Source organism: Balaenoptera musculus, chromosome 19 (assembly GCF_009873245.2).
Source record: "Balaenoptera musculus isolate JJ_BM4_2016_0621 chromosome 19, mBalMus1.pri.v3, whole genome shotgun sequence".
Classification (NCBI taxonomy): domain Eukaryota; kingdom Metazoa; phylum Chordata; class Mammalia; order Artiodactyla; family Balaenopteridae; genus Balaenoptera; species Balaenoptera musculus.
Window position 1 is genome coordinate 27,079,651 of NC_045803.1, and position 142,697 is coordinate 27,222,347.

Below are 142,697 nucleotides of genomic sequence, written 5' to 3' on the forward strand. Positions count from 1 at the left end.
ACTTAACCTCTCAGGGGGTCTGTGTCCTTGTCTGTTAAATGGGATAAGAATATCTCTTGGGCAGAGCTGGACCGCCAGTAATCAGAGAACCCCTAGACACACAGTAGGGCTTCAAAAATGCTGGGGAGCCCCTGGTAGTAACCGTTTCCCCATCCTGGCTTGGGGGTAAGAGACCTGCCAGCATCCCAGGCATGGGGTCTCATAAGGATGACAAATTCCGTCCAAAGGGAGACCTTTGGCTCTGTGTCACATCCAGCAGGAGCCAGAGGCTGCTGGAGCACACCTTCATGTGAACGGGTCCCCCTCAGGCTCCGGGGCCAAGTGCCCAGAGCAGGTTCCCGGGTGTGGGTGTGGATGGCATGGTGTTTCCACCAACAGCTGCTGGGGCCCTGGGCTGGAGCATGTGTACCGGCGAGGGTCTGGGCTGGGAGGAGGTGGGGCAGGGAGGAACCCAGATGGCAGAATGCCCAGGCTCTGTGGATTATTTTCATCAAGGCCACCGTCAAGTCAATTCAACATGGGGCTTCTCAAATTTTAACCTGCATACAGAGGAATCACCTTCGTGGGGCAGGAAGGAGAAGGTGGGTGAGGGAATCTTGTTAACATGCAGATTCTGGTTCAGAAGGTCTAGGGTGGAGCCTGAAATTCTGCATGTCTCATAAGCTCCAGGTGACACAGGTGCTTCTGGTCCGGGGCTCCACCCTGAGCACTGAGGGCAAATGCCCCTCACCTGTCCTGTGGGCTCAACTTTTGAGAAGTCAGGAGAAAAGGGTCCAATCCCAGCTGCCACCACCCCCAGGGTTCCCTGGAAAGAAAGACTTAGCAGTACCGTGGGGTGGGAGAGGGTCCAGGCAAACAGGGAAGTGGGGTACCCTGGTGGGGTCACAGTGGGCCACAAGGAAAGCTTCCTGGCGGAGGGGGTTGAGGAATTCAAGGACTTGTTCCAGGAACCCAAGAAATGAGCGGGTCTCAGACTTCTGCAGCAAAGGGAGATGTCAGGAGGAGAGGCCGTCGGACACCCTGAGTGGATGAAGACACAGTGTGTGTGGCCCGAAGAAACACCAGTGGACCCACAGGCCAAGGCCATCAGAAGAACTGGGAGGGCAGCATCTAACATCACCAGGAGGAGACAACGTGGGAGGCCTGAAGCTGTGCTTTGTGGGTGGGCCCTTTTCAGAAGCCAGAGTAAGTCCTTTTCCTTACTCTGTGGTACCCAGCCCTTCTTTAAGGATACTGATGGGAAACTCCCCCATATGATTTCTTAGGTCCCTTTTACCTCGCATAAGGTTTTTTCCTCTGTCTCGACACCACACACATGTACACCATATATATGTGATTTTCAGATGCACGGTCACCCTCTACCCCTTACACTTCAGCACCTCTGAAGTCAATGGCATCTTCCTCTCTACTGGCCTGGATCTATGTTGACTTCCATCAGAGAGAATTTGCATCTGTGGTGCAAGGTACCTGAAACACCTGCATCTGAAACCTCTTTACCATGACTTCTCAGCTTGAAGATTTTGGACCACACGGTGTGTGTTTAGACCCCAAACCTGGCTGAGTACCAGTTTGCAGTTCAAATTCTAGAGTCCGCACTCTCCACTCAGTGTCAAATTTGAGTCATGCCTTTCCTCACTGTCCCTTTCTACAAAGCAGGTTTATTCTACGTGGACCGTTACATTGGGAGCTAACTCTTTGCTCGCCCAGCTTTTTGCTGGAAACTCCTACTAAACTCCCCATGTTGGGCATTTTTTTCTTTCTTAGTGAATATTTGGTGCATCTAACAGTTGACAGTAGCATTTTATATTTGATGAAAGAACTTGTAAAATCAATATGATCTTCTTTACTATTACAAAAGAATTGCAGCTCTTTTTATTTTTCCATTTAACACTTTAATTATCCACCTGCCCAGATTTCCAAGAAATCCAATCTCTCCCACTTAAAGTGTCCTTCTCCTGGAGTAAATTGAGATACTTGAAAACTTTCTTTTCCTGAAGGTGTCAGTCTGTGTCTAACCTCCAGGAAGGAGCCTCGTTGGGCCACTCCAGGTGTTGCCACATGGCGTTGCTGTTGAATACGTTCGGTGTAGTTCAGTGAATGCTCGTTCACTGCTCTTTGCTGAGCTAGATCTTGGCTCAGGCCAGTGTGGTGCCCCAGGTTAAGGTTCCCAAGTTACAGCCTCACCCCGATAATAACCTCAGCCACGTGGTTTAGGTCTTCAGGGACAACTAGCCTGATAGGCATATGGGGTCCAAACCAGCCTGTACCATCAACTCCTGCCCTGTGCTGAACCCAGGTCATTGGTCCAGAATCCACTTCACTTGGGGGTCTGACAGCAGACTTCGGTTAAGGGCATCCCAATCCATTGTCCTTCAGAGGGGGAGGTGTCGAGCATTCAATCTCTTCTACCCAGAGGTCCCACCTCCTGTCAGGGCTATGTCTACGTAATCCAGAAAGGCCATTCAAGGGACAGTTGCCTTACACATGAAAACCAACCCCAGGCAGTGATTGCTGGTTCTAGCCCAGGATCCTCTCACCCTTCAAAGGATGACATATGGCTCATCCTGGGGACAAAGCTGGCCTTGAGGAGCAGTAGGTGACCTTTTGTTTTGCTGAGTTGGGCCTACACCTAACAGGGAAGAGCTAGAATACTTAGGATAATAGGTGGGGATATTCGCCAGCAAGGTTGAGGGGGGAGGAACAAAGAGGAAAGACTCAGGGCAGCTACAGAGAGACGTCTCTGGGGAAATGGATTAAGCTCTGTCTGTGACGTGCAGTTTAAACCTCTCCTCCAGCTACCTACAGAAACACCAGTGAGGTTGATATGACTCTCCAGTGTTTTGGCAGCTGGGTTTGTGGTTTTGAGACGAAGTGGGTCTGGCATCAGGGGGACACAGGACACAAGCAGAGGCTTCCAAGGATGCCCGGAAGCATCTCTGCTCAACATAGATGGGGAAACGGAGGACCAGAGGAGGGGCTTCTTCAAAGTCATCCCACAAGCTAGAGCTCAAAGTGGCTCTTCCCGCTCAGAATCAACCCCCAAAAGCCCACAAGCCATGGTGATCCCCAATTCTCCAGCTTCCTGCGGGAGCGGCTCAGTACAGATACTCTTGGACGGTGAGTTCCTTCAGGGTGAAGCCCCGGGAGGCGGGCTTCCGGAGCTGGTTCTCCTCCAGTCTCTTCTGCAGGGACACAAAGTCCTTGCCCAGCACGTAGGCCAGGCGGGCCATGGCGTCCAGCAGCGGGGCGTAGTAACGGTGGCCCTCCCGGGCCTGCAGGCACTGCAGAGCCCTCTCCCCGGCGGCGAAGGCCTCGGCAGGGCGCTCCAGGTCGCGGTGGCACACCAGCATGGCGCACAGGGATGGCACCACCATCACGGGGCAGTGGGACGCCAGCTTCTCCTGTAGCGGCACGGTGCGCACCAGGATGTCCAGGGCCTTGGTGTACTGCCCCGCGCGCAGGCAGCCGAAGGCCTCCTTCAGCTCGGGCCGTGTGAGGAAATCGATGAACTCGCGCGAGCGGCGCACGCAGCGGATGGCGTAGAGCAGGCTTAGGTACTCTTTGAGGGCCAGCTTGCGCTCGGAGATCATCTCCGGGGTGAAGTTCCCCATCAGGTGCTTTTTGGGGAAGACGACATCTTCGATCTCTTCCCGGAAGGTCTTTAGGAGTTTCTTCTGGAGCATCTCGAAGTCTGAATAACGCCGTTCCAGGATGGCTTTGTTGCTGTCAAAACTCCCCGTCTGGATGATGACGATTTGGTACATCTGCGGTGCAAAGAGAGAGGGCCTTTGACTACACCCTCACGGAGGGTTTCAACTGACAGAGAGAGCCCGGGAAATAAAATAATGATGACCATCATTTAAAGCATACCCTGGAAATGGGTGATGGTTATCTGCAATTCTGGTTTAAATTGCCATCAGCATTGGCTGAGCTGTAACAGCGAATGGTGACAAGAGTCAACCGGAGAATAACAAACAAACACAGCGACGCGGAGGCATCCTGGGGCAGAAAGGGCGCACAGGAACCTGCCGTGCGGGGGGCCTGGCGCGTTCTTGGTTTTACGTGGTCAAAACTGGGCCTCAGGTTCCTGAACTGGGAGGCTTGGATTAATAAGATCTGTGTTTTCCAGGTGTGGAACTCCTAGGAGATGGGTTTAGGTGATATACTGGCAGTGATGTTACAAGTAAGAAAACTATTCTTTTCTCTTCTCTTTCAAGAGAATGCTGATTAAGGACACAGACTGCCTGGGTTATAATTCCAGCCCACCACGGTCTAGCTGTGTGGTTTTAGGTAGGTACTTTAACCTCTCTGAGCTTCCGTTTTCTCATCCAGAGAATGAGGATAGTAGCCTGCCTCACTGGGTGAGGATCAAATGAGTTAATGCATTGAAACCATGACGTGCAGTCAGCACTCAGGGTCAGCTATTATTAGTACTCCACTCCCATTTGGGGAATGGTGGGGGGCAAAGAAAGGCTGTGTGGCTCTTCCATAGTCATCAACCTCTCCCCCAACATAGGCTGAAATTCCATCCCAAAGAAAACAGCCCCAAGCCCAGCTTTCCACCAGCCGTGGTAACCAGCTAGAATTTAATAACAGCCCTGAGCTTTCCTTGTATTTACTTTTATAATGACCTTTTCTTATGCTGTGTGATACTGGTTTTCCATTTAAGGTATTTCCCTTTGAAATAAATCTATTCAGTGTTTTTAAAAAGTGATCCACTTTAAAGAAAAAATGAGGTACATAATAAAAATGATATGAGGGTATCAAAAACAATGAAGAGGGGACACAGATGATAATACTGGGTAACATGGAATTAAACTGGGCCGTTTGCTTCTTAGGCTGAGGCACCTTGACTCTCCAGTCCTCACGGTGCTGAACGTGAAATCTCACTTTTGGACCATTTTTTGCCAGAAGACCTCTGTGAGTTAAAGTGTGTCAATCCATCTTCTGGTCAAGGAGACTGAGGTGCCACCAGCCTTGCCCAGGGCCAGGAAGGAGGCCGTGAAGGCACGCCATCACTTTTTGGTCTCTGCTTACCACAAACTTGGAGACTCTCCCCTCCTCGATGCGGGCGGAAGCGATCTCGAAGAGCAGTTTGACGTACTTCCAGCAGCGTTTCTGGGTCCGCCAGTACTCCTGCAGCTCCCGCGTGGTCATGCTGGAGTTGGAGCTCTGGCTGCCGTGGGCATCTGGAAGGACCACGCGCTTAAGGACTAGCACAGGTCAGTGCGCTTTGGGGGCAAGGGCTTGGGGAGATGGCTGGGTCTGTCTGGGATGAGCCGTGGGAATCTGGAAGCACTGTGAATATCCCCCTCCTCCATCCCACCTTGGATAGGCCCAGTCGGGCATCAATCAGACCCCTACACCCAACCTGGCTGAATCCATCTCGCCGTGGGCAACCTGGGACAGCCCAGCGTCCCCAAGAGGCTTCTTGGTTGGGAAATGCAGTGTGTTTGTGGTACATCGTCCACTTCTGGCTGTTGTGAAACCCCATGCTCCTGCAGAGCAGGGATGTGGCTGGTTGGTTTCCACCCTCCTTACTGCCTGCGGAGCGCACACCAGCGGATGATGGGGGGAGCTTTGAGGATGCTGGGCTCCAGGTTCAGCTTGGCCAGCCCTTCCTCTCTCATCTCATTTCCCACACTCCCTGCTTTTTCTTGCACATGCCACTTCTTCTGCCTCAAATGCCATCCTCTTTCCCTGCCTCAAAAAGTAACAGTGTTTCTTAAACCTCACTTAAGCCCTAGGCCATTCTGAGAATCTTGGCAAAGATTAGAATCCTTCCTCCCCCCAAATGCACAAACAACTGTATATTTTATTTCAAAGGACATGTGTCCCAGGAGCCCTTCTCCAATGTGTCCTTCAAGACCCAACCCATATATCATTTCAGCTGCCCTTTGGTGTTAGAATAAGAGCCTCCCACCTTGTCCCTGTGCCTTTTCCGTGGCATCTTACATTATTTTCTACAGATCTGTTTCCTTACTAAGCTTGAAGGCCAGCACGGTGTTTGATTGTTCCTGCTTCCCCAGTGCCTGCATAGGGCCAGGAACAGAGCAGGCGGTCAGCCAGCACATCTTGAAGGGTTGCATGCATATGGCAGACATTTGCTCCAGGAGCTGGCGCCATAGCAGACACTGTCAGTGCCCGGCCATGCCCCCTCACTGGCATTGACTGTTTTGGAACATCCCACTGGCTTCTATCGGAAGCACCTAGGACTCTCCCCCTGAGGGCTTTCTTGGGCCATTGCAGCATGTTGTGGAGCATACCTCGGCCAATGGAGGACGGGACCAGGGGACAGCAGCCTGGCCTCCTCACCTCTGGGATGGTACAGCTCTAAGGTGTGCCCCATACGGTCTCCCAGACGACCCCCGTTGGGACTGAGCCCTAGTTGCCCACAGTGGTAATCTTTTCATCGACATCCCGTACTGGTTTCCTGCCCTTCCTTTCCTCGGTTTCCCACTCCCCTGCCATACCTCCTGGCATAGTCTCCTGGATAAACCACTTGTACCAAATCCCTGTCTCAGTGTCTACTTTGGGATAACACAAGTTAAGTGAGCTGCCCTGTTTCTCATGGCATCCGTTGAAGTATGCACATTTGTATTTCAAATGTCTTCAAACCTCTATCCCCGCGACCACACCCCAAACCTCAAGCCCACCTAAGTGCTCTTCAGGTCCTGGACGTGGGAGGTCTGGGCCAGGGGCTGATGCTTTCGGCTTGGTCCCTGCCATGCACTGGGATATGGGTCTTGTCCATCCAGGGCTCCTGGCGTGCTTGGGACTTGCCATGCTCCAAGGCTGCCAGGAAAACAAGAGAGAACAGTGAGTGCCCACTTGTGTTGGGGTTCCTGGTGGGTCCTGGGGTGCCCATAGTCCCCACTGCTGAGCCCTGCACTGCCCACCTAGCCATCCGCCCAACTGCCAGATGCTGAGCCTGGGCCTGGCCCTTTGCTGGACCAATCACACCAAGGCTGAGCAGAACTTTCTTTTATAGTTAGGATCCTTGTATTATCGAGTTGCTCTGAACTTTAAATGAGGTGACTTTAAGCAAAGGTAGTAGCTGAATGATTACTTGAGAGAAAGTTGCTGGCTTGTCCAGAAAAACCAGTATTTCATTCCATATTACATGTGTAAATAGAATCTCAGTGTCCAAAGCAAGGAGGCTGGTATGTATCCTTCCCTTTTCTCTCTCTTTATCTTTAAGCAAACATTTACTAACAGCTTGTTATACCCACTTCATATACACGCAGGCTCTTCACACCCACTGTCTGATTTGACACCCACGATAATCTATCATGACTCCAATAACAGATAAGGAAACCGAGGTTTAGCCCGAGGTCACGTGGCTGGTGGGCGTGACCAACCAAGCAAAGCCAGATGCCTGTGGTGTGCAGGCCGCACACCCTGCACTCAACACCCACTCTCTCACTTCGTCTGAATCTGTGCGTGGTAGGAGCTTTTCGTCTCCATTTTATGGTAAAAGAACGGAGATTTTGAGCTGCCCAGGATCAAGAGCTGGTAAATGGTGGGCAGGGCACAAACGCAGGCTGATCTGACTTCAGAATCCTCTCCCTGGTACTCAGGAGAGGGTGGGCAGCAGGAGTCCTGGGGTTCAGTTTATGCATAACTCTGTCTGTGACCCAGGTAAGTGAACAAGATGAGCTGGTGCCTGGAAGTTATTTAACTTCTGTGAGCCTCAGTTTCCTACAAAAGGGGCACGACAACCTTCACGAGGCTGGTGTGAGTGTTAAGTCAGGCACACCGTGCGAAGTGCCAGATCAGGGATGCGCACATACCAGACACCGTATTAGTCCCTTTTATTAGTACCTGACCCGTGCTAGATGCTCTAGGAAATATTTGAGAAATAAATGGCTGAATTAAGATGTAAGTTGGAATACAAGTTAAAATGTCTGAGACAAATTAGAAAAAGGGCCAATTAAGACATTGGCTCAGATGGAGCGAGTAGCTGGGGTGCCATTTAGGCACAGAAATTCAAAATAAGAAGGGCGCAAGTGACCTGACCTCCTTCTTAACGTGCTCTTGCTGTGTCAGGTGAAAGGAACCCTGGGGCATTCTCCAGGGGGCTCTGTGCTGGTGTCCAGTGGGTGGTTCTCAGGGACCCTCTGTCCAGCCTCATCCTATACAGATGGGAAACCGAGGCACAGAGCAGGGCAGGGCTGGACCAGGGCTGCACGCGCTTGAGTACCCTATAGCTTTCTCCCCTTAAGGAGAAAGGGGAGTCTCTAGTCCTCAGTTTCCCCATCTGTGAAATGGGGAAAGCAATCCTGTGACTACAAAAGCTCTTTGGGGACAGCTGTACATGGTGTTCTGTGGGCCCTTCCCTCCCTTTCTTGACCAACTGTGGGCCCGTAGGCAAGTTCTTTAATATCTCCAGTCCTCGGTTTCCCCACCTGAGAGGTGTGGCCACCAACCCTGTCCTAGATGATGGATGGCTTGGAACAGGTTCCCTATATTCTGGTAGGTGCCCAGGCAAGATAGCAAGTGGTCCACACACTCTTATCCAACAGACTTTGGGTAGCCAGGACTCTTGGGGGCTCGATGATTCCTGTGGGCACCCCTATGCACCTGCTTCGGTTAGCTCATCTGTAAAATGGGTGATGGCGAGTAGAATTGGTCTCAATGGTCCCAGACCTTCCAGCTCTGTTGTCTTGATCAGGCAGCTGGTGCCAGGTTAGAAGCAGGGCACTGTTTGCCCAGAGACCCCATGAGACCCCAGGAATGATGGCCTTGGCTGGGCATTCCAGTAAAGACCTGGGAAAGCTGAGCATGAACCCAGAGCTTAGAATAAATATCAAATTCTGCAGCCAAAGCCGGCTCCCTTAGATTTTCTTTTATGGGATCGGCTGAAACTGGAAAGTGGCAGGGAGAAAGTTGTCACTGGTGCATCTGTGGAGTCTCTAGTCCTCAGTTTCCCCATCTGTGAAATGGGGAAAGCAATCCTGTGACTCCAAAAGCTCTTTGGGGACAGCTGTACATGGTGTTCTGTGAGCCCTTCCCTCCCATCGCTACACCCCACAGAGCAAAGATTTCTAGGCTTTACAACAAAATATGACAAGTGTTGGTACTCCTGGCTTGGGGGCCTGTCCTTGGCCCAGCGGACAGCAGCTGCCCAGCCCCTCCACCATCCAGCTCCGGGAGCAGTCACCCTTGCTCCTTCCTTCCCAGGTGCCCTGAACATCACTTCTCCCTCTAAGGGATGCCTGCCATGTCCAGCCTTCTTCTGATGGGCACACAGGGCCCCCTTCAGAGCCCATGCTACCTCTCTGAGGGGGCAGGAGGGGACATTCCATCAGGGGTGAAACTCCAGCAGAGTAAAGCACCCTGGTCCAACCTAGGAGACAGAAGATCCTAGACATTGGAGGGGCACACTCCCAAATGTGAGCATATATCAGAACTTCCTCAGGGGCGGGGGTGGAGGTGGAGGTGCCGAGGGGCAGATTTCCTGCTCCCAACATCAGAGAGTCCCATCTAGCAGGTCCTGGGGTGAGCCCTGGATTCTGCCTTTTGCACCGGTCCCGAGGGCTATGCTGAAACAGGCGTTCCCTGGCACCACTTTTTGAGAAACACAGGTTTGGTGGATTATTCCCCAGGCTCAAGAGAGGTTGCAGAAGCTTCTGGCACTTCAAAAGGAATTGAGGAGACGGAGGGTCGAGGAGCTGCCCCCCTTCTCTGCCCCAATGCACTGAGGGGAGTCCTGCGTATCTGTCACCAGCCCTTCTCCCTGCCCCCCTGCCCCCAAGAGGTACCGAGGGACGGTTACAGGAGGAGGGGGCTCAGGCCACAGGCGGGCAGAGGCCCACTGAGCTTGGGATCAGACACTGACCTGAGGTCTCCGGTCCTGTGCGTGTCCAGGGGTCCAGGAGGGATGTCACATGGCCCCCTTCAGCTCTCTGTTCCAAGCTCTGGGCGAGCAGGCCAGTGGCTGCCACTTTGCTAAGTTCCCTGTATGAAAACAGGAAATAAGCTGTGTGACCCGCTCCTGGTTGCCCCAGCCCATTGGCTGATGAAAGATGGTAGTGAACTCAACTAACAGACAGTCAGAGGCTGCCCTGCTGGGCCAGACCTGGCAGGGCAGGGCGGGCCTGGATCTCAGTTCCCACATCAGCCTGTCTGACCCTCAGGGTCCTTGACAATCTCTGGCATTTTGGACATTAGTTCCCAAAGCTCTTTAATGTTCATTATCCTACCCTAGTGAGCTAGGCATGATGGGGGCCATCCTGCTCTAAGGACAGATGGGGAAACTGAGGCTTGGAGCAGAGAGCTGGTGGGATGCAGAGCCAGGGCCGGATTAGGGGCGGGTAGACTCAGAGTGCCTTCCTCTGGCGGAAGCTGCATCCCACATGCCAGACAGAAAGTACCAGGGAAGCCAAACCTCTGGGCAGTTGCATGATTTGTAGCCAACCGTGTTGTGGCCTGGAGTGCAGGAGGCTGGAACAAGACAAAAAATAAAACCTCCCAGCTCCCCCCGCCCCCCCAAGAAGTCTACCATGTATCTCTCCCCAGCTATGGTTCCTCCCCTTCCTGGTCCTGATTTTGATGGGGATTAATTCCTTGCTTTTCTTTGTAATTTATCACCTACTAACAGACCCCAAAACAATAGTTTCATTTTATTCATTTTTGAGTTTTATATTAATTGAGCCACACATACTGTTTGTATACTTTGGTGCTTTGCTTCTTTCATGCAGCATTTATGTGAATAAGATTTATCAATTTTTTTGTGTGTAGCTAAAGCTTTTTCATTTTTACTGCTGTGTTGCTACATTATTTGAATATATCAGTACTTACCTTTTTTTTTGTCTATTGGTGCACATTTGGGTTGTTGCTAGTTTGGGCCATCATGATCAGTGCTGCTGGGAATATTCTTACACATTCATCCAATGCACATATTTATCTGAAGCGAATTTACTGGGTCTCAGAGTATGAATAGCTTCAACTGTACTCAGTCATGCCAAACACTTTTCCTGAGTGGTTGTGTCATTTTGCAATCCCACCAGCAGTGTATGAAGGCTCTAGAAGTTCTGCATCCTCCCCTACACTTGATATGGTCAATATTTTTTATTTCAGCCATTCCAGTGGGTGTGTAGTGGTATCTCGTCATGGTTTTTTTTTTTTTTAATTTATGTATTTATTTTTGGCTGTGTTGGGTCTTCGTGGCTGCGCGTGGGCTTTCTTTTTTCAGTTGCGGTGAGCGGGGGGCTACTCTTCATTGCCGTGCACGAGCCTGTCATTGCGGTGGCCTCTCTCGTCATGGAGCACCGGCTCTAGAGCGCAGGCTCAGTAGTTGTGGCACACGGGCCTAGCTGCTCTGCAGCATGTGGGATCTTCCTGAACCAGGGCTCGAACCCGTGTCCCCTGCATTGGCAGGCGGATTCCTAACCACTGCGCCACCAGGGAAGCCCTCGTCATGGTTTTAAGTTGCATTTCCCTAGTGACTACTGATGTTGAGCATCTTTTCATGCGCTTATTTGCCATCCTTATATCCTTTTTGGTGAAGGGTCTGTTCAAGTCCATTGCTCATTTTTCTCATTGGCTTATTTTCTTCATGGTTTGTAGGTGTTCTTTATGTATTCATGTGGGTATATGTGCTCCTCAATAATATCTTTCCATCCTATGGTTTGCATTTATTCTCTCTTCTAATGGGTTCTTTTGATAAATAGAAGTTGCCAACTTTAAAGCATTCAACTGTATCAATCTTTTCTTTCATAGCTGGTGTCATACCGTAAGACCATGGACATTACTCCTTTATCGTTCTTTCTGCAACAACTTCACAGGCCACTGTGAGGCTTAAGATGAGTTAAGATGCTCAAAGCACTTAGGGCGATGCTGGTACCTAGTAAGCACTGTACAAGGGCGGGCAATTCTTGTTATTCTACAAACCTTTCTAGTTTGCCTTTCTTACTTGCGTCAGTATAATGCCCTTAGAGTAAGTAGATTTTTGTGTATGGTGTGAGGTAGGAGGTCCACGTTTTTTCCCCACATGTTCACCTACTGGCCTTATTTATTGAAATGGCCATCCAGTCCCACTGCTTGGCAGTGCCATCCCTGTTATAAAAAGAGTATCCACACATGTCAGGGTCTGTTTAGCTCTAGGGGAAGGGGCATCAGTAGTGTGCCTCTGGCCTGCTAGCTGGTGAGCCCCTGGGGGGGCAGGGGCCATATCTCATTCACCTCCACCTTGCACTGCCCCATAGAACACCTGGTGTGGCGTGGAGATGCAGGCTCTGTATAGAGGGAGGCTGGAGCTCCGTCTCTCCTCCTCTCTGAGTCCTGTCCTGGGCCTGGAACCTGCGAGATACCAGTGTAGATTCTGAGCCCTTCTCTGCAGCCCTGTGTGCCTCCCACCCCCAACCAGCAACCATGGGGAAGAGTGTGTAGAAGCCACTGCTTCCTCCTCTCAGGGTGGGAGATGCTTTTTGGAAACCCCCAGACGCGCAGGAGTGTCTGGCCTGCATAGGAAGGAACTAGCTGGACCAGAGTAACCAGGAGAGGCCACACTTGGCCACCTGCCGGGTGTTGGCTTTTCTCTGAAGGACAGGGCTCGAGGTGGCAGAGGACCTCTACGTGTCTACAAGGACAGACAGGGCTCTGCTGTCATGGGGGGGTGTGGAACAGGAATGGGCATCCCCCCACTGCACTACTGAAGCCAAAGGGGACACCAAGGGGCCTTGGGAACTCAGGAAGGGAAGTGCTGGCATGTCAGAGTCTAGGTGTCTTCCCTAGAATTCACCCGGCTTGGACCCTTCATTGGCCTCCCGCATTCCGAGTAAACCCAGCCCCCCCGGCTGAGGCCTCCGTAATCTGCTGGTTGCCCCCTTCTTAACCTCATTCGCACCCTTCCCGGCATCACTTACCACACACCGGCCATCCGGACTGCTTTCTGTTCCTCAAATGTGCTTCACAGCCTTTGCGCTTGCAATTCCTTCAGCCATCAATGTCCTGCTCTCGCTTCCTTCCATGACAAGCTCTTTTCTTTCTCATCCTCAGGGTGCAGCTCGATCTTCTCTACTTTGTGCAGCCCTTCTTGACCCCCTGTCAAGAACTATCATTGTTTTGCTTATTTGTTTACTTGTTTAGTGCCCGTCTGGAATGCCTTGATCACGGGGACTTGGTCTGTGGCAGCGTTCTGTCCCCAGTACCCACTGCAGCGCCTGCCACCTAGTGGGTGCTCGGTAACTGTGTGAATGAATGAATGAGTGGGCGAACGCAGAGAAGTGGAGATCGGGCTGTGACTCCAGATCAGCCCTGACTCACTGTGCGACCTGGGTAGGCCACTGCCCTCTCTGAATGTCAGTTTCCTTAATTGCAACATGAGATTAAGTTAAGGATCCTCCCAGCACCAAAGCATTCCACACTGGGCAGATAACAATACTGTAAACTACCACTCACTGCTGCTCTGGATGTCTGACAAGCTTGGGACTCCAACACCGAAACACCACTTTTGAGAAACTCAGTAAGAATTGATTGATCACAGGCGTGCCTCCACGTGTCTGGCAAAGAAAACCCAAACTGGGGAGGTGTTTGTTCGTAAGTAGGTGATGCAAAACCCGGTCATGTCAATCTTGTTTTCCCATAGCTGGGTATACAAACATTAGCTTTTAAAAAATCTCAAAAGTTCTTAATACTGCAGGGTTTTAAAATTAGGGCCACAGACAGAGTGCGCTGTGGGGCACCGATGTGGTTATACTGAGACATAGCAGAGCGACGGGTGGGCCGGGGGTGTGGGACTGGCGTGTGGGTTTCTATTTCTGTACTGCAGGCTGGGGAAACACCTCAGCCCTTCCTGGGCCTCACACAAGCTCTGTCAGTCCTTCTGATCTGTGTAAGAATTCATGGCTAAAATGTGGAGAAAATCTAACTTTAATTATCAGCAGGACACAAACATCTTGTGTTCCTGGGAGATCTGTTTGCTTAGGTAAAGGCTTTGATGAGTTTGCATGGGAGTTTAGGGCAATTGCACGTAGTTTGAAGGTTTGTGCCCTGCCCAGAGTGCCTCAGGAGGGCAGGAGTGGGGCTGAAATCCAGCCCTCACTCTGCTTTTCCAAGCTGGCTCCTGTGTTCCCTCAGGTAAAGGGGACGCCTTTTTCTAATCTGAAAAAAAGGGTGATGTGAGCTGGCTGTGAGTGAACTAATGATGGAGGATTGAGAAACTGTTTTTCAAAGACAGTAAGTTCAGCTGGCGGAATATTCTGTTTTGCTGAAGTGGAATTTGGAAGCTTGGGGCTAGAAGGGAAGGGTTTGAGAAACTGAAGGTGATTCTAGAAACCATATGGGGGAGGGGGAGAAGAGAGGAGACACAGTAAGGAGTCTGCAGAAGAGGAGGCCCACCCATCAGGGGAGCTGGATTTGTTGGGTTTCTGATCTTCAGCAAAACCTGCCTGATTCACTGATGAGCTTGGAGTTGGTTAGGGCTGGAGGTGGGGGGAGGGGACAAAATGTGGGTCTGGTCTTGAGATGGGGATGGGTAAGACCAGAGGCTGTCCAAAAGCCCCAGGTACATTGGGTTCCTCAGGTTTGAGGCAGCTCAGTAAAAAGCTGCCTTCTCTACCGTGCCTTTCCCTCGTGCATTGTCTCTCTTTTAATAAGTCACTCAACAAACTTGGGCCAGGCACTGGGCCAGAGGTGGAGGTCCAGCAATGGTGAAGGAATGTCTCAAGCCCTCAAGGGCTCACAGTCTGGTGGGAAAACAGGATGGACACATGGAGCATGAACCGAAACAGAACACCATCCAGGCTGAGAGCAAACAAGAGCACAGGCAGGCTGCTCCTTGGTAGCTCAGAGGACTGGAGACTTCCATGGGGACAGTGGAAAGCTCCCTGGAGGGAGGTGGGCACTGAAGGATCGGTAAGTCCCAACAAAAGGAGTGAAAGAAAGATGTGGGCTTGATTAACAGCTCCACCATCCTGTAGCTGAGTCATCTTAGGAAAATTATTTACCTCTTGGAACCTGTCTCTTCATCTCAAAAGAGCGGGGGCAAAGAATAGTACCTATTCCATAAAGAGGCTCATGTGAGGGATGAGAGTACAGTGCCTGGCATATAGTAAGTATTCAATAAATAACATTCATATTATACAGAGTTCAGGGCTTACTCTGTGCCAAGTTCTATATTTGTACTCCTCACGACAAGATCTAAGTGAATTGTCAGCACCACTTAGCTGTTAGGGAAACTGAGGCCAAGGTTAAATAACTGGCCCAAAGGTATAGAGATCTGGGATTCAAATCCAAGTTCGCTGGAGTCCAAAGTCTATGCTATTCAACCTGTTGCCTCCCACTGAGGCCCAGAGTGAGCAAAGCCCAGAGGTGGGAGGACCAAGAGCTATAAGGACACTGGTGCATCATGTGGGCCTGGCTGTAGAACGGTTTGGACACTGGTGGGTGGGTGGGCTGCTTGGAGCAGAGTGGGCTGCTTGGAGCAGGGGACCAGCACGGAGACTGCTGCTCAGTGTGAGGTTGAGGAGAGACTAGTTAGAATCATGGGGAATGGCTGGGCGCTCTTGCCAGGTGAGAGATGACAGTGATTTGGACCCAAGTAGTAATAGTGGCTATGGTAAGAAGTGGCTGCATTCTGAATATGTTTTGAAGGTCAGGTTGACAAATTTGCTCCCAGGTTGGATGTGGAGTATAAGAGAAGATGAATCGGGTAAGTTTTCCAGGTTCAGTTGCTCTGTTACTTTTCTTAAGTAATCTGCTATTATTGGGCATTCAGGAGGCTTCCAGGTTTTTGCTGTTACAGATAAGATGGTGGTGAACATCCTTGTAGATGGATCTGTACACCATCTGGAATGATTTTCCTGGGGTTAGATTCAGTGCCTCTAACACAGCATTTCCCAGCCTCAACCAAATGTGCACCAGCAGTGCAGGTATTTACCTGGAGGCAGTGTGGGGTAGTGGTTTGAGCATGAACTTTGATGTCAGACATCTGGGGGGCAAATCTCGGCTCTGCTGTCATGACTTGGATAAAGTAATTAACTTTTCTGTGCCTCAGTTTCTTCCTCTACAAATTAGGGTAAAGATAGTCAATATCCTGTAGGTAGGATTAAATGAGTATCTGTAAAGCACTATGTCAATGTCAGTTTTTTTCCTTGAAATTGACTTTACATTTAAAATTTTCCAAGTACAAATGTTTTTTTTTTAAATTTATTTTTATTTTATTTATTTATTTTTGGCTGTGTTGGGTCTTCGCTGCTGCATGCAGGCTTTCTCTAGATGTGGCGAGCGGGGGCTGCTCTTCGTTGCGGTATGCCGGCTTCTCATTGCAGTGGCTTCTCTTGTTGCAGAGCATGGGCTCTAGGCACATGGGCTTCGGTAGTTGCAGCATGCGGGCTCAGTAGTTGTGGCTCACGGGCTCTAGAGCGCAGGCTCAGTAGTTGTGGTGCACGGGCTTAGTTGCTCCACGGCATGTGGGATCTTTCTGGACCAGGGCTCGAACCCATGTCCCCTGCATTGGCAAGCGGATTCTTAACCACTGTGCCACCAGGGAAGCCTCCAATTACAAATGCTTTAAAAGGAATGTTTATATTAATACCTTCAATGAAAAACCAGCAATCACTTGCCAGGAATAAGAAATCATAAAATAAAATAAATCTAATGTAAACAAAACAGTGCTGGTGAATTCTAGTTAGATAATGTCACAGAGCCAAGTAGACTAGGCAGTGTTAGAGAGGTGTTCAAGCCCTATTAGTACTAAACTGAGATGGCTTGCCTCAACTTAGAAGAATCGAAAGAAAAATGTAGAAAGAGGAAGTTTAAATGCCCTGTCCACTGTTACCTAACACAGAACCATCACACTCCAGAGAACTCTGTCCTGGGACTTCACAATAGTAAGGCTTTAGATGACTATGAACTTCCTGACCCTCAAAGGGTGCGTTGGGTAATACTGACCCCAACAGCTTTCCTAGCTTTTCAATTCACAGGATATCTCCGTGTGTGTGTGTGTGTGTGTGTGTGTGTGTGTGTGTGTGTGTGTGTGTGTGTGTTAGATGGGGGACTTGTCCTGAGAGACTCTTCGATTCCCTCCGGTTGAAAGGTGGCTCAGGAAGGATGACATACTTGGCCCGGGTCACGCGGCACCGGCCGTCCAGCCTGCCTCTGCCCTGCCTGCTCCGCCGCCCACGGTCCGGCTGGCTCTCTCGGGAGGGGCGGGGCTGCCAGGCAGAGGGTGGGCAGTGGGGGCGGGGCACGTCGGGGGCGGGGCCGGGGCCCGAGTGCCCGCGCAGCCCAGGCTGGAGCTGAGCCGGGGAGTCAAGACTCAAGCTGCGGGGAGGAATCGGGGCGCCGGGCGTGAGTGGTCGTGAGCTCCGCGCGGGGGCGGCAGGTGCCGAGGGTCCCGCTCCCGGGACTGGGACACCTGACTTCCGAACGGTCCAGGCCGCCAGCCTTAGGATGGGGCTGCCTCGGTTTCCCCTTCAGGAGTCCCGGGGTCTAGACGGAAAGGGGGTGTTTCGAGGTTGGGGAGCCTCCTGGTGGGCTGTGACTACAAACGATGAGGGGGTTTGGGAGAGTGGGCGGAACTTCTGCCCCAGGAGCCTCTGAGGTCTGGAGAGAGACCGTGATTTGGGGATCGAGGGGTTTGTGGGGGCAGAACATGCAGGATGAAGTTTCGAGGCACCGGGCCGGCCTGGGAATGAGGAGGCCAGGCTTCAGGTCTGAGCGGGAGCTACTCTCTGTTCAGTCCCCTCCTCTCTCCCTCAGTTTCCCCATTTTCACCTTACTTGTGGATGGGTGGGTATAAATGAGAGTGCCTGGATGATCTCTAACCCTGCCTGTGGCCTTGTAACTGTCATGGGGGTCTCCTACCTCCTCCTCCTCCCCCGTGGTGGGTGTGGAGACCCCTGCCCATTCTGCATCCCATCCCTGCCCAGACCCGCCCACACCAGGGCCTGCCGGCATCCCATCCTTTGTGCTGTTCATCCTCTCCTTCGCTCCTAATGTTGAGCAACAGCCATCTGGTCCTACTTGCTTTACAGCAAACTCACAAGCCTCCCTCCATCCCCTCCAGGAAGGCCTCCCACAGCTGGACCCTTGGTTCTGAGTTTGTTCTTGCTTCTCTCTCTCTTTTGGAGCTCTTAGTCTCCTCCCTGTGGTGGGCTCCACCTCCCCATGGGCTGTTCCCTGGCCACAGGGTCCTTGTTCCATAGAGGGGAGAAGCCTGCCATGTCACTCGTCTCCTGACCCCTTGGTGAAGACCAGAGTGACATTCTGGTTGCTTCTGCTCTCCTGTTACAACCACTCTGCCCCTAAGTTGGTTGGTTACTCAGATCCCCTTAGCCAATTGGCACTCTGAGATCTGAGGCAGGAAGGGACCCCATCTAGCCTACTGACGTCCCACCCAGCAGGATCCCTCTGTTGCATACGCTCAGTGATGGGAAGCTCATTCATTATGAAGCGCTGTTCAGTGGCCTGCAGCTCCGGCTTCATTTGGTCAAAATCTGTGGCTTGCAGATTCCACCCCTTGGCTCCACTCCTGCCTCCTGGAACCATGCAGAGTAAATTCATTCTTTTATTCATTCACACAATCTTGATCAGTGCCCTGCATGAGACACTGGGGATATAGCAATGAAAAAATCAGACAAAATTCCCTGCCCTCATGGGGTTGGTTTTCTAGAAGGGAGTTGGACAGCAGTCCAATAAGTAAATACAAGGTACGTCAGGTGCTAAGAAGTGCTATGGAGACTAATAAAGCAGGCAAAGGGGATGAGGTATTGGGCTGGGGGTATTGTGGTTTTATATAGCTTAGTCAGGGAGGGCATCTCTGAGATGGTGACCACCGAGCAAAGCCTTGAAGGAGGCGAGGGGGGAGCTATGTGAATAACTGGGGGAAAGGACAGTGCACCCACAGAGGGAAGAGCATGTGCAAAGGTCCTCGGGCAGAAGCATGACATGTGGGAGCGGGTCTGGCTTGTTCTAGGAAAAATCGTGGCTGGAGCAGGGTAGGTGAGGAGCCGGTGAAGGATTAGTAGGAAATGAGTGCAGAGACATAAGGGGTGGGGAGGTGGGGATCCATTGCATGGGGTCTTGACGGCCACTGCGAGGGCTTTGGTTTTCACTCTAAGTGCACTGGGAGCCACTGGAGGTCTTTGAGAAGAGGCATCACCTGCTCTTACCTAGAGGTTAGCAGGTTCATCTGGCTGTGGACGGGAGAGAGAATGCAGGGAGGTGAGGGCAGAAGGGTGGGGGGACCAGTGAGGGGACCACTGCTGTCATTCTGGGTAGAGACCGTGGGGGCTTGTTACCTATGGCATAGAGGCGATGAAAAAATATCAGATTTTCAGATTTGAGATATATTTTGAAGGTAGGGGGTGATAGAATTTGGGATGTGAGAGAAAGGTGGAGTCAAAGGTGACTCGGAGGTTTTGGGGCTGAGCATCTTGAAGTTTAGAGCTGCCATCGGCTGAGATGGAACCTGTTTAGGGGGAAGAGCTGGAGTTTGGCTTTGTGCTTGTGAAGTTTGAGATGCCCATTGGGCATCCACATGAAGATGTCCATTAGGCAGTTGGAAAAGTTTAGTGGGGAGGTTGGAGCTGGAAATAAAATGTGGGGCATCATCACCATATAGCTGGTATTTAAAGCCATAATAGCAGGTAAGCTCACTTAGGGAGAGAGTGATACAGAGAAAAGAGGTCCCACCAGGGAGTTCTGGGGCTCCCAGCATTAGGAACTAGCCAAGGAGACAGAAAGAGTGGCCAGTGAGATGGGAGGAAAAATCAGAGAGTTGGGGTGTTCTGGAAGGCAATGAGGCAGGTGCTTCAAGGAGGAAAGAGGGAGTGATTATGACAGATGCCTTTGGCAGAGCCAGCGAGGTGAGGGCTGAGAATCCAGCAACCTGGAAGTCACTGGTGACCATGACAGAAGTAGCTGGGGACCAAAGGGGACACGATCGGAGGGGATAGGAGGGGAGAACTTGAGGACAGCAGTATAGACAACAGCTAAGGAGTCCTGCTGTGAAGGGGGCAGAGAAATGGGGTCGGATGGAGAAATTATAGTATGTGTATGTGCTGATGAGAACTGCTCTCCCAGAGAGAAGCCCGGTGAAGGGGGCAAGAATGGAGGATGCCGCAGGAAGTGAGAGGGATGGGTCCACTGCCCCAGCAGGGGCGTGGCCCCAGCTGAGAGAAGGACAGTTAGGTTGAGCTTCCAGGGCCTCCCTCTCTTCTGTCTGCAGTGGCCCAGCAGGCTGAGATTTCAGCACTTAAGGAAATCAACTGGCTCAGGGCTCCAGAGAAACCAGACTGGCTGTGTGTCAGGAGGGAAGGAGATGTCAGAGCTTGGCCTGGGCTTGGGGATAAAGGGGGGGCCCACGTGGGTTACCCCTTCCACTTGACCCTCTGTTTCTGCAAGGAAGTGACCTTTTCTTTGCACAGACCTCGTCTTCCTCTAGAAAAGACTACAGTGACTCCAAAGTTGCAGTAATTGAAGCAGAGAAGAAAAGGCAACAGAGAGAGGCTGATTTAGTCTGAAGAGGGGAAGTCTGAGCAGGGAGTAAAGGGGCAAGAGGTAGGATTTTAGGGACAGTTTTTATGAGATAGGTGATGAATGGACATCTGTTTTCTCCCATTCCCAATTTAAACGGAAGCGGGAAAAACTTTGGTTAAATATAATGAGGAACTTCCTGTGCTGGTTAGTGAGGACAGCAACAGGCCAGGTCCTCTGCCCTGGATGTTTAAGATGAGAAAGAACAATGCCTTCTTAGAGACAGGATGCTGGCCAGATTGGTCCTTGGGGATTCTCCCACCTCTGAGGTTTCTGGAAGAAGGGCAGGACAGAGTTGGGACTTTCCAGCTACTGGTGGGAAGATGGAGCAGCAAACCTTCTGGCTTGGGCCTGCCTCTTTCTCCAGGTGCCCTGACATCACGAGTTGGATATGTGTGGCTCAAGCATCCATCGGCTGACCCAGACTCGGAGTGTTTGGGAAGGGCCCCTGCTTGCTTGTAGCTTGTCCACCTGTGGCCTAGCACGTCTACGGGTGTGTCAGAGATCACTGGGCTTGGTGGGGTCTCTCAGTGCAGCTAATGGTGGAGGGAGAAGGCTTTGTGCCAGAACTGCTGAGAATTGTGTAGTTCTTCACAGCTGGTTGGCCACCTCTGGCTTCTGCCCATCTTTTCGGGGGTTTCCCCGGGAGAGAGGTGGGGTCTGTGGGCAAATCTAGACCTGCCAGTCCTGTGCCACTCAGCCTTGCCTTCCTGCTCAAGGCCTGCCTGCAGATGACTTGGCCGTGCCTACTCTAAGCCTAATGGTCTTTGACGGGGCAGGGAGGGTGTTCCAGGCTCTCCCGATGCTGAGGAGAGAGCAGCTGTCCGTCCTTAGGCATCCTCTGAGTAAAAGGGGCAGAGAATGTCCTATCTCATCTTAACTCCAACGTCTTTAATTTCTGGCTGCACACATGCCCTCCAGGCATTGGGTCGGAAAGAGAGTGCTGACCCCATTTCTGGGCTGTTTCTGGAGGGGTGGGTGGTAGTTCTTTTCCCCAGGACCTGGGCAGGGGTGGTGATGGGGCTGAGAACCAATCCAGGGTCAAGCCCAGAGCTCTTCCTACCCCGTCCTGTTCTCTCCTCTCCCCTCTCCCCACCTCTACCCTCTTGACTCCTCTGCTTGGCAGTGGGTGCAAGAAGGAGGCCTGCTTGGCCAGAGAGAACTATTTTCCTTTCTGGTTTACCGTGGCCTCCGCACTGAGGATGCCCTCCCTCCCAAGCTGCCAGGCACATGGGTAACCTCGCTGCCTCAGTTTCCTCATCTGGCCAGCGCAAGGCTTCCAGCCTAGGTGTTGGCAGCATTCCGAGCTGGTGATTTCTCCTTTCCCTTACTTTGGATGGCATATGAGGACAGGCGCAGAACGTTCCGGCCCCACCCCCTCCCTCAGTGGATTTTTGATTCATGAACATTCCCACTGTACTTCCCCTTGGCCCAGCCCCGTGCCAAGCTTAGTGACGCCAGGATGAGTAAAACCCAGGCTTCCACTTGGGCCAAGAAGGGAGTTAGACGCATAAACAACCAATAGGAAATACACAGACTTTCCAAGACCCTTGGCATCTGCTCCTTTGAGTACCCTGGAATGTCCCTTTTTTGTAGAAAGAAGCTGGCGTTCCTCTTCTTTTTTCATGCCTACCTCCTTTCACTTTCATTTTCTGTGGGCACTGCCCCAGCTTACGGCCCTGGATTCTGTGACTGTCGCAGAAGGGACCCTGCTGAGAGATTTTCTCTCCCGCATGGGGACACTCCCAGGGCCTGAAGCTCCGTGAGATCGCTTCCCCACAGATTCCCAGGACCCAGAGTCTGAAGGCTGAGCCCAGAGCAAGCCATTGACAGAGGTGACGGCACATAGTGTGTGGTGGAAGGGAGTTGGGGGGTGGTGAGGGCCTGGGCATTTGGGGAGGGGGCAGTGGACTGGGCTCAGTGCAACCATAAGCTTTGAAACGTCTTAGTTTGTACCATGAGTTTCGCTTCACCTGGGTTGGCATCTTTATAGCAATGTTCTGGGTCTGTCCCTGGCGGTAGCAGTGGGTTACCTACACGGGCCTGGGCTCGGGCCCCTGTGGGGAACCCAAATATAAGGGAATTAAAGACATGCCTTCTGGAGTTGCACTGCTTGGGTTCAAATCCTAGCTCTACCTCATCTACCTTGTAGCCATGGACAAGCCTCAGTTGTACCCAGGCCTCTCTGTGCCTCAGTTTCTTCACCTGTGTAATGGGGCTGATCCTAGTACCCACTTCAGAGTGGTTGGGAGGGTTAATGGAAACACTTAGAATAGTGCTTGGCACATTGTATGCGGTTAATAAATGTTAGCCATTGTTGAAAAGAGAGCTGCGGTAGTCTGAATCCAACCAGCATGTTAGGGCCCTCTCGTATGGCCTCAGAGAGAATTGATTCCCTGATCCCTTGGGAGACATTGCTCCTAATATTAAGTCAAGCCTTTTAAAACTTCTTAAAGCAGGGATGAAGCATGGATGTGGGAGCCAGGGGCCTTGATTTAACTCCTGGCTGCTTCAAACCCTCTGTGGGACCTCGAGCCAGTTTCTTGCCTTCTCTGGGCCTCAGTTTGTACATCCATACAATGGGGAGCTTGCATTGGTAATGTCTGAGGGTAGAACTGTGGCCGTCTTGGTCTCAGGGTGGGGCTGACTTGCTCTCTCCACTGCCGCCCGCCTGCTTCCTGAGAAGTCCTGCACTGGACCTCATTCTCCTCCCCAGATTGTGAAATGTACACGCAGGACGACTTCCAGGCACAGAGGAGCCAGCTGGTGGAGCTGCTGGTCTCGGGGTCCCTGGAGGGCTTTGAGAGCGTTCTGGACTGGCTGCTTTCCTGGGAAGTCCTCTCCTGGGAGGACTACGAGGGGCTCAGCCTCTTGGGCCAGCCTGTCTCCCACTTGGCCAGGCGCCTCCTGGACACTGTCTGGAATAAGGGTGCTTGGGGCTGTGAACTACTCACTGCGGCTGTGCAGGAGACCCAGGCTGACAGACAGCCCCCCGAGCTTCCCGGCTGCTGGGAGCCCCACTCACCCCACCCAGCCCGTGACCTGCAGAGTCACCGGCCAGCCATCGTCAGGAGACTCTACGGCCACGTGGAGGGCGTGCTGGACCTGACACAGGCGCGGGGTTTCATCAGCCAGTACGAATGTGATGAAATCAGGCGGCCCATCTTCACGTCATCCCAGCGGGTAAGGCTCTTCCCTCTTGGCTCATCAGAATTCAAAGGAAAAGCGTGCTTAGTTACCGAAACTGGTTTGTGAAGTCAGCCCTGTGGGGAGACATGGGTCGTTGCGCTTCCCCTTTAAGGGTAGCCAAGCAGGTGAAAGTTGCTCTGGAGTTTTGGTATCATGCCACTGCTGATGAGAGGCAGTGTTATATGGTGGCGAGCATCTTGGATTCTGGAGTCAGGACGATGCAGGCTCAAGGCCTGTGACTTTAGGCTTCTCTATGGAAACTCAGCATCCTTCATCTCTCCTGTCTCAGATTCCTCATCTGGGAAACACAGATGGGAGAATTCAATGAGGTGAGCTACGTAACTCTTAGAACGGTGTCTAGCACGTAGTAAGCACTCATTAACATTACCGTTGGCTACTGTCAATTCTGTTATCAGTGATATTCTGTACTTGTACGCTTTTAATGCTGTCTGCTTTAAATTAACAGCTCAACAGATGATAAAAATTCATTAAATTAAATCTGTGTTTAATAATGAATATAGCATTCTATGTACTAATATAGTTTAAATGCCCACATAGGATTTCTAATATGAAATTGCATTAGATCATAGACATTTGGAGTTGGGATAACTGCCTTTGAATGTGACATTCCACAAGAACAGAAGAGTGTCTTTTGGGTATTTTTGAAACTCTTTGTTTTATTTTCCCCCAAATAGTGAACCTCAGGCCTCCCGTGATGCAGACGGAACAGTCATTAACACCTCACTTTATGGATTGGGAAATTTGGGTCCCAGAAAAGTGGTTTGAAAAAGCTCACAGTAGTTCATGAGAGGGCCAGTGCTGGACACAGTGCTTTGACTAATTCATTCATCATTAATTTATTCATCCAGAATCTATTTTGATGCCTACTACGTGCCAGGCTCTGTCTTAAAGCTTATTGTGCTGAGAGCCCTGTACATAGTAGGCACTCAAGAAATACTTGTTGAACAAATAATGAATTATTGAATGAATGAATGAATGAATTGGAATTACATTGCAGTGTTAGGATGGGCTGGGTTGGGGGACTTTCTAGTTACTGTTTTTGTCTATTTTTTAAAATATGTATTTGGTGTTTTTGTCTATTTTTTAAAAATATGTATTTGGTGTCCATGTGAGTTCAGGTAAGCCTGGTTGAGACTGATGGAATAAGTCTGTTCAAGGCTGTTTTAAAGTATTTATAGTATTTATGTTCAAGTATTTATAGAGCAGACATGTTCTGGTCCTCTCTCACTAGTGCACCTGAAACCTACAGTTGTACCCTGAGCACTAGCTCCTTGAGCCTGGCCCTGGAGGGATTATAGAGACTCAATGAAATCACCTCTCATCCAAGTGATTTACATCTTTCAGAATTGTTTTTCCTATCCTTCATAGGGTTATGGCTCTTTTTTTCCCTCTATTTTCAGTTATTCACTTTCAGTGGGTCCTGAGAGGGAACCAGATTGGATGTGTATTCAACTGTTCATTTCACTACCCGACACTGTATTGACTTCTTTAAACGCATCTTGTTTATGGATGTTTTTCTGGCCTTTTATTGTGGTGGAAGAGAGATGCCCATGGTATTGTCGTAATCAGTAGAAACCTTCCCACACTTCTCCATCCGCCTTTCTGGAAAAATAATGACTTTTGCTTTCCCCACAGGCAAGAAGGCTCCTCGATCTTGCCACAGTGAAGGCGAATGGGTTGGCTGCCTTCCTTCTACAATGTGTTCAGGAATTACCTGTCCCGTTGGCCCTGCCTTTTGAAGGTATATATGTGTTCTTCTCAGTTCATCAGAAAGGGAAAGAAAGACTTTCAGGTTCATGCTTAAGAGCAAAAACTCCAGCACGAGACTTGTCAGAATCCCACTTACTGGCTGTGCAAACACCCCTAAGACTCAGTTTCCTCATTTTAAGGGTAACATCACCACTGTCTCACTGGGCTGTTGGGAGGATTAACAGGATTAATGTGTGTAGTATTAGGGCTTGCTTTTATTTCTTCCTGCACTGCAGAGGGATCACGGGAGCTACCTTGTCCTGAGAGCTAATACATATGTTCCTTACTAGCCATACTCTTGTATTGGAAAGATGTGGATACACTTTTTAATGGCTGGTATCTCTTGATCCCTGCAGTTTAGCTACTCATCATGAGAAACTCAGGAGCCAAATGGATTTAGATAATGCGATATCTCTCATTTCACATGGTCACCGACCCAGTTCAGGAATGGGAGAGGCTTGGATGGCACAGCTTGAACATCCTAGGCATCCTGCCAGGTGCTGTATTTACGATGTCTGTCCTTGGCAACAAACTTGAGAAGTAGGTATTGTTTTTTCCAGTTTACAGATGTGGAAACTGGGACAGGGAGATTGAGTGACAAGGTAGGGGAGGATGGATCTGGTTTTAGACCATCTGCACCTACACTTCCTCTTTTCCTGGGAGAAGAGCTTGTCGGTTGCAAAGAGAGGACGCAAGCCTGGTGTGTCTTATTCCCCACATCACCGTCAGGAAAGCTCATCAGCACCCAGGGTCCCTGAACGGTGCATGGTGCTGACAGATGGATTTATCACCCTGGGCCCTGCCCTCTGGGCAGTGAGCATGCTTGTGGGAAGGATGTCGGAAGCCTGTGCTTGGAGCCTGGGTGTGCGCCCTCTCACCTGAGAACAGAACACAGACGTCGGTTTGTGACAGGGGTTGCTGCCCAGAGCATGGTACCTGGCTTGACCCTGGTTAATGTTTAATGTTGATATCATCAAGCACAGCTGGCTCTCCATGCATTGTAACACTGTGCCATGGTGCCAGATTCCCCAGGGTGACGATTCCAAAAGTGATGATTGACATGTGTTTGTTTTTAAAATGAGAGATATTTTTTTTCCTGGAGAATTTTGGTGGCAGCTGGAAAACCGGCATGGGAAATCAAGGTATTGAGAAAATATACATATTTTACGGTCTCCGTTCAGTGCTCCTAGTTTATCCAGATGGCATTAAGAGCAATGACAGGGACTTCCCTGGTGGTCCAGTGGTTAAGACTCCACGCTCCCAATGCAGGGGACCTGGGTTTGATCCCTGGTCAGGGAACTAGATGTCGCGTGCCGCAACTAAGAGCCTGCACGCTGCAACTAAAAGATCCCACATGCTGCAACTAAAGATCCCGCATGTGGCAACGAAGATCCTGCGTGCCGCAGCTAAGACCTGGCACAGCCAAACAAACAAGTAAGTAAGTAAGTAAATAAATAAATATTAAAAAAAAAAAAAAGCAGTGACAGTCATCAGCTTTGGGAACAGAACAGGAAGCACAATCACAGGACATGTCCCTTTGGACGACCATAAATACAGCTTCAGTGAGCTCAGAGCGCTCTGTGAGAATTACCTGTTAGTCTTTGAGCTGAGAACAAATGGGTCAGTACCTGGTTGGGGGCAGTGAGGCTGTGATGCTCTGAGGTCCCACCGCCCTGGGGTTCTGGACCATCATTTCCCCATTTCCTATAAAAAGATCTAACCCCTGACACAGGGAGTGGTTTGCTCATGCTGGTATTAGGATGATAAAGGAAAGACAGCAGCCCTGTGGACACATCCTAGACATGAGAATTTTTATTGCAGAGGGTTGTATGAAGAGGATGGGGAAGTGGATATTGATCAGGGAATCTTGTCCAAGTCCTTGACCTGGGCACCCCAGTGACCCTGACACCATCCAGTGCTGGGTCCACCCACGTAATCCAGGATAATCTTCCCATCTCAAGGTCTTTAGTTTAAGCACATCTGTCTAGTCCCTTTTGCAAGTAAGTTAACATTCACAGATCCTGAGGATTAGGATGTGGGCACCTCGGAGGGGCCACTATTGTGCCTATCACACCCAATAATAATAATGATAATCAACACCATTTTGTGAGAGTTAACCGTATGTCAGCATTCTTCTAAACTCTATTTTATCTCATTTCTTTCTAAAACAATCCTTCAAGGTGTGAATTGTCTCCAATTTTAGAGATAAGAATACTGAGACCAGAAAGGATGAGAGGTTTGCCCAAGCTGATGGTGGACCCAGATTTCTTTTTTTTTTTTTAAGATTTATTTATTTATTTATTTATTTATTTTTGGCTGCATTGGGTCTTAGTTGCGGCACGCGAGATCTTCGTTGAAGCATGCGGGATCTTTCGTTGCGGCACGTGGCCTTCTCTCTAGTTGTGGCGTGCAGGCTTTCTCTCTCTAGTTGTGGTGCGCAGGTTCCAGAGTGCGTGGGCTCTGTAGTTTGCCACACCCAGGCTCTCTGGTTGAGGTGCGCGAGCTCAGTAGTTGTGGTGTGGGTTTAGTTGCCCTGCCGCACGTGCAATCTTAGTTTCCTGACCAGGGATCGAACCCGCGTTCCCCGCATTGGAAGGCAGATTCTTTACCACTGGACCACCAGGGAAGTCCCTGGCCCCAGATTTCAAACTTAGATGTATCTGACTTCAGAAACCGGGCTCCTAAGCCCTTAAACCTTCTGTTTCCCTTTAGAAAGAACAACTGAGGCTGAGTGGTGAGGGGACTTGTCTGCAGCTCCTGAACCAATATGGTGGGACAGGCCTCAGAATGTGGGTCTTCTGACCCCAACCTGGTGCTCCTTCTAATCTTCTACAGCTCTTTCCAATGTCAGTAATAACAATGGTGCTAGGCAATGTCTTTTGACCACTTTGTGTGGGACACTGAACAAAGAACTGCCATGCATTGTCTTCATTGGGCCATGGTTTCTTACATGGGTCCCTCTCCATGTAAGGTAGGAACCACTGCTTCTCCCATTTCACAGGGGAGAAAACTGAGTCTTGGGAAGGTTACGTGACCAACCTCAAAGTCCATAGCTTGTGAGTGGAGACCCAGGATGAGCACCGCCCATGTGTCACATCCCATTCCCCCAGGCAGCCCACCCTCTGGTCCGGTCCCATCTTCATCATGGTGCCACCTCATTTGTTTCTTCTTCTGTCTTCCAGATGCCGCCTGTAAGAGGTACATGTCCAAGCTGAGGACCACGGTATTGGCTCAGTCTCGCTTCCTGAGCACCTACGATGGGACAGAGAACCTTTGCCTGGAGGAAATATATACAGAGAATGCTCTAGAGATCCGGATGGAGGCGGACATGGCTGGACCTCTGCAGCAGAGCCCCGCCACCCTGGGCCTGGAGGAGCTTTTCAGCACCCGCGGCCACCTCAACGAAGACGCGGACACTGTGCTGGTGGTGGGCGAGGCGGGCAGCGGCAAGAGCACGCTTCTGCAGCAACTGCACCTGCTCTGGGCTTCAGGGAGGGCCTTCCAGGAGTTTATCTTCGTCTTCCCATTCAGCTGCCGACAGCTGCAGTGCCTGGCGAAACCGCTGTCGGTGTGGACACTGCTCTTTGAACACTGCTGTTGGCCCGACCTTGGCCAGCAGGATGTCTTCCAGGTCCTCCTCGACCACCCCGAGCGCATCCTCTTAACCTTCGACGGCTTTGACGAGTTCAAGTTCAGGTTCATGGATCGAGAACGTCACTGCTGTCCGACCGCCCCCACGTCTGTCCAGAGTCTGCTCTTCAACCTTCTGCAGGGCAACCTGCTAAAGAATGCCCGCAAGGTGTTGACCAGCCGTCCGGACGCGGTGTCGGCGAGCCTCAGGAAACATGTGCGCACGGAGCTCAGCCTCAAGGGCTTCTCGGAAGAGGGCATCGAACTGTACCTGAGGAGGCGCCATCGCGAGCCTGGGGTGGCCGACCGCCTCATCCGCCTGCTCAGAGCCACCTCGGCCCTGCACAGTCTGTGCCACCTGCCCGTCTTCTCCTGGATGGTGTCCAAATGCCACCAGGAACTGTTGCTGCAGGGCGGGGGGTCCCCGAAGACCACCACAGATATGTACCTCCTGATCCTGCAGCACTTTCTGCTGCATGCCTCCCCGCCGGACTCAGCGGCCCATGGTCTGGGAGCTGGCCTGCTTCGGGGCCGGTTCCCCACCCTCCTGCGCCTCGGCCGCCTGGCTCTGTGGGGCCTGGGCACGTGCTGCTACGTGTTTTCCACCAAGCAGCTGCAGGCAGCACACGTCGACAGTGAGGACGTTTCTCTTGGCTTCCTGGTGCGTGCCAAGAGGGTCGTGCCTGGGAGCACAGCCCCCCTGGAATTCCTGCACGTCACTTTCCAGTGCTTCTTTGCTGCGTTCTACCTCGCTCTCAGTGCCGACACGCCGCCATCCTCGCTCAGACACCTCTTCAACGGTCACGGGCCTGGCTGCTCGCCGCTGGCCAGGGTGCTGCCCAAACTGTGCGTGCGGGGTTCCGGGTGCAAAGAAGGCAGCGTGGCCGCTCTGCTGCAGGGGGCCGAGCTGCACAACCTCCAGATCACAGCGGCCTTCCTGGCGGGGCTGTTGTCCCAGGAGCGCCAGGGCCTGCTGGCCGAGTGCCAGGTGTCTGAGAAGGCCCTGCTCTGCCGCCAGGCCTGCACCCGGCAGTGTCTGGCCCGCAGCCTCCGCAAGCACTTTCGTTCCATCCCACCAGCCGTGCCGGGCGAGGCCAAGAGCATGCATGCCATGCCCAGCTTCATCTGGCTCGTCCGGAGCCTGTATGAGATGCAGGAGGAGCGGCTGGCGTGGGAGGCTGTGCGTAGGCTGGACGTCGGGCATCTCAAGCTGACATTCTGCAGCGTGGGCCCGGCCGAGTGTGCTGCCCTGGCCTTTGTGCTGCGGCACCTCCGGCAGCCTGTGGCCCTGCAGCTGGACCACAACTCTGTGGGCGATATCGGCGTGGAGCAGCTGCTGCCTTGCCTCGGCGTCTGCAAGGCTCTGTAGTGAGTGTTGCTGGGAGATGCTGGCTGGGCACGGGGGGAATGCCACCATCGGGGTGCAGGTAGGGGAGCCCCGTGCTGGGAGCCAGCAGTCCAGGCCCAGCCCCAGGCCCTGCCACCCCTTTGGTGCAACCCCAGCCGAGTCCCCTCCCCAGTCTGGGCCTTAGTTTCGACTTATAATAGCGATAGCCGTAATTCATGAAATGGTCCATGTGCCAGGCACTGTGTTATGCTCTTCCCAGAGATACCTCCTTTAATCCCCATGACCACCCTGGGCTGTAGGCAGGGACATTATTTTCCCCATTATCCTCAATTAGAGGCTCCGAGAAACGAGGGGACTTGTCCAGAGTCACGTAGGAGATGGCAGAGCTAGGATTCACAAATCACATCTTTCTGGTTACCAGTCTCTGCTCTCCACAAGCAACCTGTGTATGGACGGGCTTCAAAGGCACCATGGCAACCTTTAAATCACGGCAAAGTTGCGTGTAATATGTGTTTGTATTAGGAACCACCTCCAAATCAAAGGTGACTTGCACCTCATGAGAGATTTTATTTTATTTTTTAAAATTTATTTATTTATTTATTTTTAATGGACATATAGTTGATTTACATAGTGTATCAGTTTCAGGTGTACAGCAAAGTGATTCAGTTATACATATATATGTCTATATCTATATATTTTTTCTATTCTTTTCCATTGTAGATTGTCACAAGATATTGAATATAGTTCCCTGTGGTATACAGTAAATCCGTGTTGTTTATCTATTTTATATATGGTAGGCTACATCTGTTAATCCCACAGTCCCATGAGAGTCTTTAAAATCCCAATGAGATGGAAATTTCGAGACCCAAGAGATAGAAAGTGGCCACAGAGTTTCACCTGCTTTTTTATTCCTTATGTAGTGCAGAGATTTTGGCCTGGCCCTTACTCTCAGCCCCTGTCTAAAGGTGTGAGCTTTCCCACATTTCTGCCCCAGCCCCCGTGGGCCTCTCTTCACATCTTGGGCCAGATGAGGGCAGAGGGTGTGCCCAGGTCAGGTGGCCAGCATGCTGCAGGCTCCCCAACTTCCCTTCCAGTCTTGAAAGGTGATTCCTGCTCCCTGCTTTAAACCTCTGAGAAAGCAGAAGTTATAGCTTTAACTTGAAATTGACTCACAGCCTCTCCAGGGCTTTTGGTCTACCCCAGGTGACCTTAGATTGACTCTGAGCAAAGAAGAAACCTCTCCTTAACTTTATTAGGGTGACCTACCTTCTCTGGGCCAAAGCAGCGAGATTTTTTTTCTGCATGGAGCCAAACACATGGAAATCTACTAGAAACTGTGTGGTGGCCTTTGTTATCAGGACCATGGTCATAGATTTATAAATATAATGCAATAATAATGTAATATATAACATATCATAGAGAGTTAATATGTATATGATACATAGTTAATGTATGTGATAAACATGTATATATAGGGAGGAAGCTGATTTGGATGATTTGAGGAGAGTTTAATAAAGGGACCGCTTACAGAAGCTTGGGCAGGAGTTAGGAAGAGCAGGTAGAGATGGTGCAGGGTCCTGGGGCCGGTGACAGTGGGGATGGGGTAGGGACAGGGCTGTTGACCTCCTTAGACCTGAAGGGGTGGGGGTGGGAGGAGTGGCTCTTGGCTGAGAAGAGCATGCGGAGAGGTCTGTCTGAAAGGACCGAGGCTGCAGCAGCCTGGAAAGGTGAGAGCTGGGGGTAAACCCTGGCCTTCCTCTCCTCCCCACTCTCGCCTTAACCCACAGGGAGCCGGAGCAGGGTGTCTACGATGTAGTCCACGGGAATCAGCTCCCCACCGAGAGCCAGGCGGAGAAGGGGGAGAGTGGATCTGGCCGGGTAGACGGAGGATGGCAACACAATACCCTAGTTCCCCAGGAAGGAGGAATCATGATATATACATTCAGGAATTTCGAGACCTGTCTGTGGGAGCTGTTCTCCTGATAGAAATATGAATGTGTGTTTTTCTGGATAGTGGACCTCCAGAGTAGTTCTCCAAAGGGTCCTTGAACCCCAAGGGGTCCAGAACCTCTGATCTGGATAATCCTCATAGATGGATCCCTAGATTGAGTGGCTCCCCTTCTCCTGGGCTGGGAAGGCCCATGTGACCGCCACGGTGTGTGGAAGGGCTGGGTGGAGGCTGGGGCCCTGCCTCGATTTTCAGAGAAAGACCAGGATGGTCTGGTTCTAACGCTCAGACCGGAGTGTGCAAAGGGACTTGTGGAAATGCAGATTCTTGGGCCTGTTCCCAGTGGTTTCCATTCTGTAGGTCTGAGGTGGGGGCCCCAGAATGTAGGTTTTTAACCCAGTGATTCTGCTACAAGCGGTTCAGAGGCCACACTGTGAAGACTGCTGCTCTGTGGGAACCAGCTTGATTTTCCATTAACAGTGAAAGTCCCTGACCAAGTTCCTCCGAGCTTTACCCTACACACACTTGGGTATTGAAACCGTCATTGCTATGGGGGAGGGGCAGAAACCATGAGGTTGCTGCGTGGGCATTTCCTGTGTGTGAGAGAGACAGAGACAGACAGAGACAGAGACAGATAGTGAATGAGGGAGCGGGGCAGAGGGACAGAGGGGAAGAGACAAAGACAGGGAGGGCGGGAGGGAAGTGGGGAAGGGAGGGAAGGGGGGAAGAGAGAGAAAGGAAAAGAGAGAGAGAGGTTTCTCTCCCACAGTGCCAAGCTGCATCTCTCCCACTTGAAGCTGTTTCCATGCCAACCGAAACCCTCAGGCTTCAAGAAGCCCCATACACAAAGTGCCCCAATGCGTGTAGGTTTCTTTAGACCCCGATTCTGACTCTAGAGCGATGGCTTTCGAAGTTTTTTGATTCTGACCCACAGTCGGAGAGGGTGTGAGCAGGCACACGGGCGTGTCAAATTGAAATTTCACAAAATAACCTATTAACCGCGATACACTCTGCTCTCTTTTTCCTTTCTCTTCTTTTTCCAATTTAAAAATGCTGTTCCAAACCTTCTGAGTTGATTTTGTGATGCACCAATGCATGAATCTGACATTAGAGCCCAGAGCAGGCCGGAAGGGAGAGGCTGTACAACGGCATCGTTTAGAATGGGTTTTGGAGCCAGAAAACCTAGGCCGCAATCCTTTAGGTGCTGTGCAACCTTAGTGAAGTCGCTTCACTTGCTGGGCCTCAGTTTCCTTCTCTCTGGTGGACATCATAATAGTACCTACTTCATTAAAGATTAAAGAAGAAAAGAAAATAAACAGAAACAAAAAAAAGATTAAAGAAGATTAAATATTGTTACTATTGGGAAGTGCTCCATACGTGCGAGCGATCATATTACAGGTAGCTTTTACTATGTGCCAGGTGCGCACAGGGCTTTATGTGCGCTATCTCTTTAAATCCTCACCAGAGCCCAGTGAGGTCGGCATTACCATCCTTCCTTTTCTACAGATAAAGGGACCAGCAAATAGCTAGTAAGTGGCTGCCAGGATCAGAACTTCCTTTGAGGGACTCCAGAGAGCCTGAGCTGTTAACCTTTAAGTCAGGGCCTCCCAAGTTGGCCTGAAGATGCAGAATCATGGGCACAGTTATTAAAATACACAGATGCCTGAGCCCCTCCCCACACTTGCAGACTCACCAGCTCCAGGGGAGGGGCCCGGGAGTCTGTATTTATATTTATTTATTTTATTGATTTATTTTTTATTTTTGGCTGCCTTGGGTCTTTGTTGCAACTAGAGAAAGCACGGGCTTTCTCTAGTTGCAGCAAGCGGGGGCTACTCTTCCCTGCGGTGCGCGGGCTTCTCACTGGGGTGGCTTCTCTTGTTGCAGAGCATGGGCTCTAGAGCGCAGGCTCAGTAGTTGTGGTACACGGGCTTAGTTGCTCCACGGCGTGTGGGATCTTAGTTCCCTGACCAGGGATTGAACCCGTGTCCCCTGCATTAGCAGGTGGATTCTTAACCACTGTGCCACCAGGGAATTCCCGAGAGTCTGTATTTTAGGGTCACTTTCAGATGATCTTGTGATCAGGTGAGTTTTGGGAACGCTGCCCCCAGAAGAGTGTCAGAAGGGACCTGTCAGGCAGGGGCTGGCTTGCAGGGGTGTTGACATTGGGTACTGGTTTCCAAAGTTTGGGCCGCTCTTGTCTAACTGGTCATCTACCTGCTCACCTGGATGGTGGTAACCACCGCAGCCCCCAGGGGTGGTCTGCCTAGCTCCCACTGCACCCTTCCCATGCATCTGCTCCTTTCCACCTCGGAACCTTCACGATGCTCATTTCCCTTTTACGGAGCTGGAAAAAGTGCCTCAGCTTAGGTAGTGCCTTTCTGAGGATTCCAGGGTTCTTTAGCGTGGGCTCTGGGTCCCCACTTCCGAAGCCCCCCACCCTACAGAGTGAGTGACGTCAGCACCCTGGCCAGGCATGGGGGAGTCTCCACTTTTCTGGGGTGCTCTTTCCTTGTGGTGTTTCCAAGAAGCACAGATGCTGGCACTTCTGGCTTGAGCAAAGGTCTCTTTTGGGGTTTTGTTCGTTTTTTCCCCTCTCTCATCGGCTCTGTTTTCAAATTTATTTATTTTGTCTTTTTTATAGCTTGCGAGATAACAACGTCTCAGACCGAGGCATCTGCAAGCTCACTGAACATGCCCTTCGCTGTGAGCGGCTGCAGAAGTTAGCGTAAGTCAGGCTGGGCCGTGGACGTTTGGCCCCGTGTCCCCAGCCTCACTCCAGGCCATGCCGCCTGGGCAACAGCTGTGAGCAAGGGACAGGCTGGGACAGGGACGTTTGCGTGGCTGGAGGGCACAGGCGACTCCTGTCCTGAGGGACCCGGCTACCCGGGCTTTGGGTGGCCGCTGTCCACTGTGCCTCATCTCATCTCCATGTCTCTTCTCTCTCGGAACTTTCCAGTCTTTTCAACAACAAATTGACCGACGGCTGTGCGCACTCCATGGCCAAGCTCCTTGCATGCAAGCAGAATTTCTTGGCTTTGAGGTGAGCCTGGGGCTTCCCTACCCCTGGAGACAGTGTCTCGTCCCCACAACTGAATCAGTTTGGTCTGGTCTCGGCTCATAATGGGCGCGTGATCTCCTCGCTGAATACAGGGGCAGTGTCTCGTTGTGAGCAGGGTTTCACTAATGCTGTGACCTCCCCAGCAAACTCTGGACCAACTCCGCTGAGGCTTCCTGCCCTTTGACCTTTATCTCCCAGGACTGAAGAGGGTTTCCAGGACCTTTTTCTTCCCTGTGTCTAAGAGTGTCACCAACTCTCTGGGGTGCCCGAGTTCCCTGATGTACACTGAGCACGTGCTTGGCAGGAGGTGGAATGCAGCCGTCACTTGTCACCACAGCGAGGCATCCAGTTGCCAAAAAGTTCTCAGAAGGTCCTTCTACTGCCTGGGGTCGGGGGGGGGTCCAGTCTGGGAAGTCTGCGTTTCTGCTGCTCCCAACCCTCTCGGCCTCAACTGGAGTCTCTCTCCCATCTGACACTGTTGTGTGGCCCCTCCAGCTAGTCCTTGGGTTGGCCTGGCTTCTCTTTCTCTCTGGGATATTCTTGCCTCCTGGATTTATGAGGCAGTAAAAGAAGACAAAGTGAGGAGTTGTCTCCATCCTTTCTTTCTACCTGCTGGGCTGGGTTTAGGGATAGGAGTTGCCATTTTGAAACTGTTGACTCAGTCTCAGGCAGGGCTGCTGAGGCCAACACCAAAGGTGTCATTCTGTACCAGGGACTCTCTTTTGCTGCCACCACCTGCTCCCCCCAACTCTGGAACCCGAGAGCAGCTGTGGCCAGGGCTGGGCTGGCCCAACCTCCAGGGAGGGCTGTAGGGTAGCAGTAAGGTGCTGCACCCAGAACTTGAGACCTGTGTTTTTGGTCAATATAGCATCATAGTTGAGAGCACAGGGCTCTGGAGCCAGACCAACCAAGGTTTGCATCCAGCATCCCGGAGATTTGAATCCTCATTAGCTGTGTGACCTTGGGTCAGCCCACTACCTCTGTGTCTCTGTTTTCCCTTCTATAAAATGGAGATAATGGTTATAGCTACCTCATAGGTTGTTGTGATGATTAAGCGAGTTAACATACATCAAAAGCTGGCACAATGTAGTGAGTGCTTTCTGTAGGGAGCTCAGTGCCTGAAAGATGGTGGGTAAGTCACGTAAGTTCTCAGCACGTTTATTCTGTTCGTCCGGTCCTCCCAGGAGGGATTAGATGTGCAACACATTTATTGGGAAAAATGCCTATGAGGGAAAATTGGGGAAGGCAGCTGGGGGAGGCTGGGAGAGTTGGCCGACTGCAGTGCAGGTCTGACCCTGAGTGAGGGAGAGAGGGAAGGAAGGAGGGGTGGGAGGAAGGATCTTAGACCCCAGTGCAGATCGGGGAGAGGACAGAAGGCTGTTGGGGAGTCCTCCAGCCAGTGTGCCCAGCAGAGGAGTCTCGGGTCTCCCAGTCCTTGGCTGGGAGCAGCCCGTCGGAAACAGGCCTTGGTGCAGAGGGGACGTCGGACTTCTCAGCATGGCAGCTGGGGCCCTTGGTTACCCAGGAAGCTCAGAGGTCTGAGAGGCTGCCACACCCCTTCCGGAGGAGAATAATAATACCTGCCCTACAGGATTGTTGTCGGCCAGAGTGGCTTAAAGTGTATGAAAGTTCTTTGAAAGATGAAACTGTATTATTATTCCAGGAAGCCTCGAGCTGTGGGTGAGAGTTCTGGCACCTCCCTGAAACTCTCTGAGGTGCCTGGATTTTGCTGAAACCCCCTCCTCGACCCCTGCCCGAAGGCTTAGCAGGATCCCTGTCTTTCTTTCAGCCGCGTGGGCCCGCCCCAGGCCCTTTCCAAACAGGCAGAGGCTACCCGGCAGCCACAGTGAATCTGGGAAGGCTGCAGGGGGGAGGCGGGCTCTAGCGAGGAGAGAGTGGAACAGTGAGTCACCCTTGCTCCCTGGGGGAAGCCTCCTTCCCGGAAGGCTGCCTGTTGTGGTTCCTGCGCAAACCTGTCCCATTGCTTTGCAAAACAGGCCCTTCCACTCCTTTCCCTTTGCTGGTGGAAAATGAAGTCCGCAGGAGCCCTGAGGGAGCTCCCCCGGCATGAACAGCACACACTGCGTCTGCCCAGCTGGAACTGGAGGGCTGGTTCCTGCATCCTGCAGAGAAGTCCTCAAAGCTGTCTCCCCTGTTTCTCTGTCCAGGCCGCACTTCCCCCGCCAGACCCCGGTCCCGGGGCGCTAACGGTGCTCCCATCCTGCTCTCTTTCTCAGCCTCCTCTGTCTTTTCCTTCCAGGCTGGGGAACAACCACATCACGGCCGCGGGAGCCGAGGTGCTGGCCCAGGGGCTCAGAGCCAACACCTCCCTGCAGTTCCTGGGGTAGGTGGGATTCTGGGGCGGAGGGGCTTGTGGGGATTCAGGGGCAGGCGAAGCCAACTCTTCAGCCAAAAGGCCCCAGAGGCCGCCCAGGCTGCAGTGGGGAGGGCGAGGCAGGGAGAGCGTGGGTGGCCCTCGGCTGCCTCTGCCTTGCCTGGCGCTCAATAAACAGGAAGTTCAGGATGTCAGGGTTGGGGGAGGGCAGAGCCCATGAGCGGTGGCAGGAAGTCCTCGAGGGTGCTAGGGCTGTGCTTCTCACCTTTGTCTATAGGTTGGAACCACTTGGGAGCTCCTGAAGAATGCCACTGCCTGCCCCAGACCAATTAAATGAAATATCCAGATACAAGGTCCAGGAATCAGTAATTTTAAAAAGCTCCCCAGATGATGCGCAGCCTAGGGTGAGAGCCAAGGAAAGAGAAGGAAGTGGGGAAGTTTGGACACTGGGCCCAGGATGGGAGGGGCTGCACCAAGTCCTGCAGAGCCCTTGCCGCCTGTAGGGTCATGCCAGGCCTGCCAGGGAGGGGAGAGGGGTCAGACGCAGGCGGGGAGGGCAGTCCTGCAGACCTCAGGGCCCCTGAGGGGGGCTTCCTCTGTTTGCTGGGCAGAGCGATACCCCCCAGCATTGTACCTGTACAGTCCCCTGCAGCACCTCTCCTGTCCTGTCTTCCCCTGGTGTAAACTAGGATCCATTTGATAAGAACTGGGGGCTTTAGAACCCAAGACTGTAGGAAGAGAGAATGATCTTAGGGCCGGGTGTTCCAACCCATTTTATAGGCAGGCAAGTTGCCCTCCGGCTCGGTTTGAGCCCTGAGTGGGACCGCGTTGCTGGAGACATCAGCACCTTTTCCAGGATGCATTAGTAGCAGCACAGAGTCTAGGAAAGGGTGGCCGCGGCCCCACCGAGTTCCTTCCTGCTTGAGATCACATCTTGCACATCGGGGGGGTGTTTATCTTTCAACACGTTATTTATTAAGGTACCTGTCTGGACCTGGCCCTGTGCTAAAATCCCAAACACTATCATATGATACAAACTGTTCTGTAGCTTGCATTTTGTTTTTCTTAACGGTATATTATAGGCATTTTTTTCATATGACATGATCTCATTTTTAAAAGAATAGCTGCTTAGTATTCTGGTGGATGTCGTGATGTGTTTAGCTGGTTGCATGTCGATGCACACTTTAGGTTGTTTGCAGGGTTTTTGCTATTACAGTGTCACATCCCCGGAGCACAGAGCAGTGCTGGCACAGGGCCAGAGCTCAATAACTATTCACCTAATGAGTAAAAGTGCAGTGAACATCTCAGGGCCACTGTCTCTGCTCACGTGGGCACCTACAGGTCCAGCCTAACTTCCCACACGTAAAATGGCCAGGTCCCAAGGTATGAGCTGGGCTCTGCCTTTGAAAAGGGGTGTGTCCAAATTAGTGTGGGTCTGAGGAGTATGAGCCAATAGGTGAAGGAGTTAGTTGCCGTGAAGGGCCTGGGGACGTGAAGCAGGAGCAAGAGATGAAGAGCTGGCTTGTGGAAGAACAGTTAGCCTTGTTCTGGGGGGGTCCCAGAGGTAGTTAGAGACTCATGGGTGGCGGTTAGCACCAGCACGTCTGACCTAATGTCAGGAAAAATATCACAACCATGAATTGGCTTTGAGAATGAGTTCCTCGTCCCTGAGGGTGTACACTGGGTGGGCCTCTAACTATTTTGTAAGTCTGATTTAAAGAAGCTAAAAAACCTGAGTGAAGGTTGGCCATCCCTCCAAAAAATGGAGGCAAGTTCACTTTGCTGGGACCTAGGAGTCCCCCTGAGGCCTTTCTGGGATTGGGTGGTCCTGCCCCTCTGATTGGGGCCACAGAGAGGAAAGGCACATGTCTAGAACACATGGCAGGTTCTCACTGACACTATCTGTTGACTCTGTTGTACTTTTCAGGTTCTGGGGCAACAAGGTGGGTGACAGAGGAGCCCAGGCCTTGGCTGAAGCCTTGGGTGATCACCAGAGCTTGAGGTGGCTCAGGTATGCCTCAGTGTTTGTCCTGAAATTGTCATGGGGGAGCCAACAGGAGGAGGGAGGAGCTTGGGCCAGTTCTGAAGATCTTTGAACTTCATGTTTAGCCCCTTATATTAGATAATTGGATGAGAAAGAAAAACCACTGGATTTGGAGTCAGGACACTTGAGTCTTTCTGGGTGACTTTGGGTCACTTCTCCTCTCAGGGGTCTTGATTCCCTATCTGTACACTGAAGGTCTTGGGCTAGATCAGATACACTTTAACTCAAGGGCCAACTCCAATCTGTTAGTGGGGGCTGCCCAGTACACTATGTTGGGAAGGATTCTAAAGCTACTTCTGGGCTTAATGAAAAAGAGCACTGTAATCAATTAGTGATGTCTGACATGGAGCAGACTAGGACATGGGGCAATGTGTGCCATGCATTTTGCACTTCATGGGTTATCTTATCTCTGAGGTCCCTCCCTGCTCTGACACATTTTTCTTCCTTGATTACATCCAGCCTGGTGGGGAACAACATTGGCAGTGTGGGCGCTCAAGCCTTAGCATTGATGTTGGAAAAGAACGTGGCCCTGGAAGAACTCTGGTGAGTTTAGGGGATTCATTGCTCTAGAGAGGCAGACGTCAGCCTTTCTTCATTCTCTGGCCTCATCTGTGGATGACTGAATGATTGGGTGATTGTGTTTGTCTTTGTCCTGGGTGACGTGAAGCTTATAGAGCCTGGCATATAGGTGCTAATTCTTTTCATTTAATTATATTGATTGGTTTGTTGGTTTGTTTACTGCCTCCCTGGGGCATAATGGTTAAGAGAACAGACTCTGGAATCCAGCCAGCTGACCTTCAAGGCCTGCTGTGATCTTAGGCAAGTTAAGTAACAATCTCTGAATCTTCGGTTTCTTACCTGTAAAATGAGAGCATGGATGCTTTCCACTATAAAACACTTTTGTAAGAATTAAATGAGGTAATGCTTGTGAGGAGTTTAGTACAGTGTCTGGAGTGTGTGTAAGCACTCCATGAATGTGAAATTGTAGTAGTGACAGTATTTCTATTACTCTTGCTGCTGCTCCAATAACCGCTGTTTTGTCATTTTGAGGTGAATGTGAGTGCCTAAGAACACTGGATATTAAAGTCAGGGTCACGTGCAAGGTGGAGTGGAGTTTGGCGGAAGTTAAAAGATGAACCATGAATCATATTTATCCTGATTCCAAGCTTTCCATCCTTTAGCTGCCACTTATCTAGCCTTCTTCTGACATATTCTGGGCAGTTCCAAATTATATCAGGGAGATAAAATGCGGAATGTTTGATTTTTCTGGGAAGCATAAAGGCACTGAAACCTATGAGCATGGCCACAAAATGAATATTGCCAATGGGCCTTGGCAGGGCCCACTAACAGGGCCCAGGGCTCACTAGCTCTGCCATTGTACCATTGAGTATATCCTGATTGGGTTCTACAGCTTGGAATTTCTTGTTAGAGGAGTGCCTCACTGTGAGTGTATCGGTTATGACTGCGTTAGGCTGCAAGTGATGGAATGCCTTTATTTACAGTGGCTTAAACCTGTAAAGGATTGATGTTTTCATGTACATGCAGTTTGGAGGTAGGCAGCATAGGGCTGGTATGGCAGCTACATGAGGCCAGCAGGGGTCTGGACTCTGTCTCTCTAATCCTTCACATCCTTAGTGTGTGGTTTCACCCTCATGGTTGGTTTCCTCATGGTCACAAGGTGGCTGCTGCAGCACCCACAGCACTCCTTCTGTATTCCAGGTTCAGTCTCTATATCCAGGAAGGGCAAAAGGCTGGGTCTCTCCCCATTAAAGAACATTCCCAGAGGTCCCATCTGTCAATTTCTCCTTATGTGTTGATGGCCATGTGGATGTCACTTGGCCAACCCTGGCTGCAGTGGAGAGTGGGAAATATAGCTTTTCCACCAAGCACGTGGCTGCTCCAAATGACATTAGCCTTCCATTAATGAGAAAGAAAGGGAAAATGGGTACTGAGTCACTGGGACATGAGGGAACTTCTTATGTGAAGGAGCCCTGGGGCAAATTCTCTCCCAGAGATGTCCCAGGAATTGAGAACCCTCATACCCTGCTTGACCTGTTCTTACTTTACTGGTAAATGTCGGTTTTCAGATGTTGGATATTCTTGATTGGGGGGGGGGGGCACATGCATTCATTTTTATTGGCGTCATCTTCCATAATAAACATTACCATATCAACTGGGTTTTCTCCCTTGTTCTTGCCAGCCTGGAGGAGAACCACGTCCAGGATGAAGGTGTGTGCTGTCTCGCGAAAGGACTTGAGAAAAACTCAAGTTTGAAAGTCCTGAAGTAAGGAACCTGTAAGCAGGAGCTGGGACAGTAATAACTGGCCTTGGGAGGGGGTGTTTCTGAATCAGAGATCCGGGAGGTTTCCCAGCCTGGCTAACTCACAGGAGGTGGCCCGGTAGAAAACTGCTGGTTTTTCTGTGTTCCCCCAATCCCAGGCAGGGATTCCAGTGTACTTGTGTTACTTGGGAGGTAGTCCCCCGCAAAACACTGGCGAGAGGGTAGTGAAATGAGGCCGGGGAGGAACACTAACCAAAAAAGGGTGTGTTATCAGCCGGTTATCACTGGGGACCTCTGGGTACAATCATGTGGGCGAGAGGCAGCGGGGTATTTATCCACCAGCTGCTGTCCTTCACATATTGAAGTGTGCTTGTGGGGATATTTGTTTTCTGGCACATCTGGCTTTGCCCCGAACATGGCTGAGCATACTCCTGGGGTCAGCAGAAAGGCCTCAGGCAGAGAATGGGGGTCTTCCCGGAAAGCAGCTCTCAGAGGTAGAGGTGAGAGCTGAGGGAATATGGGCGGGTTGCCCACAGCATCTGCTATGGTGGCTTACAGGCCGGGCCCTTCCCCGCCTCCAGGGGTCCTCTCTGACTCAGGCAGGAGAATTCTGATGGTCATCCGCAGTGGTTCCTCTTGGTGTGTTACGCAGGCAGGCATGCTTGCTTTTACTCATGTGTGCGTTCATCCATTTATGTATTGATGCAAGAAATGTTTCTGGAGCACCCAATCCGTGCCAGGCTCTGTTTGAGGCACCGAGTCTGGTAAAAAGTCCCCTGCTCACATAGCTCTTAAATTTGAATAGGAGAGACAGATGATGAACAAGTAAACAAATGAGACCATTTCTGTTAGTAATAAGGGCTCTCAAGAGAATTCCAGAGAGAGATGACAGGGAGTGACTGGAGAGGGTAGGGGAGTTGCTGCTGGGTAAGGCCTCTCTAAGAAGGTGACATCTGAGTTGAAACCTGAATAACAAGAAGGTTCCCGCCATGCTGCGGTCTTAGGGACGTGCATTCCAGGTGGGCAGAACAGCAAGTGCAAAGGCCCTGTGGCAGAAACAAGCTTGGTGGTTTTGAGAACAGAAGGAGGGTCTGTGAGCTTGGACTGTAGTGGACGGTGGAGTGGGAGGTGCTGGCCACAGCAGCCTCAGAGCCCTGGGAAAGATTCGGGAGTTTATTCTAAGGACATTGAGAAGCCTTCGGAGGGTTTTAATGAGGGCAGTCATGTGATCTGATTTATATCATCCAAAGATCGTGCTTATTGCTTTGTGCAGAACAGGTGGAAGGAGGGTAAGATGGAAGCAGGGAGACCAGCCAGGAGGCCCTTGCACCCTTCCAGGCGAGAGATGGAAAGTGGATCAGGCTGAGGGCAGTGGAGGAAGCTGGTGAAAGGGGATGGGAGCTCGTGGAGGTCCTGCGGGTCCAGAGCTGGAGGGCTGGGCAGCGGTGGTGCTGCCGGGGAAGTGATCGGGGGACCACTAGAGGTGCACTCGGTGGTCAGGGACCCATGCCACAAGGAGAGGGATGGCGGATATGAGCAGGAGCCCAGCCAGTGGTCACCACAGGCTTGTGGAATGGTGCTCTCTGAGGCTGGAGCCACACCAGCCATAGTGCCAAAGGTCTCATTTCCCAGGGATGTCAGCGCACCAGCAGATGGCTCTTTTTGCTAGAGGAGACTGGCCTCTGCCCTGGCAAGCGTGGCCCGGGGAAGACACTCACCTTCCGAGACCAGCAGACAGCTGCAGCTGGGAGAACGTCTGCTTTGCTGCCAACCCGCCATTCACTCTGGCAACACTTGTTGTGTTGCTTCACAGGGGCTAGGAAGTTGCCAAATGTTTGGGGAAAACACTTCCACTCGTCACATGGGTGAAGCTCGGGCTTGGAGGCCCTGGTGAAGCTTGGGTTTGTCCGCGCTGGGATCCCAGGCTTCGCACACAGGGCGGCTCTTGGCAATACCTGGTTTATTATCGACCATGTGTGGATGAGGCGCATTTGTCCTCCCTCATTGTCACAGGCTTACCCCGCTCGAACCCCACAGATGCCAGGCAATGGGAGCAGCCGATGTCCCACGCTGCTCTGTCGAGAGTCTTATAATTCAGCACCACTGAACTGTATCCTCCTCCACTGTTTCCCCATAAAAATCGAGCTTCTCACATATCTTAAAAAAGAAAAGCAAAGCTTACATCCTTCTTCTTCCAGACATGGTCTGTGCCAAGCCTTGGTTAAGACTGCAGGCTCTGGAGCCTGACAGCTGGGGTTTGGGCCCCAACTCCACCGTTACCAGCCGTTCCTGCTTGGATTTGTGCCTCAGTTGCCTCAAGTATAAATGGGGTAAAAACTGAACCCTCCGCATAGGGTTCTGAGCGTGAGCCCAGGTGATGTAGGTTATGAAGTGGCACATAGTAAGAGCTCTAAAAATATTGGCTGCTGTTATTTTTAGCACTGCTTTAGGGTCAGCTCTCAGAAGTTCCTGAAATTGTTGAGGGGGAAGCCAGGTAGTGGAGATTATCTAGAAGGCCAGCTGTGAGCAAAAGAACAGTGTGGGGACCACTTGGCTCTCCCCCTACTGTCCCTGACTGTATGCCATCTTCCCTCCCCATTTCCAACCTCATATTTCTTTAGCCTGTTTCCTTGTGCCCCCAAGGCCCTTAAATGACAATATTACTGTTCATCGATTATTTCTATCAGTTAAGTACAGTGCCCAGTGCTTTAGAATATGCCCATTCTTTGTTTAATTCTTGGACTCCATGAGGTGGGTACTCTTCTAGGTCCTTTTTACAGATGAGGAAATTGGGACTCATTGCTTGAGATCAAAAAGGGAGTAGCGTTAAGGTGGATTTGAACCCAGGAAGTCCTGGCACTAAAATGCACATTCTTAACCACCATGCTCCTTCCTAAGGGGCAGCTACTTAATACCCATCTGGTGAATGGAGGAGAGAGGGGTGCATTTCACTTGGGCATTGAGCCTTTGCGGATGAGCTCATTGGGAATCTCAGGCAGAGAGGGACATGCTGAGGGGCAGTGGGCTTCAGGAGGCTGGCCGGCTCCCAAGCCTCCTTTAATTAAACAGCCTCAAGTAGAGAAGCAAGCATCCTCAAAGCTCACCATTCCATCTTCCTCTCCAGGCTGTCTAACAACCGCATCACCTCCCTTGGGGCAGAAGCCCTCCTGCAGGCCCTGGAAAAGAATGACACCATCCTGGAAGTCTGGTAAGGCCCCTGGGCAGGCCTCTTTAACCTCCCTCAGTTTTCCAATCTATAAATCGGGGTGAAGGGAGGAGAGAAACTTGAGAATTTCTAAGATCCTTATGACCCTGACATTTAGTCCCATTCTACATGTGATGGATCTGGTTCCCTGGGAAAGATGTCTTCATGTTTCTAAGCTGGGACCAACTCTCTCACTTTTAAATCGTGAGCGTTTATTCAAGAATGTCTCTGTTCTAGGCAATCGTGTGGGATTTGGGGTGTGGTTGAAGAGGGAAACAGAGAAAAGAACTCAGCTCCTGCCTTCCCTGGGTATTACATCTGCCTTCACAGGTCAAAGCTGTTAAATTAGACCCTCTGCAGTTCTGGGCGGCTGTTACACAGGATGGGAACTGTTGGCCGGTGTTTCCAAGTCTTTATATGTAATGAAAAGCCTTGTTCCTTTATGTATTTGAAAAGAGCAGTGCATCACAACTTCAAAGATTTCGCCTTCTTCTTTTCCAGGGATCTATTTATCACTCAGATTATAGGTAGAAAGATTTCCCCTGATTTAACATGTTTGAGTGAATGACACTATATATGTTTCAGGCACTGGGCTAGAACCAATATTTTAAAATGAGGACATTCCCTATAAAAATCTATCTTTCAGGGGTTTTCTCCAAAAAAGCTGGCCCACTCTGGAACCCATTTAGAATGCCAGTAATTAAGGAGAGTAGAGGACGGCTGACCCCACTCAGCTGGGCAAACCGGCTCAGGCTGACCCTAAACCCCACTACGCCGACTGGCTTGGACCAGGCCCCTTTGGCTGCTGTATATTACATGCCTCATCCCTGAAAGCTCGTGAACCCTGCTTTACATATGCAGATTTGTCCCTCCCTCAAAAAGCACATCAAGGCAGTAGCAACTGTAGCTATCAAATGATGAAGTTAAAAATAAAGACTTGTAAAAATCTGTCCTGCGATGGAGAGATTTTTCCTTTCTGTGCGATTGTGTAATCCCTGTAGCCTGTGAGGTCCTCGGGTCCTGGGTAGCGCGTGGGCTTTATTTTTTTCTTAAACCATTGCACAGTTCTGAGAAATGTCACGTTCTGTGTCCAGGGGGAGCAAGCTAGCATCAGGTTGATATTTTAAGGGTTCTGATGTTATTGGCAGAGCTTGGGAGGACATTGGGACTTGCTCATTGCATTCTTGACAGATTCTGCTGTTGCCTTAAAAAGAATGGCCAGCCTTGGGAGTCAGGGCTGGCTGGGCCCAGTGTGGACTCTGCAGAGCCATGGAGGCTTGTTAAATCGTGCACAGTGATTCATGAGCCATCTTGGCTGACAGAAGGTAAAACCTGCATAGACTTCTCTCCCAGGGGAGCTGCAGCTGGGCCGGAGGGCCAGGCCATCCAGGCATGGGTTCATAAAGCGGCAGCTTCCCGGTTGAAACCACTGCTCTGGTCCTGTTCTTACTCAACCCTCTCTTTGCTTTATCCCCTTCAGGCTCCGAGGAAACACTTTCTCTCCGGAGGAAATTGAGAAGCTCAGCCACAGGGACACCAGACTCTTGCTTTGATGTCTCTAGGTCAACGTTCATCTCGGTTTGTTTGGGAGCAGGCCGTGGGTTTGGATCCCAGAAACGGGATGACATCTGACAGCAGTCCACTCAGATGGCACCTGGTCCTGCCCAGGGCCAACCCAATAGGTCACCTTTGTTCTGGCAGAGGAAGGCGCATCAGGGCCCTGCAGAGGAGACTTTCCCAAAGCCTATTTTTGCTGTCAAGTTCTTCCCAAGATTCAGTCCTGGGATGTAGAAGAGGGGCGGCCCCCCTCTACATGATGGGGCTGGTCTCCGGCCAACCTGACATAGGTCAGTGGAGCCACGATGCCACTGCGTGCTTACTGGTGCAGAGAGCTCCACGTGAGGAGGGGTATTCAGGACGCAACTTTCTGCTGTGTCTCAACTCATGGTCACCCATTAGGTTGTTCTCTACGTCTGGTTCCTCCACTCATCCTGGACCCCTGTACCTGGCACTTCCTCTGTGATTGAGGATTCAGAATACTGGCGTTCTCATCTTTGCTCCTTCCGTTACACCCCAGCCCTCCTCCCGCCCTCCCATCCCCCTCAACACCCCACACATCCTGGATGGGAAGGGCTTTAATTTACCCTGCTCTCCTTCTGGTACTTAAAGACATTTTTGAAAGGGGACACATGACAGCCATGTGTTTCCAAGACATTCTAGATTTTCAAGAAAATAATGACCACACTACAGCTGGTATCACATCTGGACCTTTATTTCCAGTGAAGCATTACTCTTCAGTTAAACCTTTGGAAACCACTCCCCATCCAGATGCAGCTTTTTAAAATTAATCTGGGCCAGAATTTTGAACAGCCCCACTCTGATGCCTGTGAACTGAACTCTGGCAGCCGACTTCCAAAATATATTCATAAGAGACGGTTCAGTTTTATTTGTGCCAGAATGCTTTAGGATATAAAGTTATGGATCAAAAGTTTACAGAGCAAAATCAAAGGCCCCTCCTTATAAAGCAAATGTTTTTTCTGAATTTTTCAAAATGATGCATGTTGAAGCTTTTCTAAACTGTCAGGTGCTGTGCAAGTGTTATTATTTTAAACACTGTTATCTGTGAAAAACTGGTTAATATTTATAAACCACTTTGTTTTTTTCTCCCAAGTTTATGTTTTTATAAAAAAATAGGGCCATGAATCTTGTGCCGCACATAATCACAGAGGAGAAAACTACTGAGTCACCGAAGCTATCTTTGTTGAGACCAAACATTTAAAAATATTCCTGAACATTGTCAAATATTAAAGCACAAATTTCTACTTGAAGGGGGGAAACATGCTGTTTCAACCAGATAGTTGATTGCTTAAGGCACAAGCAATTTTTAGAAACAGGCTTGCAATCAAAACACATTTGGCTTTGGTTTAGAAAAGTCTAATCCAGCATGAACTTTAGGCTGTGGCAAATGTGAGAAATGCAAGAAGGACCCCTGGGCCTCCCTCCATTCTCTCCAAGTGGCTCCGGGAGTCTCTAACAGGAGAAGATTTGGGAACAGTTCTCCTCAGCAAGCAGCCTCTTGAGTGGGCCTTGGCGAAATAATTCTTAGCTGCATTTAATTAACAAGGACTCAGGTGGCTGCTCATCAAGGTGAAATCTGCTTCCTTGAATGGTTTCGTGTGTGTCTGGTTGGTGAAATGTTGTGGCATCTCCCTGGGCCCTTGCCCAGGGAGAGCATGTGTGTGGGTTCTCTTTGTTTGTTTGTTTTAGTTTATTTTATTGCTGTATAGTTGATTTACAATGTTGTGTTAATTTCTGCTATACAGCAAAATGATTCAGTTACACATACATGTACATATTCTTTTGCATTATGGTTTATCACAGGATATTGAAATAGTTCCTTGTGCTGTACATGAGGACCTTGTTGCTTATCCATTCTATAGATCTTACATCTGCTCACCCCAATCTCCCACTCCATCCCTGCCCCACCACCCCTCCCCCTTGGCAACCACAAGTCTCTATGTCTGTGAGTCTGTTCCTGTTTCGTAGATAAGTTCATTTGTGTCCTATTCTAGATTCCACATATAACTGATATCATATGGTATTTATCTTTCTTCACTTAGTATGATAATCCCTAGGTCCATCCATGTTGCTGCATTATTTCATTCTTTTTCATGGTTGAGTAATATTCCATTGCATATATATGTGTGTGTGTGTGTGTGTGTATATATATATATATACTGTATCTTCTTTATCCTTTCATCTGTCAACGGACATTTAGGTTGTTTCCATATTTTGGCTATTAAAAACTATGATGCTTTGAACATAGGGGTGGGTTCTCTTTGTTGGTGGCATCAGGTTCTGTCCAGACCATTCTTTCAAATAGAGAAGATCAGGAGGAAGATGGAGGGGGGCCTGCTTTCTCAGAGGAGTAGACAGAGCAGCCTGTTTGCATGGCACCATCTTGGATTGCAAATTCATCTGAACACAACAGACACCAGCCCTGTCATCAAGGCACTGATGGGGAGGGGAGAGGGAGAAGCAGGCGGAAAACAAGTAAACTGGAAAATATATAAAATAAGGTCCACTGTGGCAAGTGCTAGGAAGAAAATAAAGTTTCAAGATAGAGGGAAACCTTTGGATTGGAGGTTGTTCAGAGACAGGTTCTGCGAGGAGGTGACAGGTAAGGTGACAGGCCCCCAGATGAGAAGGAACTGGCCATGCAAAGAGGGAGGGGGATCTGGGGGGGCATTTCAGTCACAGGGAACAAGCTGTACAAAGACCCTGTCATGGAAGAGAGCTTGGTGGGTGTGGCAGGCTGAATAATCCACCCCCCCTCAGATAGCCAGGTCCTGATCCCCGGAACCTGAAAGTGTTGCTTTACATGGCAAAAGGGACTTAAAGATGTCATTAAGTTAAGGATCTTGAGATAGGGATATTATCCTAGATTATCTGGGTAGACCCGAAATGCAACCACAAGTGTCTTTATAAGAGAGAGGCGAAGGGAGACTTGACACAGAAGAAGGCAAGGTGACCACTGAAGTAAGAGGCTATTCTGCTGGCTTTGAAGGTGGAGAAAGGGGCCTCATGGGCCAAGGAATGCAGCTCGAGAAGCTGGAAAGGGCAAGGACACACATTTTCCCTTAGAACCTCTGAAGGAGTGTAGTCCTGCAGCTACATTTGTTCTAGCCCATTTTAGACTTATGGCCTCGGGGACCGTAAGAGAATTAATTGTGTCATTTTAAGGCACCAAGTTTGCAATAATTGTTACAGCATCCACAGGAAACTAATACAGTGTGTTTGAGGCAAGCTAAGGGGAGAGTCCACCACATGGGTCTGCAGAGGTAGGTAGGGCCAGTTCATGAAGGCCTAGTTGGCCATGGGAAAGAATCAGGGCAGGCCATTGGAGAGTTCTAAGCACTGCGTGCAACCATTTAAGAAGATCTCTCTTGTTCTGGGGTGGAGAAGTGACTGGAATGCATAAAGGTAAGGGTGAGGGAGAAGAGGAAGTAGAGAGACCATCTAGGAGCCATTGCAGGGGAGAGGCAGCTGGGCAGCATCAGGGGATAATCAGTGGAGATGGAGAGAAAAGGATGGATTCCAGATATATTCTAGAGGTCAATTCCCAAAGGTTTACAAATGGAATGGATAAGAGGATGAGGGAAAGTGAAGACTCAAGGTATCTGCTAGATTTTTGACTTGAGTAACTGGGTAGGAAACAAGTTTGGAAGCAGGAGAGACTTCTGTTTTGGATTTTCAAGTTTGAGGTATCTAAGTAGAAAGATCAAATGGAGACGCCACGTTCTGGTGTGGGTCTGGAGCCCGTGGGAGAGGTCACCACCAGATATAACACCATGGGCGTCCTCAGCATCAAAAGGGGAATGGGGTCCTTGGGCCTGGATGATATAACCCAGGGAGAGATTATGGAGAACGAAGAGCTCAAGAGGGCCCAGTTGGGACTACTCTGGTGGCGCAGTGGTTAAGAATCCGCCTGCCAAAGCAGGGGACACGAGTTCGAAACCTGGTCCGGGAGGATCCCACGTGCTGCGGAGCAACTAAGCCTGTATGCCACAACTACTGAGCCTGCGCTCTAGAGCCTGCGAGCCACAACTTCTGAGCCCACGTGCCACAACTACTGAAGCCCACACGCCTAGAGTCCGTATTCTGCAAGAAAGAGAAGCCACCGCACTGAGAAGCCTGCGCACTGCAACGAAGAGTAGCCCCTGCTTGCAACAACTAGAGAAAGCCTGTGCGCAACAACGAAGACCCAACACAGCCAAAAATAAATAAATAATAAATTATTAAAAAAAAAAATTTAAGAGGGCCCAGGTAAGGGTGAACTGAGATCTTGACATGTGATTACCGTCAGAGCTCAGAGTGGACGTTTCCTAACTTGCGAAAGGCGGTAGGTCCACCAAAGGCGTTCTAGGCCTCTGAAGGTAACTTGCGAATTAGGACTCTTAAAATTTTCCAGCAGAGAGGTTACCTGAAAGATGTGTGCTGGTGGCCAATGGCTTATCCGGGAGCAGGCAGATTCCAGATCTGTGCTCAGAATATTTAATTCTTCCACGCAGAAAAAAAAGGTATCAGAGCAGAAGAATTTTTTAAAGAGCTTGAGACTTTAATTAGATTCACCATCATCTTAGAAGAAAAAAAAATGTCAATCTGAGTGTTTTTTCCCCAAAACCTAGAGTGCCAAACCCAGATGCTGAAATGAATACACCCCACAGAAATGTGGGAGGCGGAATCCCATTCCAAGCGGGCTGCGTTGAGACTACATGCAGCATCATTTCATTATTGCACCAACACCTTCACGCCTCCTACCCCACTCGGGAGATTGGCGCAGCACAGTGCGTGAAGCACACAGCGCTCGGGGCACACTCCCTGGCAAGGCCTTACGGGAGGGGACACAGGGCCTCGGGCCCTGGGTGGCAGGTTCCAGTGAGCAGCAAGGTCATGAACAACATCGAGGAACGGCCTGGGCAGTTGCCCTTGGAGAATTACATAGGGGGAGACTGCAGCTGTGCAGACTGGCAATCCAAGCTCTTTGGATTCCCCAAGATTTCCTTTTTTTCCTCTAAATTTAATCCCACCTATCATCACTTCCAGAAAAATCCACAAATCCAATCCCCTAAGCGCTACCCCTCCCTCGTCAATCACCTGAAAAATCCTTCCTCTCAGGAAGGGCTGCATCTCTTCTTTATCTGGACCTTCTTTCTTGACATCTTCAGTTCCACATTCCCCTCCTCCCACCTGCTCTCTCCCACCCCCCAAGAAACAAGGGGCTCCTTCGGGGCCCACCCTTGCCTGATTACTGACTGGTCTGTCTGCTTTTGCCCTTGTCCCTCTGAGTGAGCCCATTAAAACATAAGTCAGATGAGCCAGGGCTCTGATTTAAACACCTCAGGACTTCCCATCTGGTGCCGGCTAAAAGACAAGGTCTGCTGCTGGCCTGGACCACCCCTGTGCTTTCTCTGGCCTCACCCTTGTCACTCACACCCCCATTCTCTGAACTCCAGCCACACTGGCTTCTTGGCTCTTCCTTGGCAACGCCAAGCACACCACTGCTTCCAGACCCTCTCACTTGCCTGTCTCCTCCTACTGGGACACTCTTCCCTAGACGGCGGCATGGCTGGCTTCTTAGTTTCCTTCGGGCCTTTGTTCGCATGCTACCACATCAAGGGAGCCGTTCCCTGAACAATCTACCTAAAATAGCAGTCCCCAACCACCTCTTCGCCCCTGCCCTGCTTAGTCCTCTCTTCTCAGCATGACCACCTGATGCACCCTTGTTTCTTCCTTCCCCTAGAATGTCAACTCCATGAGAACATGGGCTATGCTCACTGCAGCATCCTCAGAATCTAGAACGGTGCCTGGCACATAGTAGGTGCCCAAATATTTGTTGAATGAAGGGAGAATCCACCTACTTAAATGGGGCAGAAATAGAAGTTGGGGTAGATTCTGATATGAGTCACTTTTCTTCCAACACTGCTAGTGTCTCCTTCCTTAGGGAGGAAGGCTTCCTGGGACATGGGATCATTTCCTAATGTATCTACTGCCTCAAAATGAGATTCTAGATGTAGCACAAAGATCCCAATGGAGAGCACGAAACCCTTTTTCTCTCTGTGTATGTTTTCTAAATCACACAGAAATCATTTGTCATTGATAACAGCAAATAGCTCAAACAGGAGAACATGGATTTATAGTTCAGCTGGATTAGTTTAAAGCTGATTAAAGTAATTTCTTTTATCTGATCAAAAAGGGCTTTTAGGTGACTGGAGTACAAGCCCTCAGACAGAATGTTCAGTTGTGTCTAGAGTTTGCCCTTGCTAAGAGAGAAGCACATCCCCGACATGGAGGACTCTCGACTCAGTCATTGACTGAAACACCACACTGGTCTATCATGGGGAAAGCAGTGGTATGGTGTCCTTGTCTGTGGGGACGCCTGGTCCATTTAGCCTCGTGGTTTAGAGTTCACGAATGCACACATTCCTAGGACTGGACCCACGGGAGGCTGGATGAAAAACTGGCAGTTGCCATTTACTGAGATGGGGGAGTGGAAGTGTGGAATATCAGGAGTTCACCTTGGGTTGTGCAACAGGGTATAAAATTAACACTGAATTTGGCAAGGCTGGAAGTAGGGGTAGCCTGTGGCAGCGATTTGGGGAGCATGGGGTGGGGTCTCATGAATAAGCATGACCAGTGCTGCTGTGAAGGTTTTGCTGAGACCTGACTGGGTGTCACTCCAAGTCACAGGCCTCTACCTATGGGTCCCAGCAGGGGACCAGCTCCTGGGAGAGAGAGCTCCATTCAGTTCACTGGCTTTCTGTTGGGGTCCTGCTATGTGCCATAAGAGAAGTATGCAAGGTAGTGTAGAATTACAGTTACTACTCTGCTTAACACCCTTCAGAGGGCTCCCACTGCTCTTGGGATATAGACCACCCCTTGGTCCTTGCTCATCAGGCCCTGCCTGACCGGCCCTTCTGCGCCCACACTTTCTGTGCTCTGCCCCTTCCAGTTCCTCCAATATGTCATGTAACATGTTCCCTTTGCCTGGGGTGCTCCCCTCACCCTGGCTGACAGTCAACTTTCCTACCTCATCTTAAAGATGACTTCCTCAAATAGGCCTTCCCTGGGTACCCAGCTACTTTGATGTGTGCTCAGAGCAGTTCTGTCCTTCTGAGGCTCCCGCTAACCTCCCCAGTTAAGTGATGGTGTAATTATTCGTTTAAGGTCTGCCTTCCTTGCCAAAGGACGAGGGCGGCATCTCTCTCATACGCTGCCGTGTTTCCTGCTGCTCATGCAGTAACAGAACCACCGGTCGTGTGAAGCCAGGGCCAGGCTGAGTGGAAGGGGCTGCGGGGTGGTGGGTAGACAGAGGGGATCAGTGGGGCCTGGAGCCATCGGCAAAGACCCCGGGAAGTGAGTGGACTCTGGCTGAGCCTTAAATGAAGGAGGATTTGGAAGGCAGAGAGGATGGGCATTTCAGTTGGAGAATCCATTTAAACAGAGGTAGAAAGAGCCCTGGCTTGCAATTAGGAGAATCAGGGTCCCAGCTCATCTCCTGGGTGACTGTTGACAAGCTGTTTTCCCTCTCTGGACCTTAATCTCCCATCTGTAAAATGAAAGGCTAGCTTACTAAGGACTGCAAATAAAAGCACCATGACACCGTTTCCCATTTCATCCCCTGGCAGGCATCTCTCTTCCCTGTGAGCCTGAATACAGCTTTAGAATTGTTTTCAACACAGTGTTCTAGGCGGTCATTACCAATTGATAGGAGATGGTAATTGAGGTAAGCCCTGTTTATCCCGTCTGGCTTGGAAGAATATCTGTTGGATGAATTTGGGCCCTGACACTGTCTGATTCAGGGAACCTGTGACAGGAGGGCTGACCACCGCTGGTAGGGAAGAAAGCCCTCCTGAAGCCTAGGGCTCATCAGCACCAAATGCCATCATCAGAAAGGACACAAGGAGGTTCTATGCCAGGGGTGGCAAATTCAAATGCCTTCAGGAGCCAGCAGATAATGTAAATGAGAGAAGAGTTCCAGCAGGATAAAATAGGGAATGGTGAGGAGTGTGGCAAACTGGAGAAAGGGAGAGTGCTTGCCCTGTCTAAAAGGATTCAAAATCTTTCTCCCTTATCCCACTTCCTCCTCCTCACTGTATGGGTCAAGCAAAAACAGTCCTCAGGCTGAATTTTTCTTCCCGACAGCCAGACTGTGACTTCGGAGTCCTATTGACTTTTTTTGGAGAATCTAGATCTAGAAGGGAACAGTGTTGCCTAAGGCCACACTTAAGAGTTAGGCCTGTTGAGTCCCATTTTATTGCTTTCTCCTGCAGTGTGATCATGAAGATGGCTAAGGATGGACTAAGGAGGGACAAGAAGGGATTGAGGTTTTCAAAAGATGTTCATTTCATTCTGGGCTCTTATGGCAAAGGAGATGGGCGGCCTGTTTACCAGTAATGTTAGTAATCACTCCTCTGACTTATTTTATGGACTCATTGGTTTAAATTCTCCAGATTTTCAGAAATGTCACTTTCCACTGAGGAAATTTTCCCTCTCATGGTTAAACACACACACACACACACACACTACGTCTTCCTTCCTCAGTATTAATCACCTTCTCCTATAATTGGTACTTAAAATGTCAAAGGAGAAGGAATTAATTAACAGGAGTATCCGGTGCAGCAAGGCATGCTGCAAGGCTCTGGGACTGATTATAAAAAGCACTTCCTTAAATATTGTGAGCACTTTTGGGAATCAGAAATCTCCCTTCTAATTGAAAGAAAGATCCTTAACTACACCCCAAGTCCTGGCTGGTGGCCAGGGGTGCAGAGCTGTGGGAGGACTTGTGTGGAAATCCTTTCTCCATCACCCTAGGGAGACCTCCCTCCAAACTGGGATAGGTGGCAACGGAGGTTCAGAAACAGCAGGGGTCCCACACAGAATCTGAGGAAGAGGAAAAGACTTAACATTACTGAGCTCTTGCTGTGTGTCAGGACTTTACATACGATTTTTCACAACAATTCTGTAACACGGGCGATCCGATTATCTCCATTTTACAGATGGGGAAATTGAGGCTCAGAGTGATTGAGTTCCCCATGTCACGCGGCTACTAATTGAAAGCGCAAAGGATTCAAACTTAGGTCTTATTCTAAAGCTTTGCTTTTTCGTGGAATCCTGAAATCCTATTCCTAGCTTGCGTTTAGGCTGCTCCCCACCCCAGCTCCGAACTCTCAGTCTACAGGAGTTTTGACAGCTAAGCCAAAAGCGAAGACCCGGGTGGAGCCGGGAGAAGCACAGCGCCCCGCCCCGGCTCTGTTGTTAGCCAATGGTGCCGTGGCACCCGCAATCTTTCGTCCAATCAGCCAGAGCTCCCCGCCCCCCATATCTCCTGTTCTCCTCCCCTCCCCTCCGCTTTCCCTTTGGCTCGACCGAGCTTGACAGAGCGGAAAGTCCCTTCAGCCCGCTCCGGGCCGGCAGCCATTGGAAGAAGGTCTGTCACAGGGCGGCCCAATCAGAGCGTGGTTAGGAACGCAGCTCGGCCTGCGATTGGTTAGCGTCGCGGTTGCCCCCGCCCATCCCTCTCCCTCCCTCCTTCCCTGGGCGGTTCGGAGGCGGGGCAGGTGGGGGCGGGCCCAGGTAGCAGGTTCGGCTGCACTGGGGCTCGCGCGTTGGAGGTAAATAGTAGGGCGGTGGGTGTGGGGCGCCGGGGCCGGCCCGGTACGCGGGCTAGCGAGACTGGGGAAGGGGTGATGTCCCGCCGCCCGAGGTGAGTGAATGAGCTGGCGGCCGAGCGGGCGAGCGACTGGCGGCCCGGTCCCTCGGGCGCCCCTCCCCGGCCTCTGGGCGCCTCGAGCTGCCGCGGCGGCCGTCGGGCCTCGGCGCCGGCCCGTTACTTGCCCCGGCCCTTAGCCGGCCGGGCCCGCGGGGTGCTGAGCCCGCTGACGTCAGCCTGGACGTCCCCACTCCCCGGGGCTTCCCCACCGACACCCCCGCCCCCCCGGCCTTCCTGAGAGGGCTCCCAAGTCGTGGGAGCGTGGTCACCACCGCCAGGACCCCGGGAGAAGAGAGGACTTGGGGGTGGGAGCAGCGCAGGAAACCGTCTGCCCCTTGGGCCCCCCATTTACAGATGGGGAAACTGAGGCACGGTCCGCTGGCTGGCTCCCGACAGCCCGGGTTGGCATCGAGAGCCCTGGGCTGTAATAACTCACATCGGTGCCTTGGGTTTTGGAGTGTTTGTGGCTCCCGTCCAGGAAGAGCAGTCGGGGTTCTGGCCTCGTTAATGGCGTGTTGTGTTTTTCTTTCAGTTCTCCCTTTCCAGGGTGAGGATGGTTTTACACAACCCGGAGTTCTTTAGTTGAAAGGTGCGCTCTATTGAAGCAAGGTATTCATTCTTTTCTTTCTTTTTTTTTCTTTATTGTCATATTAAAGATCTCTGGGGAAATCGTGAAGTCTTGACGGAAGATGGTGTTCCTGAGTTTGGTTTTCAGCCGGCTCAGCTGCCCAGTTATTCATTTACTTGGCATCTTTTCTATTCCACCCTATGGCATTTGCATGTTTTAGGATGGTTGTCACCTTCCAGCCACCAAGCTTTTCAGTCCCCATCATGCCTGCCCCCTTCCTCTCCCCAGGTTCCATGGAAAGTTGTATGCTTAGCTTAGCTTAGCTAAGGAGCATTCCCTGCCTTGCTTTTGATTTCGGGCTAATAGGGATCTTAATAAGATTGCTCCTTTGGCAGTCATTGGCTCCAGGAGAAAAATCCAGGCCTTGAGAGAGGGTGTTCATTCAAGCGTTGGTTTTCTGCACACCCCCTCACGCCCCAAGTAGATTGAATGGTCTAAGAATTTAGCTTGCTTATTCCCTACTGAGTAGTGGGTGGATTTGAACTAGCACAATATTAGGTGAAAATGATTTGCTGGAAATTCTTGTTGAAGTTCATGTACTGTGAATGTTGATAACACCTAGAATATTCTCTAATGTTCTGCTACAAAATTTTACAGTACTCTTTCGAAGAAGCCTTCCTTTGGAGGGTAACTTTAGTGAAGAGCTGATAAGACCAGGGCACTTGTTATATAAAACAACAGACATGCAGCAGGAATGATTTCTTGTGATCTGGCATGCCTAAACTGTGATTTTGTTCAAGGAAGTCTTTAACACAAGAAGAAAGACAGGAGTAAATTATCCTATTCATCAAACTTTTAGTATTTTGTTCCTGATTTTCACACTGTGATCTTAAATTTGTCAAGGTATTTTCATTGGTTGCGCAGAATTTATAGGCATCAGACATGGTGTGAGGATCTGGGAACCCAGTTTCAAATGAACCTCAGAGCAACTTTTCGTAATTTTGAAATATTCCTTATTTGTTTCCTCTTATGTGTGTAACAATGAAGTGGTATAAAGACTGACCATTCCTTCATTGAGCCAGAGAATTAGAATTAGCATTTATTTAGGGAATTAGGTAAAAACCATTAAATACTCTCAACTCCTGAGTCTTTTCTCTTTTTCTTCTTTTAACCTAAAAGAAGCTTTTAATCACTTAAACGATTAGGATGAGGAAATGGAAGTTTGGCTTTCACTGTTATCACCTGAGTTAACCAAGTCATTCATTCATTTCTTATGTACTGATTGTCTAACATACTGTCAGGCTCTTGTTTGGGCAGTGGAAATATAAAGATGAAGGAGTTAGGGAGTTCACAGTTTGGAAGTGCAGTGGCCAGGTTTAACTCCAGTGGGACAGGAGTGTTTCAGGTTCTTCGGAGGACGTGCATATGCGGATGTGGGAGCCAGACTTTCTTCTAAACCTCATAAAACCCACTTGTTTAGGGACTGAATATGTGTGTACTTGGGTCACAAATTAATCTATGAGGAAAACGGACTCTTTTCTGGTCTCTTTTCTGGAATCTCTGCTGTTTGGGAATATACAACCTTGTTCTTTTAATGGGAAATATTCTTTCTTAAAATGGTAATTATTCTAGCCAGCTAGAAGCATTTGGAAAAAGTCCTTTGTATCTTCTTTTTTTTGGGTATGCACACTGACCTCCCTACCTGTTTGCCATGTATAATTATGGGCAATTTTTTAGTGTTGTAATGTTTATTCTGATATACATAGCCCCCTGTGGTTCTTAGAACAAGTCACGATATCTCAGGAGATGCAAAATGTTACTGAATTGCATCTGTTTTTGTTTTCTTTAGTGAAGTTCTTTGAACAATAACCTGATAACTTGAGAATCAAAATGACATTGTTTCTTCTAGATAAGTTAACCATTGTCACTTTTATGTAGCTAATGCTCTTCATCTGTACTATATATTATCTTTTAGAACTAATTTGGACCTTTAATATTTTCATATGAACTTATTTCTCAATCATCTTTTCATTGCATTTGATAGGAAACTGATATTTGTGCCTTCCCACCCTCATCTTGGTTTAATGGCTTTATTGTAGTACAATTAAATTCTCCTTTACTCAGAATCCAGACCATCAACAAGCTTAGATAACCAGATATATTTTCAAATCTCTGTGACCCTGAACCTCATCCGAAATGTTGTCAAAAGAAAGTCCTGTTCAGTATGATTTTAGGGTTAAAAATATTATTGTATTCCAACTCTTTGATAATCTTCATTCAGTACTTATAGTATTTATCAGGATATTCATAATTACTCAGTTTTTCGGCCTGAAGTAAGTACGATGGTATTTTAGATGAATCGTTTGGATACATTTACACTCAAAGTGAAGTACAGTATATTGTTAGAGGCAATTTTTAAACAATTAGACCTGGAAAGTAATAAAAGAACACAAATGATGGCAGCCATCAGTCTTAAATCTTCTGTATTTTTCAGTGTCTAACACTGTGCTGAGTCCATAAAAATACTAAACTAACAAACCTTGATTGATAAAGAACTCACTGACAATGTGATTTAAGTCTTTCCCATGTGGTCTTGAGTCAGTTTTTACTGCTTGGGGTTCTTTAAGACTTAATTTAAGTGTTGTGCATATCCCAGTGAAAGAAGAATGTGGGCATCATATTCATTTCTACAGGGAGGAAAGTCTGTATTAGCATATTCTGCTGTAATGCCAGTAAGTTGAGATATTAATGATCATTAAATTTGTCTTATATACCTGTAATAGAGCCATAAAGTTCCCTGTTCAACTTTCTCTGTCAGTTGCAATGAGGAGCATCAATTTTTAATATGATAATTCCAAACCTATTCTTTCTTCATGTATTCTTTTTCAAAGAGGAAAAACCACATCCTTTTTACTTTTTGGATAATGCTTTTTAAATATTTTATAACTTTTGTTTTGGCTATTCTAGTTGTCTAACATGACCCATCCTGTTAATGAGTTAAGCTCACTCTGACTTGTGCTAATGCAAGTCAGAAAAAAGTTACTACTCCTTGTGTAGTTAACTTTAAAATACAGTTCTTATTAACTATTATTAAATCGCCTTCAACCTTTTTATAAACCAAAGTAGTTATATTTTACTGTGGACTGTCTCTTAAATGATTTGCAAAAAAACAATCTTGTAATCAAATTCATTTAAAGTAGGGTGTCCTAATGCCTTCCATATAGTGATTTAGTTTTGTCTTGGTAATATTCCATTAGCACTGGTGGTTTTTATTTTAAATCATGACATGGATTGTTAAGCTAGAGCATCAATAGAGCAGAAGTTGTTGGCATATACTAATTAAGATTCAAGGAATTTCTTAATTTTAATATTTGAAGATATAATTTGTAGGAACTTAAAAGATTTCATTTCAAAATAGAATTGCCATACTTTAAAAACAATTTTTGGCCAAAAATATTTAAATATATTATAAAGAGAACAAAACAACTTCACTTTTTTAGGAGTTGCTTTTTGACCGTCTCATCCTTGTGGGAACAACCGAAATAATGTCTGTGCAATAAAGCCTATGCACTTTACTCCTAAAAGAGCCGTTCAGAATTTATGCATTCCTCTTTCTGTTATTGTTTTGTTTGTTTTTTTTAAACACACAACCATATTTCGTCACCTGGCTTCTCAGAACTGATTAGAAGCAATAATTTGGAAAGCAGCAAGGCTGTAAAAGAAGTCAAATGCATGTTGCAGGAAACCACAGAAAATGGCTGATGGCAGGGGAAAACCATAGACTGTAAATCTACAGAAGGCAGGTGAAGAACTCAGAAAGCATGATGTAAAGCCTCATAACAAAGTAACGAACACCGTTGCATATTGAGGGTCACACATAATAATTTATATTCATGTTGATAATTCAGTGATTAAGATAAAAATGAGGCTATTTCCTTGTTGAAAAATGCTGACATTTAAAAAGAATTTTAGTCAGCAATAACAAATACTTCATTTGAGGACTTTTAAGGAATAGAGCCAAATTACGGTTTGGGTCGACTTCCTAAGGGGTTTTGTTTATACGGGGTTTCCACAGGTGTCTTATATAAGTAGCAAACAGAAATTGATCCTGTTCCTGCTGAAGAGACAGTGCCCTCAAGTGGAATTAAGACAAACACATTATAAAAAAAGAAAAAAAAAAAAGAGAGAGAACCACTTTATGCTGCCTGCCCTCACTAAATATTGTGCATATGTTTGTTGTGCATATATTTCGATAATGTTGACTTGAGGAGGTGCCAAGCCCTTTTACCCTGTCTTGGTTAATCTTCATGTCTCATTCTGGCTTGTAGAGGGACAGACTTTTAAAAACTTTACCATTATAGAGAACCTCACTATCTACCAGTGCGTTCTAAAAGAAACGTTATTCCGTGTGTAGATTTGCCAGATTACACATTTAATCATTAAGTTAAATGGTTAAACTTAAAATTTGGCTCTTAAGTTTTAGGAGTATTTATTTTTTAATTCCAAGAATAAAATAGATAAATATGATAGTGCTATCATCTGCTGCTATTACCCAGAATAATGGAAATGGATATGGCTACCTCAGAGAAGGATGGAATAAATACCGTATTCAGAAACCAAATAGCCACATGCATGTGACAGAGAATACCTAAGAACTATTGTTTTCAGTAAGATAATTAATTAACATAATGAATTAAAGTCTTTACTTGAATTGATGAAATTGTGTAGTTTTAAACCAGTGATTCAAGTAGGGTTGAGAAGGCTATTTTAATTGCAAAAGATTAGTATTCTTATAAAAATTTTTAATGAAAAATTGAAACTGAAACAATCTTTCATGTATTCCTTTCTAGTATACATAGTTAAACTTGTGGTATAAAAACATTTTATATTTGATGCTGTACTGCAGTTATATTTCTTCCTTATGTAGTCCAAGTTTTGATGGCTACAAAATTGATTTTTAAGATATCTTTAATATAAGCAGATTTATAATATCTGATATTTATGATTGAGAGAAATTAAATGATAGCTATGATTAATACTATTAACATTTGCCTAAGGACAAAATGTACAAGATTATGTAAATGAAACTGAGTTAGATATAATGTTCCATTATCGAACTATGGTACACAGATAAATGAATTGTGGTTGAAGTTTCAGAATGTGATTTATGGTATTTTTATTGATAAAAATGTTCAATATAATAATTGTGATGGGTAACTTTTTACTTAAACTACCTGTACAGATATATATATATAAATAGCCTTTTTGATTTGTGTGTGTTGCCCAAATATAACAGCTTATCCATTTAAGTTAGGCAGGATCTATTAAAACTTCTACTTCTGAAAGTTTGAAAATGTCAGAATATGTATATAAGGTTATCTTTTACTAAAATTTGAATTCATAAATTTCAGTGCCTTGGAAACAAACATTATTGTATTGTCTTTGGAGATAATTTACAGTTGAATCTCCTTAATTAAATATGCAAGATTACAGTAGAAACAAGTAATATAGTATATCTTTTAACCTTTTAAGATATTTTTGGAAGTATGTCATTAGTGTGTGTTTTTTACTAGTCCAATGAAGAATTTAAAAAGTCTTTGACCTTAATTTTAGTTCACATAGAGTGAAGTGTAAAGTTTCTTTTTGCTTGTCCTCCAGGCATTTTGATTTGCTGTCTTTTTACAGCATGGACACCAAATTGCTAAAAACATGGTTTGGGACTGCCAGTGAATTTATCTTTTGCGGTTTTACTACACTCTTAGTAGTTCCCTTTTTTTGAGTTAATGTTTTGGAGTTGATATCACAATGAGTTCGGGCTTATGGAGCCAAGAAAAAGTTACTTCACCCTACTGGGAAGAGCGGATTTTTTATTTGCTTCTTCAAGAATGCAGTGTTACAGACAAACAAACACAAAAACTCCTTAAAGTACCAAAGGGGAGTATAGGACAGTATATCCAAGACCGTTCTGTGGGGCATTCAAGGATTCCTTCTACAAAAGGCAAGAAAAATCAGATTGGATTAAAAATTTTAGAGCAACCACATGCAGTTCTGTTTGTTGATGAAAAGGATGTTGTAGATATAAATGAAAAATTCACAGAGTTACTTTTGGCAATTACCAATTGTGAAGAGAGGTTCAGCCTGTTTAAAAACAGAAACAGACTAAGTAAAGGCCTCCAAATAGATGTGGGCTGCCCTGTGAAAGTCCAGCTGAGATCTGGGGAAGAAAAATTTCCTGGAGTTGTACGCTTCAGAGGACCCTTATTAGCAGAGAGGACAGTATCGGGAATATTCTTTGGAGTAGAATTACTGGTAAGTTTGATAAGCCATTTTAGTGGGCTGTGTTTATGTGTGTCTGTGTCTGTGTGTGCACTCGTGTTTTTTCCCCTTTTAAATACAAAATAAGTTTTCCCCGAAATCTTCTGTAATTTTTAATATTCATAATCCTTAGGATTTACTTTCTAATGGTAAACTGAGATAATGCGAAGATGCTGCATTGAAAACTTTTAAAAACTACCTACTATAGTAGGAAATGCAAGTAGATGATGTAATTATTGAAGACTTTCGTATCTTAGAAATTTTAACATTGAATGTTAAAAATGAACTCTATCAATTGTAAACGAATTCATTACTTAAAATTGTTAATTATCCTGTGATATTATCATCTGTAGGTTTCTCAGTTTTTCTTAAAGTGTACTATTAAGTAGTGAATTTTGGTTATATAAGTTGCAGCAGTTTTGACTTGCTTTTAGTTGTCCCTGGTAATATATGTGAAAATCATCTTGGAATTTGTTTTTACTGAGAAGAGAACCAAGAACTCTGTGATAATGTTTCCAAAATTAATATTAATTCTCAAGAACTTAAATGTCCGTTATATTTTGACATTATTGCAAATAGAATTTCATGCCTTATTTGCTTTTTGATTTAATTTTTTAAAGCAGCAATTGTAAAACAATTGGAGATTTGAATCCTAGCTATGCCATTTACTAGCTGGGTTACCAGGTTATTTAAGCAAGCCACTTCTCTAAATCTGCTTCCTCATCTGTAAAATAGTAATATTAATACACAACTTGCAGTGTTTTTGTGATATATTGATTCAGGATTTAGCACAGTGGCTGGCACACAGTAAGTGCTCAATAAATGGAGCTAGCATTACTGTCATATTAAAGGAAATTTTTCTTTTTATGACAAAATTTTTGTTAAAATCACAATGTAGAATCTAGCCCAAGCTCTCTCACAGTAGAGTTATGATTTGAAATTATCAAGTAATTTTATTTCAACATCAGATACAGTTTCTTCCTTATTTTTTAAACACCCTAAATTCAATATCAACTTCTAATAATTATATTTCTTATATGTGTCATTTAGAATTTGTTCAGTGATTTCTCTGAAGTCCCCAGAGTGGATCTTTTTCCTTAGGGATCATCTTTCTCTATCAGTCAATTTTTTTTTTTCTCTCATTTAAAAACTAGGAAGAAGGTCGTGGCCAAGGTTTCACTGATGGGATATATCAAGGGAAACAGCTTTTTCAGTGTGATGAAGATTGTGGAGTATTTGTTGCATTGGACAAGCTAGAACTCATAGACGATGATGACACTGGATTGGAAAGTGATTATGCAGGTCCAGTGGACACACTGCAAGTTGAACTTCCCCCTCTGGAAATAAACTCCAGAGTTTCTTTGAAGCTTGGAGAAACTATAGAATCTGGAACAGTTATATTCTGTGATGTTTTGCCAGGCAAAGAAAGCTTAGGATATTTTGTAGGTGTGGACATGGTAAGAAACTTTTGAATTATGTTATCTTTGTGAATATATCTATTAGTTTTATGACCAATTTAGGTACAAATTAAACACTTTGAATATCTAAAATGGACTAATTTGTAGTAATTTAAAGAACACTTTCTAATTTGTCTTTGGTAAAGGAACATTGATAGGGGACAGGAGTTTAGCTATAGATTTACACTTACTCATTTTTCCTGTTTGAATAAACTAGAATAATGTTTTCAGTCTTTAAATTTGCTCTATAATAGCTGACCAATAAACAGAAAAAAACCCCACTGAAATATATTGCATGATGTCTTATTTTTCTTTATTTTGAAAAGGGTTTTTTTTTTTCTGTAATCTGTGTTTCTCTTTTTGTAATATTTTACTGAATTTAATTGGCTGATCTGATTTTAATGAATAGTGTGTAAAAGTCATTCCTGGAAAATATCAATACCTGAATAGAGGAAAGGCACATTGCTTTAGAGGAAAAGACAATTAGAGTGTCTTCTTAGGATGTAATTCACTCAAAAGAGGTTTTTTTTTTTACTGTGGTAAAATATATGTGACATAAAATTTACCAATTTAACCACCTTAAAGTGACATTGAGTACATTCACATTTTTGTGCACCCATCACCCCTATTCATCTCCAGCCCAAACTGAAACTCTGTACCTATTAAACAGTAACTCCCTATTACTCACTCCTTTCAGCCAGTATTCTGCTGGTAACCAGAATTCTCTCTGTCTCTGTGAATTTGCTCATTCTAGGTGCTTCATTAAGTGGAATCATACAGTATTTGTCCTTTTGTTTGTGTCACTTATTTTTAATGTTACCTTACAGTCATATTTGTTAATAATGGTTACATCCCAATATGGCAAATTGGACGATACCTGTGGGATTAAGAGAAGGAGGAGAAAAAGTCTTGAGAACATTTTTCTCATAGATTGAAAATTTGGACAAGAATTTGTTAGGTATAATGAAGGAAATTCGTGCGGAATTATTAAATACTAGAAAGAGTTGGGAGAGGATGTAATAGACTTGTACTCACGGTGTTTTTAGTGATTATTTTTATCAATTCAGGTACACTTTTTAGTAGGATATGAATGTTCTAGCGTAAGTTTCTCTTACGCTGTGCTTGGAAATTCTAGGAAATTCTATTTGATACCCATTAGTTAGACAAACGTTACTATGTTGTTTAGACAAACACTTACTGAACATTTACCATGTGAGAAGTTAGAGCCAGCGTAGAACATGTGGGTCCCTCGGGATAGCTAGAAATAAAGCACATCTTTAAACCATTATTCTTTAAATATTCAGAACTTGTTTAGAGAAGAGATTGTGGGCTGAGTGGAGGGAAGGTTGGAGAAAGAGGGCCACTGGTCATTGGGGTTAGTTTCCTCTTGATTTAGGTCATTTGGACCTTGAACTTGGTAAAAGCCATTTAGGCCTGTCGCCCCTTAGATGGCAGTCTAGGAAGCATCTTGTTTACTTGGGGCAGGCTGCCTAGTGATTGCACCGCCAGCTTCTCCCCCTGCCTCTGTCTGTCTTCCAGTTGGCTTGTGCAAGCATTCATTCCAAACCCCTCTAGTGCACTCCTTGAAAGGAAAGTTCTGGCAAATGCAATAGTGTTCATCTCCTATTTCTGATGACATTTCGCATGCTGTCCATATTGGTGCTCAGGGCAGTTGTCTGACTGGGCCGTCTCTTAATCTGGCTCCGTGCACAGCACTTGTACAGTGCTGTTCGTGGAGTACATTTTTATAATTAATATAAAGATCTCCATTTTGGAGGGAATTCTTGCATACCCATAAAATGACAAAAGAACAATTAAAAAAATAGACTTTCTGTCTACAGAAAGGCACACAGGAATTCAAATTGAATATTTAAGTGCTCAGGGAATGTGAAGTGACTAGAGCAAGCTAGGGTTAATTAGGGGCAGATTTCTGGCTGAAACAGTCTATGATTAATACATCTACCTATGTAGATGGATTGTTATTGTATAGATAAGTATTGTCCAGTGAAATATGACAAATGCTTTTGATCCCTTGCTCATCCATGTGTTTACTATGGCTTGATTGTTCTTGGATCTCATTTGTTGGAGGATCCTTTTATGGAAAATACAGACCTTCATATTTACGTTTTGTTGAGGAGGGTTTTAAAGTTTATTCTATTATTTAATTTCTAGGATAATCCTATTGGCAACTGGGATGGAAGATTTGATGGAGTACAGCTTTGTAGTTTTGCAAGTGTTGAAAGTACAATTCTCTTGCATATCAATGATATCATCCCAGGTATGTTTTCTTTGTGTTTTAAATATTATGAAGGCAGAGCTTCTAAGACATATTTCGTTATGAGGATGTAAATATAAGCTTCAAGATGCATTTTTGGAACTTGACTTTTATATTATGGAATTGTTATTACATAGACTATCCTTCCTTACCCCCAAATAAAAACAATATTTAAAGATTTGCATTTCTAAAAGTATGTGAGTGTGGGGTAGCATTTATTCATTATTGTTCACTTTTTCATTACGTGTCCCTTCTAAGTGGGTGAAAAAAAAACCCTTTCTGATAATTACAAGGGTCAGAAAATGTAATAAACTGCTACCTGTTTGAGTGAGAGCCTGGTTTAAACTAGAAGCCTTTAAGCAGAAGTTGGTCATTTAATATAATCTAATATACTGTGGAGAGGATTCTTGCTGGATGCCCTACAATATCCCTTCCAGTTTGGAGAATGGCGTAATTGATCAGGCTTCATGACTCTGTAGTCAGAAACAGATCACTCAACTTCTACATCTTAAAAATAATCTTAAGCAACCTTTTATTTTACCCCAAACAAGTAGCACCTAATGGCTGCTGTCAACTAATTGATAAATTCCTATTGATAGCAGCATCAACATCACCTTCTCCCTGCTCTTAGTAGAATTCCAATTATAAGCTAGTCTATTGGTAGTCATGGAACTAACAGAGGCAATCAGAGGTGGTGATTCTTATTGAGCATTGAAAGTCTGCATTCAGTAGCCACAAATTATGAATCTCTTAATTAGATTGGACATTAATTCTTAATTAGTTTCTACATTCTTGACAAACTTATAAGGTAGGTCTTAATTATCCCCATTTTGCTGATGAAAAACTGGGGCTTAGATAGAGATAAGACTGACAAGGATCAAGTAAGATCCTGGTTGATTCTGGTAGAGCCAGAATTCCAATCCAGACTTGTCTGATTATAAAGCTCTGCCCTGTCAGTACCTCCTCACCCCACATCCTGTGTGTACTTAGGATATGAAACCCTGCATAGAAGAACATGATTCTCAGCCTGACATGTATACTTGGGAATATTGTTTCCATGGAGATGTATTTTGTCTTTAATTCTTTAAAAGCTGAATTTTACTATAGCAAGGATCACAACTGAACAAAATGGTTTTTTTGCTTCCAGTGTTATTTCATTATTGTTGATTTTGACACATAACACTTTTGAGTTCCCCAAAACTCAAAAGGTCATTTCAGGTCCTCAGTTTCTTTTTTTGTAAAAATGAAGGAGCTAATACTAAGTGATCCTTGAGATGCCTTCTAGCCTGCCCTCTTTGTCCTTCCTGTTTCCCTGTTGGCTTGGCAAGTAATAAATGCTTGTTTTGCTGAGTTAGGAAATGCTTTCTACGTTAGCTTTTAGTCTTACAGCAAGAATACATTTACTTAGTTGGAGGTATGGGATTCAAATGATAGCTTTATTTCGATTTTGCTTTGTAAAACTCTGACATACTTTGTTTTCCTTGACTTCTTTAAAATCAGTTTTTAATTTCTTACACATTGGATTCTTAGCTATTTCTTTGCTTCCCTTTGGAAACAAATGGTTTACATTCAGTGGGAAGCATACATGTGCTTGACATTTTATCTAGTAATATTTAATTTACCTTTTCATGACTGCTTATGGGAAAACACAATTTGTGATCTTATAAATCAAAATACTTTTTAATGTTACAATAAATGCTTATTGTTTAAAAAGCAGTTTTGTAAAAGGTTGTTCATTCATCAAATATTATTAAAGCCTTACTTAGGCTTCTTTTAGGTGTTGAGGATATAGTAGGAAGCAAAACAGGTAAAAGGTCTTCCCACATGGAGGTTTTATTCTAGTGAGTGAAGACAGACAATAAATAAGACATATGGTCAATTAGATGGTGATTGCATGGAGAATGATAAGGCAAGGTGGAAGGGGAGTGCTGGGTTGTGAGGGGTGGGATTTTTCTACTTTATATAGGGTAGTCCCAGTGAGCCTCTCTAATGTGGTGACATTTGAGCTCTTGACATGGAGATTTGAGGGCTTGGACAACTTGAGGAATGGCAAGGGGTTCATTGTGGCTTGAACGAGGGAGAGTGATAGGAGAGGTAGTGGAGCTGGACCAGGCAGGGCCAAGTGGGCTGGTGTATGGATTCTTGGCTTTACTCTGAGGGAGATGGGGAGCTCAGGTGGGTTTTGAGTGAAGGACAACTTAACCCTAACTTACATTTTAAAATGATCGCTTTGGCTGTGTGTTAGAAGGCAGAAACGGGGAAATCAGGAGGAGGACTGTTGCAATTATCCATATGAGAGATAGAGGATGGTGGCTTGGATTGAGGTGGTATATTGGGGTGGTATATATTATATTGTTTAGTTTAGTCTGTTTTTAAACTTAGTATAAACAGAGTCACAGTGATTGTATTCTTTAATGCTTGCATCATTTACTTAAAGTGTATTTTGAGAGTCTTTCCTGTAGATGATGGTATTAGTAGTCTGTTCACCCTCACTGCTTCATAGTATATTTCATTGTGTGAATACTTCATGATTTAATAACCCATTCTAATGTTAATGGATGTTTGGGTTTTGCGTATTTCCGTATCCTCTTCAACACTTGGTACTGATTAATATTTTTGCCAATCTGATGCCTTTGGGAAATGGTATCTCAAGGTGGTTTTAATTTGTAGTTCCCTGATTACAAGTAGGGTTGAATAACTTTTCATATGTTTATGGAACATTTGTGTCTTCTATTAAATACCTGTTTGTGTCTTTGCTCAGTTTTCTATTGATTTGTCTATTTATTGATTTATGAGTTCTCTATTTTAAACTTTTAATAAATATTTTTTCAACATTTTATTATGAAATTTCAAACATATGGAAAAGTTGAAAGAATTTTATACTGAACATCTCTATTCCTACGACCTAGAGTCTACAATTAATATTTTTGTACTTGCTTTATCATCTATTTATCCATCCCTCTATCCATGCACTGATCCACCTTTTTTTTTTTTTTTTTTTTGGGTTTATTTATTTATTTAATTTATTTATTTATGACTGTGTTGGGTCTTCGTTTCTGTGCGAGGGCTTTCTCTAGTTGCGGCAAATGGGGGCCACTCTTCATCGCGGTGCGCGGGCCTCGCATTATCGCGGCCTCTCTTGTTGCGGAGCACAGGCTCCAGACGCGCAGGCTCAGTAATTGTGGCTCACGGGCCTAGTTGCTCCGCGGCATGTGGGATCTTCCCAGACCAGGGCTCGAACCCGTGTTCCCTGCATTGGTAGGCAGATGCTCAACCACTGCGCCACCGGGTAAGCCCCGATCCACCTTTTTTTAATGCATTTCAAAATAAGTTACAGACATCAGTACAACTTCCTCCTAAATACTGTCAGCGCGCATATAATTAACTAGAGATAAGTATTTAGGGTTTTTTTTTTCCTTTTGAGATAGAAGACATACATGTAATGAAATATACATTGTATCATTTGAGTTTTGACCAATACAAATACCCTTGAGTTTAGTACTATCAAGTTACTAAAATAATTTTTAATAAGAAATGCATTCACATAGCTCAAATCAAAATAATGGAAACAGTATAGGAGGGTTATCTTGTTTCCATTCTATCCCCTCTGCTCCAGTTGCCCCCTCACTCCACTCGCTTGCCTCCCACTAGTAAACTATTTTTTTTTAGTTTCTTGTATATCTTCCAGAGTTTCTTTATACAATATAATACATAGTCTTTTTCCCTTTTAGGCATGAAGCATAGTATTTACGCTGTTCTGAACGTGCTTTATTCTCTTCACTCTATTCTTGAGAGCTCTTTGTGGTATCTGAATAGAGAGGTTCTTCTCATTATTTACAGTGTTTATTTTTCCATTGTATTGTGGTTCCATAATTTATTGATTTCTTATTGATGGATATTTGGATTGTTTCTATTTTTTTACTATTACAAACAAATGCTGCATAGCTTTGTACATATAATATTTTCCACATGTGCTTAGCTTATCTATAGGATAAATTCCCAGAAGTGGGATTGTTTGGTGAAAGCTGCATGGATTTGTATTGTTCTAGATCCTGCTAAACTGCTTTCAGTAGTGGATTATAGACACTTTATATTCCTACCAGCACAGTGTGAGGGTGATTTATTTATTTTTTTTATTTTGTTCTTATTTTTTATTGGAAGTAGAGTATAGTGATTTACATGTTGTGGTTTCTTGGTGTACAGCAAGGTGATTCAGTTTACATATATATATGCGTGTGTGTGTGTGTTTGTGTGTGTGTACACACACTCAAATTCTTTCCATTATGGTTTATTAACAGGATACTGAATATAGTTCTGTGTGCCTATACAGTAGGACCTTGTTGTCTATCTATTTTACATAGTAGATTTGTTTCTGCTAATCCCAAACTCTAATTTACCCCTTCCCCACCCCCCTTTCTCCCTTTGTAACATAAGTTGTTTTCTATGTCTGTGAGTCTGTTTCTTCTGTTTTGCAATAAATTCATTTGTATCATTTTTTAGATTCCACAAATAAGTGATATCATATATTTGTCTTTGTCTGTACTTACTTCACTTAGTATGATAATCTCTAGGTCCATCCATGTTTGCTGCAAATGGCATATTTCATTTCTTTTTTATGGCTAGTAATATTCCATTGTATACATATACCATATCTTCTTTATCCTTCATCTGTCGATGGACATTTAGGTTGCTTCCATGTCTTGGCTATTGTAAATAGTGCTGCTGTGAATATTGGGGTGCAATGTATCTTTTTGAATTAGAGTTTTCTTCAGATATATGCTTAGGAGTGGGATTGCTGGATCATATGGTAGCGCTATTTTTAGTTTTTTTTAAAAAATATTTATTATTTATTTGGTTGCACCGGGTCTTAGTTGCAGGAGGCAGCATGAGGGCTCCTTAGTTGCAGCTTGCCGGCTCCTTAGTTGTGGCATGTGAACTCTTAGTGCGGCGGCATGCATGGGGATCTAGTTCCCTGACCAGGGATCGAACCTGGGCCCCCTGCATTGGGAGTGTGGAGACTTATCCACGCACTGCCAGGGAAGTCCCTTCTATTTTTAGTTTTTTAAGGAACCTCCACACTGTTTTCCATAGTGGCTGCAAACAGTTTACATTCTCCTCACCAACAGCATAGGAGGGTTCCATGAGGGGGATTTTTTATAGCCTTGTCATAAATTTTTTTTCCAATCTGATAGGTGAAGGATATATTTCAGTATAGTTTTATTTGCATGTCTGTGATGAATGTGGCTTGAGCATCCTTTTGTATGATTAGAGAGAAATTGTATTTCTCTTCTGTGGACTGTTATACATATTTACTGTCTATTTAAAAAAAATTGGATTATCGTTTTTTTTCTTACCATTCTTTCTTTATGTATTAGGGTTGTTAAACTCTTTTGAGATATGAGGTGCAAATGTTCCTGTCTCATTTGTCCCCAACCCTCATTTGTCATTAGTGTTTTTAATTGTTTGCTTATCTGATTGTCCTCATTTTTAAACATTGTGATAAAATATATATAATAAGATTTACCATTTTTAACCATTTTAAAGTGTACAGTCAGTGGCATTAAGTATATTTACAATGATGTTCAACATCACTGCCCGTTTCAGACCTTTTTCATAATCTCAAACAGAAACTCTACACCTATTTAGAAATAGCTCCCCATTTCTCTCTTCCCTCAGCCCCTGGTAACTTCTGTTCTCTATTTTCTGTCTTTATAAGTTTGCCTATTCTAGATACCTCATGTAAGTGGAATCCATACAATATTTGTCCTTTGTATATAGCTTATTTCACTTAGTTTAATGTCTTTTGACTTTGCTTTAGGTGATTTTTGTCACGCAGGATTTAAAATTTTTACATAGCTGAATTTATCAAATTTGTTAGAGGCATCTGGATTTTGTCATTCCAAGGTTATAAAGGAATTTCCCCATGTTTTCTTCTAGTACTCTTGTGGTTTTATTTTTTACATTTATATCTTTGATCCATTTTTATTTTATATGGTGTATGATGTGAATATGGATCTAATTAGTTTCCACCCCTGCCCAGATAGTTACCCACTTGTCCCAACACCATTTATTGAAAAGTTCGTCTTTTTCTTCCTCCTTTGAGATGCCACTTTCATGATACTAAACTCCCACATATACTTCAGTTATTTCTGGACTTTCTATTCTGTCTGTTCATGCTTCGGCACCACATTGTTTTTAATGATTCATTATAATATGTTTTAATAAGAGCCCTAGTCCTGTCTCATTGCTCTTCTGAGTTTTCCTGTTATTCTATATTGTCTTCTAAAAGTTTAATAGTTTTGCTTTTCACATTTAAGTGTATAATACACCTAGATTTTATTTTGTGTAGGATATGAGGTACATATACCCAATTTTCTCTACCATGCTTGCTGGGTATAAATCAAGTTTTAACATATGTATATATGGATCTCTTTCTGTGGTCTACTCTTTTTCTACATTAAGACCTCTAGGCGTTTATCATCATAGCTTTAGAAGAAGTCTTACAGCTGTAAGAGTACATTTCCCTTCTTGTTCTTTTTTTTTTTTATAACTAAACAGATTTATTAAAATTAATAACCAGGTGTTTTAATTGACATCAGAAGAGCAAAACAATAAACCCTGAGCTTGTTCTTTTTCTTAATGAGTGTCTTGGCTGTGATTGACCTTTGACTCTCCACTGTAAATTTAACAGTCAGCTTATCAAATACTATGAGAGTTCCGTTGGGATTTTGATTGGAATTGCAGTTAAGCTGTGGAATAATTTGAGGAAAATTGACATTTCTATTATATTGAAACTTCTAATACATGAACAATGTATAGCCTTTCATTTGTTTAATCTCTTTTTAGTAAAATTTTATAATTTTCTCCATTTCTTGCATGTATTCTGATACATTATAAAGTAAAACATATTTTCTAATAGTTTTTTGGTGATAAGTAGAAATATAGTCTACTTATAAAAACAGTTGTATTGAGATCTAATTCACATACCATATAATTCACTAGTTTAAGCCATACAATTCAGTGTATTGTAGTGTATTTACAGATACGTATAGTTATCACAACAATCAATTGGAGAACATTTTCATCAACTCAAAAAGGAACCCTGTACCTTTTAGCTATAACTCCATTATCCCTTCATCCTCCTCAGTCCTAAGCAACCATCAGTCTACTTTCTGTCTCTGTATGTTTGCCTGTTGTAGACATTTCATATCAATAGAATAATATAATCTGTGCTCTTTTGTGACTGACTTCTTTCACTTAGCATAATGTTTTCAAGGTTCATCCATGTTGTAGCATATATCAGTACTTCATTCTTTTTTATGCCTGAATAATATTCCATTGTAGTAATATACCACATTTTGTTTATCCATTCATCTGTTGATGACACTTGGGTTCCCTCCATCTTTTGGCTATAATGTATAATGCTGCTACAAATATTCGTGTACAGGTTTTTGTGTGGATGTATGCTTTCATTTCTCCTGGGTATATATCTAGGAATGGAATTGCTGGGTCATATGGTAGCTCATGTTTAATCATTTATGGAACTGCCAGACTTTTCCAAAGTGGCTTCACCATTTCGCATTTTACAGCGGTGTATGAGAATTCTGATTTCTTCATCTTTTTGTTGTTATTTGACTTTCTGATTCTAGCCATCCTAGTGGGTGTGAAGTAGTATCTCAGATGACTTTTGTGTGCTGAGTTTTGTTATAAACAATCTTATTAAAATCTTTATTCACAGTTTATCTGTAGATTACTTTTTTAGTAGCAAGTCATTATCATCTGCAAATACTGTTTTACCTCTTCCTTCTAATCCTTATATCTTTCATTTTTAAAATAGGTTTTGTTATCCTGGTGTCCCTGTAAATATAATATTGGATAGAAGTGGTGATAGCAGGCATCTTGGCCTTGCTCCTGATCTTAAAGTGAATGCTTTCAGCATTGCACTATGAAGTATGATGTTCATCATAGGATTTTATTGTTGTTGCTGTCATTTATCAGATTATAGAAGTTACCCACTGTTCCCCATTGTCAAAGTGTTTTATCATGAGTGGATATTGAATTTTATCAAACTTTTTTCTTTATCTATTGAGATAGTCCTATGTTTCTTTTCTTTTGATCTGCTAATTTTCTAATATTAAATTAGCCTTACATTCCTGATATAAGTCCAGTTTTATCATGTGTCAGGCATTGCTTGGTCTAGTTTGCTAATTTTTCCATGTTTCAAAATTAAAGAACACATTTGCATTGCATGTTTAAAAATTTTTTTACATAATGCCCTGGAATGGGCTTGCCTCAGGAAGGGCCTGTTCCTTGGAAAGTGTTGGGGTAAAATTAAAAAAAAATTTTTTTAATGCATGTGTTTAAATTAAAAAACATTTTTGTTTGGTAAAGTACATATGGCATAAACTTACCATCTTAACCATTTTTACAGGTACAGTTCAGTGGTATTAAACACATTCATAATTTTGTATAACAGTCATCACCATCTGCCTCCTTATGCTTTTCATCTTGTAAAACTCTGTACCCATTAAGCAGTAAACGCCCATCTCTCCCCTACCCTCAGCCTCTGGCAACTGCGGTTCTATTTCCTGTCTCTATGATTTGGATTACTCTAAGTACTTCATTTAAGTGGAATTGTACACTATTTCTTTTTTAATGATTAGCCACTCCACCCCGCCACTCCTTGGTAACCACCACTTCTACTCTCTGTTTTTCTGAGTTTGTCCTTTTCAGATTCCACATATAAATGAGATCATACAGTATTTGCCTTTTTCTTCAAAAAATTAAAAATAGAATTACCCTACAATCCAACAAGCCCACTTCTGGATTTATATCCAAAGGAAATGAAAACAGGATCTCAAAAAGATGTCTGCACTCCCATATGCATTACAACATTATTTACAGTAGCCAAGATATGGAAACAACCAAAATGTCCATCAACGGATAAATGGATAAAGAAGATGTTGTGGAATATTATTTGGCCATGAGAAAGAAGGAAATCCTGCCATTTATGACAATGTGGTTGGACTGTGAGGGCATTATGCTAAGTGAAATAAGGCAGACAGAGAAAAACAGTCTTGCCAGAGGATTCTCACTTTCATTTATTCAAAAAGCCATCTTCTGGATTTCTTAATCCTTTCTAGATATATTGATTTTCTGTTTCAGTAATTTTAAAAATTATTTTTTCTTTGACTTTTTGTGGATTTATTCTATTTTTTTCTAAACTGTTTAGTTTGAATGCTTAGCTTGTTAATTTTTAGTCTTTTTTTCTAGTGTAAAGCATCTAAGGCTATAGATTCTATGTACCCAACTACTTACATTCCATAACATTTGATATATAGTTATCTTGTTACCATTAAATTTGAAGTGTTTTGTAATTTCCTTCATGATTTTTTTAATGTAATTCATCAACTATTTTAAAATGTACTTTAAAAATTTTCAGGTGTCTGTTTTTATCGTTATTAATTTTCAATTTGATTGATATGGTGAGAGAATATGATACTAATCCTTTGACATTTGTTGAGGCTGGCTTTATGGCCTAGTATGTGATCAATTTTCAGAAATGTTCTGTGTGTACTTGAAAAGAATGTGTTTTCTTCAATTGGAGTTGCATGTAGTTCATGCATATTTTATATGTCCCTTAGGTCAAGCTAATTTATTATGCTATTCAAATTTTATGTATCATTACTGAGTTTTTAATTGTGAGGTCTAACAGTTACTGAACAAGGTATATTAAAACATCCCCCTGTGATGATGGATTTGTTAATTTCTTCTTAATTCTATAAGTGTTTGCTTTAATTTTGAAATTGTTAATTGCTGCATACAAGTTTAGAATTTTAGGTACCTAGAATTTAGAATTGTTGTATCTTCTAAGTGATTTCTTCATTATGTGGTGACTGCCTCCATCTCCAGTAATTCTTTTCTTTCTTTTTTTTTTTTTTGCCTCTAAATTCTGTTTTGTATGATATAGATAGGTTTTCTTTTGGTTAGTATTTTCCAGGTATGTCTCTTTTTTCATCATTTATGTTTTAGTTATGTCTCTTATAACCGCATATAGTTGGTTTCTTAATATAGTTTGACAATTTTTATATTTCAACTGAAGATTTTAATCTATTAATAGTTATCATTGCTGACCAATTGAGATTTATTTCTACCATCTTGTGTGTTTTCTATTTGTCCTACTTTGTCTGCCCTATCCCCAATGCGTTTTTTTGGATTAAGATGTTTCCCCCCACCCCACCTTCTTTACTCCCATTTTCCCACTCTATCCCACTTGGTTTTTTTTAGGCAGCATGTCATTTTTAAAAAATCCATTCTGATGATCTCTGTCTTTCATTTTTGTGTTTAATCTATTAACACTAAAGTAATTTTTGTTTTTTATGTTTTCTATTTGTCCCTCTGTTTTTCATCTTCTTACAGTCATTTTCTACCTTTTTGGTAGATTATTTGAAAAAGTTTAAGAATTATATGTTAATTAATCTATTGGTTTTAAGCTGTATTTCATTGTAATATTGCTTTTAGTGGTTTCTCCAGGGATTATAGTATATCCTTAATGTTTTAGTTTAGTTCGGGTTAACATTGTGCCAATTATATACATCAGTTTAAGGTGTAGAAACCTTGTAACCATGTAAATCTAGTTACCTCTTCCTCATTATTTATACTATTAATTGTCATGTACATTACATCTATGTACTTTAAAAAATGCACAAGAAAATGTTATATTTTTTGTGAAAAATCATTTATATGTTAAAGAATTAAAAGATCTGTGCATCTAGTTATCATTTTCCTTCATCCTGAGGAACTTCTTGTGGTGTTTGTTGAAGTGAAGTCTTCTAGAAATGAATTTCTCTTAATTTTCTTTGTCTGAGAATATCTTTATCTTGCCTTCATATTTGAAGGATATTTGGGTATATATAGAACTCTGCTTTAAGTTGGTTTTCTGTGATTTTCTGGCCTTCTAGTTTCTGATGAAAAGTCATCAGTAGCTTGAATCATTGTGACCCGTATGTAATGTAATATGTTGTTTCTCTTTGGGTGCTTTGAAGACTTTATATTTGGCTTACAGCATTTAACTATGATGTGCCTAGCATGATTTTCTTCATCTTTATCCTGGTTGGCATTTGCTAAACTTCTTGGATATGTAAATTTATGTATATATATATATTTTTTTTTTGTAAATTTATATTTTTTAACAAAGTAGGAAACGTCTAGCCATTTTTCTTTTCCTTCAAATGTTTTTTCTGTTCCTTTCAGTGTTCTCTATTTCTGTACCTTCAATTGGATATATGTCAAAATTTTTGGTATTGTCCCTTTATCCTTAAGGTTCTGTTAATATTTTTTCAAATTTTAGTCCCTCTGTTCTTTAGATAATTCTATTGTTCTACCTTCAGTTTTATTCACTTCCCCCTCTTTTATCTGCATTGTGCTTTTAACACATCCAATACATTATTTTTTGAGATATTGTATTTTTAAGTTTTTAAAAGTATTTTAAGACTTTCCATCCAGTTCCTTTTTTTGTTTCTCTAGTTTTTATTTCTCTGATGAGATATTCCTATCTTCTCCTTCACTGTAAGCATATTTTTCTTTACTTCATTAAGCATAGTTATAATAGCCTCTTTACAATTCTTTTCTGCCAATTACAACATCAGAATCATCCATGCATTGGTATCCATTGCAGTTTTTTCTTTTGAGACTGTCACGGTTTACTGTTGTTTTTTTTTTTTTGGTATGTTAAGCAATTTTTAAAGTTTTTTGTTTTGTTTTGTTTTACTTTTACTTTTAGCATTAGTACAAAACCTTCATAAGAAGGTCATTTTAGTTGTAAGCCAGTAGTTCTCCACCTGTGGTGATTTTGCCCCTGGAAGACATTTTGCAATGTCTGGAGACGTTTTTGATCATCGCATCTGGGGTAGGAGTACTGCTTGAATCTAGGGGATAGAGACAGAGATGCTGCTAGACATCCTACAGTGCAGCAAGCAGCCCTCCACAAAAAAAAGATCTGGTCCGAAATGTTAGCCTTGCCGAGGTTGAGAAGCCCTGTCCTAGTAAGCAAATTCTGTGAGTTATGCTAATTTTATAATGTTAAATTGCTGGATAGCTAAGGGGAATCCCTTGTAAAATCAATTTTCTTTCATTATTTATTCTTACAGGGATAATCAACTCTATGCTAATATTGTCTCACCAGAACCACATGGATAAATGTAATTTAACTTGTCTTACCAAATCAAATATCTCTGTGGGTATTTCTTTTTCTTTCTTTCTTCCCTTTTTTTTTTTTTTTTAAAATGTCCAAAGGGTACTTTTGAAAGCTCAAAACCTTATTAGTATAAGCATCCTTTTTACCTACCTTAATTGAATTCTTTGAATTTTCCGTTTTACAACCTAAATATAATTTCATTATATCAAGTAAGTTGGGAGGCTGGGGAAATCATTAGTTCAGTATTATAATTTAAGAAAGAAAAAGATACCTGAAATACGAGGTTGGCTTATGTATAATTGATTGTGTTTTCTCAGTTTGCCGTGATAGATAGAATAAAAAGATTTGAAATGCCCCCCACCCCCCTTTTTTTCAAACTCCAGAGCTGTATTTCTTTCTGTATACTTTTTCCATATCTCGATTTGGTTTGAAATGTAAATGATCTTGGGTTCTACAGTAGCACTTAAGAAGAAAAGAAAAGAAAAAGCTACCATTTCTATTTTTCATGTGATGGAATTATATATAACCTCACAAAGAATTCATCTTTAGTAGTATTTATCTTCAAAAACATTTACAATTATATTTTATTTAAATAGTGATGTAGGATTAAAATAATCAAAATTAGTTACATGAATCTCTTAGGAATCACTTGTCAGGCAAACTTTGATCTTATAGATCAGTGACTATCATTGTCATTGTTACTGGCTCTCAGAGCAGTGACAGGCAAGGCAAAGAATGCTTTTTTTTTTCTTTTAAACCTTCATTTTCATAAACCATGAATAGAAGATAATTAGGAATGATACCAGCTTTTATTACATAATACACCAATTATACTTTTTTTGCCAACCAAATAAAGCCTGCAAATAGGCTTTAAAAAGCAAAGTTTGTCTAAACAAAAATTAATTTCATTTATTAAATTAAATAGGTCTTCATCTATATTTCATGTCATCATTACCACCCATTTCTTGAGAAAGAAGAAAATAGTCATAATCTCATTTAGTTTCTTGGTTTTTTTCTTGCCCTATTACCTTCACTCATAGGACAAAATTATTTACAGCATTAAAAACATTTTTTTGGAAGCAGTTGAACAGTTGATGAGATTAGGAAAGAATTCATCCTATTTCAATTGCTTATTACAGTAGGCTTCTGAAGAATACCATTGACTAAAAATGCAGGAGTTCTTCAACCTGTTAAGAGTTTTTTCCTCTCTTTGTTACTGTTTTATTTTTTTTTTATTTTTTAATTAATTTATTTGTTTTTGGCTGCATTGGGGTCTTTGTTGCTGTGCACGGCCTTTCTCTAGTTTGTGGCGAGCCGGGGCTACTGTTCATTGCGGTGCGTGGACTTCTCATTGTGGTGGCGTCTCTTGTGGTGGAGCATGGACTCTAGGCATGCGGCTTCAGTAGTTGTAGCACACGGGCCCTAGAGAGTGCGGGCTTCAGTAGTTGCGGCGTGTGGGCTCAGTAGTTGTGGTGCGCGGGCTCTAGAGTGCAGGCTCAGTAGTTGCAGCACACTGGCATAGTTGCTTGGCGGCATGTGGGATCTTCCTGGACCAGGGATGGAACCCGTGTCCCCTGCATTGGCAGGCACATTCTTAACCACTGTGCCACCAGGGAAGTCCCGTTTGTTACTGTTTTAAATACTAAAAACCTCTAACATATCTAATTCGACATTATATTCAGGTTCTTAAACTGTTGTGATGAAGCATATCAATTAGTGCCTCCTCTAAATTTCTGCTTTTTTTAGTCCAGTCTGTATTGTCTTTTTTAGTTTGGGGGGTTAGGAATGTAATACTAATTTTATTTTTTAGATTATGTAGTGCATTCATGTTCGCACAGAATTTTCAAAGGGTGTATGAGACCTTTTCCTCCTAGCATTGCCCCCCCAACTACCTAATTATCTTCTGTATCCTTCTTGATTAATTCGTTTCTTTGTTGTTCAGTGTTTGGATATTTTATACACTTTTTTGTACCTTCTTTTTATAATCTTAACAATTTTAGTGAGTTTTAATTGACATATAGTAAACTGCACATATTTTAAGTATATAGTTTGTTATGTTTTAACGAATGTGTAGACCTGTGAGACCTTTACCGCAGTCAAGATAGTGAGCATGTCCGTCACCCCAAGGTATGCCCCTTGTGTTTGCTTCCTTCCACTCTGCGTGTCCCATCCTCCAAAATCTAGGCAACCATTGATCTTTCTTCTGTCAGTATACATTTGTTCACATTTTCCTAGAATTTCATATAAATGGAGTAACTCAGGATGTATTCTTTTTTTTTTTTTGGTCTGACTTATTTCATTCAATGTAATTATTTGTTGACTCATCCACATGTCCCTTTTGTTGCTGAGAAGTATTCCATTCTATAGTGAGAAATAATATATATATATTATACATGTATAATATATATTATATATGTATAATATATATTATATATGTATAATATATATTATATATGTATAATATATATTATACATGTGTAATATATATTATATATGTATAATATATATTATATATATGCATTATATATATTATATGTGTGTATAATATATATATATTATATATAAATGTATAATATATATATGTCTCTGCCCCTGAGTCTTGCTCATGTTTGGTCTTTGACCCAGGTTCCTGACACAGAGCTCCTAAAATCCTTTGGAATTTTCTGGGTGATAGAAGTGTCTTTTGTTCTTATGAGGTGATTCTTAGTGGGCTCCTGGGTGGAGGGCTGGTCACTACAGAGACCAAGCCATGATTAGAACTTTCAGCCACAGCTCCATTCCCTGGAGAGGGGAGAGGAGCTGGAAATTGAGTTAATAATCAAGCATGCCTATCTGATGAAGTCTCCATAAACATTCCCGAAGTATGGGGTTTTGAGAGCTTGCAGGTTACTGCAAAGCTTACGGTCTTTTGGGACTGAGCCCTTAACTTGTGGGATTTGCCGCTAACCCCAGGCAGATAGCGTCAGAACCAAATTGAATTGTAGGACACCCAGCTGGTGTCACAGCTTAGTGTGGGAAAACTCCTCACACGTTTGGTGGCCAGAAGTGTCAAAATTGTTGTGAGCATGAGAGCAAAGGAAAAGACAGTGTGTTTTCCCTATAAGCATAAGGATATACCAGTTTGTTTTTTCATTCACTTGTTGGTGGATATTTGGCTTGTTTCTTTTTAGTTTGTGGCCATTATGAATAATGCTGCTATGAAAATTCATGTATAAGTCTTCGTATGGACATAGGTATTCATTTCTCTTGGGTAAATACCCAGATGTGGAATGGCTGGTACTATTGTAGGTGATTGTTGAACTTTAAAAACAAAACAAAACAAAACAAAACAACAGCAACCTGCCAAACGGTCTTTCCAAAGTGGTTATACTATTTTACATTCTCAGCAGCAGTGTGTGAGAATCCCAGTTTTTGCATGTCCTTGCCAGCGCTTGGTATGGTCAGTCTTATAAATTTTAGCTATTCTAATAGCTATATAGTGGCATCTAGTTGTAGCTTTAATTTTCATTTTCCTGATGGCCAGTGATGTTGAACATCTTTTTATGTGCTTATTTGTCATCTGTATATCTTCCTTGGTGGAGTATCTGTGCAAATCTTTGGCCAATTTCTTGTTAATTTATTTTTATTATTGGGTTTTGAGAATTCTTATAAATCTGAATATAAGCCCTTTGTCAGATATATGATTTAAAAATATTTGAGATTATTATATATTTGCATGCAGTTATAATAAATAATACAGAGAGATCTTGTGTACCCCTTACACAGTTTTCCCCAAAGGAACATCTTATACAACTACAGTGTAAGATCACAACCAGGGTGTTGACATTGATATGGTCAATATACAGAACATTCCCATTACCACAAGGATACTTCATGTTGCCTTTTCATTGTCACACTGCCCGTCTTGTCCCCAACCACTAATTTGTTCTTCATTTCTACAATTCTGTCATTTCAAGAATCCTTTTGAGATTGGCTTTTTTCACTCAGCGTAATTCTCTAGAGATTCATCCATGTTGTGTGTATCACTGGTTTATTCCTTTTTATTGCTGAGGTATAGTCCATGTTGTGGCTATACCACTATTTGTTTAACAGTTTTCCCATTGAAAGACATCTGATTTGTTTCCAGTTTTTAGCTGTTATAAATAATGCTTATAAACATTTGTGTAGAGTGAACACAAGTGAACATAAGTCTTCATTTCTCTGGTATAAATGTCCAGGTGTGCAACTTCTGGTCATGTGGTATTTGCATGCTTTTTAAGAAACTGCCACACTTTTCCAGAGTGGCTGTACCATTTTACATTACCATCAACAATCTATGAGTGATCCAGTTTTTCCACATCCTCACCACCGTTTGGTGTTGTCACTATTTTTTATTTGAGCCATTCTGAGATGTGTGTAGTCATATCTCACTATGGTTTTAATTGAATTTCCCTGATAGCTCATGATGTTGAATATCTATTTTCATGTACTGATTGCCATTTATGTATCTTCTTTAGTGAATTTTGTTTTCATCTCTTTTGCCCATGTTTTCATTGGATTATTTGCTTTTTTACTGTTGAATTTTGAGAATTCTTTGTATGTACTAGACACTAGTCCTTTGTTGGATATGTGGTTTGGAAATATTTTTTTTCCCAGTCTGTAGCTTATCTCTTCATCCTCTTAACAGAGTCTCTCACAAAGCAAAAGATTTTGATTTTTATGGAGTCCAGTGTTTCTGCCTGTTTTGTATTTCTTCTCTGTTCCCTTCTTCTCTTGCTCTCTTCCTTTGTGGTTTGATGACTTTGTTTAGTGGTATGCTAATATTCCTTTCTCTTTATCTTTTATGTAAAAAGTTTTCTGTTTTTCATTTTTTCCTAAGTGTGTTTGTAATTGCTTATTGAAGCATTTTTATCATGATTGCTTTACAGTTCTTTGTCAGATGATTCTAACATCTCTGTCATCTCAGTGTTGGCATTTATTGACTGTCTTTTTAAATTCTTTTTGGCATCTTCCTGGTTCTTGGTATAATGAGTGATCTTTATTTGAAACTTGGACAGTTGGGTATTATATTCTGAGGTTCTAGATCATATTTAAACTTTGTTTTTGCCGCTTCAAGGGGTGTGTGTCACCTCATTATTGTCAGGTGGAAGCAGAAGTCCAGATTCCCCGCTTGGCCTTTGTTGGAGTGGGTGTGGCTGCTGTGTTTGGCTGCAGTAGAGTGATTATTGTCTAAAAGTTTCTGTCTTACTAGGGTTTGTCTTTCCGCATTCTTTGACTAATGAGAGGATACCTTTGTTGGGAGTTTTTGTCTCTCGCCATTGGCATTTCCAGGTTGCTGCCTTCTTCAGCTCTAAGTCTGGGATATGTGAGGCAATAAGAAAACCCAGGGAAATCTCGCGTCACTCCTTAGGTCCTGTGCTCCCTAGCTGATCTGCCTTCTCCTCTTTGCCTTTCAGAGGCTTCTCAGTTTTGTTTTATATGTTACATCCAGAGTTTTTAGCTGTACTTCTCAGGAGGAATAGGAAAAAGTACACCAACTTATCTTCCCAGAAGAGTAAATTGCACCTTTTTAAAAAAAGCTAACAGTAGATCGATCATAGGGATCATTTTATATTAGTACATAAATTGCATACTTAATCTTTTGCTTAAATTATTGCATTGTATTTCATTTTATAAATGTATCAGTTTTTTGAAACCAGTCCCCTACTGTTAAGGCTGTTTTCAGTCTTTTGCTATTATAAACAATGCTTCAGTGAGTAATGTCATATGTATGTTTCAGTTTGCGTGTATCCAGTATAGCTAAAAGATTACTTATGTGTTCATTTGATAGAAGAGTCACTTTGTCCTGAAGAAAATTAAAGTATTTCATTTTAGACAGATCTAATTGTGAAAAAGTCACTCCTTGTATGATATGTGCTTACCTCTACCTTCCTATAACTTCCCTCATTGATTCTAGTTCTAACTGGGGATGAAGTTAGGACAAATCCAGCCCCTCTTCCTTGTAGCAACCCTCAGATATTCAAAGATGAGTGTCCTTGACACCTACCTACATCTTCTGTTCTCCAGTCTAAATAGTTTGAGTAGTTTTAGCCATTTCTCATATGGCATGCCTTCCAGATATTCTGAATAAGACCTGGTTTGTTAAAGACACCTTCACACTTAGACACCTGGAGGGGAACAGAATACCGTAGTCTGTATGTAGACTAATTATTGCAATAGAACAGGACTTCGGCAGAAAAGGTTTTGGGACAGCCCTGTCACAGTTTGAATTATATTCCCAGAGACACGGTAATGCCTTCCTTGCATGGAGTTGGTAGTATTTCTTGACTAAATGAATGCACTTATAAACTAATGAATTAATGATTCCTAAACTTAGGCTTGACTTAAATCCCCAGTTTTGTTCACATGTACTTCTGCTTCTGATCTATATTTGTATGGTTGATTTGGGGGACATATGGCAGGACTTTACATTTGTCCCTGTTTAACTTCATGTCGTTAGAGCTATCCAGTCTTCCATTTTCAGATCATTTTGGATACTAATTCTGTCCTTTCGTGTTTTGTCTCTCTCAATATCATGTCACCTGTAGATTTTTCTTGTGTGCCGTCAATATACTTTTCTGAGTATTTAAATGGGATATATTATACTCATATTTACATTAAAATATTTATAAGATCTTAAAAAAAAGATAACTTCCTGGAAGTAGACTTGCTGGGTCAAAGGGTGTGTGTACTTTACACTTTGATAGATAATGCTAAGTGGCCTTCTGTAGAGATTGTTAGCCTGAATCACCCTGAGTGTTGTCTGTATAGGCAGGACTCCTCTCATATGAGACAATTAGAGCCCAAAAGTTTATTTTGAAGCACTAGATCACAGTGTGCAACCCTGATGTTATCTCTATGGACCATCCAGGATTTCTTGAACAATTTTTCATATAAAATTGTTCATTTAATTGTTCAATAAATTGTTCATTTATTTCATATAAAATAAAACAATATTTCGTATAAAATATAAGGGAAATATTTATTTTGATCAGTCTCACTGTAAGGAGATTTTTGCATTGTTGTTGTGTATAGTATGTTTGGTATTGGGTTTTATAATTCTTCATTCTACCCAAGTAAACTTACATTTTCTTCAGTAGATTTCTCCATGGACATTAAATTCTCATTTGGGTTTGAATTATGCTCTTGTGGCTGATGATGTTAAGCAGTACATCAGTTAAGCAATTTTTCTCAATTTAGTGGGTCATTCAAATTCACAGACATTTCTTGTGGTTTGTTATTGTTCACTGGTTTATTGTTATGATTTCCAACCCAAGTTTCTTCCAGGGATTTTTCTTTTTCTGATTAAATCAATAAGAGTGATGGGCAGGCTGCTAATTTTATCATCTTGAATGCACTCCTGCTGTGTATATATAATGGGTGCTTTTGGCTTCATTTCTTTTCTCAACACAGTGTCCATGTTGTTGTGTATATCAGTTGTTTATTCTTTTTTTTATTGCTATGTAATATTCCATTGCATGAACAGATCACAGTTTGTTTATCCATTCTCCTGTAGAATGCATTGTTCCAGCTTTTGGTTATTACAAATAAGGCTGCTATGAACATTTTATACATGCCGTTTGGTGGACATGTCTTGCTATCTCTTTTAATATCTTTTAATCAGGATTGTTTTAATCTCACAAAATTGCCTGCCCAATTTATTCCTTACTTTGTTTACTTTCTCATACTTGCCTTTTCCTGTGGTGGTAATCTCTTAAAATTCATTTAAGATAGAAGGCTTTGATTTTGGATCATGAATATAGTTGTGATAAAGAAAGAAGAATTAGTTGGTATGTAACTCCTGGAGGGCAAGTTAGATATGGCATGTGACCCTTTATCTGCATAGAATTCTGCAGGACTGTCCTGTTCCTCCGAGTTGATATTTGAGCGCCTACCTCCCCCATGACAAAGTCTTTGGCAGAAGAGAACCACCATTTCCAGCTCCAGTGCCCTGCATATTCCTAACCCTTGGAGCTCTCCCCTAGCATCACCAGCAGAGTTGTCACCACCAGCTCCTCCGCTGGGCCTTTTGGTACTGCCAGGCGGCCTTAGTTAAGACCATTTTCTGCCTTTATTATAATCACCGCTAACTGTATAATGTATATAGATTATGGTATACATGTGAATATCTTTTCAAAATGTACTTACATGCAATTAATTACAGTTAATAGTGGGAGTTAGTTTTCTTTCGTCAATTTATATGCTGTAATTTGGAAACTTTTGCCAGTGACTAAGAAGTTTTACCTTTCACAGTAACTCTCACATGTGGTATTTAGAGATATTTGAATGGTAACATCATAAAAATATTGGTAAATAGCCTTTCATTTACTATATCACTTGGTTAAACACATGGTTATTCAGTATTCATATTTTTGAATTAAAATAATATTCCGTTTGATCACATTATGAGACAGTTAAGATATAGTTTAATAATGCATTCTTCTCGCCCTCCAACTGTGGAAAAAAGTTACCAAGCATCATTTATATATAATTAATTCAGTATTATTTCCTTTTTCTTAAAAAAAATAGCCTTTTCCTTGTGTTTAAAATGTAAAACTTTCCCTCTTTTTCTCTTTCTGTTCTCAAAAATCCACTGTGGGTGATATTGTTTTTGCCGATACACAGCTTTATCAGGTAGGACTCTTAAGTGTCATGTTGGACTCCACGGATATGTTGAACTTTCCAGGGGAAAACTTTCCAGACTGACTTTTCTACATTTGCTTGATCAGTTTTTGTGAATATCTTATGAAAATCACTGGCCTTTAAGGTTTAAGGTAGTCTTTGTATCAGAAACAAAATTATTGCACCAATTTTTCAAAAAAGTTTTAAGTGTTTTCTTCAGAAATATTGTTGCTATTTATCTCTGGCTTTCTGCATTATTCATTTGTGTATTTCTCTGTGTTTTTTCTCTTATATGTATATGTGTTTGTGTTATTCTTAACATATATATATATATTTTTTTAAAAAACTGATACATATACCAAACCAGACTTTTTCCAATCTGTGTCCCATGAAATATATTAATCTGAGATGCTAAGTAGAGTGGCACAAAAAACATTATCAAATAAGTTATCAAACTTATCAAATAAGTTATCAAAATTATCAAATAAGTTTACTATATCCCTTTTTGAGAGATTCACAATGCATATTAGCATATTAAAGGTTCTGGGGTTATGCAGTAAAGAAGTCTGTTTATCTCATCATCTTCTAGAGATATTTGAGAGTGGGACACTTCATAACACACTGGGGTGTTCTGGGGATACTGATTTGGGAAATCCTGCAAAAAACTGAGTAAGGTTTTCTTGGTGGTGTTTCAACATATAAAATAAAATTGATTAAAAGTGGTTAAATTTTCAAGAAGTTAAAGCACTTAGCTGAATTGTACTTGGGGTGTATTATCTTGTAGAAATTATGTTTTGAAATACAACAATGATATATTTTTGGTATGATCTTTTTCAGTACTTTTTATGGCCTTGACGAATTTGTAAAACTACTCTGAAAATTCTGTTTTTTTGTTGGAAAGGGATTGTTGTTGTTATTGTCATTATTTGCTCAATTGTTTCTCTTCTATAAAAATTTGCTTTTATCTTTAAAAAACATGTTTACTGTTTCAGATAGCATTACACAGGAAAGGAGGCCTCCCAAACTAGCCTTTATGTCAAGAGGTGTTGGGGACAAAGGTTCATCCAGTCATAATAAACCAAAGGCTACAGGTATGGATTAATAGAATACAGTTCTTAGTTATTTACATGGTTTTTGATTTGCCATAGCATTGAAAAAAGGTTAAAACGTATTACTCCTTAATGTATATGTAGACTTTCTTCTTGCAAACATTTTTAGTAGTTTACTAAAAAATGTTTATAGATGGTGTTGCTTAAGCCAAGGGTTCGCAACCTTTTCTAAATGATGAAAAGTTTCCTGTGGGGACCTGTGTCTATTTCTGGTCCATATATGCTGGTTTTTGGAATTCCCTACTTGTAACATTTGTACATATAGTTTAGAGTTGCACTGTACAAAATAATCATTTATGGATAGTGTTTATAGGATAAAGTATACTATAGATTATGTGGATTTTGCTAACAGAGGTGACACAAATTAAATTCCAAACCACTAAGCAAAAATTTTTGTCTTTCTTCCAGAGACTCCCTTACAATACATGTGGAGTTTTTAGTTGTTTTTTGGTTAGCTTCCACATATTTCATAGATGTATAGGGTGGTAGTTATACAAGCTAAACAGCTAATTTAAAAAGCTGCAAGAATTTTTAACTCAGATGTAGGTTAAGAAAAGAATATTTTTTCCTCAGTTATCTAGTGAAGAAAACTTTTTCAGCTTATTTAAAAGGAAATTGTACTTTAAGAAATATTTTATGTGACATTGGACCCTGGGAGACGTAGAATTAAATAGAATATGTAAGTGGTAGATAGCATTTTTTATGTTAATCTATGGCTCTAGATAGGCTAGCACCAATTTGCTACTCTCACTTAAATATGAATAGCCTAAAGATTTTCTTAAGATATGTGTACTACTTATGTTGTAGCAGATCTTAGTTATAGGTATGAAGTGTAGAGTTATCTGCTTTAAATTGAAAAAGAAATCAGATTTTGTTGTAGGTTCTAGAGAACCCACTGCTGTCAACGATAGCATGTCCTCTTAGTAATGAGGCAGGGGAATGTCTTGATGTGTCTGTGGCATAGCTACACTAACACTTTCTTACATTTAATAAATCTAATGTATAAGAAATAATACTGCTTCACTTTTTCAGAGACATGAAGAAATTCAGCAAGAGATTTGTTGACTAACAATTCCAAAATGTTTAAACCTTAAATCTTTTAAACTTAATTTATGCATCTATTTATATACATTTGAAGACTGCCTTCTTTTGAGGGCAACCGTTTTAAAATAATATGTTAAGTTTGTGAACCAAGAGGTTCGTCAAATGAAACTGGGGAATGGTGATTTTGACATTTGGAAATAAGCCATAGTACATGAAATGATTTTTTAAAGCAGTTTGTTTAAAAAAAAAAAAAAAAAAAGCAGGCTTTTCTTTTAACTTAACTCCTGTTCTCCTCTTATATCGTTTCTTGGGCTGAAGAATCTTTTTGACACTGCAAAAATGGTTACCAAAATTTTAAAAGCTGAAGGCACTAATAAAATATATTGTGTTTGTATACATCTGTTGGTTGTGTAAATAATTGTTAACACCATATACATATTATTTTCTCTTACGGAAAAACTTTCACACCATATTGACTTTATTTTTAAAAGGAACTTTTCTTGTTCCATAGGATCTACCTCAGACCCTGGAAATAGAAACAGATCTGAATTATTTTATACCTTAAATGGGTCTTCTGTTGACTCACAACCACAATCCAAATCAAAAAATTCATGGTATATTGATGAAGGTAATCTATAATTTTAGTGTTCTTTATAATGATTCTCTCCTTTTAACTCACTAGAGCAAAAATGGCTTTTTCACCAATATAGATAGTTTTTGGAAACAGAATGAGTAGACCATTCTTTATTAATATTGCTGAATTAAAATATTATACACACTTTGAACTGCACTGCTGTTAAGGTTAATGTAATATTTAGAAAATGTATTAGCAGCTTGTTCTCTGCACTTCATTGATCTGTTTAAGGTAGAAGATCTCTAGAATCAGTTGAATCATTTAAAGACTTTACTATCTTGATATCCTTTTTTTTGATACCACTTTTAAAAACTCTACCTTCCCTTGGTTTGGGACATCACTTTCTTCTGGTTTATTCTTTTTTCTTTTGTTCATCTGTTCAACAAGTATATATTGAATGCTTACTGTGTGCCAGCAACAGATGAAGAATTGCAGCCTTGATGAGTGTAATGAAGGCGTGTGATGCTGTGAGAGTATATTAAGGGATGCTTTTACTTGAGGGGCTCAGGGATATTTCTAGGAGGAAGTGATATGAGCTTAGATTTACCAGGGGAGTGATAGATAACAAATTGAAATGGGGCAGAAGAACGTTTTAGGCAGAAAGAACAGCATATGTAAAGGCCTTGTGGTAAAATGGAGCTGGTGTTTGCCAAGGACTAAAGAGAGCCAGAGTAGCCAGAACAGAGAGATAGAACATTTTATGAGATGAGAGTGGAATGGCAAACAAGGCCAGGGCATGTGGAGCCTGGTGTACCCTATTAAAAGGGAATGGCAAGCCACTGAAGGATTTTCAGCAAGGGGTTTGCAGGGTTTGCCTTTTGAAAAGATGATTGTGGCTGCAGGGTGGACAGGGGAGTAAAGCAGGGGCTGTGTGAATGCAAGGACACCGTTGAAGGCTGCTGATAGGCTCAGCCGTAGATTATAGTAGCTGGGGCTAGACTTGTTGGGGAAGGGATGGGGAGAGGTGGATGGCTATGAGATATCAGAAGTGAATTGACAGGACTCACAGATTGAAAGTGAGAGGTAAGGAAGAAAGAGATGTGAGTGATGACTCCTAGTTTTCTGGCCTGCATACTTAGGTGATGATGGAGGAAGGTGATGGATTAGGTGGTTGTGGAGGAAAGTGATGGATTTGCTTTGAATATGTTGAGTTTGAGGAGCCTTTTAAACTTCCCAGAGTTGATTTATCAAGCGGGCAGTTGCATATGCAGATCTGGAGCTTAAAAGAGATGTTAAGAGCTGGAGAAATAAATTTGTAGGTTGCCTTCACGTATGTGGGAATTAAAATCCTGTGAGTAGTGTCACCTACAGAGAAAGTAGGGATGGAGGGTGTGGCTTAAGTCTGAGCCTTGAGGAGCATAATGGCTGGGAGGGGGAGAAGTCTTCAAAGGAGACAGAGAAAAGGTAACCAGAGGATGTGGGCAAAACAAGAGGTTATTGGGTCAAGAAGCCAAGAAGCTAATAGACACCAGTGTCGAATTCTGAGAGGGCAAATAAGATAAAGACCACACAAAAACCCATTGGATTTAGCCAGTGGCAGTCGCTGATGGCCTTGTGAGTTATGTTCTTACGGAGCGAGGAGATGGAGACATGAGTCCAGTTGCCTAAAATATAAGTTTCGGCTCCATCCTGAACCTCCTCTCTCTCTCATTAGTCACATCCAGGTGTCACCAAGTCCTAGGGATTTCCTCCTCTTTAATATCACTAGAATCCTTCCCCTCTCCTCATTTCTGAAACCACTGCCTTAGTTCAGATCCTTTCCTTTGTTTTTTACTGTCTGGATTAATATAGTGACCTTCTAACTGGTCCAAAAAGACATATGAAGTAATGAAATTTGTATGGAGTAAGCCTGCATCCTTAAATTAGAAAATAGAAGCAATTCACTTGTAAAAGAACATCATATCTGTAGTTGTTTTACTTACACATTTTTTTTTTTTTTTAATGTAAGGGCTTGGGTGCTCTTATAGCTACTTTATTTATTTATTTATTTATGGCTGTGTTGTGTCTTCGGTTCGTGCGAGGGCTTTCTCTAGTTGCGGCAAGCGGGGGCCACTCTTCATCGCGGTGCGCGGGCCTCTCACTATCGCGGCCTCTCTTGTTGCGGAGCACAGGCTCCAGACGCGCAGGCTCAGTAGTTGTGGCTCACGGGCCCAGCTGCTCCGTGGCATGTGGGATCCTCCCAGACCAGGGCTCAAACCCGTGTCCCCTGCATTAGCAGGCAGATTCTCAACCACTGCGCCACCAGGGAAGCCCACTTACACATTTTAAAGGCTATTCTTTATAACATTTGATTCATTTATTCAATTTTTTTTTATTACAAATATTGAGTATTTTCTTGTGTTAGTGGCTATACCAAGTGTTATGGATCCAACCATGGAAAAGACTAACAAAGTTCCTCGTTGTAGGGAGCTTATATTCTAGTTGGTATGATAGACAATAAATGTATAGACAGACAAGGTAACTGTGACATGTGCAATGAAGGAAATGAACAAGGTGATAACAGCTGGTGGGAAGCTGGCTCCAGAGGCGGTTTGGAAAAGAGTCTTTGAGGAAATGATATTTATGTTGAGATCTGGATGATGTGAATGAAACTGCCAGAAAAAGAGCTTGAGAAGAGCATTCCAGGCAGAGGAAATAGTAAAGGCAGAGGTCCTGAGGTGAGAAATTATATTTGGGGAACAGGAAGTAGGCCAGAGCGGCTGCAGCAGAGTAAGCAAGGAAGAGAGGTGTATGAAATGAGTTTGGAGGGGTAGGTAGGAGCCGGATCGTTTAGGACCTAGTAAGTGTTGGTAAGAAGTTTAGTATTTATTGTAAGAGTACTGGAAAGCCATTGACGGTCTTAAACAAGGGAATGATACAAGATCACGTAAGATCTTTAAATTTTAAAAAGATCTCACTAGTTGTGGTATGGTAATTAGATTGGAGAGGGGCGAGAAGAGGGACAGAGAGTCCAGGTAAGAGACTGGTTGCAGGGTGAAAGATGATGGTGGCTTTGACTGGGGAGATGATGGGAGAGGGTAAGAGGGGTGGACAAATTTGAGGTATATTTTGGAGGTAGAAACAACATCTTGCTTTATGGAATTGAGTGTTGGGCTTGGGGGGTTGACGGTTTGGGAAAGAAAATAATAACTTAAAAAATGTTTAGATTAAATATCATCAGTAAAGAATCTTAAATGGATAAGGTATAAAGTACAGTGAACACCCATGGAGTCACTACTCACTTTACGGCAAAGAACATTATCATTCCCTTTGAAATCCCCTCAGCGCTTCTTCCTGTTGTTGCTCTCTTCACTCTCCTCTGAGCTACCATCATCTTTAACTTAGTGTTTATCACTCTCTTGGTTTTCATTATCGCTTTATGAGTTTGACCATCTAAACAGCATACTGTTAGTTCTGCATGGTTTTGAGCTTTATATACAAGGAATCAGACTGTATGTATATTGTGTAATTTCCTCCCTCAACATTATGTTTCTAGATTCATCCAAGTTGTAGTATGTGATGATGATTTATTTGTTTTCATTGCTGTATAGCATTGCATTCCATTCCATTTCATTTCTGTGAAATACGGTATTTAAATATACCACAATGTAACTATCCATTCGACCATTGATGGACATTTGAATTGGTTTTATTTTCTTGCTATTATTAACAGCTCTGCTACTAACATTCTTACCCATGCCTAGGGTATGTACCTAAGGAGTGGAATTACTAGATGTGCATGGGATAGGCACATCTTTCCTTTACTAAATAATGCCAAACTGTTTCCTGGAATAGTTATACCAATTCACACTCCCATCAGCTTTGTGTAAGGGTATCATTGACTCCTCATCCTCACCAATAGTTAATGTTCTAAGACCTTTACCTTTTGAAATGCTGTCTCATGTTGATTTTGACTTTCTTTTATGTATTTACTAGTGAGGGCAAGAATCTTTTTATTGATTTGTTGGTGATTTAGGTTTCTTTTTCTGTGAGCTCCCTTTTCAAGTCTTTTGTCCATTTTTTTTCTATTTTTTTCTGTCTTTTAAAAAAATTGATTTATAGACCTTTTTCAAATTCTAATCCTTTGTCAGAAATAAGGATTACAAATATTTTCTCCTTGTTTGTGGCTCATATTTCTACTCTTGCTATGATGCCTTTTGAAGGACAAGTATCTCTTAATTTTAATGTGGTCATATTTGTCAGTCTTTTCCTTTTTGGTTTGTATACTCATGTTTAAGATATTTCTCTCTACCCTAAAGTCATAAATAACATTCTTCTATATTCTCTTCCAAAATTTGTAGTTTTGCCTTTGACATTTTTCTTTAAGGCATCTGGAAATTGTTTTTGTGTAGAGTATGACAGAGGAGTCCAATTTAATTTTTTTAAAATATGGATAGTTGATTATCTCAACACCGTTTATTAAGAAGTTTGTTCTTTCCACACTGATTTGCAGTACCTGCCTGGCAACTGTATTAGTTGTTTTAATGAAACAGCTTTTGGCTTTGGTTCTTTTCATTGGATGTTTGTTTTCTCTTTCATTAATTTCTGTTTTTGTGTTTATTCTTTCCTCTTGACTACTTTTTGGGAGGTTATTCTGTTGTTTTCCTAACTTCCTAAGTTGTATGCTGAGTTTATTAATATTACCTTTCCTTTTTTTCTAAAGTGAACTATTAAGTCTATACATTTCTTTTATAAGTATTACTTTAGTTGTGTTCAAGTGTTTATTTTTTCTTTATTTTAAGAATTTACATTATCATTTCTTCTTTGATTCATTAGTTATTTAGAAGCATCTTTCTTAAATTTTTTGCTCTCTTTTTTGTATTGGTTTTTGTAACTTAATTGTATTTTGGACAAAGAATATAACCTATACAATTCCAATCAATAACATATTTTATTGGTTTGAATAATTGGGTGCCATTTACTGAAGAAGAAAAATTTGGAGGTGGGGATGTGAATCAAGAACACTGTCTTGGAGGTAGTAAGTTTGTGATGCTTACGAGAATCATACTAGAAGAGGTCAGGTGGGCAGTTGGACTTATGTATATATTAATCTTTAGAGATGTAGGGCATATTTAATATTCTTGAATAAGTTTCTCTAATTAAGAATAATTTCTTATAGTTGCTGAAGACCCTGCAAAATCGCTTACGGAGATCTCTCCAGACTTTGGACACGCTTCACCACCACTGCAACCTCCTTCCATGAACTCACTATCCAGCGAGAACAGATTTCATTCTTTACCATTTAGTCTGACAAAGATGCCCAACACCAATGGAAGTATTAGCCACAGTCCGCTCTCTCTGTCAGTGCAGTCTGTGATGGGAGAGCTAAACAATGCACCCGTGCAGGAGAGTCCACCCTTGGCCGTATCTTCTGGTAACTCGCATGGCCTGGAAGTGGGCTCGCTGGCCGAGGTTAAAGAGAATCCTCCTTTCTACGGGGTGATCCGTTGGATTGGGCAGCCGCCAGGACTCAATGAAGTACTGGCGGGACTGGAACTGGTAATTCAATTTGACCTAAAAACTGCATTTCTTTTCTGTCTGGGGTTTTGTACAGGTCTTTCCCTATTCTTTGCTTTTTGGTGAGATATTTTATTTATCCACAAAACCATCACTAGAGAAAAATTTTATTACCACGTTGCCTGACATCCTTTGCCACCCATTAAGCATCTGATCCACTTATTCTTAATGTTAGTTGATCTATGTTCAAGGAATGAAAGTAGATTTTTAGGCTAATATGTTTAGGCTCGTTATATTAAACAGAATGCAGTAAGGAAAGCAAACTGTTACCAGTTTTTCTTTTTTCTTTTTTTTCTTAGCCTCCCTCCTGCAATCAGTTCTAATATTTCTATCATTGACTTTAAGATGAATCACCATTTTTAGTGACCTTTTGAGATCTTTGGTAGAGGGAAAGATTTTGGAGATTAGAAAGCATATTGTTTGACATTTCATAATCAGAAAGAGAATTTGAGTACATTTAGCTTTTATTTAAATATATTTCTTGTTTTTTTATTTGTTGGTTTACAGGCCATTGAATGCTGTTTTTCTCTTTGGGTTGTTAAAATAAACAGTCCCTTCTGGCCCCCTCTCCCCACTAGTTTTAATGCTTTTGGAAATGGTGCAGGGAAGTCAGTTAACCAGGGAAGGTTTAACATGTATTCTGAAGGGAAATACATTGAGGATTTTATGCTGGAATAAGGCATTAATTTCTCAAATCGTCAGCTGTGGGCTGAAACACTGATTAGTCAACCCCTTTTTCCTGATGGAGTTCTCAGTACAGGTGTGACAACGGAATTCTAAGAAAGGGTAAACTTGAAACAAGTCTTATTAGTTCTTTGTATACCATCTTTGCAAGATGGAGAATAATGCATGTCTAAGCATTTTTTTTTTTTTTCTTTTTCAGGAAGACGAGTGTGCAGGCTGTACAGATGGAACCTTTAGGGGTACTCGGTATTTCACCTGTGCCCTGAAGAAGGCGCTGTTTGTTAAACTGAAGAGCTGCCGGCCGGACTCTAGGTTTGCGTCCCTGCAGCCAGTTTCCAATCAGATCGAACGCTGTAACTCTTTAGGTATTTGTGTGCCTTTCATTTATTTATCAATCTGGAATGACTCTAGTTCTGACCTCGTGTCATTTTGCAGTAGTTGGTAGTAAACAGTGTTTCTTTCTTTCCTGCCAGTGTTCATCAAGCTTTTAAATCAGAAAAAAATTATTACTTGGTGTATGAGAAAGTTACAGTTATCCTAAGAGGGGACATTTAAAAAAAGTATTAGCCAGGAAACCATGCTTGAGACTTAAAAGTTGAGAAATAGTGGGATTTATTTTCCCCTTCCTGTTGATTACAGACATTTAATTTTCAACAACCCAGGAGGTAGAGATTGAAATGTGGCCTTCTTTATGGCACTGATTTTCCTCTCTCTGTATTGTTCAAATACATCAGTAAGCATATCTTATCAAGAATGACTTCCTTCTCAGTGTATTGTCTAGTACGTCAATAAGCATATCTTATCAGGAAGTCAGCATTATTATAAGAAGTAGTTTTAATTGCTTGATGAAGGACAAATCTCCTCATCGCTTACAGTAGGTGGCAGTTTCCTGATACTATCCCTTTCCAGTTTTGGATAATCGTGGTGAAGCATCTTGAGGGTTAAACAGGTATAAATAGGAAAGCCATCTTTATGAAAAACAATTTTTCTTACAGTTGAAGTAGTGCTTTGGAATTTTTTGTTTTCTTTTCCAACTTGAAAATGGAACATCTTCAGACAAATAAAATATTTGGGGAACAAAATATTTTACTTGGCAGATGCTTTTTTACGTTACTTGATACTCTAAAGTGTTTTCTAAATTTTGGAGGAAGTAATGTTGAAAACGAACATTAGCATTTTTTATAAGCCAAGCTGAATAACAATTAACCAAAACCTACCTTTAGCTTAGTTTTAAGTTGGGTAATAAATTGTGCATCAAAATACAAAAAGATATTTTTAAGTGAAGAAATATGTATGGGAATACATAAGTATAGTAGTTTAAAAGAATTATTTTCATTTTTATCTTTGCAGCATTTGGAGGCTACTTAAGTGAAGTAGTAGAAGAAAATACTCCACCAAAAATGGAAAAAGAAGGTTTAGAGATAATGATTGGAAAGAAGAAAGGTATCCAGGGTCATTACAATTCTTGTTACTTAGACTCAACCTTATTCTGGTAAGTTTAAAATTAATGCAGTAGGAATATAGTGCCATGGGGGCAGGTGTGTGTGTTTCTGTGTGTGTGTGTCGGAGAGAGAAAGAGAGAAAGGAAACTGCTAATTGCCTCTGAGTGGAGAAACTGGGGGCTGGGGTTCAGGAGAGAAAGGGAGATTTGCATTTCACTATATACTCCTTGGAAGCTACTGAATGTTGCCTCATGTGCCTGTATCCAAAAAATTAATATAAAAAGTAATGCAGTGAATGATGGATAAGAGGTGAATGATAGTGTTACAGGTGGCACAGATATTCTGAGGGTATGTGGGAAATCATAGGACTGAAGAGAATAAGTACAGAATCTTTGTGCACAAATCAAATAATTTGTCATAAGCCATTGACTGGCCTGTGTGTTTGTTTTACTAGGCAGAGGCAATCATAAAACTACTTTATTTTAAAGAAGTATTTTCAGTAGAAGCACAGTTGCCCTCGTATATGTAGTTTGTTCCAAAGTAGAACGATTTAACATGGCAAGAATTTTTACACTCTGAAACTTGAACCAAGAACATTGCCAGTTAAACTGAGCATAACCTGCCAGCTCTGTACAGCCATGTTGTAAGAATTAGGAAGTTAATGGGCTGTTAAAATTTTAAAGACAAGGAGAAGAATAAAAGTGGTGGGCCATTTTTTGGGCAGAATACTTTATCTCTCAGAGGTGTTGACAAAAGCAAGAATTGATGTAATATTCTTCAGATTTTCTGATAAAAATCTGTTTAGCCAGATTTCCTTTTTCTTGGATATCAGCAAGTCACTGCTGTTAGTCACTCACAAGTGATTTTGACATTTAAAGGAATTCAGACCTCTGCAAAGGGCTGTGGAGAGAGAGAAGTATAATATCTAGAGTGGGTTACATATTGGCTATGTGTTTGCCTTGGGAAATTAGTTTCCAAACTTTCTCCTCTGTTGTAGTTTGACTCAGATTTGTAGGCCTTCTTTCAGCTTTTGCAAAGAAGTTTTCCAATGTACTGAAGGCGTATTTTTAATCCTTTAACACTGTCAATCTATAGTTTGCCTTCTTGATATTAGTATTCTCCTTAAGGATCTCTAGGCCCTGATGATTGAACCATGGGAACCTTGACAGGGGTCTTGGTTACCTGTATTAATAAAAAACACTGATTTGTATGTTATTTGTTCTCCAGAGTTTGTGATTTTTCTCTTCATATTCTTTTTAGTATGTGTTTCTCAAAAATTAGTACATTTACAGCATGAGGAAAAATATTCTTTTTATTTTGCAGCTTGTTTGCTTTTAGTTCCGTTCTGGACACTGTGTTACTTAGACCCAAAGAAAAGAATGATGTAGAATATTATAGTGAAACTCAAGAGCTGCTGAGGACAGAAATCGTTAATCCTCTGAGAATGTAAGTAGAAGATAGTTATTTTTGCCTTTAGGTGGTATCCTAGGTGCTGTTTTTTGGTACAGTAATTAATTTATTCCCTGCTTTCCTTTAATGAGAAATGGGAGAGAATTAGTTCTCTCGATGATGTATTAACATGTTTTTTAACTTTCAGTCCTTGTATTATCTTTTTTTTTAAAGAAGATTTCTGTTCAGTCTTTGTTGCTACTTTTATTTATTTTTTTTAATTTTTATTTTATTTATTTATTTAATTATTTTTTGGCTGTATTGGGTCTTCATTGCTGCACACGGGCTTTCTCTAGTTGTGGTGAGCAGGGACTACTCTTTGTTGCGGTGCACGAGCTTCTCATTGCGGTGGCCTCTCGTTGCGGAGCACAGGCTCTAGGTGCACGGGCTTCAGTAGTTGCGGGGTGTGGGCTCAGTAGTTGCAGCGCATGGGCTCTAGGGCGCATGGGCTTCAGTAGTTTAAGTGCGCAGGCTCAGTAGTTATGGCTTGCCGGCTCTAGAGCACAGGCTCAGTAGTTGTGGCGCACAGGCTTAGTTGCTCCGTGGCGTGTGGGATCTTCCCAGACCAGGGATCGAACCTGTGTCCCCTGCATTGGCAGGCGGATTCTTAACCACTGCGCCACCAGGGAAGTCCTGTTGTACTGTCTTTACTTCTTTAACATTTTAAATCTGGCCAAGGTGTAGTACATAGTGTAAGCCATGAAATGATTAAACCATTTTGGTAGAGTGTACTACAATTCAGCAATTACAGTAGGTTTATAAAAGCTGATATAAGGTATTTGGGATTCTTATCTTCTCCAATACTACCCCTAATATAATCATGCTTATTAGTTTAATTGGTATGATCTGGCTTCTTAAACTTAATTTTATCTGAATGAATAGCAGCAAGGGAAATTTTTATTTATAGAGTAGCAAGTATTTAATAGTTTTATGTTAGAAATAGATGAGATGTATTTTATTAACACATTTCTCGGTTAAAGGAAGATATTTAGGCCTCCCTCCACCTGTCTTAAAAAGGTGATGTTTTTGGTTATCTCCTAGTTTAAGAATTATAAGTATGTCTTTCTTTGGCCACAGGAAACAATTTGTAATGGTATAAGTACAAGACATCTAGTAAGGACTTTTGTTAAGCGGTAGGAGGAATGTGTGATAATATCACAGTATAAAATTTAAACTATGAAGAGTCAGGGCCATAGATCACAAAACAAATCTGTTCTTTTAGGAATATAGGGAGCAAACTATGTAATTTAAAGCCCATATTAGGATAAATTTAAATTTTGTGACATACTTTTATTATTTAACAATTAAAATAAAAAATAGTTTGATACAAGATTTTGACCCCAAAATGCAGGACACTGAAATATAATGAGCATTCAGAATGACCTACTATATAACATGACTAGGAAAGTATATTATAGGTGAATAGATTTCCCACTTGTATCTTTTGTTTTCTTTGAATTCTGTAATGATGAAAATAACTGTAGTTTTTACCCCCTTAAGATAATTATGAATCTTGAGTTTTACATCAATTATTTTGTATTATATTTGTATAAATGCAAACTTTAAACATACTGTCTATTTTCCCCCCAAGTGATTGATACTAGAACAAGACAGATTAAATCCAAAACTCTAAGGCATGTTACCACTTCCTTCTTTCCTTCCAAAACACCATAAGTCCATTAATAAGCGTTCTTTGAATACTGTTGTCCAACCAGTTAAGAATCATGGTTCGTCAGACTTTGTCACCCTGACCACAACAAGAAACTTGTCAGATGCCCTGTTTTGATCAAGATTCCCTGTGTCTGCAGCAGTCATATCTGGATTATAGCTGACTGGTTTTACTTGGTACTGAAACACGTGCTCTCTCCATTTCAAGCTTCTCGCAGGCAGAGACCCTGTTTTTTCACCTTATTCATTTTTGTATTCCCAGTGACTGAAAGGTTAGATTACTATGTAAGTGGTAGATGCTCAATATATGTTGGCTGCCAAGAGCTAATGAGTGAGTGAATAGCCGATATGAAAAATGGATATAAGATTAGGCGGTTCTGACTTGCTCTTACGAAGCCCATGGTGGCCTCCAAGCTGTCTTCTGAAGCCATTTTTAGAATTAGAATTTTGTCAGGGATTGACAGGAAGCTTATTGAATGTATCCTGTATTCAGAGAAAGATAAGAGAAAATGTCATAATTACGAGGACTGGTTTGATTGCAGATTTTAGAATTTCAGTTTCTTATCACTGCCCTTTTCCATCCCCCTTGGTAGCTATTTCATCCTTTAGTACAACATTAAAAAGGATTCTCTCTCAAAATTGTATATTCTGTTTTGTAAAGTAAATGTTATAATTCCTTAAGTAAAATAGTATTAAAAAACAGTCATAAATTAAAAATATTTTTTCTTTTATTAGTATATGATAGTTATTTTTAGGTTATCATAGTGTCTGGGATAATTCTGATTGTAGATTTTAAAATTTTCAAACCTCAAGAAGAAGCTTATAATTGTATTTTCTGAAATACGTATTAAGCTTACTAATTTATGACACACTGGAGTTACATAAGAAATATTTGATTATCAAAATGTGTTATGTTCATTGTAAGCCAACTATCCTTCAATAAAAAATGTGTTATATTAATTTAATATATATGCTAATATTAATTAATAGTTTTTTACTAACATAGATACGGATACGTATGTGCAACAAAGATTATGAAACTGAGGAAAATACTTGAAAAAGTTGAGGCTGCATCAGGATTTACCTCTGAAGAAAAAGGTGACTTTTAATTTATAGGATATGCATTAAAATAACTTGAAAGCATAAATGCTAAATTGTTGGCTGAAATGTTATATCTGTGTAGTTTTGGGGATTTTATTTTAAAATATAATTTTTTTCTATGTGATGTACAGTTTTCTTCTCTTTTTGTAAATGCTTTCTCTCTTCTAAAAGTGAGTGATATGTGGAATAATGAACCCCTTTAAGAAGCTGACTGGTTTTACTATATTATGAATAAATAAGGAGATCTTTCCATCCGGCAATGATATTCGGAGTTGTTTTCTTTTCAGGGGTGAAGAGTTGCACTGAGTCATCCACATTTCTCACTTAGCTTTCCTTGTTATAAAGGGAGTTACAAATGGCTGATTAGGATTAAGTTTATGGTCAGAGACAGTGTTTTCATCTCTTCATAGCTAATGAATTTACTCAGAGATTCAACTCCTGACTTTGAATGTATTAACAGCATATTGTAACTAGCTATAATATTTACAGACTTGATAATTATTTAAACAGCAGGAAATAATAAGGTCATACGTCAGGTTTTATTACACTTAAGCCCCCCCAAAGAAATTAAAATTATTTCCCTATATGTGAATTATTATACCCTTTGAAATATAATAAAGTTATAACAAAATTGTCACGTAATACTTTATCATATCATTTAAATATCCTTTGTAGTTTGTCGTTAGGAAAAATTGAGAACTATGCTTTTAATTGAAATAATATTGATTATGAAATTGAATTCTGTATAGGAATATGACTGTTATAAAGAAAAAATAGAATGATTTAAAAATCTTGTCTGTGACTTATTTGATTTTTTATTTTCTCCTAGATCCTGAAGAATTCTTGAATATCCTGTTTCATCATATTTTAAGGGTAGAACCATTGTTAAAAATAAGGTAATTTTAAATTGTTACAGAAGCGTTGGAAATATAGACAATCCTCATTTCCACTGCCATCACTCAGTAAAAATGATTTCCTTAATGATTACTTAATATTGTATTTATTTAGGGATCTTAATATGTTAGGTTCCCGCAATGCAAATTAATTTAAATCATTATCTTTGCCATAGTATCATACTTAACTTGAAGAACAAATCCAGTGTAAATTTGTGCTTTTAATTTTAACCCCAGTAATAAGCACTGTTGCAAATCGTTTTCTTATAAAACTGTATATAAATATTTTTTTAATTTAAATTAATGAATCCTTTTAAGAGAATATTATTTGAACTCAATCAAACACCGTGGGAGCACTGTTTTTGACTACCCATTAGTCAAAGAATTAATTTAGCCCTAAATTAGCTCTCTTGTTCCCAGTTTTATAACTTGGTCTTTTTTCCCCCCACCTTCAATGAAAGCCTTGAATCTAATGCAGTGAAGTTCTTAGTGAGATGTTCTAAATGGATGAACTTTCCAGATTGAATGCTGGGCCTTTTTACATTTTAGTCTGGGTTTCTTTGTTGAAAAATCTTGCTTATATACTATTTACTTCCCTAAAAGCTAATCACGGACAAGTATTCTTACTCATCTCAGTGTCTTAAGTGATGTTCTTTGATGCCAGTGTCGAATTGATGAGTAAGAAGGACGGAGGGAAGGGTGGACAGTACCGCAGTTATAGTTTGATATTGTTTTGGAAGTTCTAGCTAATGAAATAAGATAGGATATATTTATTATCTATTCAAATAAGGTCATAGCTATATGTATACCCAGAAATTCCGAGAGAATTGTTTAGAAACTACTAGTGTTAACACAAGAATTTGTAATTTGACCATGCAGGAAAAAACCATGGAGAAATCAGTCATATTCCTGTATCCCCACTAGCAAATATGAAAAAGGGATAATTTCATACTTCATGAAAGTATAAAATGCCAAGAAATCAATTTTACTGAGATAGGTTTTTAAAGAAGACTTGCACAGAGCTAAAAGGTGATTTAATTAATTAGTGAGAAAGATTGTATTCCAGGTAGGAAGATTAAATAACTTAAAGATGTTAATTTTTACAAAATAACTTGTACATAATCAAGATCTTAACTTTTTTTTTTTTTTCCTTTGGAACTTAGTAAAATGATTTTAGAATTCTCTACAAGGTGAAATGGGTGAAAACATAGCACTTTTGTTTTTTTTGTTTAAAGAATTCTATTATAAGCTATAAAGACAAAACAACAGACATTTAAAACAGTGTGATACTGGTATACAATTAGAAATTGGATAGATAGAACTGAATAGAAAGCCCAGATATAGAATTAACTATATGTGGTATTTCAGTATTTTATAAGTCAACCTTCAAACACAAAGGAGGAAGGAAATATATATTGAATACATGATGTAGGAAATCTGCCAGGCAGTTTGGGAGGAAAAAAATCACTTCTGTTTTTCATCTTGAAGAGATAAATTTCAGATGATTAAAACAGTTTTCATTCTTTTTTTTCATAGCCCAACACACCTTGGGTTGTAATACACTCCTGGTGTGTTACGTAGGATGAATACTGCAGTGATTCTCAGAGTGGGTGAAGAAGGGTCAGTCACATATAGGAATACGTCTCAGTGTCTGAAGGTCTTGTGGAGTTTGAAGAGGGCCCTGGGAAGCTCTGCCTCTCCTCCCCCTTCAGCAGCCTCTTCAGATTGAGAATCACTAGTTTGAAGATTATAAAAAGATAAAAAAAAAAACAACTTTAAAAGTTAGCAGTTTTTTCCCAAGTGTCATTCTTCACCTCCATGAGCCGGTCTTTCTGACTGAGGGAGCGTCAGCTGATGCAACAAATAGGAGGATGAGTACCTTAAAACTTTGAAATAGTAAAGTAGTCTAAAAGAGACCATTCTAAAATGATATTCTTAACATGAATATTCTTAAATGGTTTAAGAGAAAAAAGGAGGACTTAGATACCTAGGGAGGATAAATGCAGATTTGATAACAAAGAAAAATAAACAAAAATAAAACTCCCCAAAATAGAGTAAAAAACTATATATGTAGTTTTATATATATATAGCCATATATGTATATATGGCTGGGAGAGGGCACCTCACTGAATGCAGTATGTACAGCTAAAGAGAGAATTGCTTACTTGAAAGATAGATCTGAAGAAATTACCCAGAATGTAGCCCAAAGCAATAAAGAGTTAGAAAACAAGAAAGAGGAGATAAGAGACATGGAAGACAAATTCTAATTGTCGTTGTAGGAGGAGACGCTAGAGAGAATAGGGAGACACTAGAGAGAATAGGGAAGTTGCTTTGGGAAACTGAGGGTTTCTGAGGTTGGCCTCTCAATAGCTGAGATTTTATTATGAAAACTACGTTAATATTTTTCCCTAAAAATCTTGAACTGTACTTATAAATCTAATTATAAACAGTCTGATTCTATATGCAGAAATTCTGCTAAAAAGGGTAAATAGTAAATTGAAAGATTATTGATTCTTTTAGTAGAGTTAGTCTTGAATTTTCATGCATTCTGAAGTAAAATATTTAGAAGGGAAAATGTTCAGTATAAGGGTAGCACTGTGATTGGCATATAGTGGGCCCTAACTTGGTGTTTGTTGAATAAATGAGTGACCATCTAAAGAGACAGCATGCTTTAGTGCCAAGAATAGTAAGCAGTTGTTAGGACACCTAGGTTTTATACCTGGCTCTGATTTTGAGTTACTGGGAAGGATTATCCTTCCCCAGATCTCAGGGCCTTCATTTTAGAAATGAAAAGTTGCATCTGGAAGGTCTCTTAGGGTCTGTCCCATTCAGGCATGTACAAATTAACTTTCCTGTTTCAAGCATTAAATGCAGTTCCCTCCTTTCTAGCTTCGGCAGTTAAGTTGAACCAAGCGACGTTAGCTTCTGGCTTTTATTGTTCACACAGTGCTCCTTGACTGTGGATGTTATTGCATTATTTTTCTTCTAATCACTAAGGCAACTTTTCAATATGAGAACTTAAACAAGAAATCATTTGCAAGGTCTTATGCATAAGTACATTTAATTATTTTGTCTAAATGATTGTCTTTGCCCCTGTTGTTCTGAGTGTCAGAGTTGCACCATCGGTTTCTGTTCTCAACAGTTTTTCTGTTCTCAAATGCCTCTGGGACCACTTCACTTTTTGATGCATTTCATAAATAAATTATCTGGCTTTTTTCTGCATATTTTTAGATCAGCAGGTCAAAAAGTTCAAGATTGTTACTTTTATCAAATTTTTATGGAAAAAGATGAGAAAGTTGGAGTTCCTACAATTCAGCAATTATTAGAATGGTCTTTTATCAACAGCAACCTGAAATTTGCTGAGGTTAGTGATAATTACTTATTGTATTTTTTATGCAAGTCATTAGGGTTCTCCAGACAACTATAGCTTCTATAACTATTACTTTTAACCCACTGAGAACAGTTAGGAGCACAAATTGTTAAGAAAACACAAATTTAAAAAAAATATGCCATGCTTCAACTTTGTCCATGTAGAAAATACCTTAGAATTAAGATTGAACTTTTTAGATTTTTGGTGCCAAAGAAAATATCATTCTAATTTGTAACTTGAAAACTTTTTTAAGTAGCTTAAAGCAAAGAAGATTTGTGTTTTTTTGTTGTTGTTGTCTTTTCACCCAGGTTAACATTTTACCCAATTAAAAATTTTACCCAAGCATATTACAAATATATCCAAAAAAAATGTTTACTTTTCCTCCTTCAATAAAAGACAAAATTCACTTACTGTAAATGAACAAGTGATTTAAATTACTTTTCTTTTACTGTTTACTGAGTATCTTCATGCTCTTAGTAGTACATGCTTGTGGTTCATTTTCATTGTATCCATCTCTGAAGGAATGTTCTGGTAAAACCTTAACAGCTACCATTATTTATTTGTTGAAATATAAGGAATAGTGTCCTTCAGGTTTTTCCAAAGCCTTTTAAAAATATAAACCCAAAGTAGATGACTCTGCATGGTCATCATATTATTTGAGACCCAAGGTTGTTGAACTGCCTGACTTCCGTGTCCCTGTGTCCACAGATCTTGGACTGCTTGAGGCTTGTGGCTCCTTGGCGCTCTGCCTTCACAGTCCATTTCACATGTGGATCCCACTTGTGAACCCGGAGTAGCCATCCACGTTATGGTGGAGCCACTGCTTGGTTTGACAACCACGACTATTTCAGGGACATTTTTTTTCAGCGTTTTGATTCTAAAATTATGTATCTTTTTTTTTTAGGCACCATCGTGTCTGATTATTCAGATGCCTCGATTTGGAAAAGACTTTAAACTATTTAAAAAAATTTTTCCTTCTCTGGAATTAAATATAACAGATTTACTCGAAGACAGTAAGTATAAGATTTTTTAGTTTGTTTTTCAGAAATAGTCTGTCAGGTCATTCACATTAATTGCGAATAAGAGTCTTAAGAGGATACGAGTTTTCTAAAGGACAATTTGGTATCTGAAGAGGCTGAAGAGCCTGGAAATACTACACTAAAATTTATTCTGAAAAAATAATCAGACATGTAAATCAATATTTCATATGTAAATATGTTTATGAGTAAGAAATTAGAAGCACTCTATATGTTAATGAGAGTAGTTAAGTGAATTATGGTGTATCTCTACAACAAAACTACTGCCATTAAAATTCATGTTTTTGAAGACCAATGTTATATGAAAGTGGTCATGATGTAATGTTAAGTGAAAAGGAGAGTGTGCTGATAATTTTCTATAAGAGGAGCCACACAGACACACACAGACACACACACACAGACACACAGACACACACACACGCCAAGTTATGTGAGTGTGCAGATACAAAATTACCTGAGAAAATTCACAGTAGTATTGACAGTGGTTATCTCTTGCTAACTGAAATTGTAGATGCTTCCAGTTTTCTTATTTATACTCTCTTGTATCTTTGCATATTCATCAATAGAAATTTTATAATCAGGGGAAACACTCCAGAATATATTATTTTTAAAAAATTGTCATTTGGTCAGAGAAAATGTCTTTAAAGATATCCTGAATCCAAGAAAATCCAATTTAAAGTTTATGGGGATGGGGAGGGGTGGACTTCACTGAGTCCATGAACATTATCCTTTTTAAAGCTTAACTTTTCTTTTTAATCTTTTTAATGAAAGAATGCATTTTTAAAGACCCCTTAACTCCCCGCCACCCCCAACGTTTTCAGCCCCTAGGCAGTGCCGGATATGTGGAGGGCTCGCAATGTATGAGTGTAGAGAATGCTACGATGACCCTGACATCTCAGCTGGAAAAATCAAGCAGTTTTGTAAAACCTGCAACACTCAAGTAAGTTTGACTTCACGTAATGGATATTCTCTTAATAAGCAGTAAATCATTTGTAGTTGAAACAGATTTCAGGTTTTGAAAAGTTTTCAGAATCATAATTAACTTTAAAAATTCCATAATTAAATGGTATTGTTTATGCCTCCTCTGTTTATTTGATGGACTTCTGTCGAGTACTCAGTTGCTCTTTGTGGGGATGTATTCAATTAGAGTAAGTGGCATTCATTCCCTTCAAACCATTGTGTTTCGGCTTCTTAATGGCATTCTCTTCATGTTCCCTTTCAGGTCCACCTTCATCCCAAGAGGCTGAATCATAAATATAACCCAGTGTCACTTCCCAAAGATTTACCTGACTGGGACTGGAGACACGGCTGCATCCCCTGTCAGAAGATGGAGTTATTTGCTGTCCTCTGCATAGAAACAAGCCACTATGTCGCTTTTGTGAAGTACGGGAAAGACGACTCTGCCTGGCTCTTCTTTGACAGCATGGCTGATCGGGATGGTACTTTCCACACCTTTTCTACATGTGGCGACATTTGAGTTTGTAGTGGGATAACCATAGTGGGCTAGCCTGGTCTGAGTAATAAAATAGTGTTGGGAAAATCCGTTCAGGAATTTCTTGGTGACATAGTCCGAAATCTTGAAATGCATTAACAGCCCTGCTACTAAACTACGGGATAATATTGTTGTGATATTTTGACATGCATAGAGTCTTTTTTTTTTTTTTAAAAAAAGGAGCTGGAAATTTCTTTTTTTAGGGCTGAAAGGTTTTATTTTCAGCTTTGTCGTCTTTGACTTTCAGGCTTCTCTTATTTTCTGTACCATAGTCACCATTTCCTAAATACCTACGTGCCAAGCTCTCAGGGAGGTACTTTACGTCATTATACCTAAATCCTTGCAAGGTGGGAATGATTCCTATTTTTCTCTTACTAAAGCTGAGATTTAAGGTGCCTAAGGTCTCAGAGCTTGTATTTAATTCAGTCTTTCTGACCTCAGTGCTTATGTTTTTTCTGTTGTCTTCTAGATGACAAAGCTAAGAATAGAAGTAAATGTCTTCTTTGGAAAAATAAGCTTATTCTGTGTGTAATGTGTCTTCCTTAAGTGGGGAATATACTGCACCTTCTAGGCTGCTTTCTAGGATGTTCAGTCATTATTTAACAGATACCTAATGAGTGCATGTGAAGTGTCTGGGGCTCTAGTAGGTTTCAAAAACGAAACCGTTGTCAAAACAGCTGTACCCCTGCCTGTATAGTTTACAGATCAGGACTGGTCCTAGGCAAGGTTGTGAAGTATGACTTAACGTTCCTCCAGTTCTCTGATACCCCGTTTTTCCTTTAGTCACTCTCTCACGCTCCAGACCCCGAGTCTTCAGGTGTGGCCCTCTGGTGACCTAGGACGCCACCTTGTGGCAGCCTCTTGATCAGATGCCCAAGCTGTACCCCAAGGGTTCTCAGTGTTTTCTCAGCTCTCAGATGCTTGAGGGATATAGCACAGCCCCAGCTGTAAATAGGTCCTTACCCCAGTTAAAAATTTGCATTTAGCCATGTAACTCAAAAGCACAAGGGTTCCAGGCGTTTTTAGAAAAGCCACTGGGAGGCTAAAGCCTTTCCTGGAATCCCTAAGACCACGCCTCATAGCATCTTCATTCAGTCTAACGAAATGTAGAACAAAACCTTGCGAGAATCACACAAATACATATTTTAAATTTAGCGGAATAAAATGGTATTCATTTTACTAGATCTGCCCTAAACTGGACAGGCTCATGGTAAAGCATACAGGGAGGGGTGCTTGTGTCTGGGAAGGGATTTGGGAATGTGAAGAGTTGAATGTGTGTGCATATGTGTATGTAACATTATTCCCTGATTGAATACACAGAGAAGCCTGGGAAGTAGGTTTTGGACTTTGCTCAGGATATGTGTCCTTTTGTCAATAGTATTCACTGTTGGTCCCGGAATCCTTTCAGAAACCAAGAAATGAGACTGTCAAGAGTTAACAAGAGGATTTAACTTCTAGAAATCGGAAGTAAAATGAGGTCTTTCAGGTCCTGGGAATTAGCCTTAACTAAATTATGGAATTGTAAAATTACTTTGGTGGGGCAGGACAGCAAAAGGGTTTAGAACTTGACTGCCCTAAATACAGCTCTTCCTCTTTTCCATAGGTGGTCAGAATGGCTTCAACATTCCTCAAGTTACCCCATGCCCAGAAGTAGGAGAGTACTTGAAAATGTCTCTAGAAGATCTGCATTCCTTGGATTCCAGAAGAATCCAAGGCTGTGCACGAAGACTTCTTTGTGATGCATACATGTGCATGTACCAGAGTCCAACAATGAGTTTGTACAAATAAACGGGGTCATCTGGACAGGTGCAGAAACCCGATGCACAGTTTTAATGTTGCATTTCACGCGAGCTGGCAGTTTTGTTCAACGTCCATTGCCGGCAATGGATGTCTTTGTGGTGATGATCCTTCAGAAGAGGATTCCTGCGTTTAAAAACAAATTGCTTTTGTGTTACTAAAGTATTTAATAAGAAGCATTTTGCACTCTAGAAAGTATGTTTGTGTTGGTTTTTTAAGATGTCTAAATGGAGTTATTAATACCTGAAGCTTTAAGTTAAGTGCATTGATCATAAGATATTTTTGGAAGCATAAAATTTTAATTGTGACAGTTTAAAACCTCTTCTAGTCCATTGAGAATGTAAATAAATGTGTCTTCTTTATGGACCAAGGATATGAAATCATTTTTCCTTTGTAGCTGATGGTTGCCTTGAGGAGGATATATTTTGGTTTTATTAAGAGTCTACTTTCAATCCAGTTATTAAAGTTGTACTGAGTTTGATTTGTTAATTCTTCCCTGTATAGTGCTGATTCCTGCATGTCTGAAATCTGCTGAGTTTCTGTGTTTCTGCAGTAGTGGTCAGAAAAGTATTTAAATTCCCTTAGTGGTGTTTTCTATTTGTTCTGGTTTTGAGATAAATGAGTGATTTTGTCATAAAATGTCCATTTTTGATGTAATTTTCCTGGAGGATTAGCGTATACAGCAAATGAAGCTCTACGTTCATAGTAGTAACTGTCAGCTAACAGCTTTTTTTTTTTAAGGCTCTCTAACTATCTTATGCAACAGGGCACAGTAAGTTTTATTAAAGCGTTGGGGTGATAAATATAACATATTCCTACACAAATATATATGGTTCATAAGAAAAAAAATTTGGCATATAGAATCACTCATTAAAATTTCCCTGAAGAGATGTATTGGATATCTAAACCTCTACTATTTTAGATAAGACTGTCCAGAACTTAGATCAGTCCCCGCATTAAATTCCATCTGATTTCCCTTGAGATAATGACAGTTACGAATCAGTTATTTTATTGAAATGTTAGCAGTAGCTTTGCCTTCCTCCTGATTAAATAAGTAGAAAATGGATGTTTTTGTAGCTGATATCCGTCGTGTGTGTCTGTTGTAGACTAGAAGCACAGGCTGTAAACGTAAGTGCCGTGGGGTGTGTTGTATGGCGTCATTGTCTCTCTGGAATGACTTCCTAACCACGCGGAAAGGCAGAGGTTGTCATGTGTGTCTAGCATATGACTTCGTAAAACATTGAATGTCCAAAAAGAGGGAAAGAATCTTTGCAAACCCTGCAATTGTTTCTTTTTCAAGTCACATTTACTTTTTGGTTCTGTCATTCCATTTTCCTAATATTTATTAGCTTTATAAATCATAATAAGGTACAAAAAATTCTTTCATCTTGTGATTTTTTCAGTTTTGGAACGAAAAAGTACGCAACTTGTGCATGAAGTTTTGCTCAGTGCCTGAGTGGGTGGTGAGATGGTTACTAGATCCGGGGGTTGGGGGTGACCCCGCCCTATCACCCCGGGGTAGATGAGGAGCATGGGATGCAGGATGTCTACGGTCCCATCTAGCCCTGACCTTCTACAAGTCCAGTCACCGCTTAATCAATACGTGCTAGGGAATAAATGGATGAAGGAGCTTATCAATGTGATTTTAAAAGGCTATCTGGAGGAGTGAGTAGGACTCTATATCTGGGTAAGACTGGATTTAACAGTTAAAAAAGAGAAGACAGTGCCTTTCCTGTGAAAATTACAACAGAATACAAGTTGAGGAAGGTCTGTCGTGCCCGGCCCCTTGCGGCAGAAGACTTGAAGAGGACTTGTGAGGGCGCGTGTGCGGTGTCCCAAGGTGGGTGGAGGCGCTTTCAAGTGGGAGGGACCTCATCCATAAATGATTTCTAAGGACAGACTCTTCGAGCGTTAGCTGAAGAATGCTGACAGTTCTTTTAGCATTAGCTGGGGAGGGAGTACCCAGTAAAGGGAGGCAGGGCCTGCTGTGGTGGTTCCCGGGGAGGCGGGGTCCTTTCCGGCCCTGGGTGTCCTCCCTGCCCCCCCCCAGCAGTCCTGTCTTGTTCCTGGTCCAGCAGAGGCCCGTGTGTCAGGTGGGCACAGGCAGGGCTGGGCTGTGTGGCACCAGCGGCCCATGTGCCTGTTGATTTATTTACTTTTCAGCCTTAAATTTTCTTTAATATTTTCCTGTTGGCTTTTGAGATGTTTTTGTTGTCCTTTCTTCCATATCATATCTACAATCAAGATGGCAATATAGTAGAATCATCTTGTTTATAAAACAAGTCATGTTCCCCCACCTCCATTAAGTACACACGTGTAAGTGTGTGTGCGTTTGTGTGTGAGAAGTTACGTGTGTGGGGTGGGGAGGGAGATCAGCCATGTGTTAATGGCTTCAGGCCCTCGCTGTCAGCTTTATGAAGGAGTTTGACTCCATCCACAAAAGAATGCTTTAGAAGACCAGGAATACACGTTGCAAACCAAGAGAAACAGTAACAAAACTCAGTAAAATATAGTTGTTACAGCTGCTAAGGATTATCTCCCTGGGCTAGCTGAGGATTTTTATAATTCATATTTGCCAAATGTTATAGGTAAATAACTTCTTTCTATCCCATGGATTCATTTATTATTATTATTATTTTTTTTTAATAATTTTTTTTTAATTAATTAATTTATTTATTTATTTTTGGCTGTGTTGGGTCTTCATTTCTGTGCGAGGGCTTTCTCCAGTTGCGGTGAGCGGGGGCTACTCTTCATCGCAGTGCGCGGGCCTCTCACTGTTGCGGCCTCTCCCGTTGCGGAGCACAGGCTCCAGACGCGCAGGCTCAGTAGTTGTGGCTCACGGGCCCAGTTGCTCCGCAGCATGTGGGATCTTCCCAGACCAGGGCCCGAACCCGTGTCCCCTGCATTGGCAGGCGGATTCTTAACCACTGCGCCACCAGGGAAGCCCTATTATTATTATTTTTACATAATTCACATAATTCAGGAACAAGGGGAAGACATGGTAATTCTTACGGAACTTGCATTGTCATTCAAATTCCTGTTGTGTGAACGTGGCACCTTCATAAATTCAGAGGCGTTAGTGCCCTCCTCAGGTGGATCTCGATATCCAGCCAGATGATTTTGCATCTGTGTGGACGATCGCAGACAGAGATGTGAGTGGAGAATACAGAATGAGGCCTTAGCTGAGGGACTGCCTGCCAACAAGTGTTTCTTAGACACTTATAACCTAGGATTGTGTCAGAAGGAACATGAGACATGGTCCCTGCCCTCAAGCAGTTTACCACCTACTTCTGACAACAGAATGTCTACTAAAGGCTGCTTAGCCTAAGTGTAAGGGTACCAGGTCGGGGGAAAGCTCTGGGACGCAGTGAGGTGTGACAGAAAAAGTGGTGGGCAAGGGGACAAGAGAGCTGGCGCTAGCCCTTTCTCTGTCGCTTGCTCTGTTAGTCTCGGGCAACGTCTTGACTTCTCTGGGCCTTAGTGTCTTCCTCTCTATATAGCAAGAGGGTGGGACTATTGAATTTTATAGGAAAAAAAGACAAAATTTCTGGGTCCCTGGCTGTGCCTGCTGGATCTGACTCGTCACGAATGGGGTCTAGGAAACGTCGAAAGCCCAACCAGGTGACCCTGATGATCGGCCAGATTTGAAAGGCTCTGAACTGAAAGATCTCAAAATACCTTCTCTTTACGTGATTGTGTGATCATGGAGTGTTATTGTGTTAATTACTCTACATTCGCGCGGGTAACTGTCTGTTTGTCATATTGTTTCTCTGTGTTTACATGTGAATTTATAAAAGAAATGCATCTTAGTATCTATGCCTCAGCCCGCTGTTTCCTAGAGGTTTTAGCCATCTTTGGAACACACTTAAGACTTAAAGAGGATATTGGATGTTATTTACCCCGCTATTTGCATTTCATTTAATTTCTTGAGGGGAAATTGAGGCTCTGGGAACCAAAGAAATGGAAAAACAAAATTCTTATGCAAAGTTAAAGAAAAAAATGTAAACTAACTAGCTGCTAACTTTATAATGAAAACTTTAACCCTATATGAGAAGATTCTGGTCATAAAGTAAGCTGTCCTTGTTAAAGTAGGGGGACTCTAAGGCTTATAATGAAGAAATAAGACTACCTTTTCTAGGGGTCAGTGATGTTAACACACCCACAATTCTCCTTCAGTGAAAATAATACTGGAATTTCCCAAGGCAAGTTGGGGTGGTGGAGGAGGAGAGCATATTAAAATGGAAATGTGTGCAAGAGAGAGGGTGGAGGAGGGAAGGCCACCAGGTGTGGTGTCCAGCCTGTGAAGGTGCGTTCTCTGCTGGCAGGCTTATGTCGCTGTTCAGAGACTGGGACTGCAGGGAGCGAGGCTTCCTGCAGGGACTCAGCACTGCATTGTCTAGTTTCCCTTCAGAAGCTTTATTGGAGGGAAAAGAGAGGAAAAAAGACTCTTCATCTTACTCTAAATCCTGGAACAGCCGAAGGGTCTTTCTTGAGTCAGAAAGTGGTGGTAAAAAGCTAACCAGCAAATATGGCCAAGGATAATGAAAAAGGGGGAAAGAAAGACATTCCTTCTTCCTACTCACAATAAACATCAGTATTTGGAGCAGGTCACTCAAGAACCCCATTTGCTTTCCTGACTCTGTCTTGTCAGTGATGCCAGTTTTTTTCACTGTATTTTAAAGTCTTTCTATAACACAGGTGGGGGGAAAGGCCAGGTATGGAGGGTTCATCCATGGGAGCATTGCAGCCTCAGATGTAATTCTCTTGCACTTTTAAACCTGTCCACTTTTGCTTTTTATTTTTTTCAATAGAGATTGTGTTGGAGACTCAACTGTCCTTGGTTTTATTTTCTAAAATGGCCTATAGTACTTCAGAAAGTCATAGTATCCTGTCGCAAACATTAATTAAAAAAAAAAAAAATCCCATTTGGAACCTCCCAGGGAAGTCGTGGTTATTAGGAAATTGGTATAAAGGAGCACATTTTTTATTGCATTTCCCATATTTGGTATCTTGTTCAACATTTTTTTTTTTTGGCCTGATGAGCATTCTATATTTATGAAGACATTCTTTAAAAATAAAACCACATAAAATATCCCCTTACTATCAGATTGCTCTGATTTAGCCTTAATTTTGTTAAATTTTTTAGAGATGATTGAAGTGCAGCTGTGGAAAGAAATGTACTATATACTATTTCTGTATCATTAAAATTAAATTTGTATGGTTCCTTTTCCTTGATTTCTTTGGGGAAGGGTTTTGGGTTATGGGAAGACTAGAATTGAGTACAACTTCATAAGTTTTTTGCAGTGGTGCCGGGAAAGAAGATTGCTTTAGGAAAATGCTGTACCGGGCACACCTGTGTCTTCATCGAGTCTCTGCCATCATCACGATTGTTTTAGAAAACCTTACAGACTTTTCCTGTTGTGGGAGATATGCCAGTGGCCTCTGGGTCGCCTCCTGACATCATGACTCCTTGGAGTTTCTTGAAATAGCTTGGCACCTCCAAGCTCTGATACACCAGTCTCTAATCCAGCCAGAAGTTGTTCATCTCTAAACATGGGCACAAAGCTGTTGACTATAGAATAGTGTGTCCTGGTCCCTCACAGCTGCCAAGGAGGCAATTAAAGTAAACACTTTACGTTTCTGTATAATCCAGAGGCATGATTACATGATGCTATAAGGACCGAAACTTTTACCTTCTTTTAGGTAACTGATATAACAAGCCTTCTACAGGAATTAACTACTTGGATTTTAAGTCACTTGTTATGCCAAGGTAAGAAAGCCAGAATGGTCTGAGTTGGCAATATTCGTATGAATATAGAACATTCAAGAACTTTCCTGTTTCAGAAATGCGTAGCTGAATGACACATTGGTGATAATGAAACTTTGCCATTTTAACATCACTCAGGTTTTCCTTCATTCAGACTCAAGGGTTTTCGTGCTTTTTCATAGATCCATTCTTTCTCTTTGTGGGTGTGTCAGTGAGACAGTGATAGTTTATGCGCTTGTGTCCACCTGTGGATGTGGGACAGTCAAAACCAGACCTTGTTGGAGGCAGGCTGCCCGGCTGGCAGAGGACCATGGCCTCTCTAGGCCTCTTCTCCTGGGTCCTGGCTCCCTGCTCCTTTCCTGACTTGCTGAGGCCTCGTGTCCCTCACTTTCCTGAGAAGGGCTGTGCCGCCTACAGCAGCAGTTCTCAATCCTGGCTGCACACTGAATTCATGGATGGAGGCTTTTAAGATAACTCATGCCTGTGCCCATCCGAACCCACTGGAATCTGCAGGTGGTGGTACCAAACGCAAGTTCCTGTGCCTGATGCACAGTGAGGCCAAACAAACCGAAACGGAGTTCAGAGCAGAGAAAGGTTTACTGCAGGGCCATGCAAGGAGAACTGGGGGCTCGTGCCCAAAAAGCCCCCAACTCCTCAAAGGGTTTCGGCAAAGCGCTTTTAAAGGCCAGGTGAGCGGGGAGGGTCACGGGGTGTGTGATCAGCTCGTGCACAATTCTCTGATTGGTTGATGGTGAGGTAACAGGGCCGTCTCGCAGGGGTTAACATCATCAGTCCTTAGGTGCCAGAAGGTCTGGGGGCTAATGCTCATGATCATCAAGTAGTAAATTTCTTTCATTTGGTGGTGGTTTTAGCATCTGAAAAACTCAGGAAATGTGCATCAGATACTATTATCTAGGGGCTTCAGAGAGGAGCTAAAGCAGAGGATATAGGATAGGCATCTGTCCCAGGAAGTTTCCACAGGGTCCTGCTCGGTGACAGTGGGGCCAGGCACGTGGCATTTTCCACAGCTCCTTACATTAGTCCAACGTGCAGCTGCGATCGGGGGCCACTTGTCAGGAGGAATGGAGTTTACTGAGGGAAACATAATCCACCCGTCATTCCCTGGTGGAACTTCTGCTCTGATAAAGAGGACTATGGACTTGGACAGGCTCCAAAGGGGAAGTAGAAAATCTGTTGTAAAGCTCCTGGCCCAGACTATTGAGAAAGAGCCTTGGAAATCTATGTGGGATGTATTCTAGAGGCCAGAGAAAGGATTTGGAAACAGGGTGAACGTCACTACTTCTAAGAGGGCTTGAATGAAGATATCCTTCAAGGGGCATATCCTGTTCAGGAAATATTCCAAGGTGTGTAGAAAATTAGATGTCATAAACAAAAAAGAAAACCCACCAGGTTGATTAGGTAAGAAGGTGGGAAAGCTCTTAGGAAGGGGCTCGGTGTTTTGGGGGGCAGACTTTACACTGAACTGTGGACAGTCAGGTTTGTGCAAGTTGCCACTTTTGGAGGGCTGTTGTGCAATGCTGAATTTTATTGGAAGGGGGAGTAGTTGGAGGTCTAATTGAAGTAATTAGGTGCGTGAAGACTGAACTGGACATCATAAAGGTAGAGTAATTTACCCAGCAGTGACCTCCATTACAAAAGCGCCACAGAAATTTGCAAGTTGCATCCACTGCTTTGATCTTACCCCTTTCCTAGGAGTTTATGAAAACTCTTAAATTTTATACATCAAACCATCTCCTTACAAATAACACCCAGGTCTGTTTCAAATACTGCCTTTTCCAAAGCAGTTTGAGGTTGAACTCAGGTTTGAAGAGTTGGATTGAAATTGACTTCCCCAGGGAGGCCTCCTGAGTCCCTCTCTGCCATCCCTCCCTACTTTGTGAGACGTTGAATGTGACCTCCGAGGTTGTACCTGTTGAATCCCATTTGACAGCAGGCAGAGTTTCACCAGACTGTGGAATAAATGAGGCCAGGCCTTGGGGCATGATGCATGGCTTCTTAGCTGTGCGTCCTACGTGACTGAAGACAGACAAGCAAGGCTGCTCTGTGGAGTGTGTCATGGTGGGGTTATGACACTGGAATCTCTACGTTTTAAACAAGTGTGTGTTCTACTCTTTCTGGCCATCTCTGCGAACTTTAGACTGTTTTGTTCGGATCTGTTTCCAAGCTATGTCCTGTATGTTACCTCTGGCGGGTGGGGTGGGCAGCTGCAGGATAGAAAGACTTAAGTGCAGTTTCAGGTTCCTGTGCAGAGTTCACGTACCCAGAGAGGCCTTCTCAGACCACATTAGCCGCTGGTGTGCTGGTAAATGTTTAACAGCCAGCTCTCCAGGGAGAAAAAAAAGCCCTGATCTGCAGCGTTTGCCAATTTTGAGGTGTAAATGCTTTCTCAGCGGCTGATCGCAAGCTGCCAGTGTGACATCCCTGAAGGTGGCACCGGGAAGAGATGCAGCTAGGATTAGCACACAAGTATCAATATATAGCATATCCACCAACCAGATACGACAGACAGAAATAGCTGAGCACAGACCGGGGGCTGCTGACTACGGCTGGGGGACCAAACCCAGCCCACCGCCTGTTTGCCTGTTTTTGTAGATAACATTTTATTGAAAGACAGTCACGCCCATTCATGTTACATATCTATGGCTGCTTTCAAGATACAAGGGCAGAGTTGAGTAGTTAAAGACAGAAACTGTATGCCCCGCACAGCCTAAAATATTTACTATCCGGTCCTTTATGGAAGAAGTGTGCTTCCCATTAGGTAATTGTAAAATGTAAAATAATTAGGAAGGAATAAGTTTCAAATATGACTTATTTAATGATAACTTTTAAATATAACAATTGTAAGTTCATATAATTTAACATTAATCATGGATGTGTTTAAGACCTGGCTCACAGAATTCCTGAAAATTAAACAATTGGTTCTGTGGGTCAGTGGGACCAGCTCCAGCTCACCACCAACATCCTCTAAAATGCCCCTGCAGGCACTTTCTGGCCCTGGGGTTCTTCAATTTCTCCATGGCACCCCTCCTGGGACCTGGTGGTTTACTGCGCTCTCTTTGCACTAGATGCAGGGGTTTTTCTCTAGTTCCTTCAGTTCTCTTTCCTTAGCACCTTGAACAGGGCCAGGCATGAGTAGGCACTCAAATATCTGCTCAGTGAAAGAAGGAACTCTCAGCCTTTTATGCATAGAAGTCACCCCATTCACTATTGTTGATGTGGCCAGAATTAGATCACTGTGCCCATTTCTTTTGAGAAAATACAAGAGGTCCCAGCCTCTGGTGCCCCACATAATGCTTCCTCTCAGAAGTGGAGACATCGTGGAACTTCCCTCATAAGCCTTGATGAACTTGAAATGAAACTGTGTATGTATGTAAAGTGCTTATCACAGCCTGGTACATGGTAACCCCTCAGTAATGGCAGCCGCTGGTAGCAGCAGCTGTCGTGGTAATAGCATAATCGTGAACTCTGAGAGACAGGCTGCAAATCTAATCAACATGTCTCTTTCCCCCCCTCTCGTCTCCCTCCATGATCTTATTTTCAAGACATATTCTCAAGCCTTCATATGTTGCCTTTTAAGATTTAGATTTTCCTGTGCTTCTGGTCCTCCTGGCACAGCATCGCCATCTTGTGGTGATCATAGGTTATGTCAATGTCCTAGATCTTAACTCCCAGCTGGCTGTGCAGCCAGATCCCAGGTTTGGGAAGCAGCAGGTGATTTTTGAAAACAAGTGTGGCAATTAGTTAAGGCTACACACCAGATTACAAATTACATCCAGGAGGGTTTAAGCTCCCTCTGTGTCACTTCAGGACGTTTCTGCTTGTGACTGTTCTCTCACTGTCTGTCTGTCTTGCCCTTTCTCTGTCTCTCCATCTATATTGAGCTTTGTCTCCTTTTACAAATGGTATTTAAAATGAGTTAGTGCCATCTGCTGGGTGAATGCCGTAAGGTCGGATGTGAGCGCTTCTCTCAGGGATCTGCTGAAGAATAGAGTACTAATCCCTAGCTTTATGAGAAGAAAGTAGGTAAATCATGGGATCCTGATGTCAAGCCCCTAAATTGGTATGCATTTCTCCCTTCATTAGAAACATGCTTTTCTGGGGTGGGGGGGACAGGGTGTGGGAAAAGACTGTCGGGGTGAGCCTAATATCTACTAACTTTACTACAGCTGAAGAAGTTGTCAGGGTCTCAGTATGAAAATCAACCACACCCTCATCAGTGTTTCCTAAAGAGTGGTCTGTGGCCCGCCTGCATCTGAGTCATCTGGGAGCCTTAAGAATGCAGGCTCAGGGACTTTCCTGGCGGTCCAGCGGTCAAAACTTCGCCTTCCAATGCAGGCGGGGTTGCGGGTTCGATTCCTGGTTGGGGAGCTAAGATCTCACGTGCCTCGCGGCCAAGAAACTAAAGCATAAAACAGAAGCAGTATTATAACAAATTCAATAAAGACTTTGAAAAAATGTGATGGGGCTGACACATCAGTCACCTCAAAAAAAAAGAATGAATGCAGGCTCAAGTGCCCCACCTAAAACTACAGAATCATACTCTCAGCATGGGGCCCTGGAATCTGCACTTTGCACACCTCCCCCTCCCCCCACCAAGTGAGTCTTGTACACTCTTTGTGTGTGTTTGAGAACCACTACCCTAGACTCTGCCACTGTGGCAAAGACTTTTTTTTCAGCAAAATCCAGGAAGGATTTGCATGTGGACGAAGGCTCACATAAACTGCTTTTTGTGTGAGCGAGAGCTGGAATCTCTCGCATAGTCATAGCTCCTACCTTCACTCACTTCGTCATCACAGACCCAAATGCCTGGACCAGCGCCTGGCACGTCACAGGTGCTCATGCTGATTATAGCCGCTGTATGTCCGTGACCCCGGCTCATACCCACCGTGTCTCCCTGGTTCTGCTTGGCAGGTTGGATACGACCAGTCCACGCTCCCACACCGAGGCACAGCCTGCTCTTCCCCAGCAGGACTCGCTTTACAGAAAGCACAGGGCTCTGTTGGAAAGACTCCGGAACTGGAGGTCGCCACCTTTCTGGGTGGTGTCTCTCTGGCCTGTTTCTCCACCCCTTAATATAGGGGGATTGGGCTAGCCTCTCCGCTGTCCTCTGACACTCAGGGGCCCCACTTCTTTCTAAGCCCCCCTCCCCATGTTCACATCTGAGGGTGCTTTGGTCTGGTGCGTGCTCAGACCCCTCCTCAGACCGCTGACTTCTCTTGCTTTGGTTCTTCCTCAGCCCCCTGACCCTAAACAATCACACACAGGTTGTGAGTCAATCCACATGTGCGGTTCAATCCACGTGTGATTATTTTTCAAAAGCCTTGATTTTTTCTTCTACCTGGCAATTCTATCGCTAGGACATCTTTCTAAGGACATAATCACAAGGATGCCCAAGATTAGCTGTAAGAGTCAATGGCAACAGGCAACATTGTTCACAATGTGGCTACACTTGAGAAGCTTAAGGGTGCAGGACCTTGATCAATTTCTGGTATAGCTAGACTGCGGAGTACTTGGCAGCTGTTGAAGATGCTTCTAGAACATCATTTTTTTTAAATGACATGAGCCAAGTTCCACAATATATTAGGTGAAAAAGAGCAGATTATAAAACACGTTTCATAATAGATCTGTCTAATTTTGTTTATACAAAGTTTTGTATGAGTGTACTGAAAAGTTTGCAGTGAATACACTGACTGCATAGATTAGTGACGGCAAATGATTTTGATGTTCTCGTTTTTTCCCTTTGTCAGTATTATCCAAATCAAAACCCGTGTTTGACTGAATGACGGGATATGCAGGGAGGTGGCTGGGCAGGGGCCATGTATCAGAAGGAGATAATGGATGTGGGAAAGTCTGTGAGCTGTAAATCAAATACTGCTAGGATGTTTGGGAGTCTGGGCAGTGATTTTGGAGGTCATTTGGCATGTTGAAGACAGGTGCACGTCCACCAGTTTTCAAGTTCTCTCCTGGCAGTCCTGGGGAGAAAAGACGGCTCCTGGGGAAAGGGAAGGGAGGTTGGAGGGGCCTCGGAGGTCAGAGGGCGTTTAGGACCCCAGGGAGGGAGGGGATTGCAGCTGGCATGAAGGGTGAGTCAGCGAGGGCTCGGGGGTGCTGCCAATGACCCGATCAAGACAGAAGCTATTCCCAGGCCACGACGACCGTTCTGGGTGAGGGGGTCTTGAAGGAACAGCGGGAACCGCCAGGATCACACTGAGGAGACTGAGGCAGCCCAGCAGGCACGAGGTGGCCAAGGAAGAGAACTGTGTTTGGGGCGGTCTGGGGTAAACAGACTCGGCTGCGCCCGGCCCTTTCCGCTCCAGTCTCTGCTATTGTTCAAGCCTTCGTGTGGCTGCCAGAGCTCACAGCCTTCACCCTCACCCTCTGACCGCACAGAATGGGGAGGTGCACTTTGGAGAAACTGAGGCCAAAGGAGCTGGGGATTTGGCAGGAGTTTCGGGTTAAGCAGACTTCTACTGTGGTGCTCGCGAACATATAAGCTGGCCTCTCCCGGGCGGGCAGCACCAGGAGAAGCAGGCTGAGTTCCTCCCCAGAGGCCATGGGCACAGAGCCTGCTGCTTGCTCACTGCGGAAAGGGGGAGGGGAGAGCAAGCGGAGCCCTGCCGCCCCCAAACGTCACTCCCCTTCCGGCCTTGCCTGCTAGGGGTCTGGACAAGCAGGGCTGGGGAGGCGTGCTGGGCATCAGGGACACGCGAGGATGGAGGAGGCCAAGAGATGGGGTGGTTGGGGCCAACGCAAAGGGTGGTGGTGGGCAGGACCGGGTGTCCCGACACCCAGGGAGGAACCGCAGGATTGAACGTGTTCCTGCTGGTGGCAGAACAGCCTGGGGGGAATTGGGGCTGCAGGAGGAGCCAGCACGGAGCTCTGCAGCCACAGGGTCCTGACACATGGAGGGAAGCATGCCTGTCTGTTCCCTGGGTCTCAGTTTCCCCAGCTGGTGAGCATCTGGCCCTGGCTTAGGTGCTTCCTATATGCCCTCTCCCATTCTTACAAGAACCTCACCCCAATTCCCAGATGAGGAAACTGAGGCCCAGGCAGAGCCAGTGGGACTTAAATTCAGGGCTGCCTGCCTCCAGAGGCCTAGCATTGACTCTAAAAGGAGGTAGGGTTGGGGGAGTTCTGCTCAAGACGGTTCCCTCTGGTCCCACTCGTTTCTGCTATCTTTCTGGACACGTCTGCAGGACCCTGCCCGATCCAGGTCCCCCTCTGGCAGAGGGCCCTTGGCGGGGTTTCCGTGCCAACCAGGTAAGGGCTCAGTCTGATGCTCTGTGGTGTGGCCCTGCGTTTGGAGTCGTGCTCTGGCCCGCCTGCAGAGAGCAAGCCATCACCCCTGCCAGGGAGGGGCGCCAGCGCTTAGGGGCGCTGAACTGGGATCTATTCGGGGATCCGCGGGAGGGAGCCCGGAGCCTGGGGTATGCCCCGCCCACCGCGGCCATGACCGCGTGGGGCTGCGGCTTTTCTTATTGAGATGTACCTTGTTTAAGCACGCTTGTTTTCTGTGCAGGGTTCCATGAATTTCACGTGTCTGTACAGCCTTCAGGTCGACCTCCGGGGCTTTTCCAGCACCTGGTCCTGCTCCCTTTGCTCCTCCCCCTCCCCCAGCAATAACCACTGTTTTGACTCCTGTCCCCATGATTCATTTTGCGAGGTTTGTGACTCCATGTAAAGGGGCACAGGCTCCTGCACACTCAGTGCGGTGTCTGTGATTTTCACTCATCTGTGTGTATCCGTGGTTCTAGTTCACGGCTCTCACAGTCATCTGAAGCTTCCCAGTTTCCTTGCCAGCAAGGCCTCTGGGGCCTCAGACCTGCTCCATCATCCCTACCTCTCGCTCCTCACCAACCTGCCACTTCCTGCAGGAAGAATTCAAGACTTTCCCTAGAGGAATGTTACTCTCACTTGCCTGAGTGCAGAGAAAGGCCCAGCCTCACCTCTAGAGCTTCTGCCTCCCTTGTCCTCGAGGGGACCCCTCCCCAGGCACTCCCAAGACTCCTGGGACTTCCACAAAGCTTTATATTCGTCTGTTGGCTCTGGTAGGAGGGCGACCACAGGGCGGGAGCTGCGTGGTCCCTGCTGCCTCAGCACCCATCCCAGGACGACCCAGCGGGAAGCACGCCATGTCCACTGGAGGACTGGACAGTTCACGTGAAGGTCATTTTCATGGGCATTTCCAAGCTGAATATTCTTTTTGGCCCATGCCATTTTAGTTGTCAGGACTTTTCTCTTCTGGTCCCCTCCTCCAGCCATATGTCTCAGAGAGCCCACGTGGGGGTAGGGAAGAATTTCCCCCATCCTTCGCCAGCCGACTCAAAGAATCTGCGATTAGAGGGACTCAGTCTGTGGTTTCCAATTGCAAACATCCAACATGGTGGTGTTGGCCCATCTAGTCTACAGCAGGGAGAGGGTCCACTCATGGCCAGGCCCACCTCCCCTCGGGCTCCCGGCTCCACCTAGATACTTGTGAAAGCAGCCACACCCAGACTGCTTGGAACCTGGTCACCACATGCTCCTTGATGAGACTGTCTCTCTGGGCCTCAGTTTCTTCACCTATAAAATGGGGAGATGTCCTAGACCTTGGCTCTCAAGCTCACTGCCTATAGGGGCCAGGCAGGTAATGGAAGAAGGGAAGGAAAGGCATGGGGGTGTTAAAGGGAAGGGGAGAAGCAGGCCCAGAGGATGCTGATTTTTCAAAGTCAGGAATTTCCAGGAGATGTGAGATTTCCCAAATTTGTAAAATTCTGACCAAAACATGAGTTTTTGTAGTTAGTTTGTTTTTAAACATTGTATGGACCACCAGTTCATGAGCTGTGGCCTAGACATTCTGTCCCAGGCCCTCTAATCTGCCGCTCTGAGTCTCCGTTCCTTCTGCACCGGGCTTTGGCTGGCAGTGGCGGGGTGGGAAGCACAGAAGCTCTCGGGGCTGGGATTCTGACTACGTCTCCTCCACCCCCAGCACGCCAGCTGTCACATCACAGGCACCCTTTGTAGGAAGATCGCCTTACTTTAGGGGCGCCCGAGCTAGCATAGCATATGAATTTTTGATCAGATTGCCTTTTGAATGAGTTGACTGTAATGAATAATAGGGCAAAGGGCGCCAGCATTGTGTCTTAACTATAACTCTTCCAATTAATTATGGGTTTAATTAGCATACATCGAGAGCAGCCATGGAAAATAATACTTCATGGGTTACAGATGCCCTGGCAGCTGCTACATGAAGTGTGATACCGGGCTGGGGTAGAGATAGTTATTAATAAATTACTCCCATTGTCAGAGACTCTTATTTATACAAATTAGCAGGGGATACATAATCAACTTTAACTGTATAATTTATAATAATTGATTTCATTTTGACTGACCACTAGTCGCTTACCAAATACCCTCAGAAGAAAAATTGCCCTATTAGGGCAAGTTTAATCCTAAACATAGCTAATGAATCCTATTACTTTAAGGTCATATTTGAAGCTTTTGTTAATTGTCAGAACCATTTTAAATTGATTAGAGTTAAATTAAATCAATGTAATGTTTAGAAAAACAATATTTCTAATGGATGAGGCCGGGCTGACCTCGAATAAACATATTTATCAACCGATTCTTGGTGACGAGCAGGGAAACAGCTGGGCCCATAATTCACATTTGTCTATAATATGGGAAATGTCACCAGGCAATTAGTTATGTCAGGTAATGAATAGGGAGCATGGGGACCCCCCTCTGGCAGCTGGGGTGGACAGGGGTAGAATGTTCTGGACACAAGCGGCTGCCCAGCTCCTGATGGCTTCCCTTTCCCCAGCCAGAACACAGGGCTCCCCAGCTCCCTCAGTCGCCCATTCCCTGGAGCTCACCTGGCCCACTGGCCCCTCTGCCCCTCCACTTCCCTCTCTCAGGCACATGGGCCTTCCTCCAGGAGCTGGGATGCTGGTCTTTGGTCTGGTCCACACCTCCTCACCCCTCATCACCCCTCAGGTTTCACTTAAACATCACTGGCTCGTGGGGGAGCCCCACTTGACCCCCCCAGACTCCACCAAGTCCCCCAGGTATGGGCTCTCAGGGCAACAAGGTTCACCCTCCCAGCTGTCATTTTACATCGTGTGACACTCTGATGGCATCTGGCTCCTTGCAAGCTCTGTGGGAGCCACCGTATTGCTTTACTTAGCACTGGGTTCCCGGATTCTGACCCAGAACAGGAACTCCATGAGGACTTGATGGATGAATGGAGGGATGGATGATGCAGGACGAGGTTGTGCTATTCTGTGAGTTCTGCTGTAAGGAGAAGAGTGTACCGTCTACCACTTTCTAAACGTTTACCGAAGCCAAGTGCTTTATGTATATTCAGCTAGTTTTTGTGACATTCCCACGAGGTGGGTACCTCCATTTCACGAAGTAGGTAATTCATCCAAGATGTCTCAGCTCAGGAAGTAGGTAATTCTCGTGAGATGTCTCAGCTAAGCAATAGGGAACCAAAATTCAAACTCGGGTCCAAGAGAATCCAGAGCCCTTTCTGGAATTTTCATCTGGTCAGTAGGGTTTCCTTTAGGAGGTAGTGTGGGGAGCCTTGGAGAAGGGTTTGGATTTCCAGAGGGGGCTGAGTGGATGCTCTAGGCTAACTCCCGAAGGAACAAGATCAGGGCAGGAAGAGCAGATGTGGAGGAAAGAAATGGTTCGTTCCAGTGGCCTCCTGCTACTTCCCCAGCCCAGAGGGATGATGCCTGCGGTGGGATGGTGGGCAGAGTGGAATCCCTGGGGGAAGTCTAGACCTGGGTTGAGTCCTGGATTGGAAACTTATTCACCAGGTTGACTTGGGTAGTTCACTCTGGCCTCAGTTTCTAGGGCTGTGAAATGGGCTCCCATCCACTCAACACTCAGGGGAAGGGCCTGGAGGGCAGCCCAGCTACTGTCACCCTGGCCTGGCAGGTCAAGTGAATTAGGTGTGGGCAGTGGGGATCTCACACTTTATTTAGCTTCTGCTTGGGACCCTGGGGGCAGAGCAGAGGAGGCAGGCAGGCTGGAGTTTTTCAAGGCTGCTGAAGCCTGAAAGAGGACTCCCTTGAACAGGCTAGGAAAAGCATCTGGACCCCCTGCCTGGGGAGACAGCTTTGAGAATCAACCGAATACAACTTCTTTGGGTCCCCTGAACTTGGCAGTTTCCAAAGCTCTTATGTATCCATTGTTGAGAAAGGCAGCCCAGCTTCATGAGCCCCCTCCCCACAGGTGAGAAAACTCAGGCCCAGGGGGGCTGACGCAGCTTCCACCCCAGCCCCCGGCGGCGGCAGAGCCAGAGGTGGGCTTCCCTGGAAGTCAGGCCTCCTGCCTCTGACCCTTCCATCTCTGCCAAGCCTTCCCTTCCTCGGGCGTGTGGTTGGCCCTCTGACCACTCTTGCTGATGACCAGGACTGATGGGGGGAGATGAGTGTGCAGGGACCCCAACTGCACCCGGCGCCCAGCACCCCACACCAAGACAATGACAACCATGGCTTGCGGTTACCGGGTGCTGTCCTGGTGCCAAGCAGTGTTCTGAATGCCTCCCAGATACTGTTGTAATTGTTTCTCACAAAAACTGGGGGTAGGAAGTATTATTATGTATCATAATCATCCCATTTTTTAATGTTTCACCTAAGGCACAGAGAGGTTACCCCTCGCCCAAAGCTGCACAGCTCCTAAGTGGCAGGGCTGGGATTTGAACCCTGGTTCTCACTCTGGGGCCTGAGCTTGTCATCCCTCCCCAGTACTTTCCCCTCTGGTATGGAAGATTGAGGCCCGGGAATAATTTCTGATGATCTCAAGTGTCCTTATCCTTGATCACAGCCTTCTTAAATGACTGTAGGTTTTTATCATCAAAACCATTAAAAAAAACAAATGTAACCAAAGCTGGAATAATTTGGATGACAAAACGCACAGCTGCAGTATTGGATTATAACACCCCAAATAACCTAAATACCCATATTAATATAAAGAAATGATTGAATACATTAAAAAAATGGGGGAAAAGGACAAATATCTCTTTTAGAAAATGACAAATAACACATGGAGCTGCTGCCGCGTCTGGAGGGGGAACACCCCCTCTCCCTGCCTGCGGGCTGGACGCCGGGACCCCCGTCAGAAGAACAGAGTGCGGACAGGAAAGAACAGCCATGTTAGCGGGGAAACTGACAAAACAGACTAACCAGCTGACCAAGGTTAACCTTACCAGGGGTGAGCGTGGCATCACGGACCCCGACGTGGTATGGCAGGGAGAGCGCATCACCTTCGGGCTGTTTGTCCCCCACACCTACAGTTCAGACTAACCGCGAGGAAACAGGACAAACCCAAACTGAGGGGCACCGGACAAAACATCTGACCACTACTCTTCAAAGGTGTTCAAGTTCATGAAAAACGGGGAAAGTCTGAGAAACTGTCACAGACTTAGACTAAGGAGACATGATACCTCAATGCGACAGGGGACCCTGGATGGGTGCCTGGAACAGAAAGAGGAAATTTGTGTAAAAACCAGTAGGACCCGGATAAAGTCTGTAAGATGGTACCATCGTCAGCTTTTTAGCTTTGACAAATGTGCCACAGTTAGGCTGACCTTAAGGGGAACTGGATGAAGGGTACACGCGAACCGTGTTATCTTTGCAGATCTTCTGTAAGCCTAAAAAATATTCCCAAACAAAAAAAGTTTGTGAAAAAATCACTAAGATAACAGTAAGGTTAAAAAGATGTCAAACAGTATAAAAGGGAAAGGCAAACCTCCCTCCTACCTGTGCCTCCCTGTTCCCAATTCCCTTCCTTAGAGTTTAGCATTTTTACCAGTTTCTTATCGCCTTCCGGAAATATTCTTTTCATGAATCAACTCAAGCAATTAAATATCACCATTTTGTGGACAGAAATGGGACACACTCTGCACATGTTTCTGAGCTTTGCTTTCTTCATGTAACCACATAACAGAGCTCCTTAGTTTTTCACACGGCTGCATAGCGCTCTGTTGTCTGGTTGTGCCATGGTTAATGTAGCCACTTAGGTTGTTTCCAGATTGTAGCTTTTTCTTCTTTTTTTTAAGGATTGGAATATGGCAAGAGAGGAACTGCTTTTCTAGGTGTTTGATCATGTAATAAGCTCTCTCCAGGCTGGAAAGAGAAAGGAAAGCCTGTCCAGAGGCCAAATGGTCATCAAGGGGAAAAGTCTTTTTTATCAACTCCGAGTCTTTTCATACCGCACAGCTCTGTCACTGGGGGGACACGTGTGGCGCTTTGAGCAGAGCTGGCCGAGGTGGGCAAGAGCGTGGCTGTGAGAGCAGTGGCCATGCAGGCGGGCGGCTGGCAGGGCAGCGGGGGCTCAGGGAGGGAGGGGAGTCCTGTTTGTTGTAAGTGGCCCCTGCACGTGGCAGGCACCTTGCAGCCCCGTATTCATCTGTGTCTGCAGCAAAGAAAGGGCACTTTGGTCAACATACTCCAGAGGCAGAAAGAGCTGGGATCTGACATTTCCTTACCCAGGAGTGAGGGCATGGGGAGAGGCAGTGGATATAACAAGCATATATTGAGAACTGAAGATGTTCTGGTCGGTGTGGACTGTGGGCCCAGGAGGCTGTGAGGATGGGCTGGCCTTTAAGGACGAGGTCGGTCTGTGTCTCTGAAAATTCTACCCCTGTGAGGGGAAGCGATGAAGGCTGTGAACCACAGCCTTTTCTCCGCTGTGTAGAGGTTGCAGACTCAAAGTCTGCATGGTGTTTGGAATAAATGTGAAAAGTTGCCCTTGTTTAAAAAAATAGAAGCTTTTACAAGAAATCTGGACCTCCAGCTTTTCTTGAAAAACTGGGAAATCTGGCATGTTGGGGGCTGTTTTCTGGAAGGGCAACCAGGGGCTGAAGCTGACCACTGAGGACAAGCTCTGTGCTCTGCTCGCACCTGGTCACCTTCCCCAAGGCCTGGACGCCAGAGATAATTGAGTTTGCAACCCCTGACATAAAGAGTGGGGTTGCCAGGGTCCATGTATCCTATTTCCCAGGAAAGGTTAACACTGGTCTCATTTTAAGGGAAAGGAAATCTCAGAGCCTGGTGTGCTAACAGGAAGAGAAGGGGACACAGAAGGGACATTTTCTGAGCCAGGCACCATACAGGGCACTTCATGGACACACAGCTTATTCTGCCAACAGCCCATTTTACAGATGGGAAAACAAAGGCTCAGAGAGATCAATACTGCATACCTGACATCTGGCACAATGTCTGGCCCTTTAAAAAATACTTTTCAGGATGAATGAATGAACAAATTCCTGAGTGACTGAGAGTGTGAATCATGTGACAGTTGAACAAGTGAATATCAAAGATGGGCTGAAGTCTGTGCGTGGGGTGGTGCTGTACCATGTGGAGTCGGCAAGTTTGCTCTTGAGTCTTAATCAGAACCCCACCCACCCAAAGAGCCCTCTCCCCCTACTGGTGTCCCGCCCTCCTTGGGCCATGGTGGGTTGTCAGATAACTTGATGTTGCTGAGGTGTTAACGGGTGATCCTGGCTTCCTGGCTTCTCTGCCAGCTGATGGGTTTGCATTTTAGAGGGTGGTGTCTTCTGGCTTTTCAGGGGTGCCTCCTACTGTGCAAGTTTAAAGGGTTGGGGATAGATTCAGACAAGTGGAAACTCTGATTCCTGTCCAGTGAAGAAGCTGTAACTAGATAAAATTTTGCCCTATTAATAATGCTTTATACATAATTCTCATTTCGTAGGAATAATAATTCTATGAACCAGGTATGATTAACATCATTTTACAGCTGAGGAAACTGGGTGCCCAGAAGTTAACTACTTGACTGTCTCTTGTTCATATTTGTAACTAGTAAGGTTGGAGGAGAAACCTCATAACCAGGTGTATATATTATGACTTTACCAAAGACTGGCAAAATATCTTCCAAGAGAGTTCTGGTTGTTCCCCATTTTCACCATCACTTGGATTGTCAGTCTTTTAAAAAATTTTAGCTATTCTTGTATGGGTGTATCAGTATCTTCTTGTGGTTTTAATTTGCATTTCTTTAATGACTAATAATGTTGAGCATCTTTTCATGTGCTTATTTGCCATCCATATATCTTCTTGATGTAGTATCTGCTCTGATTTTTGCCCATTTAAAAAATTGGATTCTTTGTCTTATTATTGAGTTGTAAGAGAGTTTTTATGTATTCTAGATACAAACTTTTTATCCAGTGTTTCTCAAGACATATTTTTGAATACCACCCTTCCCCCAACCCCTGAGCCTTTTAAGACATTTCCCCCTAATGCCTGCACTACCCCTGCCCAAGAAATTTAATGCCACAGATATACTGCATATCTGTTTATGCACTATTGCTCTTTGGAGGGACATATACCATTGTGATATTTAAAAGATTTTTAGTCTCCTGAGAACCAATTTTTGCCGCTTTAGGGTGATATCACCTTCACTGAGAATGTATGCTTTAATCAGATATGTGTTTTACAAATATTTGCTCTCAATTTGTGGCATGACTTTTCATTTTCTTAACAATATCCTTTGTGGAGCAGAGTTTTAAATTTTGATGAAATCTATTTCTTTTATGGTTTGAGCTTTTTCTTTTCTATCTAAAAAGTATTTGTCTAAACCCATGTCAAAAACATTTCTCCTATATTTTCTGCTAGAAGTTTTATATGTTTATCTTTTACATCTAGGTTTATGATCTATTTCAAGTTACTTTTCTGTGTATGATACAACATAATGGTCAAGGTTCTTTTGCTTTTGAAATGGATGCCCAAATTTCAGGCATCATACGTTGAAAATATTATTTCCCTATTCCATTATCTTTGGCACCTTGTCACAAATAGATTATTATGTGTGGGTCTACTTCTGGACTCAGTTCTGTTCCATTGATCTATCTGACTATGATTATACAAGTACTATGCCATCTTGGTTATAGCAGACAGCTTTATAGTGAGGCTGAAATTAGCATGATTCCTCCAGCTTCGCTCTTCTTTTTCAAGGTTGTTTTGGTTATACTAGGTCCTTCATTTTCCATCTAAATATAAAATCAGCTTGACAATTTCTGCAAAAAACTGCTAGAATTTTGATTGGGACTGAATCAAATCCATAGAAATATTTGGGGGAGAATTTTGACATTTTAACAATATTGAATCTTCTGATCCACGAATATAGTTTGTCTTTGCATTTATTTTGGTTTAAAATGTTTTTCTTTTAGCAATGTTTTATAGTTTTTAGCACACAAATCCTGCACTTATATTGTTAGATTTATCCATAACTATTTCATTTTTTTTGAAGCTATTGTACATGGTATTTTATTTTATTTTTTGATTTTTTAACATCTTTATTGGAGTATAATTGCTTTACAATGGTGTGTTAGTTTCTGCTTTATAACAAAGTGAATCAGTTATACGTATACATATGTTCCCATATCTCTTCCCTCTTGCGTCTCCCTCCCTCCCATGTACATGGTATTTTAAAATTTCAGTTTCCAATTGTTCATTGCTAGCACATAGAAATATAATTGATTTTTGTATACCAATCTTGTATCCTGTGACCATGCTAAACTCACATACTAGTTCTAATAGCTACTTGGTAGATTTTATGGTAGATTTTTTTTAATGTAGATGATCATATTGAATTTCTTCCTTTCCAATATATATGCTTTTTATTTCTTTTGCTTTCCTTACTGCACTGGCTAGGACCGCCAGTACAGTGTTGAATAGAGGTGGTACGAGTGGGCATTCTTTGAATCTCTGTTGTTAGATCGATTGAAATGACCATTTTTCTTTTTTCAGTCTGTTGATGTGGTGAATTTTTGAATGCTAATCAAATCTTGAATCTCTGGGATAAACCCCACATAGTCATCATGTAGTGTTCCTTTTATATATTGCTGAATTTTATTTGCTCATATTTTAAAAGGTATTTTTGAGGTTATGTTCATGAGGGACATTGATCTATAGTTTTCTTTTCTTGTTAGATTTTTGTCTGGTTTTGGTATCAGGGTACTGCTGGCTTCAGAAAACAAATTGGAAAGTGTTTGCTCTTCTATTTTATGAAGGAGTATTATTTCTTCCTTAAATGTTTAGCACAATTCACCAGTGAAGCCATCTGGGCCTGGAGTTTTGCTTATGGAAAGATTTAAAACTATAAATCAAGTTCCTTTATGGAACATTATCTATTTCTTTTCATATAAGCTTTGGTAGTTTGTGTCTTTTAAGGCATTTGTCCATTTCATCTGAGTTATCAACTTTATTGCCATAAATTCACTCTTAATATCAGTTTATCATTTTAATTTCCATAGGATCTCTAGTGAGGTACCTGCTTTCATTCCTAATATTGGTAATTTGTAGTTTCTTTATTCTTGATCATTCTGCCTAGAGGTTTATTGGTTTTATGGATCTTTTTAAGATTTATGTTTCCTTGATTTCTTAAAAATTGTTTTTCTGTTTTCTATTGTATTGATTTCTGCCTTAATCTTTATTATTTCCTTTCTTCTACTTTGGTTTAATTTTCTCTCCTTTTCCTAGTTTCTTTAAGGTAGAAGCTAATGTCATTAATTTGAGACCTTTCTTTTTTTCTAATGTCAGCACCATGGGGTCCATCGAGTCATATGGCAGAAGATGCAGGACTTGTAGCACAACCCAGACTTGGGATAGAGCCCCTTCTTGCTTTGGACCTCACTTAAGACTAGCATCCTTCCGCATAACCCAATGGATGGGCAGGAGCCGTCTTCCCAAGTGTGGGAATATGCTGCCTCCAATATCCAAACACGTCCTCCAAGCATCGGGCTTCTTTCTCAGTGATAGGAGGTACATGGTACCATCCTTTTTCCTTTACTTTAGAGGGAATGTTCCACTGCTCCAGATAACCCTTAAAAACTTTGCTGATGCATACCTCTGAATCCTTTCCTTCTCACCCTTTGGAAAGCATGTATCTTATGAGGCATCCAGAAGACTTGCCTCTTCTTTCTCACCTGATCCAATTGACATAACATCATTGAGACAGGGAACTAATGTCAGGTTCTGGGAAGTGTCCTGATGATTTAGGTCACTTTAGACTGTCTTATGACAGAAATCAGAATTACCATATTCCAGGGCCAGGCTGTAAATGTATGCTATTTTTCATTGGATGTAAAGGCATCCTCATTTGTGATGGGTAGGGGTAATGGGTTGAATGGTGGTCCCTCCTTGCCCCTGCCCAAAAGATATGTCCACTTGGAACCTATAAACTTGACCCCATTTGGAATAAGGGTCTTTGCAGATGTAATTAAGGTTTCAAGATAAGATCATCTTGGGTTCCGGTGGGCCCTAAATCCAATGATAAGTGTCCTGAGAAGAGAAGGGAAGACACACAGGGAGAATGTGATGTGAAGACGGAGGCAGAGACTGGAGTGATGTGTCTACAAGCCGAGGAGCGCCAAGGATGCTGGCAGCCACCAGAAGCCAGAAGACGTAAGGAACGATGTTCCCCTGAAGTTTTCAGAAGGAGCACGGCCCTGCGCACACCTTGGTTTCAGACTTCTTCCTCCAGAACTGTGACAGAATAAGTTTCTATTGTTTTAAGCCACCAAGTTTGTGATAATTTGTTAGGGCAGCCCCAGGAAACTAACACAGTGTGGATTTGCTAGATCAGAGACTGCAAACCACATACCCGAGGTTGTGTTAAGCTGCCCTAGTAAATATACCCCATTCGGCACAGGAACTGCAATTCAGCTACTGCCTGCTTGAGCCTTTCCCCCACCATCTGCAAGGATAGTTCTGGCATCTCTACTTCATTTAATGTGAGACATCACTTTTTCCAAGCTTTTTTTTTAATATATATTTATTTTTGGTTGCGTTGGATCTTCGTTGCTGTGCGCAGGCTTCTCATTGCGGTGGCTTCTCTTGTTGCGGAGCATGGGCTCTAGGCGCGTGGGCTTCAGTAGCTGTGGCTCGCAGGCTCTAGGGCACAGGCTCAGTAGTTGTGGCGCACGGGCTTAGTTGCTCCGCGGCATATGGGATCTTCCCGGACCAGGGCTCGAACCCGTGTCTCCTGCATTGGCAGGCGGATTCTTAACCACTGCGCCACCAGGGAAGCCCCTTCCCAAGCTTTTAAGAGCCATCTCAGGGCTTCCCTTGTGGCGCAGTTGTTGAGAGTCTGCCTGCCAGTGCAGGGAACACGGGTTCGAGCCCTGGTCTGGGAAGATCCCACGTGCCGCGGAGCAGCTGGGCCCGTGAGCCACAATTACTGAGCCTGCGCGTCTGGAGCCTGTGCTCCGCGACGGGGGAGGCCGCGATAGTGAGAGGCCCGCGCACCGCGATGAAGAGTGGCCCCCGCTTGCCACAACTGGAGAAAGCCCTCGCACAGAAACGAAGACCCAACACAGCCATAAATAAATAAATAAACAAAATACTTAAAAAAAAAAAAAAAAAGAGCCATCTCAGCTGTGTATTAGACCCAGGGTGTTAGATTCTATGTCAAAGGAGAGGGCTCCCTTATCAACGAACGATCCCTTACCCAGCATTGTATTCTGTGTATTTCATCCAGCGTTGTAACCAGCATCCTCTGGGCACATTTTGCCAGTCCTGCTGGGACCCGTTTATGGGGTCTTTCAACTCCTTTGGCTTTTCAACCCCACGTTCCCTTTGCAGGCCTGGCACAGTTGAGTCATGCTGAGATTTGACCCTAGAAATTTTCTGACGGTCAGCAGATCATGAGGAGGACCAGCACAGTCTTCTAAGCCCCATTTGAGGCTTTTCCAATAGTCTCCACACCAGGGGGAGTGGGTCACTTCTGCAGATGCAGAGCCTTCAAAGTTCTCCAGTGCATGTACCCACATGACCCTAGCCCGAGTTTCAGAGTCCTAAATCTTCCTTTTCAGGGTCCTGACTTTGGTGTAGAAAACTTGCCTAGGCTGAGAATGGAGATTTCTCTGCAGTTCAGTTCCTGGTGGTCAGCTTCCTCTGCCCATAATGCTGTCACGGGGGCTCCCGGTCATTCATGGTTTGCTCCACCTTGTGAATGATCACCCTGAGCCTGGCTTTCTGAGCGTCAGTGGTGCTCGTCAATGGGCTCCCAGTTCCACAATCTAAGTCTTTTTCCTCCCATACTGCTCCAACATGAGGCAGTGCACCCCATCCACATGTGTTCCGTGCCCCAGGGGACCCACAGGCGGGAGTCTTGGTAACCGCGCTGCCACCGCACGCTCCAGACGATTCCCCACTCCCGCCAATGATGGGGTCATCAGGCTAGCCGGCTCGCGACTGCAGAATTCCATTCCCTGAGCCTGTTTCTGAAGACCATTCCTGGTCCCAACTCTGCTGGCTCAGGTTCCCTAGAAGCAGAGCCTGAGATGAGAATTCAGGAGCACAGGATTAACGAAGAGGGTTCTCTTCCGGAAAAACCTGTAAGGGAGGGAATCGAGCAGGATAACCGTAGAGAAAGAGCAGGACAAGGAGGTAACCTCAGTGAAGCCCAGTGTTGTCTGAGCCGCGGTGACGGTAGGGAGCCCTAGACCATAAATCACACTGCAGCTGTCCCCCCCTCAAGACCAGAGTCTTTTGCACCTCCTGATCGGCCAGTCATTTGCTATGGGCTGCCCTTGCCACGTGCTGGGGTTTAACTTCCAGGGCAAGGACCACCCCCCATCAGCTGAAGGCAATTCTCCAGAAAAGGGGCCACTGGGGGCCATTACCAGCCTACCTCATAGCAGTTGGGGTCCAGAAAGGGGCTCTGGGCTGCCGGGGTCCAGAAATCTGCATCCCAGAGATCTCAGCTGATTCAAAGCTAGCATCATTTAAGACTAATTGTTCCACGAGGTGGCGTCTATTGTATTCTTGGAACGCACAACTCTATAATGATGGTGAATTTTTTCCAGCAATGTTTCTGATAGTTTACAGAGCATGCACTCCTAAATTAACAGCACACCATGGTGATTGTTTGATCTTCAAAATAATTTTATCCCCTCCATTCTCCAGCCCAGAGTTATTGATGTTTAGATGTATGTGTGCGGGGGGTGTTTTAGCACAAACCTAGCACTACCACTCTAATAAATGCTGGGAGGGTGTTGTTAAAGGATTAAACTATATTTTGAATCACAAGATCAGTTAATGTCAATGATAATGCACATTCATCATCAAACTTACTGTTGGAAGTTGTGATTGGAGAACCACTGCTCAAGTAATAACAAAGGACAGCAGGCCCTTGTTTCTACCTGCTAAAGAGGCATCACCATGTGGCATGAATATAAATGTAGTTTCAGCTCACTTTGCCCTAGTTTTGAAATTTCACAATTCTTTTTTTAAAAATATTTATCTATTTGGCTCTGCCGGGTCTTCGTGGCGGCACCTGGGATCTTCGTTGCTGTGTGTGGGATCTTTTTTAGTTGCGGCATGTGTGAGGAATACTTGTTCCCTGACCAGGGATAGAACCCGGGGCCCCTGCATTGGGAGCGAGGCATCTTAACTACTGGACCGCCAGGGAAGTCCCTTGAAGTTCCGCAATTCTTGATTAATTGTTGCTGTTGGGCTGCATCCCGCAGGCCTGCAAGCCTTGTAGTTGTCCAGCCTGGAGACTGAAGAAAGAGCCCAGGAACGGTGAGAGAGACAGAAATGCTTTATTGGACAGGGCATCTGAAGCAAGGTCCCGGGGTGACACCATGGACAGCAGACAGCAGGCAGGACACGACAGCAATCTTCACTACATGAGGGAGAAGGAGGCTACCATTTATAGGGGGAATTGACATCAGTTACCATGGAAACCAGAGGCTGGGGCAGGGGCAAGCATGTAGGCAGTTACTGATTAAGCCCTATGATTAAGAAGATTGGAGAGTCCTGTGAGTGAAGCAGGGCCTGGTCGAGCAGGGGATGTACAGAGAGCAAGAGAACAGCCATCTTGAGTGGCCTGACCACATGGTTGTTTTACTTGAGGGGAGTTTCAAACTTTGTATGTAACATTGAGACATTATTCTTTTTCATATTACATGATTTCAAAACCACATCATTCTAATTCATTTCAAATACAACACGTGGCATTGTCTAATACTTTTCTAGATTTGTCTTTCATGTTTAGCTTCTTGATCTGGTAAGAGTTTATTTCTATATACAATGTGAGGTAAGGATTTGACTTTCTTTCTTTCCAAATGAAGAGCCAGATGTCACGATCTCATGTATTGAAAACTCCATCATTTTCCTGATATTTCTCTATATACATGTGTCTATTTCTGGACTTTCTATTCTGTTTCTTTCGTTTCTTTGTGTAATCCCATCTGCTTCATGCTCTTTTAAATACTTCATGGTCTGTTTTCATATTTGGTAGAACAAATGCCCAAACTATTTTGTTTCTTTTTCAAATTGTTCCTGGTTATTCTCTTGCATTTTCTTTTTCAGATGAAATTTAGCTTGGGCTTGTCCAGTTCCATTAAAAACTCCTGTAAGGATAGTGATTGGGATGGTAGTGAATTTATAGTTTAATTTGAGAAGATCTGACATTTTTACAATATTGACTATTTCCATTCAGGTCTATGGTTGTGCCTTTCCATTTATTCAGGTCTTCTTTTATGTCCCACAGTAAATTTTTATAGTTTTCTTCTCATAGTCCTGAACATTTCTTGGTAGGTTTATTCCCAGGTATGTTATATTTTTTGTTTTCATTGTGAACGAACCTGGAGTGTCTCTGGGATTGTACTTACATCACGACAGAATTCTTTAAGTTTGGTGGAATGTCTCTAGCTCCGGAGTGAAGGGGGCTGTACCTCCACTTGGCAAATTAGAGGGTGAGATTGCCCGTAGAAGGGGGTTCACTTTCTTTAGTGTGGAGTCCTTGGCTTTTGACCTGAAATGCCACTGCAGCCTCCTGTCTGATGTACAGGGACAGGCAGGCTCTATCGGCTCCAATGAAGACCAATTCTGAACACGGTTATTTTACTAATTTCTCTCCCGATCGCTTCACCCCTTGCTTTCTGTGTTTGTTTCCTCTGAACCCAAGGTTATTTTGGGTCTTGTTTTCCTTTCTCAGTGTCTCTAGCTCTGGTGGTTTTCATTGTGGTTTCCTCGACTCCTTCTGAGCCTCTCGTTCTCTCCTGTTCTGCTCCTGTCAACCCCACCCCATCTGCTTCCCATCTTCCAGGAACTGTGGACAAGTTCTTGTTTCTCCAGCCTGGTGACGGATTCACTCTTTCTTTTTAAAATATGACTTTTCTTTTCAGGAATTTGGGGCAGGAGGACAGGGAGATGGGAATGCTTAACTTGTCTTCTGAATCTTATTGTTTTGTGTGTTCGTTTTTCTTAAGTCAGAAGAATCTGAGATCTGCTTTCATGGTGGCACAGAGGCCAACAGAGCAAGGAAAGGTGAAGATGCAGGGAAGACGTGATAAATGATATGGTGCGGTCCCCTGGGGAGCTTGAGGGGCTGAGCTCAAAGGTCGGGGTTTGTTCCGGACAGGCAGGGTGGGTCAAGGGCACCCACAGGTATAGGCGTGCCCACAGGTTTGATGGCAGAACACAAACTGTGTTCTCATTGATTCCTTCTGTGTTTCCTGAGGGCCAGGACGTGAGGTTATCGTGGGGAGAGGAAGAGGGTTGCAGAGAGTTGCCAAGGGGCTCTGGGAGAAGCGAAGGTTTGAAATCATCACTGCGCAGAGAGTGAGAGGGAGTCGAATGGGGAAACAGGCTTCCTGGATTGTGCTGGGAACCAGCCCACAGGCGCTGCCCCCGGCCAGTCCTCAGTCACTCTGAGGAGGGTGCTGGTTTGGAAGCTGGAGAACTTGGGAGGGACCTGGTTAACCTTTTCCACCTGTGTTTCTCTTCGCAGACCCAGGCAGACCAGGACTCAGAAGGTCTGGGTTCAAGTCCTCCTGTTACCTCTTGGAAGCTGTGGGACACTGGGAACATTGTCTCCCTTCTTTTTTTTTTTTTTTTTTTTGAGTGTGGGGACATAGACTTTATTGTATCAAGATGTTAAAAGGACAATTGCCCGTAGCATGTTTGTCAGAAGATAAACTTCGGTGTAACGGAGAGCTGTTCATTTTTATAACAAAACTAATTAGAAAGCTCTCCCTTCTTGTTCGCTGTTGTTTGGAGGTCATGGTGACATTGACCTCATGGGGTGGCTGTGAATGACACAGGGCATGGCATGGAATGTTCAAAAATTCGGGGGACATTGTAACGAATTGGGCTGTAATGACACTTATAGCCGTAGCACTCCTTTCTAGTATAAAAAACATTGCTGAGGTTGAATCTGGGAAAAGCCAGATAGCAATGGGTAATAATGTTGCCCTCTGGTTAAACTGTGACACTGACTCTTATTTCCACCTACTCTGAGTCACTTTCCTCTAATTCCTTAGTGTCGCCTCAACTCCATCATGTCCAATTCTTCCTTCCTCCACTTACAGATCAGTCATCTACATCTTCAGGGCATTTTCTTAGACTCTTGGGTCTGGAAGGGACACAGAGGGTCTGCCTACTGATACTGATGCTCTAATCATTCTCCTGTCCCTGGCGTCCTCCTTTAACGTGGAAGCCTCTCGGGGCTGGGTTCCTTTGGAAGATAAGCTGAGCAATTTCAACCCAAGCTGAAAGCCGTGCCGCCTTGTAAACGGCATTTCTGTTCTAGACAGCGTGGGTTCCCCTCTCAGGCAACCACAGATTCCGCTAACCCCTAGGTGGGTGTCTGTGGGGGGCACCCAGGCCTGCACCTGTGTATCCACATGACAGGATCTGGATGATCTGTGGTGACAGGGCCTTGTCTGCTTTGGGCATAACTAACCTCATCCATAGAACCTTTTCTCTCCGTAGTTTTAAATCTGGAGAGGGCTCCAGAATAAACTTTCCAGATAAGTTAGGAGCATTGCTGGCTGTGTCTGCACTTCATTCCTAGAAAGCAGAAGCTGTTCAAACAGAAGTTGGTGCAATCGGCAGGGAAGGTGGGGTTTTGGACAGCGCAATCTGCAGCTTCTGCTGGTGCCGCTTGTCTGCACCAAGCCTGACCGCGGGGTGGGACTCCCTGGAGCGTCCCCGGGGAAGCTAAGACTTCCCTAGAGGAAGGAGAAAACTGTGCCCAGTGCAGGCAAGTTGGAAAACTTCAGTGTGTGACTCGTTCTTTCCCCCAAATTCCTCTTTTCCCCTTATTTAATTTTTTTCCAGAAAACGTGTGATTTTATATGCTTTTCTCTGCATGTATTAAACAAATTGCACAGCTGAATAGCTTTTCTTAAAACCTGGACATTCACCAAAAAGAAGTTTGCCAGCACAGACAATTAAGCTTTCTTCTTTGAACAATGGAGTGACTGACTGGCACATTTGAAATGCAAGCCTGTTTTTTTTTTTTATTCCACTGTTCATCCTTCAAGCTGATAAACAGCAACAATGGGAAACAGCTGGGACAGGAAAACATTTGAGTTTGTATTTTCAAAGCAAGCAAGAAAGAAACCCGTCAGTGTGGGCCAGATCCCATCTTCCGCCTAAGGGCGAGCCGGCATTTGGGGAGGGAAAAATACTATACATATTTCTAATCAAACATTACATATTTATTAATGTGCAGCTGGTGCATTGTATTCCGAGAGTTGGGGGGGGTCTCCCCTCCCCCCACCCCATCCGCCTTGTCCCTCTAATGCGTCTTGTCTAGCAGGCTGGTATTGTTCTGTAACTGACATTGTAAGAATCCAGAGCTCGGTACATTTACCAGGAGTCGTGGAGACAGTTGCTCTCTGAGCAGTTTGGGTCCCTGTGACGTAGGTGCCATC

The 142,697-nt window shown here is 43.7% G+C and overlaps 3 protein-coding genes across 17 annotated transcripts; 2 read left to right on the plus strand and 1 right to left on the minus strand.

Annotated features, from left to right (window-relative positions):
* Positions 1 to 3,060: 3,060 nt before the first annotated feature.
* SNX20 (sorting nexin 20) lies at positions 3,061 to 9,929 on the minus strand. The gene is made up of 4 exons (XM_036834489.1): positions 9,842 to 9,929; positions 6,657 to 6,795; positions 5,038 to 5,189; positions 3,061 to 3,764 (listed from the first exon to the last, which is right to left on the minus strand). Exons 2-4 carry the CDS (start codon positions 6,784 to 6,786, stop codon positions 3,096 to 3,098), a joined length of 951 nt encoding a protein of 316 aa, XP_036690384.1. The 5' UTR covers positions 6,787 to 6,795; positions 9,842 to 9,929; the 3' UTR covers positions 3,061 to 3,095.
* A 12,049-nt stretch (positions 9,930 to 21,978) lies between these two features.
* NOD2 (nucleotide binding oligomerization domain containing 2) lies at positions 21,979 to 48,035 on the plus strand. 4 transcript variants are annotated; one of them, XR_005017594.1, is made up of 12 exons: positions 21,979 to 22,319; positions 23,201 to 23,667; positions 25,330 to 25,435; positions 28,626 to 30,441; positions 35,011 to 35,094; positions 35,326 to 35,409; positions 37,688 to 37,771; positions 39,690 to 39,773; positions 40,266 to 40,349; positions 42,007 to 42,101; positions 45,212 to 45,295; positions 46,773 to 46,789. XR_005017594.1 is itself a non-coding variant. In XM_036835196.1 (12 exons), the coding sequence occupies exons 2-12, from the start codon at positions 23,209 to 23,211 to the stop codon at positions 46,843 to 46,845; spliced, it is 3,042 nt and encodes a 1,013-aa protein (XP_036691091.1). In that variant the 5' UTR covers positions 21,979 to 22,319; positions 23,201 to 23,208; the 3' UTR covers positions 46,846 to 48,035. The 4 variants fall into 4 exon arrangements, 3 of the variants coding, with proteins under 3 accessions (XP_036691091.1, XP_036691092.1, XP_036691093.1); XM_036835196.1 differs by having other exon boundaries at positions 42,007 to 42,090; positions 46,773 to 48,035; XM_036835197.1 differs by lacking the exons at positions 39,690 to 39,773; positions 40,266 to 40,349; positions 42,007 to 42,101; positions 45,212 to 45,295; positions 46,773 to 46,789 and adding an exon at positions 38,040 to 38,168.
* Positions 48,036 to 56,411: 8,376 nt separating this feature from the next.
* On the plus strand, positions 56,412 to 111,720 carry CYLD (CYLD lysine 63 deubiquitinase). Of its 12 annotated transcripts, none has more exons than XM_036833316.1 (19): positions 56,412 to 56,466; positions 57,097 to 57,173; positions 62,791 to 63,441; positions 64,602 to 64,904; positions 67,077 to 67,182; positions 88,019 to 88,027; positions 89,008 to 89,106; positions 90,680 to 90,796; positions 95,901 to 96,280; positions 97,182 to 97,347; positions 98,333 to 98,474; positions 99,748 to 99,870; positions 102,548 to 102,639; positions 103,472 to 103,538; positions 106,767 to 106,899; positions 107,810 to 107,918; positions 108,764 to 108,882; positions 109,165 to 109,381; positions 111,038 to 111,720. In XM_036833316.1, exons 3-19 carry the CDS (start codon positions 62,938 to 62,940, stop codon positions 111,220 to 111,222), a joined length of 2,871 nt encoding a protein of 956 aa, XP_036689211.1. In that variant the 5' UTR covers positions 56,412 to 56,466; positions 57,097 to 57,173; positions 62,791 to 62,937; the 3' UTR covers positions 111,223 to 111,720. The 12 variants fall into 12 exon arrangements, with proteins under 12 accessions (XP_036689211.1, XP_036689213.1, XP_036689214.1 ...); XM_036833318.1 differs by having other exon boundaries at positions 57,097 to 57,153; XM_036833315.1 differs by lacking the exon at positions 56,412 to 56,466 and adding an exon at positions 56,473 to 56,558.
* The last annotated feature ends 30,977 nt before the right edge of the window (positions 111,721 to 142,697 follow it).

What these genes read in the sequence shown, in the direction of transcription:
- SNX20 (XM_036834489.1), bottom strand. Translation starts at nt 6,786, where the DNA reads ATGGCAAGTCCCAAGCACGCCAGGAGCCCTGGATGGACAAGACCCATA. An exon ending in AGGACCTGAAGAGCACTTAG is followed by an intron (nt 5,190 to 6,656) that starts GTGGGCTTGAGG and finishes TGGTCCTTCCAG; the next exon opens with ATGCCCACGGCAGCCAGAGC. An exon ending in GGAGAGTCTCCAAGTTTGTG is followed by an intron (nt 3,765 to 5,037) that starts GTAAGCAGAGAC and finishes TTTGCACCGCAG; the next exon opens with ATGTACCAAATCGTCATCAT.
- NOD2 (XM_036835196.1), top strand. Translation starts at nt 23,209, where the DNA reads ATGTACACGCAGGACGACTTCCAGGCACAGAGGAGCCAGCTGGTGGAG. An exon ending in CAGAGCTTGAGGTGGCTCAG is followed by an intron (nt 39,774 to 40,265) that starts GTATGCCTCAGT and finishes GATTACATCCAG; the next exon opens with CCTGGTGGGGAACAACATTG. An exon ending in TCAAGTTTGAAAGTCCTGAA is followed by an intron (nt 42,091 to 45,211) that starts GTAAGGAACCTG and finishes CTTCCTCTCCAG; the next exon opens with GCTGTCTAACAACCGCATCA.
- CYLD (XM_036833316.1), top strand. Translation starts at nt 62,938, where the DNA reads ATGAGTTCGGGCTTATGGAGCCAAGAAAAAGTTACTTCACCCTACTGG. An exon ending in ATTTTGTAGGTGTGGACATG is followed by an intron (nt 64,905 to 67,076) that starts GTAAGAAACTTT and finishes TTTAATTTCTAG; the next exon opens with GATAATCCTATTGGCAACTG. An exon ending in GTAAAACCTGCAACACTCAA is followed by an intron (nt 108,883 to 109,164) that starts GTAAGTTTGACT and finishes GTTCCCTTTCAG; the next exon opens with GTCCACCTTCATCCCAAGAG.